General features: G+C 46.9%; 1 long non-coding RNA gene across 1 annotated transcript; it reads left to right on the top strand.

Moving 5' to 3' along the window:
* The first annotated feature begins 26,506 nt into the window (after nucleotides 1-26,506).
* Nucleotides 26,507-117,655, top strand: LOC146809071 (uncharacterized). Its single transcript, XR_014965522.1, has 4 exons — nucleotides 26,507-26,710; nucleotides 31,721-31,791; nucleotides 116,552-116,621; nucleotides 117,094-117,655. It is a non-coding gene; the product is annotated as an uncharacterized LOC146809071 (long non-coding RNA).
* The last annotated feature ends 26,524 nt before the right edge of the window (nucleotides 117,656-144,179 follow it).

Below are 144,179 nucleotides of genomic sequence, written 5' to 3'. Positions count from 1 at the left end.
TCGAGTTACCTCACCCAGGGAAGCCGGGTGCATAGGTGTCTTTTGGTGTCGGGTCGCGTCGTCGATTGCAATGGAAGCCTGCAAAGAACTGCTGCTGCCATGAAGAGGAGAAGTGTCCTAAGAGATCCAAGACTGGATCTAGGATGGAAGGAACCTGAAAGGAGAGGGGACAGAGTCTGGGTCACTAGCCAGTGACCGAGGGCAGGATGGACCAATGCCCACAGATGTCGGGTGCTTCAGGTGAGTTGATGGGTGTCTTGACTCTTCAGCCACGAGGTCCAGGAGGCGTCGACGAAGTCCATGAGCTGGATTCCAGCTGTCCCACAGAGTCTGTCTTGTGCTGCATTGTCGGCGACCAGAATGGACCCAACAAGCCTTGACAACGGCAAGTCACTGGAATTCAGAGAAAGGACTGCGGTTCAGACCAGCAAGGTCTGAACGACTCACCCAGTGAGGGTAAGTCAGGGCACGTCTGGGGCAACCAGGAAAGCCCAAGCAGAAGAGGAGTTGCCTTCATGGGGACCTGCTAGCCAACAGGCTAGTGATCGCAAAGGAGCCCCAAGCTGTCGCACTTGAAACTGGCCCACGGGTTACTCGTGGTGTGGAGGCCAGCAATCTTTGGTGAAGGAGGTGCTTAAGGCTGGGGCTACTCTAAGCCCAAAGCACAATTTCGAGGAAGACCCAGAAGATAGTGTTGCTGCAAAACTTCACGGTGTCCAGGGGTCACAGTTCCACATCAAACACGATAGCCATGGGCCTCAGCTTTGCTGTGGGCTCAGGGTAGCCTCGGGGAAGTCTGGAAATCCACCTCTGGTGATGCAAAGACTTTGGCGTCCGGCGGGAGCTTCAGCGATGCTGTAACGCCCTGAACGTCTCAGGATCGTTTAACAGACACGACAATGAGGACGCAACCACTTGTGAAGGGTTAGTTCTTTTAATGAAGGCAAATAAAATACAAAGAACAAACAAAAGTTATAGTCACTGGAATCCTCCAGGCTAAGTACGTTACCAGCCCACAGCACGGATGGTCCTAACCGTCCTCTGCATATACGCCGATCCCGGCGTATGCCAACAGAGGGCAGAAATGAAATGGCCGACAATGCCAATCGGTAGGCTGTGAGGGGCACGAAGAGTGTTGGGGAGAATCGAGGAGTCAGGGAAACACCCAGCCGGGGTCTCTACCTGAAGGGAGCAGCCGCTCAACCTCTTCCTCAGACTGCACCGGGACGCGGAGTCACCTTCTGGTGAAGCGTCACCCATACCCCAATCACAAGCAAGAAGACTGAACCGAGAGCAGCCGCTCGATCGATCCTGTGGACTTCCGAGTCTGTAACGCGGCAAACACCTCCTGGTGTGCGTTACAGCTGGCAGTCCCTGTGTCTCTGGTCGGGCTGGGAGTTACGACTCCAACCAGCAAAAGCGCCACTGCGCTTGGACTCAGCCGAGTCAAAAAGCGAAGCTCAATGGTTGACCGGTAGAGCTTCCGGGTCCTTCACAGGTGACGATGGGGCAAGACACGGCCCAGGGAGTAACGACTCGACCTACCTCCGTTCTTGCCTTACTGGAGCACCACTCCGGAACACTGCTCTTCACGAAGCAGGTACGTCGGTGTAAACACAATATCCGACAGCCTTGTACCTCCCGGTTCCTCCCTTTATAGGGCGTGTTTTCCTTGAGTTATGTAACAGCTCTCCTGTTTACATAAGGGCGTGTTTCCCTTGAGTTATGTAACAGCTCTCCTGTTTACATAAGGGCGTGTTTCCCTTGAGTTATGTAACAGCTCTCCTGTTTACATAAGGGCGTGTTTCCCTTGAGTTATGTAACAGCTCTCCTGTTTACATAAGGGCGTGTTTCCCTTGAGTTATGTAACAGCTCTCCTGTTTACATAACCTCTCAACCGCTAAGCATCCTGGGAGATGTAGTCCGTTTTCGCTGGTTACCGTTTTCCTCCCCTCGTATGACAGGAATTCTTGACAGATGCAGACCGGTCAGTTGCTTCTTTGGTGCCTGCCAAGCAGGGGAGTCACTCCTTGACCCCAAGGGAGATTTATTCAGTCTTCTAGTCAGGATACAACGTTGAAGGTCCAGGATATATGTTGCAGAGTTTCGTCCAGGGTAGTCTAAAGTCTCAAGGACTGGGTTCCCATACATATACTAAGTTTGAGGGTTGGGCATACTCTAGTGTCCCACCTATGGGAGGGTTTGGAAAGAAGGGTGGTTACACCCCTTTCCTTTGTCCAGTTTCATGCCAGAGCAGGAGCAGGTAGCCCTGCAACCGGTTTGAACTGGACTATGCACAGGGACACCAAGTGTGCCCCCAGTGCAGGACTTCAAAGCACCAGAGAGTGCTTACGCCCAGCCCCAATACACATCTGCCTGTCTGGGGAGGTGGTTACACCTCCCTGGGACAGGAAACCTATTGTCCAGGCCTCCCCTTCCGAAGTATCAGTCAGCAGCAGGAGGCCAGACCCGTGTCTGTGGCAGAGGCATCCATTTTGTGATGCCAGGGCTCAGGAAAGTCCTACCGGGTTAGACCAGTGTGAACATGTCTCTCCCACTTGAAGGGTGGAATGCTACCCCCGCCACCAGAACGGGTGGGGGGGGTAGTATTCCAAAGCGTTTGACACCAAATACCACTCGTTTTGATGCAGCCATTCCAAAGTTAGCATTTACCGCGAGGTTCTAATGCACTTAAGAGTATATGGTATGGCTGTATCACAGAACGCTATAAGGAAGGATTTCCGAAAGCTGCAGAGGGGGCTCAGCTCATGCATGGGCACCCTGTCACATATAAGCAAGCACCCTGCCTACATGATTGATAAGGCCTGCCATAGGGGTGACTGATAGGTTTCTATGTGCAGTATATGGTGAGATATAGGTAGCCTATATCACGATAAGGGGTGCAAGCACACCCTTACCCAGGCTGCAGTAGCAGACCTGTGGTGCCATTTTGGAGTGCGTCCCAGGGGTGGCATAATACATGCTTCAGCCCCTGATAGGTACCTATGCCCTAGGTACATAGTATACCATATACTATGGGCTTATAAGGCACTCCAGAATCCAATTAGATATGTACCTATAGTACATGCAAACCATTTAAGAGAGGAAGCAGCTAGGCTGTGGTCCTGATTAGCAGGGCCACAGCCAGACTAAGGTAAAAAAACAGTGAAACACCAGCAAAACGTGGGGGTACCCATGTGAAGCAGATCCTACTCTCCTACACCCTGCCTTTAGGATTGATAAGGCCTGCCATAGGGGTGACTGATAGGTTTCTATGTGCAGTATATGGTGAGATATAGTAAACCTATATCTCAGTAAGGGGTGCATGCACCAGCTTACCCAGGCTGCAGTGGCAGACCTGTGGTGTCATTTTGGAGGGCTTTCCAGGGATGGCATAATACATGCTTCAGTCCCTGGTAGGCCTCTGGGGTACCTATGCACTGGGTGCATAGTATACCATATACTAGGGACTTATAAGGGCACTCCAGATCCAATCTGTAATGTACCTAAAGTACATGCAATCAATTTAGAAAGGAAGCAGGTAGGCTGGGGCCCTGAATAGCAGGGTCCCAGCCAGACTAAAGTCGAAAAACAGTGAAACACCAGCAAAAAGAGGGGGTAAACATGTGAAGCAGATCCTACTCTCCTACACCACTTTCCAAAGGTTGGTGACTCAAGTTCTTACAGGCCTGGAAGACTATGGTGCAGCATATCTAGATGATATACCTGTATTTAGCTCCACCTAGGAGGATCACTTGGTCCACCTGAGTAATGTTTTGGAGGCCCTGCAGAAAGCAGGCCTAACTATCAAGGCTACTAAGTGCCAGATAGGGCAGAGTCAGGTTGTGTACCTGGGCCACCTTGTAGGTGGAGGACAGATTCAACCATTACAGAGCAAAATCCAAACCATAATGGACTGGGTTGCTCGCACTACCCAGACTCAGGTGGGAGCCTTCTTAGGCCTGACTGGGTACTATAGAAGATTTGTCAAGGGGTATGGATCAATAGTGACACCCCTGAATGACTTAACCTCTAAGAAAATGCCCAAAAAGGTTCAGTGGACAGTTAGCTGTCAAAAGGCATTTGATGACATGAAGCAGGCCATGTGCACTGCTCCCATTCTGCAAACTCCTGACTACTCCAAAAAGTTCATTGTACAAACAGATGCATCTGAGTTGGCAGGAGGGGCTGTACTGTCACAGTTGAATGATGAAGGTCAGGATCAACCAGTAGCTTTCATAAGCAGGAGGTTGACCCCCAGAGAGAAACGTTGATCAGTCATTTAGAGGGAGGCCTTTGCTGTGGTTTGGGCTCCAAAGAAGTTGAGGCCATACTTGTTTGGTACTCACTTCCTTGTTCAGACAGACCATAAGCCCCTCTTATGGCTAAAACAGATGAAGGGTGAAAACCCCAAACATCCCAGGTGGTCCATTTCCCTACAGGGGATGGACTATACAGTGGAACATAGACCTGGGAGTAACCATGCCAATGCAGATGGACTCTCCAGATATTTCGATTTAGAACATGAAGACTCATCTGGTCAAGGTTAGTTTAATGTCCCTGTGGTTGGGGGGGGGGGTTGTGTAGGAGAGTAGGATCTGCTTCACATGTTTATCCCCACCTTTTGCTGGTGTTTCACTGTTTTTAGACTTTAGTCTGGCTGGGACCCTGCTATTCAGGGCCCCAGCCTAGCTGCTTCCTCTCTAAATTAATTCCATGTCCTTTAGGCACATTACAGATTGGATGTGGAGTGCCCTTATAAGTCCCTAGTATATGGTATACTATGTACCCAGGGCATAGGTACCCCAGAGGCCTACCAGGGGCTGAAGCCTGTATTATGCCACCCATGGGAAGCCCTCCAAAATGACACCACAGGTCTGCTACTGTAGCCTGGGTAAGGTGGCGCATGCACCCCTTACTGAGATATAGGTTCACTATATCTCACCATATACTGCACATAGAAACCTATCAGTCACCCCTATGGCAGGCCTTATCAATCCTGAAGACAGGGTGCTTGGTTATATGTGAGAGGGTGCCCAGACATGAGCTGAGCCCCTCTGCGGGCTTCAGAATCAATCCACCGGGGTTGTCATTAGTGCAGCCTGACCATATACTCTTAAGTGCATCATAACCAAATGGTAAATGTTAACTTTGGACTGGCTGCACGGAAATATGTCGTGTTTGGTGTCAAACACCTTGAAATCATGCCCCCACACCAGTAACTGGTGTGGGAGTATGATCCCACCCTTCTAGAGGGAGAGACATGACAGCACTGGTCTACCCGGTAGAAATCTAATAGAGCCCTGGCATCACAAAATGGATACTGCAGCCACAGACACGGGTCTGGCCTCCTGCTGCTGACCGAAACGCTGGCAGGGGAGACATGGACAATAGGTTTCCTGTCACAGGGATGTGTAACCACCTCCCAGACAGGCTTATGTGTATTGGGGCTGGGTGGGAGCACTCTCAGAGTGCTTTGAAGTCCTGCACTGGGGGCACATTTGCTGTCCCTGTGCATAGTCCAGCTCAAACCGGTTCAGGGGCTTCCAGCCACTGCTCTGGCGTTAAGCTGGACAAAGGGAATGGGTGTAGCCACCCCTCTTTCCAAACCCTCCCCTAGGGGGGTCCCCAGAGCTATTCCAACCCCTTCCTTAGGTATAAGTAAGGAACCTCTGTAACCAGAACTTTAAATTACCCTGGACGAAACTCTGAAGCTGAATCCTGGAACTTTGACGCTCTACTAAAGACCAGAGGAAGGAAGAAATCTCCATTGGGGTCAAGGAGTGACTCCTCTGCTTGGCAGGCACCAAAGAAGCAATTTGCCAGTCTGCATTTCCGAAGCTCCCACCGGACGCTGAAGTATTTGCATCCCAGGAAGAGGATTTCCAGACATCTCAGAGGCTGACCCGAGTCCCCAGCAAAGCTGAGACCCGCAGCCCTTGTGAGTAGCATGGAACCGGAGCCCCTGGTCACTGTACATTTCTGCAAGTGCATTGACTTCTCGACGTCTCTTGAAGTCGTGCTTGGGCTTACTTGTAGCCCCCACCTCACGCACTGAATCCACCGAAGATTGACGGCCTAGTCACCCGAGTGACCCGTGGGCCGACATTTTGTGTTTTGTCTCGAGGTCTCTTCGCGATCCCTGGTCTGATAACTGGTGGGTCCCTGAGGGGGTAACTTTGATTTTCCTTGGACTTCCCTGGTTGCTCCAGATGTGCCCTGACTCCCAACCAAGTGGTGAGTCTCTCAGACCTTGCTGGTCTGCACCGAAGCATTTGTTCACTTTCTGTGTGGGTTGCTGTTGCCAAGGCTTGTGGTGTCCAATCTGGGCACCGACACTGCAGCACTCGACATCCTTCGTGGGGCAGCTCGAATGCAGCTCCTGGTTGTCCTCGAGGCCTCCTGATCTTCGTGGCTGAAGAGTCAAGCTTTACCTCCTTCACCTGAAATCACCCGACATCGATGAGCATCTGCCTATCGCCTTCCTGGTCACTGGCTAGTGAGCCAGACTCTGTCCTCTCTGCTTTCAGGTTCTTCTCATCTTCGATCCAGCCTTGAATCTCTTCAGACACTTCGCATCTTCCTGGCAGCAGCACTTCTTCCCCAGCTTCCAATGAAATCGACGACGCGACCCAACGCCATTTGACACCTATGTACCTGGCTTCCCTGGGTGAGGTAACATGAGTACTCCAGTGCTCCCATGGGTGTTGGCCCTAGAACTTCCTAAGTCCCAAAGGGTTTGGTCCTGACTCAATTCTAAGTGTCCCTAATCTTTAAAAACCTAACTGCGACTTTCCCCATAGAAGCTAACGGGAGCTCGCAGCTGTGTTCTCACACTGCACACGGCCCCCGTGGGTCCCCTGTGTCACTACCTTGGGTAGTTTCTTGGGGTCTCAGCGATTCTACAGGCTCTAGGCATTGTGTCTAGTCAAGTCGTGGTTCTTATACCACTATTTTAGTATATGGTTTGGCTAGCCCATAGGGCCTGACGTGTATTTGTGCAATTTTACTGTGATATTTGAAGTGCAACTTATGTGTTTTGACCTCTAGTCTCATAAAGAGACTAGGAGGGTGTGGTGTGTTTAGTAATAAATACATATATTTTATATATATACCTGGTGTGGATGTCTTTCATTTAGGCACTCAAGAGATTATAGACTGGTAAAACAAGCTGCTTTACATTCCTTCAAGACTTAGCCTGAAGGCTGCTCTCCATAGCTACCACTAGGATAGCTTTCAAGAAAGGTTGTCTTTAACCTATAACCAATAAGGGGTTGTTTGGACTGGTACAGGGTGCCCACTATAATTAGTGGACAGTATATACCAGGCCAACTTCTCACATTTAGTCTGGCTGGGACCCTGCTATTCAGTGTCCCAGCCTCGCTGCTTCCTCTCTAAATTGATTGCATGTACTTTAGGTACACCACAGATTGGATCCTGAGGTACACTTGTGAGTCCCTAGTATATGGTAAATTATGTACCCAGGGCATAGGTACCCCAGAGGCCAACCAGGGGCTGAAGCATGTATTATGCCACCCCTGGAAAGCCCTCCAAAATGAAACCACAGGTCTGCTACTGATGCAGCGTGGAATACAAAATCCCTCACTTCGTCACAGACCAAAGATTTCACAAACACACTCACTCAATACATTCGCTGGTGGGGCCCATAACACCAACATTCATTCTTCATCGGTCTGTTATCTAGGGAGATGATTGTTCCATACGCTGATGTGAAAGGAAATTCATCTTGACCCCAATGAGCAATAAATCTACATAACCCTCTACTACTCGTTAGGCACTAAATTCTACCTTTGGTATCCCTCTCATTGGTTGGCGATGAATCTGTTAGTTGCTGGTTTAGATTATTTTCTAATTCTCTATTCACTTTGCATTAATACGCTTTCCATAAATAAACAACCCAACTCATCTTGTAATAATTCAATTCAATCTTTATCTAATTAATGCAAGTTAAATCATTGGTTATTCAAGCCGCCAATCATCATATTTACCTATTCTGGCTAATTGTAGTCTTCTAAGTCAAATTCAGTCGTTCTGCCCTTCTATGCCCATTTAATTCAAAGGTTCAGTTCATCAGGAAATTGGGCATCAGATCAGACCATCAAAGATTCAGGGAAACAGCTGTCCTGCACCGTCACTGTCCTCACCGTCAGCATAACGTCAGGAAACAAAGAACGAGCTAGCAGTCTCACTATTCTACCATAATTTATAGTAAAATCACTGTCAGAAAGTAACAAATATTGGTTTTCGACCATCCTGTTCGGACAATCAGAGATCATCCTACAGAGTTCTCATGAAGAATTGTCCATGGTGACATCACACTTGTTGGTTCCGGTTTTAAAGACACTCTATTGTTCCCATGAAACTGGCTGGCTTCCCAGGATGTCCTTGATGGGTACAGTCTAGCTAGGGTCAAGACGAGGCCACTGTTGCTGGCGTTAGCGCAGGCGCATTTCACCCAAAGCTTCGTGGAGCGTTGGCAGTCACGTTAGGTACAGGAGACAGCCATCTTGTGGCAGGCCCAAATGGTCAACTTAAGCAAAAGAAACACAAAACGTAATTAATACATAGAAATGGCTAATAAAATGTTATTCCCTCGCTAATACCCATATGTGTGTGTATTTATCTAGCTGAAAGCAACACTCAAAGTGGTTTATACTCACTTAATAAAGCACAAATCACAAATGCATCACAAAAGCAACATATATCATGCAATATTCTAATTGTCTATAATTAGTATGCGTACATAATTTAGTTTACGTATTAATTATGCCATGCAAATGCAAATCCCACGTGTAATTCATATATTAGTAAGATTGGTAAGTATCCACTGCAAATCAATCAGTAAGATTAATATTAGTTAATTAATCAAATTAATATAAACAAGCAAAATGGAGAGGGTATACAATTGTTTTTTATATTACCCGCTCCAGCACTACCGCAACCTGGGTAAGGTGTTGCATGCATCCCTTACTGAGGTATAGGTTCACTGTACCTCACCTATCACTGCACATAGTAAATTATCAGTCACCCCTAGGGCAGGCCTTATCAATCCTGAAGGCAGGGTACTTGGTTATATGTGAGAGGGTGCCCAGGCATGATCTGAACCCCTCTGCAGCCTTCGGAATCTCTTCTCCGGTGTTGTCAGTGGTGCAGACTGACCATATATTTTTAAGTGCATTATATCTTAAACGGTTAATGCTAACTTTGGACTGGCTGCACGGAAACATGTCGTGTTTGGTGTCAAACACCTTGGAATCATACCCCCACATCAGTTCTTGATGTGAGGATATGATCCCACCCTTCTAGAGGGCGAGCCATGGCAGTACTGGTATACCCGGTAGAAACTTAACAGAGCCCTGGCATCACAAAATGGATGCTGCAGCCACTGACAGCAGTCTGGCCTCCTGCTGCTGACTGAAACTCTGGCAGGGGAGGCCTGGACAATAGGTTTCCTGTCACAGGGAGGTGTAACCACCTCCCAGAAGGTCTTATGTGTATTGGGGCTGGGTGGGAGCACTCTCAGAGTGCTTTGAAGTCCTGCACTGGAGGCACATTTGGTGTCCCTGTGCATAGTCCATCTCAAACTGGTTAAGGGGCTTCCTGCCCCTGCTCTGGTGCAAAACTGGACAAAGGAAATGGGTGTAGCCACCCCTCTTTCCAAACCCTCCCATAGGTGGGTTCCCAGAGCTAGTCCAACCCCTTCCTTAGGTATAATTAAGGAACCTCTGTAACCAGAACTTTAGATATCCCTGGACGAAACTCTGAAGCAGAATACTGGAACTTTGAAGTCGAAAAACAGTGAAACATCAGCAAAAAGTGGAGGTAACCATGTGAAGCAGATCCTACTGTCCTACAGCATGCTTGATATTTTAGGCCCGCTGACTAGAATAATTGATATAGCGGAAGACAGCCACATTAACGGTACCCCGTTTAGACTTAGATCTACTGAGCTAAGAATTTGGAGTCAGAAAACTTGGATCCTATTAGGGAACGCGAAAGCAGGGATAAATGCATGCGAAGAAGAGTAGTCCTTACCAAGATCAACCCTAAGCTGAGCGACATGGCTGACAAAGAACCCTCAGCAAACCCAAAAGGACTCTTATTTGGAGAGGACTTGATCAAGATCTTAGGCAAATAAGTCGCAACCTTCACAGCCCTAGACAAAGCTCAGAACAGCATGCGTCAAGTCTTCAACCCTAGTGTTTCTTGCCAGGGCCAGCAGAAGGGGCAACTCTACTGGCCGTGTCTACCAAACGCCCTACCACAGACAATGACGATTAGGTCGACTCCAATTTGTTTTTTACAGACTTGGAAAACAATTACACAAAACCCCTGGATTTTAGAAACCATTCAAGGCTTCAAAATAGATTTTTTTCGAAAACACATACACAATCCTCACCCCCAAGAAACCTGGTACTGATCACAGAACAACAGAAAATAGTAGAGGAAGAGGTAATGTCCATGATAGAGTATGGAGCAATTATATAAGTACCATGGGATCGTATGAAATTTGTAAGCACCCTCTTTCGGGTAGGGAAAAAAGACAAGGGTTGAAGACCAGCCATAAACCTAAGAGAACTGAACAAATCTCTCATTTACAGACACTTCAAAATGGAGGGTATCTACCTCCTGAGAGACATGCTTCTGGAAAAGGACTGGTTAGTGAAGTTGGACTTGAAAGGTGCCTACTTCACAATCACCATGGCCTCAGAGTTCCAACCATACCTTCAATTCACATGGAACTGTTGTCTATTCCAATTCTCCCCTTTGGGCTATATCCTGCTCCCTGGTGTTTCACCAAGGTAATGAGAACTATAGCATCCTTCTTGTGAGAAAGAGGGATACGACTGATAGTCTATCTCAACGACATTCTCAACGACATTCTCATTATGTCCCAGCACCACTCTCAGATTCTTCAAGACCTGAATACAGCAGTAAATCTCTTAGAGAGCTTTGGCTTTATAATAAACAAAGAAAAATCTATCATGACCCGCTCAAAATCTCTGGAATTATTGGGAATCACTGTAGACACTTTTGCTACTACCCAGGAAGAAAATCATGAAAACACGCAAAGAAATACGACTTGTATTAAAACGAGACCTTTTGTCCCTGAGAGAACTAGCTAGACTCCTGGACCTCCTATCTTCCTCCATCCAAGCTATCTTTCCAGGACCTTTACATTATCTGGCCTTTCATAGAGTGAAGGCAATAGCCCTCCGTGTTGAACTATGGTACAGAGACAAAGTAACCCTAGAACACGAAACCAAATCAGAACTGAACTTGTGGTTAAAGAATCTAGATGCCTGGAACGTCAAAGACGTTTTCGGAAACTCCTCAGAATTCATTCTAGAGTCGATGTGAGACTTCATGGCTGGGGAGCATGCTTACTGAACTAGAACACGGAAGGTCTATGGTCCTATACAGAGAGCTCACACCACATAAACTACCCAGAGTTATATACTGGCCTTTACGCTCTGATGAGCTTCAAACAATCCCTATAAGACGGATTGGTTATTCTAAAAATGGACAACACATCAGCTGTGGCATACATAAATTGCTTATGGACTATACAAAATCCTCAGACCTATCAAATCTAGCCAAAAAACTCTGGATGTTCTGTCTAGGACACAAGATAGCCCTAAAAGCAGCACACTTTCCAGGAAAAAGCAACATCACTGCTGACTGGAATTCAAGATTCCTCTTAGACCACAGCAACTGGAAACTCAACGTGAAAGCCTTCAGAACTTTAAATCAGTTCTGGAGCCTTCTGAAAGTAGATCTTTTCACAAGCAGATTGACATTCCAACTGCACAAATATTTCAGCTGGACGCCAGACCCAGGTGCTCAAGCAGTCAATGCCCTTCTCCAGCCATGGAAAAGAATTTGAGCATATGAATTTCCCCCATTTGCAATGACCCAGGGAGTCTTCTGGAACGTAAGACAAGACCAATGCTCCTTATTACTGATAACCCCTTTCTGGCCCTCCCAGGTGTGCTTTCCGATGAGCTTGGAAGTAGCCTGTGAAATACCCTTTCCACTTCCACTCGCAGAGTGCCTTTTAAGAGACGTAGATGGAAGGGAACATCCCCTAGTCCAGACAGGGACTTTGAAACTTCTTGCCTGGAAAGTGTCAGGAAATCTAATGAATTCACAGATCTTTTGAGACAAGCTGCTAACACTCCTCCAAGAGTCATGGGCTACTGGAACCCACTAGATGCAATAGCATCTGGAGAATTTGGGTACGCTGGTGCCTGGAAAGGAACCTGGATTCTGTGGAGGCTCCTATTGTACACGTAGCAAACCTTTTAGTTTAACAATATGAGAGAGGGCTTACTTACAGATCAATTAATTGCGACAGATCAGCTATTTCAGCAGGCCACGCTCTAATAAATGGCAAGACCATACGGAAAAGTGCCACAATATACAGAATTATCAAAAGTATCAAACTAAGGAGACCACCTAAACCTAAATATGAAACCCAATGGGATGTTCAGTTACTACTATACCCTTTCACTACCTGGCCTGAGAACAGATACCTAGATAAGAAGAGACTTTCCATAAAATTAGCAATTCTTGTCTGCCTAATCTCCTGCCGTAGAGTATCAGACGTTAAAGCACTAGAAGTAACTCAGTCTATGATGCATTTGGTGTCAATTTTGAGATTATTTAGAGAACTAAGACTATGTCAGATACAATTTTCAACACAAAGTTTAACACATGTAAAAAACGTGTGGTAGATTGTATGAAAGTATAGGATGCAAGAATGAGCGAACATCATGCGAATGGTGTAAACCAATTACTTATCTCTTTTGTGAAACCCTTCAAACCCATTACATCAGCTTCTATAGCAAGATGGGTTAAATATGCAATGAAATCAGCTGATATTGACCTAAAAAGGTTCTAGGCACACTCATAAGGGGCGCTATGGCTAGCAAATCACTTTGGAAAGGGGATAAACTAGATGACATTCCTAGAGCGGCTGTTTGGTCAAATTCTAACACTTTTGCTAAACACTATTGTAAACCTATTAAACATATGTCAGCTGTAAACTACCAACATGCATAATGGTAGTCTCCGATCTTGTAATGAAATTGTGATTCTCCTATTAACACGACAAGAGACTCTGGATTTCATTAAAGACACTGAGGCTAACATTATCCCACCCTTCCCCTATATGAATTACTGAACAATAGATGCATAATTTATGATGCAACCTTTATTCAATGTATTGTTGAAAGTTTCATACAACCTTTTTTCAATGGATTGTTAAAAATTTCATATAACTTGCCGGTTTTGATATTACATCTTTCTCAGTTACATGACAACAGAGCACTTATACTCTGTCTTATTTCAGATAACTCGACATACCTGATTCATCTATACTGCTGTTTCTGCAAGGAAGATGTTCAGAAAGAATTCACTCTGTGTCCCCTTCATTCAATCTTCATTATTTCTATCCATTTGGAATGCACACAAAAAATGAAACAAAATTCTACACAGAAGAAGACATGCCTTATTACCTCACATTTAAAAGAGGCAGACTATCCTATGTACATAGCTATTGTACATCTGGAAGATTCTATTCTACATCTGTTTCACTTTATGATTTATTGCTTCTAAGTAGCTGCTTGGAGTTAGCATTAAATGAAATATGCATAATGTTAGCCTCTGTGTCTTTAATGAAATCCAGATTCTCTTGTCATGTTATTAGGAGAATCGCAATTTAGAAATTAACATTTAAAACCCTTTGAAATTCACTGAAAAAAACAGAGGTTTTAGGTACATTATAGGTAGGAATTAGCATTTAAAAAACTTTAGAAATTCACTGAAAAAAACACAGGGTTCAGGAACGTTATAGTTAGGCAGACATTTCACTCAAACAAAACCAGAGAAATTTAGCCGTTATAATTAGCTGAGCTAACTATAACTTGTGCCCCAGCAATGCACTGCTGATGACGTCACATATTACATCACATAGTTCGCGACTTTGAAGTTGAAGGACAAGTGAAAAACAAAATAGAAAGATGTTGAACTGCAATTCAGAATTTACTGTTTAGAATGTTCATGTGTGAAGCGCTATATAGGGAGCACCATCAATCCCGCCAAATAGAAGGCGCTCCAACATATCTGAGCGATTGCAAACAAGAATCAAAGTTCTGCTGTAGTTAGTCATTTTGAATCTGAGCATAACAGCAATCAATACTGTTGAAGTCCAAGAAGAATGGGCAGACTCCAAGGCAGTTAAGAACAAGAACCTTTATTCTGATCATCCACTCTCCTCATAAGTTGCAGACACTGTCATCAACATTCTATCTTGAACTCCCAGGGAAGATTCTAAGGAACAGGGCAGAGGAGTGGGGAACGGAATGTACCACCAGGGAAAAACAATTATATTGAGATTGCAACACATCTCCTTATATACATTAAGTGAGGCAGAGCTATTTCTATGAGATGTCCACGAGTCTATCATTACTCCACGTCTGTCCATTCTCCAGGCAAACTACATTCTTGCCTGCCTTGTCCACTCGTAGTGGGGCATAGTACTTGCTCGACCCGGGTTGCACATTGGTGGGTTTCTTGACTACCACTGGAGTATCTGCTTTGAATTCAAGGTCTTTGACCGCATGTTTTTTGTCATACCAAATCTTGTATTTTTGTTGATGTAGATATACTTTCTCCTTGCTCTGGTCTAGATCAGGCAAAACACTTTTCCCACCCTCCAACCACCTGGGGTTAATTTTGGTGCTAGGTTACCTCCCTCTCAGGAACACAAAGGGAGACACTCCAGTGACGCAGTTGGGTGTGGTGTGGTATGCCCAGATACACTCTCTAAGGGAATCTTCGAAATTGAATCCATTGGTGATGGCCTGTTGAATGTGTTCTTTCACCATGCGATTCACCCTCTCTACCAGACCGTTGGCTTTCAGACAATAGAGTGCAGTCTTCTCGTGTCTTATGTTTAGTTCTTCCAAGAATTCTCTCATTGTCTCAGAAACGAATTGCACTCACTCCATTGTCTGTTACGAGGGTTGCCGGAATACCTTCGTAGACAAAAATGTTCTTTAAGAAAGAGATGAGATTGTTCATCGTGGTGGATGACGTAAACTTGAAATTGACCCAATGAGAGGAGTAATTGACGAGAACAAACATGAATTTTTTCTGGGGGCCCAGGGCCTCCATTGGAACAATTATGTGTATGGCCAGTTTGGTCCATGGCACCATCGGAACATGGACAGGAGATAGATGAACTTTGTGAAGGACTTTGCTTTTGTCGCTTTTAGCACAGCTGGTGCATTCTTTGACCTTGAGTTCAATCATCAAATCCATTTTAGTAAACCAAAAGCAACTTCTAACCTTGTTTTTTGTGAGGCTCCTGCCTAAATGTCCTTCATGGGCCAGATCGATTATTTTGTTCCTCAAATCCATGGGTGGAATGACTTTATAACCCCGATGTATCCGACCAGACATGAGGATCAGTTCAAGTCTCACCTCCCAATAATCTTTGACAATATCAGGAACTTCAGAAAGGTTTTTAGGCCATCCATTGATGATGAAGTTTTTGAGTACCTCTATGACTTCATCTTTCTTCATATTCTCGTCCCATTCATCTTCTGTTAGTGAGGGAAGATGCATCGAAAAAATGGGGACATCTAATGGTTCCTCGCTGTGGTTGCACGTGAGGGGTGACCTAGATAAATAGTCTGCGATCATATTCTCAGGGCCTGGTAGGTATTCTACTTTAAAGCAGAAGTTCTCAAGGCCCAGGACCCATTTGTTTATCCGTGGAGACACATTTTGGTATGTTTGGATGAAAACATGTAAGTTAACGGCTTGTGGTCAGTGCGTATAACAAATGTTATGCCCCACAAGAAACATTTAAAATTGTGCACTGCCCAAAAGCATGCCAAAGCCTCCCTCTCAATGACTGAGTAGTTCCGTTCTGAGGAGCTGAGGGACTGGGATGCAAATGCTTTGACTGTTTCTTCACCCTCTCCTTTTTGAGAGAGCATAGCTCCTAACCCTTTACCAGATGCATCAGTAGTTAGTACGGTTTTTCTTCTAGGGTCAAACGTACCTATAGCAGGAGAATCCAGAATACATTGTTTTATCGTTTCAATCATTTAATTGTGTTTCTCTTCCCATTCAAACACAGTGTTTTTCTTGAGGAGATCACGTAAGCCATCACATAGATCAGCGAAATTCCTTACAAACTTGGACATATATTCCACTAGTCCAAGAAAAGATTTGAGTTCATCTTTGTTCGATGGATACAGAGCATCCTTGACATCTTGGATTAAGCTGTACTTGGACCTAAAACCATCCTTGAAAATGGTATGTCCCAAATTGTCAACTGAGGTGACTTTGATCTTACATTTGTCAAGTTTCACCGTTAACCCTGCATCAGAGAGTTTATGGCACACTGTGTTGAGGGTGACATCATGCTCTTCCTCCGTCGACCCGTACATCAGTATATCATCTTGGAAACAGAGGGTATTATTGACGCCCTTAAGAATATGTTGCATTACTTTTTGAAAAATGGAGGCCGCTGAGGCAAGGCCGAATGGCATTCTTACAAACATATAGGCCCCAAAAGGTGAGGTAAATGCTGTCAGCGGTCTTGACTCAGGGTGAAGTTCTACCTGATGATAGGCCATCGATAGATCGATGACTGAAAAAAAACATGCCTTCCCCATTGTACTTAACATCTCGTTTATGTTGGGGAGAGGAAATCTCTCTACCCAGATGTTTTCGTTGAGACAGCGGAGGTCCACACAAAGGCGAATACCTTGTCCATTGGCCTTAGATGCAAGAACCAATGGCGCTAGCCATTCTGAAGCTTCTATGGGTTGGATGACACCCATTACACATAATCTATCCAATTCCATTTTGAGAGTTTCCCTAAGGCGTAGGGGTACTGGTCGTGTCTTGTGCACCACGGACTTGGCACCTTGTCTAACTTTGATTTTGTGTTGAAAGTCTCGTAATTTACCTAGCTTATCCGTGAAAAGATTAGGAAATGGTTCCTGCAGGGGCTTGTTGTTTTTGGTAATGTAAACTAAGATGACTTGGTTTTTGTCATTGGGGTACAAAATGATACCTAACTCTTTCTGAAGTTGCCATCCCAGAAGATTCGCTCCACTCTCAACTATATATACTTTGCATACCGTGGATCTACCTTTAAAGTCTATGTGGCTGTTTACCATGCCCACGAGAGGAATAGGGTCCCAGGTATAACCTTCTGGTGAAATATCTGGAGGATTTAACGTAGCTTTGTTATGGCCCAGAGAATTCTCTAAGTCCTTATGATTTACCAACGTGAACGGGGAACAAGAATTAGCATATACCTCTAATGGTTTGTTGTCAAAGAGTACTATACACTTCGGGTAATTAGGTTTGGAGTCTGCATCACTGTCTTTTAATTGAAACACAAATTTAGCCTGTGGTTCTTCATTAGCATTGACCATATTGATAGTATTACTCACACCATTCTCTACACACTCTAGCTAGGTGCCCTCTCCTATTACATTGTTTACATAAAACACCTTGCGCAGTACAAAAGGGGCTGTTGGCAAGATGGTTGCTGCTGCCACATCTAAAACATTTTAACCCATGGCCCTCTTGGGTAGATTTAGTGGACTGTACTTCTTTAGTGCCCACTTTGTTAGATACTTTAAGTACTTTGTTGTTAGTGGCCTCTACTTGTACAGAAGCCACTATTTCTTCTTTAACTTTCATTTCTTTTACACACTTCGCTGTATGTTCAATCGACTGTGCTATAGAAATGGCATCTCTAGGTGTGGGGTTTTTAGCACATAGTTTTTCTTGAACCCTGCTGTTGTTCGTGCATCTGACGAGTTGGTCTCTTATGAGAGAGTCATTGAGATCACCGAACTCACATAACTGTTGACCTTGACCCCAAAGTGTGTCTCTAGCTTCATGAGTGTGATATCATACACATCAAAATCGTCATCATCATCCACTTCAGGTAGAGTTTCATACACCTTACGCCCACGAACACCCAAGTTATGCAGCAGTATATGTTGATTTCGCAATGCTGAGAATTTCTCCCCTCCCATTGCGATCAGGTACGGTTCAAAAAATTTAGTCCAATCCTTCCAGTGGATCTCGGGGTCACCACATTCATTCAAGAAGGACGGTGGTTGACAGATACCTGGAGTGCCCATGATGGGAAGAGTTGAAAAGTATGGCACGTGGGAGAAACTGTGAGAAAAGGATCTCAGAAACAATTAAAAGTTATATTGAAGACAGGATTAAAGGAAACTAACAGTAGATAAATGAGCTAGGCGATGTCCTGAACTGACGCAGGGGAAACTTGAAGAGAAAGTGTGTGTGTCACCGAGAGTAACGCACAATGTGGATGCTCCAGGGAGGACCTCTAAACAGCGCAAACTGAATAGTCTGATAGAGAAATGAAAAGAATGGCACGCAGGGTGTGAGCGTGTCACAGCGTAAGAGCAATAAGGAATGCACAAGCATGCAGTTATCTTGGCCCCAGAAAGTACTTTACTATAAACCTTACTTGACAGCAGGATACAACCAAACATCCGACCCCTGTGACACTGGAGTGCTGAGTGCCGGTGAAGCGCCGCCGTGGCGATCAGTGCACACAGGAGGAAATCAACATCAAGCCAGGAACTGGCTTACTTGAGGCTGGGGTGTCGAGGGGAAACACCAGAGGAAGGACGGTCCTCTGTCTGCTGATGTGCCGGAGCCTCCGGGGAAAGGACAGCCCCTTGCTTGATGGTGTGCAGGAGTTGCCAGGGGAAGGCCGGCCCCCTGCCTGCTGATGCGCCATAGCCTACGAGGACAGGAAGGAAGATAACTGAAGCAGTACACCCCGCTGGCTGGGGAACACCAGAGCAGCACGATGAAGAAAAGCTCCCCGGGAGCAGCGTTTCTGACTAGGCTGAGGAAAGGTGCTGCTCTAGGTCGTGCGAGTCCAAAGAAAATGTCGCCGCCTGAGGCAGTTACGAGGCAGACGACATCGGCGCAGCCACGCAGACCCCACCAGGAAGAGGGAGTCCAAACAGCTGAAGACCAGCGGCCGAGCCCCGAAGGGATGAGGAGAAAGTCCCACGGCACGAGGAGACGAGGAAGCAGAAGTAGCAGGAGACACCTCCAGAGCTAGAGCCCCAAGACAGGGAATTCACGGCAGCTGTTGGGAGTTCGGGACCGCAAAATGTCACTGCCTGAGGCAAATTCAAAGAAGACAACAAGGAGGCACCGCCATTCAGATCCAGCAGCAAAAAGGGACGTGAGGCAGCAGATACACAAGACGGCCACAGAAGCCCAGAATGGAAGTCTTTCCAATGCCTCTAATGTCTCTTTCACTACAGCCTGAGAAAAGATCGCTACAATAAGCTCCAGCAGTGTCCCGCGACACCAGGGGACAAGGCAAGTCTTCAAAAGCTCCAGAGGACACCACCTCAAAAGTCCTGCAGACGCTGAGGGCAGATGTTCAAAGCGAGTCCTGGGAAACAACCCTCTGGTTTGTCGGAAACATCACAGGGACGCCAGAAAGAGAACACCGCAGGGGGCACTCCCACAGCCTTGAACGGTCACAGGATCCTGCAGGCACTCAAGATGGTCAGAGAAGAAGCATGGTCTCTGCAAAAAGACAAGCACCAGGAGAGAATACACAAAGGGGAGATGACCAGCTGCCCCCCTCGCAGTTCGTCGCCAGTGTTGAAGTCCAAGAAGAATGGGCAGACTCCAAGGCAGGTAAGAACAAGAACCTTTATTCTGATCATCCACTCTCCTCATAAGTTGGAGACACTGTCATCGACATTCTATCTTGAACTCCCAGGGAAGATTCTAAGGAACAGGGCAGAGGAGGGGGGAACGGAATGTACCCCCAGGGGAAAACAATTACATTGAGATTACAACAAATACTTTCTTAGGTTCTACTGCATAGATAAAATGCAGAAAAACTGAAAGAGGAGGGGGCAGGGTGAAAAAGCTGTGCATTTTTTAGCCAAAATGCATACTAGAGCTACAAAACAAAGCCCCCAATGTGTTAAACAATGAAGAAGAATTATGGGAGCATGTATGCTGAATTGATCTATGGACATTCTATAACAGAGACTATAGACTCCTCTATGCAGGAATAGTTATTAATTTTTAACTTTAATTTTGGTGCATTGGTATTGGATTCCACTAAGAAATATTATATTTCTGAAGTTGAATTTTCTCCTTAGGTAATTTATGTGGCACTAATAATAGAGGGCGATGAAGGAGAAGCCCCTTAAAGTATAGGAAATTAATTGTGAGATAAATAGCCTACTCAGGACTTTTGCAATAGGGGAATAAAAGAGTATATAAAAGAAAGAAAGAGAGAGAAATACTGGATGGGGAGCCAATATGTATGAGAGATATGCTCATCGGAATAGGTTAAATCTGACAAAAATGATGGAAATCTTATGTGGGGATGACAAAAATATATTTTTTTTCTGAGCAACAAGGTATATGTAATAACAGTTTTTGACTGTTTTTTGGTGAATTCTAAAAACATATATAATTTCTCCCCCTTTTGACTTCCCTCCTGTCCATTGATTATGTATTGTCTTGATGCTGAACTAATATGAAATTTGTGACATTAAGTGAGATCTCAAGAATGAGCTCGAGGTTTAAAACATCGCATCAAGAGGGCGGCTAAATTTGTATTGCCTGCTTAAGGTCTGAAGTGCTGTTGTCTATTTTAATGTGAACCCCCGTGAGTCAGAATGCATTCGTTTATGATTTAAATGGAAGATGGTGTCTGAGCGCGCTGCCATTGAAAAAGGCGTTGTGCCGAAATGCTTTTGTCAGTGCTGTGATATGGAAATTGAATTCTGCCTGTGAGTGCACTCGTTGTTAGGCAACCTTACAGTGGTTGCCAGTGAAATCATCTATATGTAGATGGCCTAACCTGGCCAACCAAAATTTGTATTGTTTTAAAACACACCAATTTAGTACCATCCAATATCTGATTGTGTTAGATATGCTAAGACCCAAATCTTTTATATAGGGGTTAGCTTAGTTAATGATTTAGCTTTGAGATGAGAGGGTCTTTAACTGCACTACTCATTCTAGGGGGAGGTTGCCATTAAGAATCTCTCATTTGTCTTTATTATCAAGTTTACCCATTAAGGTAGGTACACTAGTGTCTGGTTCGGTAATTGTGAGGATGTCATATGCAAAGAGACTTATTTTATGCTTGGTGTCTCGAAAAGGTATTCCCTTAATCATTGGTATCTTCCTAATAAAAGAAGCTACAGTCTCAATTACAAGAATGAACATAATAGAGGATACATGGCAACTTTGCCTCGTGCCCCTTTGATGATAAGGTTTCTGAGAGTCAATGTCATATGATCTTTCTCTAGCTGTCGGGAGTGATACTTTGGCAGTATCCATCTTTCATTACATGCCCCATCTCTATTTTGGTCAAAACCTCCTTTTGGAATTCCTAGCTCATTACTTCATAAGTTTTCTCAGTATCCATTGTAATCAGGGCAGCTGGGATTCCTTTGAGACACCCTTTTAAGGTCTTGACTCTAGACGGCACGCATGCGCTGTCTCGAAAAGAGACCTGATGTATGTACATTGGGTCACTCAGTGGGTGTATGGGCTCATGGGTCTGCTAAACATACGCATGGGCCATGTTAAGACATTGTTTCAGGACTGCTGTTTTTATTTATTTAAGAGTACTTTTCATGAGGCTCCTGTTTTTACTAGCACTGTTCTTTTTAGGTCTCGCCTGGCGAAAGCAGCGCATGCGCTGCCCTCGTCAGAGAGAACTTTTGGAATCAATTCTCTGCAACGCTTGCATGCACGCGCCTGCATGGACAAAGATGACGCTCTCGCCATCTGTCCAATGCAGACAGCATGAGCATGTCCCTATGGACTGTGGACTGTCTGACGCCATCTTGTCAAAATAGCACGTTCACCACGCTGCCGTGCTCACTCCCCCCGCCCACCCGAGCTCTGCTGCCTCCCGGGCTCTGTAGACTGCTTGCTCCGCGACACGTACAGGATGTACCTTCAGGCCCGTTTCTCGCGAGATCCCGCGTGCTTAAACCCAGTATTTCACCAACAGAGTTTCCTTTTGCCCGCTATCGAGCAGCCAGGTGAGGCGGCCGGTGCCTCCGGGCTCTTTAGATTGCTTTTCTGCCGGCTATATCCTAGGCGCATGATAAGCATGCATAGCGGCCTGGCCTCACAGCCTGGGGCCGTCCAGGAGAACCGACGCCTTTGAGAAAGGGAAGCTGCGCTCGGGGCGCAGAGCGGGCAGCAGTGGCCAGACGGCGGCCCGCTGCAGCACTATCACCAGTGAGAGCACGTGCGTGGGAATGCATACGAAGAGTGTGTTGTCTGAGGAATAAATGTGACCACAGCGGTGTGTATCTGGGTGTGTGGAGGTATAATGTTACTTATTGTATAAAATATCTGGCTGCAGTGACAAAAACAGCAAAATACAAGGCGGGTGACACACTATGCTAAGCAGATTTTTGCTTACAGTTTTAAGGCATGCCCCTAATTAGATTGGCCACGCCCCTTTGAGAGACCCTCAAGTTTTTTCATCCCACTTAAAGACCTGAAGACAGCGCAATGCACTATCTATGCTGAAAAAATTGCACCTTTCCAGCGCAAAATCCGCTGGAAAAAATTACCCTTTCAAGGGTTTGCACCGATTTGCCTCACTTTGCATGACCCTTTGCAAATCTGGCACTTATATGCTGCACCTTTTGAACCTGCGACAAAGAGGGCTCGCAGACTCGGTGAACTGTACTCGAGGGGTTGTAAGGGGCACTGAAAGTTCAATATAAATATACATAACATGACAACGGTATTCGGGCGCTTGATTTCGAGATAGGAATGCATGCATAACTGGAATTTTCAGATCCCAGGCCTCCCTTGGCGTGGCGGCGGGGCCTGTCGGAGGAGGGGCATGCGTTGTATTTTGCCTGTACACTGTGAGAGGGGGGCGGGGCACGAATGATTGAAATTGGGGTCTCTGGTACTAACTGAAGTTGTTCATTTCTTAAGCAGTGTTTCTAGTAAAAATGGTTAATCCTACTTGGTCACAGTATGTAATGTGAAGTCACGTTAAGCTATTGTGGTTATGTGTTGTTACATTATATTATGTTTTTTTACTGCATTGCTATGTGTCCCCCTTGTGAGGCTTATCTGAACTGGGCACAAGCGTATGGCCATTAAATTGAACGTAATCCCTTGTCTCACTCAGCAGTATGTTAGCATTTCTTTCCCTGCGCAAGCAGAGTAAAGTTCACTGTATCCCATGCATCTCGCAGGTAAACGGAAATAAAACTAGCACGCGACCAGAAGTTTTAAAGAGCACTGTGAAGTAGCAAGCATGTAATGGGCCCATGCGCATGCAAGGCCAATGCCATCCTTGCTGGTGGACGGTTAGGAGAATACAACAATAAACCAGGGGCAGTAGGCCCCCAGTGCCACTGCAACAGCTGCCTCATTGGTAGCCACGCTCCGCAAAATGCATGCACACAACTTGGTGTATGCAGTGTTCTTCACGCTAAATGCAAAACTATTTCATTCGCTGCTATATTTCATTTTAGTTATGTGTATCTGCAGACTAATGCTTTGTGTTCAGGAAATGATTTGTACTTAATGTGTCTGCGCCTTAGACCTTTAGCATACATATTCGGAGATCGCACGTTTCTGTTCCGTTCATGAGTTGCTCACCCGCTTCAGTCAGTGTTTTTTAAATTTGTTTTCTGGGGTTTGTGATCCACTGGTACCCTTTTTCAAAATAGAAATACATGTCCCAGAATGCACATAGAAACCCTGAACTGGATGTGCCACTCACACATGGCATGAAACTTGAGATCGCTGCATTTGTGTGTTTTTTTTTTTTTACATTTATTTTTTAGGCTTTATATATTATTCACATGCATAGCCCACACTACAGAAAATGTATCTATGCCCAAGTAGAAGACTCCTGTGTATGTTCATATTCTAAAGCATCACAACGAGCAACAAAACACAACTCAAGGCCAGTTCGTACATGTACAGTACCAGTGCTTAATTTGTATTTATTTTGAAAGGGGGTACCCATACCAACTTAAACAAGCATTTACAATGCAATAGGTCTCACATATACACAAGTTTGAGCTATTGACATTGCAAATGACAATGCCTTTTATTTTTGTTTTTGTTTTTTAAACATAAATAAAAGCCATTGCCATTTACAATGCCAATAGCTTAAACTTGCGTAAAAGTGAGACCTATTGCATTGCAAATGCTTGTTATTTACAGCTCCCAGCTGCTGGATAGCCGAGTGGGCTGTGCTGCAAATGAACTTCTGCTGTGGTACTCACTGCACTGCAGCGTGGTCGCTCAGACTGAATCTGGTGAGATCAGGAACAAACAACGAGCTAAGGCTACGCAAAGTTTTATTAGAATCGTTATCAAGTTAGGAGTGATACCTCACTCCAGGCTTGGCACTTAATTCTTATCTTTGCAGCCAGAGAGGGGAGCAAGAGGGGCGGTACGGTACATGCATGCCTGCCAGCAGCTTTTCTTTCTGCATGCATTAATTCACTTTTTAACATAATCTTTTGTGTTGCACTTTCTTCCTGCTTTTGCCTAATTATTTACTGCTTTCTTCCATTTTACTGAGTGCTTTTCATGCTTTCACCCAAGTTTTTTAACTGCTGTCTCCTTCCTTTCCCCTTTCCTATTCCTGCTTTTTCATCAATTTGTACTGCTTTCTCCTTCCTTTCCCTCCTCTTTTCTGAGTGCGTTTCCTGCCTTTGTATAATTTTTACTGCTTTCTCAGTCCTTCCCCCAAGTGTTTCTTATTGCTTTCTCCTGCATTTCCCTCTTTTTTCACTGTTTCTACTTGAGTTTTTCTTTCATGCGGCTCTTGCCTGCCACATGTTTTCCTGCCTCCTGCCTAGCCCCGCTCACTGCCTCCTAGCACCCCTTTCCTCCCAGTACCTTCTTAATGGAGGCCGCTGCATGATCCCATTGAGCAAGCCCCAGGCGTAGCTATCCCATGTTGCTGAATCAAGCTGCTTCCTCCCTGCTTTCTGAGTGCTTTCGCCTTGTTTTTAGGTTTTCCCTGCACAGCACTTTTTTTTTAGAGAGTTTTATATAGCGAAGTTGACCTGAATCGGGTATCTGAGTGCTTTCCCATAGCATCAGTTGCATTACATGAAGACATATTCCTTTTTTTTTGGTTAGGCATGGGGAAATTAAGTGATTTGCCCAGAATCACAGGATGTTCAGCGTCGTTGCCGAGACTTGAACCCAGTTCCCCAGATTCGAGGTCGACCGCCCTAGCCGTTAGGCCAACTCCTCTCCACTTGCACTGTGCTTGTGAAATCTATAGTAATAAATTAATCTTTGAAGGGACTTACATTCCACCTTCATTTCTTATTGGTCCTTGTGGATGTCACTTTACTTTTCCTCGTTTCTTTTGGTTGTAGGAGTTCTATTTCCTGTTTTTTCGTGTATGTTTCTCTTTTCAGTTTACCATCAGCAAAGTACAGTGTTCATCCAATTTGGTGGAACTTCTTTTAAGAGTCTCAAGCATTGATTGGGAAAACAAAAGCATGCACCCACTCTAGTTATTTTTCTTTTCTTGCTCGCAGTCTATAATTGTGCCTGTGTTTTCAGAATGTCTCTCGTCCTTCTTTGCATTCCTCCTGCATAGTTGCTTGTTTAGGAGTAGCACTTCGAGCACAGCTATAACATCCTGACCCGCCCACTCCTGCTTCGTCGCTGTTTCTTTAATAATGTCGCTGTGTTTAGTTACATTCTTAATGTATTTTACACTTGGCGTTTGTGTGCATCTGTTGAAATTCTGCTGGCCAATGCTGTCTTTTTAACAAAACAATGTTACGTGTGTTTGAATGTAGAATTTTTTTCTTTATGCAGACATTTTTAATTTGAGAAAACATTAAGAAACAATTTAAAAAATCTTATGTAATTTTATGTGCGGTACTTGTGCTTTGGATATTTGAATTCTCAGTGTCACCTAATTGAGAATTACTTCACATCTTAATATTGTATAAAGCAAGGTGAACATGGCCTTGAAATCACTTGTACTGTTATTGTTTATCACGCATAAAAAATCTGCCTTTAAAAAAAAAAAGTATCACTTGCTAGAAATAAATGTTAATCATACTTAGAAAGTTGTATGTTAGGTTCCTTGCGGGTCAGCTCATCATCTTTTCTAGGTTAGTAACGTGTACCATATAGTTGGGTGTTGAAAAGGGGGAAAACGTTCTTTACAAATGGACATTATATATGCCAGTTTCACCATATTTTGATTGCATATCAGTGTGCTTTCAGAGTAGCAGATATTTCAGAGAATGCACATACAACAGGCTGCTGTGGCTTGTAAAAAAGTCTTAAGTATCACACAGTTAGTAACATTACTTTTGGAGAAGACCTTAAAGATTTGGGTTGTGGTTCTTTTGAACAGGTATATGGGGCAGCAGATGTGATTTTCGAGGGTGGAGGCTCTTTAACAGTAGCTGAAGCTGGTTGACAGACATCACACTTGACAGAGTAGCAATCATTTCACTGCTTCTCAACTTCAAGCAGCCTATGGAACTGTCAGAGGCCTAGACTGGCCACACAGACAACATCCCATCCTTTCAAGGCTACGACTGAACAAGCTTTCTACTCGAGGTGGCCGAAGGTAATCAGTGTTCATTTTACATGTGTTTTGAAGAAAGTTACCTAGGAGCTGCTGAGGGCAAGCATTGGCAAACTCAATAGGTTTCACCAATGCAAAATCTATTAACCTTGTCAAAGGTTTTTTTCATGTTGCACAGCAGTTGATCTGCTGTTGAACATGGCTTAAAGTAAATACAAAATGCTATAACGTGGTCAGAGCTGTTTACATCATATTGCGTTTAAAAAATGTACTATAAGCCATATTTCACAGCAAGTAAACTGCTGTCCACCACGTTAAAAATATTGTCAAAGAGAAGACATTTTGAATAGGAGAAACTTATTGGCTTTGCCAAGGCTTTTTTTTTTTACCTATTTCTCCTTCCTTTCCTCCTGGTTTTCCTCCTTTTGACTTGTTTTTCTCTGTTTTCTCCGTTCTTTCCCCATTTTTCTGGGTGCATTTCCTGCTTTTGCCTAATTTTTTACTGCTTTCTCCTTCCTTTCCCCCGACTTTCTGAGTGTTTTTCCTGTTTTTGCCACATATCTTACTGCTTTCCCCATCCTTCCTCCATTTTTCTGAGTGCTTTTCCTGCTTTTGACTCGTTTTTTCCTGCTTTCTCCTTCCTTTACTCCTAGTTTTTACGGAGTGCTTTTCTGGCTTTTGCCTAGTTTTTTACTGCTTTCGCCTGAATTTATCACTTGCTATTGGGCTTTGCGTGCTGTCTTTCCGAGAAAGACAGCACGCAATTGGCCCAAGGGGGGTGCATGTCCCGCTTTTTCTGTTCTGTGGCCTAGGGTCCGCAGGAGCGAGCATTAGCACAATATGTTTCCAATTATCGCGCCGCGTCTCGCGGTCGCGTTAATTGGAAACAGATGGGCAAACGCGGCGCTTTCACTTTCGCCGCCACCTGGCACACACGGCCACGCTTGATTTTTAGGTCTCACTGAGCACCAGCGCTTGCGCTGGCTCGGAGAGAAATTTTGTATTTGGGATTTTTAAAGTGCTGCCTGTGGCCTAAAACTTGCGTGCACGCAAGCGTGCACGCGCATAGCCGCCAATCACTGCTGCGCGCGCACCACTCGCGTGCTTGCCACACAGCGCGTCCTGTCCTAGCGATCGCGATCACTTTCGCTTTGATCGCGATCGCAATTACTTTCGCTTTCACGGCCGCGCGGCCAATGCTTGTTTTATTCTATTATATGCTGTTGTATGCTTTTATTGTTTAAATGCGTGAAACCGAATCAAGATTACTATGATTTGACTTGAAATGAAGCCAACCTGGCTAGTTTCATAGTTGTATAGATTCTTATGAAGCCTCGGTTTTACTGACTGGTTAAGTCACTTGCAACCTCTCCTTTCCTCCCGTCCCCGTGGAATGCATGATTTTAACATCCCCGAGTCACTTAACCCCTGACCAATCAGCAACGCCGTTGTATGTTATTCTGCTGCTCCACCTCCTTTTCATTTCCCTCTTTTCATAGTGGACTTTTGACCCATCTAACCAATATTTGCTGCTTGTTATTGTTTCCTGCCTCGGCATGTGTTCCGATGTACATGTTTTTGCCCTACGCGTTCAACCAATGGTAGTTCGTTTGCAGGCAGTTTCTGACACCAGTGGGTTTCAATTTGTCAATTTGAATGCAATGAAAGTCCGCCTTCACAGCTTGCTATTGGAATGTATGTATGTTTTTTTGCTTTGAAAATGTTTCTTTATTTTTGAAACTGAGCCATGTTGGTTAATTGTTTCCGCATTACTTTTCTGTCTGCTAGATTGTGATAGTTTTCTTTTTATTTTCATTGCGCTTATGCTTTTAAAATATGTATGCTTACTGTTTCTTTATGTTTAAATTGAATGTGCAGTGCAGCGCTGCACACAAGCCCCTCCTTTCGCACACCCACAGCTGCGGACGTCACGACCCCAGCCTGCTCACAGAGTATTGTGTGATAGGCGCAACATTTTTGAAAGATCCATGAGCCTACTAACGCTGCCCCATTTGACGACTTGGATAGTCGATCCCTGGACGCCATGATCGGTTCCTAATTGATAAATGCTGCTTCTGCGCACACTCGTGCTCATCCCCTGCACTTGGTAAACAGATCACCCGAATGAACACCAGCCATTGTCTGTGTTAAATACCCTCCGTACGGCCTCTCACCCCGCACAATTAACTAAGGGGTCTGGCATGCCCAGCTCAACTGCTTGTTATCAGTTCACAACGCTGTTATGCATGTTGCCCTATCATGAGCACTCTGTTTCCTCCCACCGTCCCTCCAATCACCAGTCATACCGAAAACACAACAGATCACCCAAATGGCCACCCGCCATTGTCCGTGTTGAATATCCTCTGTGCTGCCTCAAACATTTTAAGTGGTCTGGCATACCTAGCGCGGGCTGCTTTAATCAGCCGACGCCACTGTTGTCCCTGTTTCCTCAGCACAAGCCCTCTGTGTTTCCTCCCGGCATCTCTCCAATCACCAGTCACACCGAAAATATGTTATGTTGGGCCCTAGGCCCTCATGCTCGGCGTGAATAATGGAGACAGACACGTTGTTGGGTAGTGGGTTAACTGGCCTCGAGCACGTGCGCTCGGCCCTTTTATTATCCTAGTCACCTGACCCAGTGACGTAGGTGGTGGGTGGGTGTAAAGTGTATGACTTACACATGTGAACACTAGAACGTGTCCATGCTAGGACACTACATTCCTCCCAATTTTTAATAACAAAAACCCAGAGTCAATGTTCAACCTAGGGGAGAATGAAATATATATACAGATGTAATACAGTGACCAAACTTCTGCAGAGTCGCTCACGCTTCAGCAGCCTGGAGTCACAGACGATGTTCTTCCTGTCGCGGACGATCACCAGTTCACTGTGGCACCAGCCTGGGTGCTCAATGGATCCAGTCTGTTTGACGGCTCTGCCTGGAATTTGTTCTCACAGTCTTTTCTTCGCTTTACTTTCTTGGCGACAAACGCAGTTGAGTTCTTGTGGTTCACCGCTAGATGTTGCTGTTCATCTTTTAGTCCAGTCCTTTTCTTTATCTGTGGCGTGTGTTCTGTTTTGCAAAAAGACGGGTCATTCGCAAGACACCCCTCTCACCAGGGTGCCCCTCTCACAGGTGTTCCCCTGCCACGGGATATCCTTGAGGCCCTCTTCATCAGATCTGGCCTGGGTTAAGTGTCCTGTATCGTGTTACTCCCATGCCGATAAGTGCGGGTGCGGAGGAGACGACAGGTCTCACCTCAGATTCCGCAGTCAGACCTGGAGGGTAGCTGTTGGCTCCTGGCTTTAGCGCGCGATGTCTTCATCCTCCTGGGACCTTTGCTGAAGGGCGGCTGATGACCATCTCTCGTCGCGGGGACACTCTCTCTCACTGGCATCCCTGAGGCCTTTGCCCCTGAGTCACCACGGCTGGCATTGACCAGTGTCCGTGTAACCCCAAAGGTGGGTGTTCCGAATGGTCCGGCCTGCTCACCTCTGCAGATCCCAGGTGTGCTGAAAGCATCGTCAAACAGATGGTCTTCTCTCCGTGCCACGGGTGTTCTTCAGGACTTGCACTCCGTGTTCTGACGCTTGTCACCTTCCTTGCCTCTGAGGTGTGAGTAGTCTTGCCACACTCTTCTCTCCTTCCTCTATATCTTTCTCCGTGAGGTTGTCATGTCACTCTGACTTCTCCTTTTGTTGCAGTGGCAACCGTGCCACTCAGATCTCTTTCTTTCCCCTTTTCTTTTAGTGGCAGACGTGCCACTCCAATGTCATCTTCCTTCTCTTCTTGTAGTGGCAAGCGTGCCACTCAGATATCTTCTTCCCTTCGCTTCACGACCTACTCTGGACCATTTCTGTTCTCCTCTTGGTCTGGCCAGGCTTCTCCATGCAGCGCGCGCACTCTGCACGTGTTCCCCCTGGTCTTGTCCTTGTCCGAGAACACTCTCTTCATCTTCCTCAGCATTCCGAGTTAGGGTCGTGACCTTCTCTTCATCTTCTCCTTTTCACCAGTTACTTTGGTTGAAGTTCGTGGGGCCATACTCTCGGTCCGCTTCGTTCTTCTCCTTTTCACCAGTTACTTTGGTTCTTCTTGAGCTTCTTGGACCACTTGACGGCCGCGCTGCCGATCACTGGCAGGATATCTTCGGTCTTGTCGTCAGACCTCTTGCTTTGTAGCTTCACTGACCCGTGCGTCGGTCACCTCCTTGTGCAACCCCTGGCGGGTTGGCTTTTGTGGTGCGACCATTTGGCAGGTCGGCTTGGCCTTTTTGGTGCGACCATTTGGCTGGTCGGCTTGGCCTTTGTGGTGCGACCATTTGGCTGGTCGGCTTCACGAGGTGTGTCACGTCGTGTGACTACCTGTGTCCGCTGCCTTATCAGGCGCTGGTGCGGGCTACTCTTCGTACCGTCGTGGTACATCTTCAGTGTAGCGTTGCTCCTTGTACCCTGATCTCTCGATGTGGTGGCTCCTTGGCGCCACTGGGTGTTGCTCGACATCCTTGCCCGCCAGTGTTGGATACTTGCTGCGCCCATCCTCTTCAGTGGGTTCCTCCCCTGTAGGCGCTGCAGTGTACCTTCCGCGTCCGGGGTACATCTGCGCTGAGTCCTTTAGTTCGCTCGAGGGTTCGCTCCACTTGATGCGGCGACAGCGCAGTCCTTGCTGGGGTGGATGTGGCTTGACACCGTTCTTCTTTCTTCCTCCTTGTCGCTGTGGGATGGCGCTGCATCCCTGTGGCACACTGTCTCTTCTCCCTTGCGCTTCTGTCGCGTTCCTGTGCATTCCTGTGCGCCTCCGTCGCGTTCCCGCGCGCTCACCATTGCGCATCACTCAGACCTTGCGGTACGTGCCTTGCTGCCTCTTCTTTGCGCTGCGATCCGTCGGTCTCCTGTGGCTGGATTCCCTTGGCTTGCTGCATGCTTGTTTGTTTCTTTGTTGCTGCAGTACCACCAGTGGCCACTAGATGGCAGTGCAGGGTATGCTCTTCACTTCCTTCAGCAGCAACCTTCTCTGCTGTAAACTTGTTCTTCCTTGTTCCTCCATTTTCCTAGGCTCCGGTAGAGTGCAGAGGGCTGGAGCCAACAGCAGAGCAGTGGAGTGCAGGACACGGGCTGGCCAGCAGGTAAGTCTCTTTTTTTTCATTTACTTTAGAGGCAGGGGGCACCGGCACTGACATTGCTAACCAGAGGACGATGAGGCATCACTGGCAGGCTGGATGAAAAGTGCTCTGTCCTCACTGCGGGTAGGCTCCGCTTCATTTCTGCAGCTGCATGGAGGGCACAGGCATGTGGGCTGCGCAGAGGGCGAGGCAACACTCCTTGGGGCATGGTGCCATCGCGCACACGGTATAAGTTAATTTTCGGCGGCGCTGGCCGCTTGCTTGCAGTTCCTTCGTGTCAAGGGCATACTCCTCCGGCCGGCGGCGGCCATTCTTCGCATTTGCGATCGCCCTCCCTGCTGCAGCTCCATGCAGTCTTCGCGCGGCAGGGAAGGGGTGGGGGTGCGCTCACTGAGCTCCTCACCGCTGCGGCATTTATTTATTTATCGCGAGCGGCGCTGGCCGCATACAGTTCTGGGCCTATCTCCCTCCCTCCCGCGGCAGCCTCGCACACTCCTCCTGCTGCGCGGGCAGGGGGGTTAGGTGCTGATTACCGGCACTGGCCGGCGGGCACCGCTCGCCGTGCAGGCTTCACTGGTCCAACTTCTCAAACGGCGTCGGCCGCACGCTGATTTCCCCCTTTCTCTCCGGTGCTGCCGCTATGCTGGGCGGTGTATTCATTCAGGGGAGACGAGGTCCCTGCTTAGTGCTGCGGGTGGGCTCCGCTTTAACTGCACATTAAGTCCGCCCCCTTCCCACAGCCGGTCTCCTCACCCCACGGGCCGCGCGGGAAGGGGTGCTGATCCCTCGCTCCTCTCGCCACGGACCGGGAGCTTCCTTCGTGCCGGAGGGCACACCAGGTTCCTCTACGGGGGGTGGGCACCCGCTGCGACCTTCCTTTATTTCTCGGGCTCACCTTCTGCCCGGCTGGGCTTCCTTGTAACGCGGGTTGGCACCGCGTGGGCCACACCTCTTGCGGGGGTCGCCGCCGATGCGGGTGGGCTCCGCTCGGCGTGTGTCTCCTCCTTCACCGGGCAGGTCGCGGCCGATGCGGGTGGGCTCCGCACGGCTCGCACTTCACCACGGGGCTCAACGACTGCCCGCAGGTCTTCGCGGCGGTGCGGGGTGGGCTCCCGGTCACCGCTCGCGTCCAGGGCTCTCTGCTCGCCCAGCGGGCGATTAAGCGCTGACCTCCCCTCCAGGGGGTTACACGCGGCGCTTCTCCCCCTTGGCACGCTGGGCTCAGACTCTCGTCGCCAGTGTTATGTTGGGCCCTAGGCCCTCATGCTCGGCGTGAATAATGGAGACAGACACGTTGTTGGGTAGTGGGTTAACTGGCCTCGAGCACGTGCGCTCGGCCCTTTTATTATCCTAGTCACCTGACCCAGTGACGTAGGTGGTGGGTGGGTGTAAAGTGTATGACTTACACATGTGAACACTAGAACGTGTCCATGCTAGGACACTACATTAATACAACTTTTCAAACCAAAGGCATCCTACCTACCCATAAATGTTTTTGAAAAAGCACGATAAGAGGCTTCTTACAAGTAGCGCTGTCCTCACGTGCAGAGCCCTAAGTATCAGTAAATGTCAAAGCTTGCCCGTCCTTGTTGAAGAAATTAGGGCGCTTGCATGGAAATAATTATTTAAATATAGTACATTGTATGAAAGAATTTTTCAAAATCATTGGGATATTTAGAATCAAACCAAAATACTGACACACACCTCTGCTGTGCAAGCAGACTGGCATTCATTTCCGGTATCTATTGTTTTTTTTAATAACGTTCTTAATGTGCTTGCTCCCTTGTTTAAATTACATACATTATGTACAAAAATGCCTTGCCAAACGTGGTCATGTGCCAACATTTGCAGGTGTAAAACATCCACTAGGGCAGGCACGCAATGTAACAGCAAACAACGCGCATGAATCCATTACTAATTATGAGCTAAACGTGTAGAGGTGAAAGCAGCCAGCACCGCCATGAAGCCAACAGCACGAAAAGCACTACATTATTTGGAAACCTTATTAGCTCCTGGGATGTTTTGCTTTGCAGACTCAGTTAGTGCTCCGCAGGTATATAGTTGCAGCACTTCAAGCCACTATATGCAGCTGCTCACCAACAGACCCTGCGCACGCGCACCAGTACCAGGACATTCCTACAAATGAACGGCTCGTGAATCGCCCTCCGGGCACTTACTGCGCCTGCGCTCCACTCCATTCCTCAAGGTCAATAACTGAAAGTTTTAATAAAAACTAGTGGCGCTGAATAACATCCAGGGATATTTTTGCTGTATGTGGAAATGGTGTTTTCATGGACCCAATGTCCATTTTAACAAAGTTGCTTGAACATACACAGTCAATTCAAGCTTTTCCTTCTGCAAAGCCTCCCTCAGTCTGAAGCTGGATGGGCGATAACTTTTTAAAGTTTGCACTCAGTGCATTACATTAGTGCAGAGAAATTCTGGGCAGGGATCTGATTTTATGTATGACCCCCCTACACCCCTCCCCCCCAAACATTACAAAAATAACGAGCTGTCGTAGAAATTCATGTTCATTTAGAGTTTATACCACCTTCAAATGTTATTCTATGTTTGTGTATTGTTCTGCTAGTAATGCACAGACAAACGTAAGTTGTAATTGTATTTCTTCCAGACCAATGACAGATCACATTGCCTCTAACTCACCCAATATTGTCGAGTTTTAACGAAGGACATTTGTTGTTTAAATGACTGAGAGCAGAAAGAGCAAGCCAGTCAGCCCTGTCAGTTGTAAGTGCTATATAAATAAATTTACAGTTGACGCTGATTGACATGACTTTTCAAAGGAGACTCGAAAAATTCCCAAAACATTCAATTGAGATCAGAAAGCTATAAAAGGAGATACAATGTCTATAGTTCATGCAGTCACGCGTTTCCAACCTATGGCAATTCAAAGCAAAGACCTGATTTCATTGAAGTACTTGAATTGATCAGAGACTCTGAAGACTGCTATTTGATCTTGCATACACTTAAGTCAAGGTGAGCCGGTGTTCTTCAGATCAAGGAGTAGCCAGAAAATTAAAATACCCCCCACTTTCAACCAAAGGTCTTATGGCACCAAGCAGGCAAAGCAAGTCATCGTAACCCTCCGCAGAAGAGCTTGCTTGTCTATTCCCCCCAAACATCTACCCATTCATCTTTTCATCATTCATACACCTGCTGATATACACCATTTCATCCTTACATTCTGTTATCCATTCAGTCTTTCATCCAACATTCAGTCTGTCACCATCTGCTCATCCATATCCAAACCTCTTCATTTATCTTTAAACCTATCCATAACACAAGCCCTCTGTGATGATGTGTTATGTGTTATGATGTCACTTCTGGAATTCTCGTGGTGGCCCACTGTGGGAATTCCATGAAGTGACAGTTACTCTCAAGTCGTCGTTGGATGGGGTGTGTTATTAAACTCGGCTAAATTCTTACCTTCTTTGGTGTGTCATCATTTCCACGGGACATCACATTTGACAGACGAGGATAGGATCGGCTGTTCTGGATTTCCACACCCCAACAAGACATCGTGCTGAAGGTGTCAAGTTGTTTTGAAGTAGAGTTCGTCGTGTTAGAAGAGCTGCTTGTGGATGTCATCAAGTTTTTTTTTCAAAGCGGAGGTCGTCGCGTTAGATGAGCTGCTTGTGGAGCCGGAGTTACTTCAAGGAAAGCGCATTGCGAGCCTCACTGTTTAGCTTTGAGGCTTCAACGACTGGGTTGTGCTCCGTGGAAAGTCAGCTAACGGAAACGACAATTGCTTTCTAAACGCACAGACGAGTAGTGAGTACGTTGGAGTTGCGGGTGGATTTTGTTATTATCCTGCTTTCAAGTACGTTGTGCTCTGATTCATAGGCTCGGAGGAACGTCTGTTCGCCCTCTAGCCTGTTTGCTTTTCAATGTCGGGAGGAACGACTCTTCCCCCTCCGGCGTGTGTTTCTATGCGTCTGTGCTGCGTGCATGCTTGGTAGTGGCTGGAGCACGTCTCATGATTTCTCAGACAACAACTAGAACGTCAAGGGAAATAAGCTACGTTTGTTTTACTTGTTTCTGGCTCGTTTGTAATAGGATAAAATGACATTTAAAGGTTTCATGATTTAGTTTTTTTTTCAAAAAAAAAAAGGAGAACTCGATATCTACTTATGTCATTGGAACTTTCAAAAGATAACAACTCCTGGACATTTTACTTGATGTTTTATCACTAAGTTTAGTATTTGCTTATTATTGACAATTTATCAGTTACACTACATTGAGCGTTTAAGAAATTATGTGGATGCTGGATGGAATTTATAGTATGGATTTAAATATGTAATTGCTATATTGAAATTTATTTATTTACTTATTTATTTATTTTACAAAATGCAGATTGTTACTTCTGTTCCATTCTTTCTTTCTTCACCTGGTGATCCCTCCATAGAGTGGTCCAAATGGAAAAAGGTTTTTTCAAACTATGCACGTGTTTGTGGCACTAATCTTAGTGCAGAGAGGAGACATGCACTATTGTTGCACTGTCTAGGGGCAGAGGGACAGGATGTATTGGAGAATTTACCTGATCTTCCCAATATTTTGGCAAGGGATTTAAATGAATATGAAATTGCTATCACAAAATTGGATCAACACTATTTACCACGCGTTAGCACAATTTTAGAAAGATATCATTTTGGATTGAGATGTCAAGGGAAGGATGAGTCAGTTGAGGATTACATAACTTCTTTGAGGAAGTTAGCCTCCAAGTGTAAATTTGGTGGTATATTAGACGAGAGGATTAGGGATCAGTTTCTTCTTTGCTGTAATAGTAATAAAATTAGGGAGGAACTTTGGATGAAAGATGACCCCCCACTGGAAGAAGTAATTATTGTAGCAAAACAGGTTGAACACATGTTGAAATGTGTAAGTGAACTTTAAGTAGAAAAAGAAGTTGATAATTCTAATTCTACAATGAAAGAAAATTCTCCGGAAGTTCAGGTAGTAAAATCTAGTGGAGTCAAAACCCAAAACGAATCTAACATTAAACAAACGGTTGAGGTAAAAGGAGCCAGAAGTAAAGATTATAGTCTTAATGTCACTTGTTTCAGATGTGGTTATGCTGGACATCGAGCTAATGATAAATCTTGTCCAGCTTTGTTGCAATCCTGCAACTTTTGTGGGTTGAGAGGACATTTTAGTAAATGTTGCAGGAATCGTAGTAAGAAGAATTATAAGACCCGAGAAAAAGAGTCCTGTCAAGAGATATTGTTACAGATTAATCAGGATTGTAAAGTTTTCCCATCTGAGATGGTTAGTATTGATGGGAGGATGATCAGGATGAAGTTTGACTCGTGTTCTCGTATTACTGTTATCTCGAAACAGTCTCTGGCGAGTTTGTTTCCTGGTAATAAGTCTCTCCTTGAAATGGATTTTCAACCTGGGGGGTATGGAGGATGCAAGATTGACATGATGGGTTATTTCACTGCCAGGATAGGTGTATGTGGAAAGGTGACATCTGGCAAAGTCTATGTTTCCTGTAAGGGTGATGATCTGTTGGGTTTGGGCTCACCAAAAGGAGTTGGGTGTTAGCTTGCATACAAATAAAATTCCACAGGTACAAGTTGATCATGTTGAACAAGGTAACAACAAGTTTGTAAATTAATTTAGTGATTTGTTTCAGAATAAACTTGGGAAACTCCTGGGTTATAAACACAAAATCAGACTCAGAGACAATGCTGTTCCTGTAGTAGCCAAGGTGAGAAGGATTCCTATTCATCTTCAAACTCCAGTTGAGGATGAACTTAAGAAATTAGTAGATTGTGGAGTTATTGAAGAGGTTGAAGCTACAAGTTGGTTGGCTCCCATTGTCGTTGCACGCAAAGGGAATGGCGACATTCGTCTTTGTGTGGACTTGAGGGCGCTAAACAAGGAGGTTGTGGTTGATAAATTTCCGCTTCCCAATATTGAAGAGATGATCACTACGTTTGCGGATGCCAAAATCTTCACTACATTAGATCTGATGTTAGCGTATCATCAAGTTGAGCTACATGAGAGTTCTCAAGACTTGATGGCCTTTATGACTCCTTTTGGTATTTTTCGTTTCAAAAGAACGCCTTTTGGATTAATTTCTGCGGCTGCAGTTTTTCAGAGAGCGATGAGCATGATACTTAAAGGTCAACCTGGTGTGAAATGTTATCAGGATGATATCATCGTTTTTGCACAAAATGACATTGAACATGTCTTACGTGTTCGTCAAGTTTTGCAAAGACTTCAAGACTCTGGTCTTACACTTAAAGCTGAAAAGTGCAAGTTTGGAGTTAAAGAGGTAGGCTATCTAGGTTACAAAATTACCGCTTCAGGAATTCAGCCTAAAGAGGAATTGGTTAACACCATCAAATCTTTGAAAGATCCTACAACGAAAGAGGAACTCTCATCCTTTTTGGGGATGGTAGAATATTACAGTCGTTTTATAAAGGATTTTGCAAGCAAAACATTTCATATGAGGAAATTGTTAAAGGAGGACACAGAGTTTAATTGGAGCAACGAATGTAGTCAAGAGTTTTGGAATGTGAAACTAGATCTAAACAATGCTCCTTCATTGCAATCTTTTCAAGCGTCTTATGATACGAAAGTTGTGTGTGATGAGAGTGGAAAAGGATTGGGTGCGTTACTAATTCAGACTAAAAATGGTAAAGAAAATTTGATTGCGTGCATCTCAAGGACTCTTAGAGACTCTGAACGGAATTATTCTGTAATTGAACGTGAGTCATTAGCTGTTTTTTGGTCTATCATGAGATTCAAACAATTTCTTTGGGGCATCAAATTTTCTGTTGAGTCAGATCATAAACCTTTGGTAGAGGTTTTTGCAAAGAAAGGTCTTGATTCTATTTCTTCACGCATAAGAAGATGGGTTGTAGGGTTACAAAACTTTTCCTTCAATGTTCAATATGTTCCTGGGGCTAGAAATTTTTCAGCGGATTGTTTATCCAGACTTGTGGATTTAGATTGTATTCATTCTGATTGTTGTGAAGATCTCAATATGGAAGAGAGTGTCAGTGTGTGTGAAGTTACTGAAGGATCAATAAGTGAGGCGGAGTGGTTGGAAGAAATGTTTAAGGACACTACTTTGGTCAAGATTAGGGATATTGTTGCCTCTGGAACAATAGGTAATTCTCAATTTAAAGAATTTTCTGGTTGTTGGGAGAAGATTTGGAACAAACTGGCTGTTGATAGAGGGTTTTTATTGAGAGGCACTAGATTAATCCCACCTGAAGGTTTAAGGGGAAAAATGTTGAGATTAGCTCACGAAGGACACATGGGCATTGTTAAAACGAAAGGAAGGCTTCATAGAGATCTTTGGTGGCCTACACTTGATCATGATGTAGAGTGTTTGATTAGGGGTTGTATTGAATGTTCGGTCTCTGATAAAGGTCTCAGGACCAGTCAACCTCCCATGGTTTGTAGGTCTTTACCAAAATATCCTTGGGAAGAAGTTGCAATGGATATACTTGGACCCATTAGGGGTGAACATTCCACACCTTATGTTATTGTTCTCTTGGATTTGTATTCTAGATGGGTTGAGGTTTCATGTGTACAGGATATTTCTTCTTCAACAATTATTACATTTCTTGAGAACATATTTTTGAGAGAAAGTTTTCCTAGATATCTTTCTCACAGATAATGGTGTACAGTTTTGCTCTCATGAGACAGAGTTGTTCTTGGAAAGGTGTGGTATTATTCATAAAAAATCAGCTTTATATCATCCTCAGACTAATGGCGCAGTTGAAAGGTTTGTTAAAACTCTGAAGGAAGTAATTCAGTTGGCCAGAGTAAACAATTTAGACTGGAGAAAAGAATTATCTAGAAGACTTCAGGGATATAGATTCTCTCCCCATAGCTCTACTGGGAAACTGCCTTTTGAATTATTCAAAGGTAGAGCACCTTCCACCTTGGTGTGCCCTGGGTGGATGAATTGGAGTAAAGGTTGTGTGGATAATTCCCCTGGTCAATGGAGAGAGAAAGAGTTAACTTCTCAATGTAAAAGAAAGGATGATTTTGATCTTCGCAAGCATGTGAGAGAGGTGGTGGTTGATGTTGGTGATTTTGTGAAGATCAGAGCTCCCAAGGGATGTGCAGATTGGTCTAAGTTCACCAGAGAATTACAAGTTATCAAATGCTTTAACAATGCTGTTAAGACTCATGATGGCCGTATTTGGAACAAAAATAGAGTATCAGTTACACGCAAGGTATCTAATCCTGTTGTTCCTTCAAAATCAAGATCTTTTCCAGTTACTAGCGGTTCTCCAGCTGCTAGTGGTTCTTCTAGTTCTTGTTTGTATAATCCCAGTGGAAGAACATCATCTGTGTTTAGACACAGTGTCAGAGTGACCAAGAGACCTGTTTATCTTAAAGATTTTGTAGTTTGAGCTGTTCTGTTATGTTCTAATGTTTCCATTTACTTCTTTTGTTGTTATTCAAATTCCATTTGTATTTTCTTTTTTTTTGTATATTAAGGGAGAAGTGTGATGATGTGTTCTGTGTTATGATGTAACTTCTGGAATTCTCGTGGTGGCCCACTGTGGGAATTCCATGAAGTGACAGTTACTCTCAAGTCGTCGTTGGATGGGGTGTGTTATTAAACTCGGCTAAATTCTTACCTTCTTTGGTGTGTCATCATTTCCACGGGACATCACACCCTCCCTTTCACTCATCCATCCACCCTTTCATACATTCATCAATCCATTCGTCCTTTCAGTGATCCATCCATCTTTCACTCATCCATCCACCCTTTCACTTATCCAACCATCCACTTCATACATCCGTTTATCCTCCCTTTCACTCATCCATTTGTTTACTCAGCCATCCATCCTTTCACTCAGCCATCATCCTTAGACCCATCCATCCACCCATTTACCTTTTTGCTCATACATCTTTTCACTAACTCATCCATCAACCCATTCACTTATGTGTCCATACATTCACCCTTCCACTCATCCGTCCACGCTTTTACTCAGCCATCCATCTACTCTCCCTTTCACTCATCCATCCATTCCTTCACTCATCCATCCTTATAGCCATTCCTTACTCATCCATTCACCAGTCCACTCAGTCACCCATTCATTCGCTCATTGATCCATCCATTTACCCTTTCACTCTCTCATCCATCCTTTCTCTCATTCATCCATTCATCCACCCATTTAGCCATGCATTCTTTCACTCATCCACCCATCCTTCCTCTTTCATTCATACAACCTTGCATCAATCATTTTGCTCATTCATCTATGCATGTATCCATCCATCTTTTCACTCACCCGCAATCCACCTTTTCATTCACACATCTATCCATCCATTTTTCTTTTCACTCATCCATCCACCCTTTCACTCACTCATCCTTCCATTCAGTCACACTTTCACTCATCCATCCATCCTCCCTTTCATCCAGCCATCCATCTGTCCTCCCTTTCACTGATTCATTTATTCTTTCACTCATACGCCCTTACATCAACCTTTCACTCACCCATTCAATCATCATCCATTCATCCACTCATTCAACCCGTCCATCACTCCAGCCTTTCACCCCTCCTTCTAGTTACTCTTTCACTCATCAGCCATCATTTCACTCAATCAATTTTTCCCTCATCAGTCATCCACCCTTTCACACATCCATTCAGCCATCCATTCATTCATCATATCACTCATCCATTCATGTATTGATCCATCTCTTCACTCACCCACCCATCCACCATTCCACTCATCCATCCAGCCATCCTTTCACTCACTTACCTTCCCACCCTTTCACGCAGCTATGCAGAAATACAAATAACACAATTTGTATTAAAAGCAACTTTACTATTTTCATTAGGGGACATAGGAAACGTGAAAAATACAGTAGTTGTCTAGAGCGAGAAGTACGAAAATAAATACTATACAGAGGCAACACTATTATGTCATTGGTGAGGAAAGAGTTAAATGTTTGCTGCAGCCACACAGTTCCACGCCACACAATTCAACAGCACACCACATACTTAAACTCCACAACACAAACAACATTCCACAGTATTACACCCCATAGCACACAATCCAACTCCACATAATTCCAGCACTCAATAACACATAATTACTATACACTATTTCCACAGCACACCATGCCACATAATTCCACTACAAAAATCCACCCAACACAGTTCCACGACTAACACTTCCAATCCAACCCACACAATTCCACTACACACCACATACATACACCCCATAACACATAGGTAAAAGACATCATCATTTGCAACGCCAAGAGCTCTAAGTCAGCCAAATGCGAGAACTATTGCATTTTCAATGCTTGTTTTGTTGTTGTCTTCTTTCCCCTAATTAATCCTGCATTATTCCGAGTGTAAATGCCCATCGTGAAAGTAAATATTTAAAACGCAGACTGTAAAGAGGCGCTTTAAACTTGATGTACTCAGAACAAACAGCAGTAGGGTGCATGGATACAAAGTGTCAAAATGCTGTTAGCCCTCCTGTTACATCTGTTTGCATACAATGTTGTCTCAAAATGTAACGTACGCTGAAGTCGTCATAGGTTGGTTCACATTAAACTGGGATTTCTACATCCACACTTATAAATGGGAAAGCTAAACTGAAAATACTATCATTTGGTGTGCATTTGTCTAAAAAGACAGAAATGCTTGAAATCGTGACAAAAGCCGTGGGGCCACCTACAAACTATCCCCTCCTTCGCCTCACCCACAACCTTGCCCAAGGACCTGAAATCATCTCCACGACCCTGCCCAGTTTAAAACACTTTAATCTGCGAGCTTGCACAACCCTTCCTCCCCCTACGTCAGGATATTTTTTTTAAGAACGGGCAGCCCGCTCACTTCCCTTCCAGCCCAGAGGCCAAGGTGAGTCAGGGGGGACCCGGAGAGCAAGTCAGACCACGCACAGCAGAGGAGAGGGGCGCACAAATGGGTGCAGCTCAATGGCGGCTAGCGAGTTTAGCTGTGCCTCCTCCACACCATTACTCAATCTCGCTGACCCCACCATCTGTATATAGCATACATGTCAATAGACCCGATTCAGGCGGAAGAATACTGATTTTTCAAGCAAAAATTGACTTTATTTTAGCTGTCTCCCGCCTGAAATTGCGTTTTTGGCAATATAAGTCAATGGGGAAATTACATTCTCCCGCTTTCTATTTTAAAATCTCCCACTTCCCTGCCCCAAAATGTTGGTATGTCTGATATAGTATTGTAATATATATAACCTTCCCTCTGCGCACTGCTAGTAGTTATACGTATTGTCACCTCCACCATATTACCTGTAATGTCTGATCTAGTGTACATCGCTGTATTCTAAAGCACTCTGACACCTCTGGGTAAAGTATGCGCTATATAAAATCACATAATTAAATACTGTGCGAACTTAGCTGGAAGTCAGCAGAGGCAGCGCTGTACAGGGTCAAAGACAAACATAAAGTGAACGAGTGATAGGACACAAAGCTGGGTTGTGGAAAGTTAATGCATTGTGAAGCAGTGTCCTTTAAGAGGTGGGTCCTCCACTGTTATCTACATTGAAAAACAAGCATTGAAAATGCAATAGGTCTTGCCTTTGAGTAAGTTAAAGCTATTTGCTTTGCTAATGGTATTGTATAGCAAAGCAAATGGCTTTAACTTAATAAAAGGCGAGACCTATTGCATTTTTAATGCTTGGTGTTTATACACCCAGTTCCTACACACCATACGCACTACTCCTGGAATTATTTTTTCTCAGTTTGCCAGGGGTCTTAATTTAACACGGGATCTGCCTCAATTCCATGCCATAAAACTCCCTTTGTTCCTCTTTCCTCTCAGCCAGGCCCTTTCTCGTCCTCGGGCGCTACCACGCACTCATATTAAAATGTTGTTGAGACTGCTGTACAGGAAACTTTATTTCCCATCATATTGTACTCAACCACTTCTTTTCACCCTCAAAACCAGGCAGAGTAATATAGGCCCATGCAGGAGGTTAATTTAAACAGCTGTCTTTCAGTACGCACATGGGCGTGTTACCAGAAAACAGACCAGCGTCACCCCTGTAGGGGCCTTAATTTGAGCCGGTGTTTGCAGTAATGCACATTACTACATTCCCAAAAAAATGTAACGCACAATATATAAACATGTATTCCTAAAACAACACTGAGCATCCTAGCTTGTCATTCCAGCCAAGTCACAACTTTAACAAGCATTGGCATAGCCAATAGGTCTCGCTTTTGGGACCTTATAAGTATTTAGTTATGCAGTACAATATCCTTGGTGCAAAAACATCAACCGTTGCATGGCTAAACACTTATAAGGTCCCAAAGGCGAGACCTATTGGCTTTGTCAATGCACTTGCACTTCCTCTGACGGTAAACATGGGAATGCATCATTGATTATAGACAACGCAGAGGATCACATGCAGTACTAGAGAGGCCGAGCAAGCTGGGATTGTGTCGCTCCACAATCTGCCTCAGGCCACTCTTTCGCGTCATCAGAGAACCAGCGTCGGTCAGAATACAGGGCCTGCGAAGGACTGAAGGGACTGAGACATTACAGACTCTGTCAGGGGATATGTAGGCTGACATACATTTTACGAAACCCAGAATTTAAATGAAAGAGCTCCCTTCTTCTTTGGCCAGGCACTCCACTCCTTTATTTAAACAAGCCTGAAGTTATGTGTAGAATTCGATATGTATAGCCAATGCGTAAAATAATGTCTATTACCTCTGCAATATCTGTCTCGCCCTCATCCCTCATGTGGATTTTGTTACCTATACTTAAAAAATGCAAATACAGATATTTAAAAAATAAAATAAGAGGGTGCCACCGACTCACCTGGAGGGTGGTTTGCCAGGACAGAGAAATAGATGGGCCAGGTTGGAGGAAGCCAATTCTCCTCTGTGCTGGGACAATGGAAAGATGCGTTACACAATGTAATACACCGTGTTTAAGTACCATTATTGAGACCCATAAGGGTTCAAAGATCCTCTTACAAGAGACGTAAATGGTCTACCCAAGACATTTTTTTAAATGCTGCAGGAAATTGAGTTTTTAAATACGGTGAGGCATTAGTATTTGCCATGAATTAATCACTATTGGAAGGTGTCTTGTTTCAGACATGTGGCAGACTCGCTCAGAAGACCAGCGGTTGAATGTGCGGTTTTGATCGTCACTTTGTCTCAGAAGTGACAAGGATCGAGTTTGAGTGAAGGCAAGCACATCAAATATTTGGAATGTATAACAGGGCTCCATGCTGGCAGACAGGATTCAAATCCAAGACCAGTTTGTGTGTCAATAAACAAGCAATCCTTACCTTTTACGGGTTTCTTGGAGGTATATCCACTATAAGAATCGGTATTTTAATACAGGGTCAAATTATGAATTTTAAGACCCTTTTGCAGAGTATATTTGCTAACAAAAAAAATAGTTATATCAATATTTGCACTCACCAGCAAAAGTGTTCAAGTGCTGATGTTGGTAATTTAAGCGTGAGGTGTCTGAGCCAGCTATAGCTGGCTGCTAACGCACTGTATGGACAATCAGTCAAAAGCAGGGGACAGGTGCATGCCAGGGGGGCTAGTGGTTACCAGTCTCAGTGCTCTGCACATGATAGGACTTCTCTGGGGACTGCTTGTGTTTTCTATGCTACAGCGCTTCGGTACGAGTCTCCGTGCGTGCATAGTGACTGGCACTGAAATCGCACGGTAACTATTCCAGAGAGATGATTAATCTTCTCCCCCCACCGATCAGAATAGACTAGTCTTGTCAATATCACAATGTCGGTCGGGCCCCTTGGTGTTGAAGCGAGCGAGAGTCAAATTTTGCATGTGCACTTAAGTTTAAACTGAGATCCGAGTCACCCGGTGACATAACGAGTCTGCCTGAAAAGGAGGGCTGGGGGTTAGGAACCCCTGTACCTTTTTAAGCCGCACCTGAACTCTGGCATCCCCTGCTTCGCTCACTGACATCATCTCCGATTAGGCTGTACATCGGTAAATGTAGTTCAAACATTAACATTCATGCTGGTCACATGACATACGTCGTCTCCATGGGATATTCAAACACTAGACCGCATGTGCACATTTGGTAGATCTCTTAGCGGCCATGCTGTGCGGTGGTAAACCCGCAACTAATATATATATATTTTGTTACCGGCAATTGATAAACTTATATGCCACTGTGAGTGTCTTGTATTGTATTGTATGTTCGTAAAGGGAGACGCGGGCGTGTCATATCAGGCTCGAGTCAGCTCGTGCATGGGTGGACTCATCATTTGCATCGAGCAAGGGACACCCATAGACATAGAAGTAGGACTAGAAGAATGTGATCGCACTAGACATCAACAACAACAGTTAAGGTGCAGGATGCGGTTATAGCGCGAATGGTATTTGCGCAGGTGAAGATCTTTGGTGCAAACTCAAAACAAACCACTCGAGCGGATGGACCTTTAGTCCCGAACGATCATGGTCAAAGGTCACACATGCCTCACTCATACATGCCCACATTTTAGGAAAGGAAAGTGGGAGATTTAAACAAGAAGGGCTGGGCGAGAAGGGAGGGGGGAATGCCAGCAACAGAGGAGCCCGCGAAAGTGAAAGTGATCGTGATTACGATCGCTACGGAGGAAAGACACATGGCGCTGCGCGCGTGCACGTTCACGTGCACTGTAGCTTTAGGCCACGGCAGCACTTTGAAAAGCCCAGATATAAAATGTCTCTTCGAGCCTTTGGCTCGCGAGACCTAAAAAGGATGTATGCACATCATCTGGAGACTCACTCAGTACCACATATTTCCACACCATATAATTACACTATACTCAATGCAACATAAATACACTACACATAATGCCACTCACTACCACATAATTACACATCACATAATTACACTATATTAAAGGCAACATAAAAACACTCCACAAAACACTATGCCACATAAATAAACTGTACATAATTACACTGTACTCAATTCAACATAAATGCACTCCACAAAATACCACTCAGTGTGACATAGTTACACGCCACATAATTACACTCAACTCAATACAACATAAATACATGCCACATACCACTAAATACCACATAATTACAAGCCACATAATTACACTCTACTCAATGCAATTCAAATACACTCCACATATTGCCACTCAGTGCCACATAATTAATTACACACCGCATAATTACACTCTACTCAATGCAACATGAATACACTCCATATAATAGCACTCAGTGCCACATAATTACACAACAGACTGATGCAACATACATGATACAAAATTGTTCTGAAAAAATAATTAGTGTATAGGTAGGACCTAAACTATTAGTGGCAAAGTTGCCTTCAGGAAAAGAACAACAATTTGAGATAGAGCAGAAGTTAGTGTGCTGTTGGGTGCAGGAATAAAGTGGCTCCCTTTGATTGAACACCAATGTACAGAGGGAGATCAAGGTTTTACTTTAGTGAGATGCACCGATGAAATATATAAAAAAAAGCCACTTAGAATGCAGGTCTAATAAAACGCATTGTGTTTTTTCTGAAATGACTTTGATATAACTTTGAAATATGAGAGGCTTGTCTGGAATATTTTAAGTAGTTTAATAGGAAATAAATATCAGAGGGATTAAGCAATGGATTACACAACATTTCAAAATGAACTTTTTGTCAAAGTAATGTTGTAAAAAAACAAGGATGTGGGCCACTTTTTAAAGGCTAGAAGAATAGCATCCCGAGGATGTAACATGGTTGACTTTTTTGGTTCAGCGCAGAGAAGGATGTCTGTTTTTATGGACCTGCTGTCTGTGAAGTGAATTTATTTAACATGTATTTCTCTGAGAATTTTACTTTTAGAGAGTACAGCTGTAAACAGTGAGCAAGATTCGCCTCTTTCTGTTTTGGAGCTGTGATGCCTGAAGATAAAGCTCTAACTCTGAGAAATATCAGGGGAAAAGAATTTAGGTTAAATGAATTTAGTTCACATGTTGCAAGCACAAACAAACAGGCGCCTGGGTCTGTACTGAGCGAGGAAACCCCTCATGCCAGGGCACCACGTTCAATTTAGAATGGCGCACTGTACAAGGACTGTCGGATATGCTCACACAGTGCAACAACAGTTCACATCAATAAGAAATGTGCAATGTAATGGAGCAACGAGATGAGACAAAACAACAACGTTCAACTAAAAGACGTTTCTCAACTCTGATCGTAATAGATGGGGCATGATTTGTACTAAACGTCATTAAAGGCAGATGTAAAATAGCTGTTTGAACAGTTATAAACTCTGTTACAGTGCCAGGAACTTTATTCATATGCTTTGGTGTGCCCACCAGGATAAGGTATTTCAGGCAAGAATGCACAGCATCGAAATGTGTGTTCCAATGAAACAAGAGATAAGACTTCCCTGCTTGTTTCTCTGGGATTGCTCTGGTCGCAAACGCCTCTGTATCCGAACTTGTAATGAGACTGAAGACCAAGGAAATGCCTCTCATTAGGGCTTCGTTGCCCAGGACTTGCGTGGGTACAGGCGGGGGGCACTTGGGTGGGCATAGGGATTGTAATTAGGACTTGAGGGGCGAGAGCATGGCAAATGCAATTGCAACGTTTGGTAACCTTTCAATGAGGGACATGATCGATTTAAGGGACACTCGTGTTGCCCTGGGGTTTATGAAGAATCAATCAGGAGAAAGTATAAAGTAACACATCTCAGAATCACTCAAGTGAGATCAGAACACAGATTTCAGTCAAGTCAGCACTTCCGGGGGGCTTGGCTTGCGCGCCGCATTGTGATGGCGGACTGCGCTTGAGCTCTAGACCGAGCGAGGGCCGACGGAGGTTTTGCTGCCGCTTTGGACTGCCCCGTACAGTTCGGATGTGGGTCTCCTGGTTATGACGCTGCCGTGTGTGCTACGAGGGAGTTTTCCTAAGCTTTGAAGCTGCCGGCGACCACATTTCGCATATTACGGTGGCGCTCGACGTTTTCACGAGCGGACGCTATTTTGTCTCTTCACTGAGGGAGATGTGCTTTTTCCTCAACACGGTGACGCTACTGCTACAAAATTGCCAGGAATGAGGACATACATGAGCTGGTGACGTTTTTTTTCACACCTTATAAGTTTATATTGATTTTTTCTTTCCCCCTGTGGTAGCGCTGCCTATTGTGAGAACTTTTTTTTTTGGTTTGCTTTTAATTATACCTCTCGTCAGAGCACCGCTGATTTCTTTATATAGGGCGTCTTTGCTCTATGTTTCCCTGCTCTTGGTTGTTTCTGGGGTCGAAGGGCGTCCTGTTGCTACCTGAAGGACATGATATTTTTGTGAGGAGGTTCTTTTCCCTGACCTTATACGCCCGCCATTAATATTGTCCTGTTCTTTTTTGCTGATAGTGCACTCTCCATTTTTACTCGTCTCCTTATTGCACATTAAGTATTTCTACTTCCACCGGCATTTCCCCCCCTTACTCTATCTGAAGGGGTATATTTTGCTCCTGCTGAAGTGGTGCGCTCTATGGCTGCGAATATGGGCCCGTCATCAAATGCTAAAGACGCAAAGGACTCTAAAGCATCTCTTAAGAGGTCCAAACAGTTATCCCCTACACCTGAGTCTGCTCAAAAGGACACCAACTCCACTCTTGAGTCTATCCTGATGCGCCTTAATGAGGTTTATGAAATTGCGCAGTCTCCCAAGACTAATACAGATTTACTGCAGGTGGAGGTGTTAGCCATCAGGAATGACTTCAAGGCCCTTTCCCTTCGTGTTTCAGATACAGAAGCACGTATTAGTGGCGCAGAGGATAACTTGCAAAAGCAATCTAGATCTTTCGGCCAGTTAGAGCGCTCCATGGCGGCATTGCGGAAAGACCTCACTGAACAAGAAGATCGTAATCGCAGATCTAATCTGCGCATTTTTGGTCTTCCGGAGGATGTTGAGAAAGATGCATCTTCTATGATTGATTTCCTTTATCAATGGATTCCTTCTACGTTGCAAATTTCTTTCCAAAGAGATTTTGAACTGGAGCGTGCACATCGTGTTCCCACCTTTCGCCCTAAGTCTGCTACGCAACCAAGAGCGATAATTTTTAAGCCACTGCGACATCAGCATACAGAGCAAATTCTGGCTCATATGCGGAAGGTTAGAGTTGTCTCTTGGAATGGCCACCGCATATCAATTTCTCAAGACTTTGCCAGAGACACGGTGATAAGGAGGAAGGGCTTTCTTAATCTCCGGAAGCGTCTATCTGAGATGAATATCCCCTTCTCTTTTGCTGGCCCTTCAAAATTCCGCATTACTTTCAAAGGTCGTTCCAGAGTCTTTGATGAACCTGCGGATTTGGCTTCGTTTTTGGATAATCAGATGGAGCTACAGATGGAACTTCAAATGGAGGCCCCGCTTGATCCTGCTTCCTCTGGCACCTGACGTGGTTATCTATAACTGACAGGAGTTCTCTTCTTTTCCAGTTCTATTAAGTTTCGTCTTTTTGTTAGATCTGCGTGGTTGTCCTACTGTCCATTGTTCTTGGTTTGCTTTTGTCGTGTTTTTGGTGCTCACTTCCTACCGTTAAGGTGTAGTGATCTATTATTGTCGTTAGTCCTAATGTATGTATCTTTCAATATTTCGTGGTAGTGTTTATGGATAGTGTTACTTCATTCCTGTTCGCTGGTCATCCTTATTATTCTTTTCCTTTCTAAATTTGTCTTTCTACATATTAGGTCCTGGTCCGTTTCGTATTCCACTGTATGACTTCTTTTATTCTCTTCGAACTTTTGTGTGAGACTTGGTCTTTTCTCTCTTTGCTGTTGGTCTTTCTGACTGATGGTCGTCTCTTGTTGTCTTGTTTCTATGGGGTACGTCATTGTTTATTAAATGTATTGATGTATAGTTTGGTTACATAATTGTTTTATAGATGCTTGTTAAATACTTCTTAATTGCTATAATTAGAGTCAATCTTTTTTTTTCTGTATAGTAAGTGTCTCTACCTATTTCATTGCTATATCATTGATTGGTTTGTCTTTTTGTTATTCTTAATTGTTTTTTTCGACTAGGTCGGAAGTCTATAGCTGTATTGTAATTGATAGGCTTATGTTTCTTTACTTCCTTGTTCATATGCTTAAGATATTCTCGCCTCTTTTAGCTAAATTGTGCTTAGCGGGTTCTTTATATTTGTGGTCAGTTATCTATAGATTTTACATATCTATATATAGTCTCTTTTCTTTTATCTATTTGCCATAGGGCTTCATTGAGTGTTATATTGATTTGTTATTATATGCCGTTCTCTATTATGTTTCATTTATTTTCTTCATAAATGTATCATATAGTCTGCTTTGAAATGTATTTTTTACTCTTTATTCTGTTCTACTTTTCATGGTGTTTGCTTTGGCTCTGCTCTACCTATTAATGATGATAGCTTTTAGTTCTTTTTTCGTCAGCTCTTATTGATTGCATTAGTTATTTCTCTCTTCTCTGCTCTTTCCACTTTTTTATGTTATATTATATGTGTTACCTATTTATCAACTTGGTTAAAACATGTCGCCTTTATAGACTTATAGGTTGTACGGTTTCTAGAATACTATAATTACTTCTAGTTCATATCTTTCGGATAGTTCTTCTTTTTAAATGCGCATAATCAGATGTGTACTGTTTTGGGGATATTTATGCTGATGTTTTTATTCCTCATGTTGGTCCCCTTGCTCATCTTTCCATGTCCCCCCTTGTATGAATTTGGTCTTTTTCAGACCTTCCTTGTGGACCCTTCTCTCTCTTTTTCTGTTTATCTTCTTACTTTCTTTTTCCTTTTCTTTCTCCTTCTCTCTTCGGGTTTCCTCCTTGGATTCTCCCTGTTTCATGTTGGTGTCTAGTGTCTGGAGGAGAGTTTTCTTGGTTGATGTAGTTCATATATCATATATGAAATATCTTTTTCTCCTGTTAATGGTTTTATGTCTGGATTGAATATACTTTCCCTTAATGTTAAATGGTTAAATCGCCCAGTTAAAAGGTCAAAGATTTTAGATTACTGCAAGTCGCTTTCTTCGGATCTGGTCCTTTTTCAAGAAACAAAGGTCTCTGCCATGGAGGCGTTGTTTCTGAAGAAAGAATGGGTCTCTGATGTTGCTTGTTCAGATGCTTGTGGTAAAAGAAATGGGGTAATTACTTTAGTTTCTAAACACTCTGGTTTGTCTATCGTTTCCTCTGAACATGATACAGAGGGACGTTGGCTATTATCTAAGGTGTCTGATGGTAATGCTGATCTCTTTGTCATGAATATATATGCCCCTAACAAGGATGATCCGTCTTTTTGGAAAGCAATTACCAAAAAGCTAAATGACACACCTCATTCTGGCAATCTTATTGTAGGTGGAGACTTTAATTTACCAATGGACCCTATCTTAGATAGGAATTCTGCCTTTAACTTTCGTCCCCCTCAAGCACATAAACAACTGATTAATATGTGTTCTCTGATCCAGCTTCAGGATGTTTGGCGTCTACATAACCCCACTGGCAGTGACTTCTCCTTTTTTTCTTCCCCTTATTCGTCCTTTTCACGCATTGATTATCTTTTGGTTCATTCCTCTCTGGTTCAATCTTCCTCATCTCCGATTATTCATCCTATTTTAATTTCGGACCATGCCGCGGTGACTCTCACACTTCTGGCTTTTGCTCATAGGGCGAGGTCTCGATCTTGGAGACTAAACACAGAAATTTTATATGATGAGTCCCAGGTTTGAGAGTTTTCCAATGATATTGAGACGTTTTTTCTTGAGAATGTTGGCTCAGTCAGCTCCCCTGTTGTTCTCTGGGATTCTTTTAAATGCACTTTCCGTGGTCAGGTCATTAAATGTATGTCAAGGAGGAATGCTGCCATTAAAAGGGAGCTCACGGACTTAGCAGATGAGATTAAATGTCAGGAATCTCTTTTTCAACGTTCTAAAGATAAGTCATGCCTACAATCTATTAAGAATTTAAAATATACGTATAATACTATAGTCACTAAGAGAGCTCATATTGGTCTTCAGGCTCAGAAATCTAAGAAGTTGCTGTTAAAAAATCGTGCGGGCAAGATTCTTGCAGCTACATTAAAGTTTCAGGAATCTTCTTATAAATCTTCCCAAGTCTCTTCTATTACTGACCATCTTGGTAAGAAAAAATTTCAGACTGAAGAAATTCTTGAGGTCTTTCGCGATTTCTATAATAATTTATATACTCCCTCTACTCAAGCTTCTTTTGAACAATGCCAGGAGTTCTTAAAGTCAGTTCCTTTGAAAGTTGTATCGGAGGAAGATACTAATTCATTGAATGGCCCGATTACCTCTGATGAAATCATTTCGGCGATTAAAGCTACTCGCTCCGGTAAAGCTCCAGGTCCTGATGGTTATCCTATTTTGTTTTATAAAACCTTTATTTCTGTGATTGTTCCGAAACTTCAATCTGTCTTTGATGCTTTTATTAAAGATGGTTCTGTGTCTGGCTCTGCGGCTGATGCTACTATTGTAGTAATCCCTAAGGAAGGGAAAGATCATTCAGACCCCAAAAAGTTTCGTCCTATTTCCCTTCTTAACATGGAAGCTAAGATTTTTGCTAAAATCTTAGCTAAACGCTTAGAATCCTTTATTCCTCAATTGGTTCATCCTTCCCAAACAGGTTTTGTAAAGGGGCGTCTTGCTCGTGACAATATCCGTACTTTTTGTCACATTCTCGGTTCCGCCAAACGATCCAATCTTCCGGCGGCGGCCTTGGCCCTTGATGCTGAAAAGGCCTTTGATAAGGTCTCTTGGCCTTTTCTACGAGCTGTTTTATGTGCACATAATATTGGTGATTCCTTTATCCGTATGGTTATGTCTCTTTACTCCCGACCTAGAGCTAACATAAGGGTAAATGGAGCTGCGTCGTCCTTTTTTAACCTTCGCCAGGGTACTAGGCAAGGATGTCCCTTGTCTCCTCTTTTATTTTTGTTGTCCATTGATCCTCTTCTCAGAATGATTGACGCTCATCCAGACATTAAGGGGTTCTCTTTTGGATCTCATCAGTTTAAAACAGCTGCTTATGCTGATGATGTTCTCATTTTCTCGGATGATATTGCACTGGCCATCCCTGCTATTTCTGATACGATTTCCATTTTCTCAAAGGTTTCAGGATACACCCTGAACAAAGATAAGACAGAGATGTTCCCCCTAAATGCTTACTGTTTCTCATCTCATATGGGTTCGGCGGGCTTTAAGTGGCAATCTAAGCAACTAAAATACCTGGGTATTTATTTTTGTTCCACCCTTTATGCTACGGTTACTTATAATGAATCTCAAACTATTCTTAAGGTGCGAAGTCTTTTAGAAAATTGGTCGCCGAAGCATATTTCTTGGTGGGGCCGACTCCAAACTCTTAAAATGATGATAACACCTATTATTAATTTTGTTTCTTCTATGCTCCCGGTAAAGCTCTCTGATTCCTTTTTCCACGAACTTGATTTACTTACTTCCAAATTTTTATGGAATGACAAAAGGGCTAGAATTGCTTATAATTTTTTGCAGAAATCCTATGATATGGGGGATGTAATCTTCCTGACTGGGGGAAATATCAATCTGCTTTTCTGGCTTCTCAGGGGGCGCTCTGGTTTTCCTCTCCCTCTATTCATGTTCCTGCTTGGTTGCTAATAGAACAGGAATTGGCCTCCCCTCTTCCGACTGCCTCCTTTTTAACCACGAATACCCTTTCTATTCCATTCTCTCGATCTATTATTCTAGACACTATTGCTGCGGTTCGCAAGGTTGATAGGGGAGTGGCGATTCCACTGCATAAAACTAGATGGTCATCTATTTGGCGGAATTCCAAAATCAAAATTAATATTGATCCAGAGTTGATGTCTTATTGGTCTGGGAAAGGTATCTCACTTGTTAAACATCTTTATGATTCCAACAATGATCCTCTCCCCTTCTCTTCCCTGGCCCAACAATTTTCTTTATCTAATTTAGATTTTTATACCTTTCTTAAGATAAAGATAGCACTTGCTAAAGTACGCCTTCATCCTTCTTCCCCTACGATTACGCTTTTTCAATTTTGGATTAGGTCTGGTCATGTTGCATCTAGGATTTATAAATTGTTGTCGTCTTCTTCACTTCCTTCTCAAACTGTCGCACAGCAAAAATGGCTACATCATTTCGATCATAATGTTATCGATCATATTTCTTCAGACACTTGGCAAGATATTGGTAAGCTCTCTCTTCGTAACAAAATCACCCCCTCATTAATGCAATCTAAGTTTTTCTCTATTAATCTTCTTCACTGGACTCCCACTCGTTTATATGCGTTAAATCTCAAGGAAGACAATCGTTGTTGGAGTTGTGGTCTTGCACCAGGCGATTTTCAGCATATGTTTGCTCTCTGCTCCAACCCTTTTGGGGTTTCATTCACAAACACCTCATGATTATCTTTAATATCAAGTTTCAACTCTCTTTTCCATTAATTCTTCTAGGCCCGTTGGCGGCCTCGGTCCCTTTGCCTTTAGATTCCATGGAATTACAACTGTTGGATCTTTTACTAACTATTGCGGTCAAAGTAATTCTCATGGAGTGGAAATCTTTTTCTTCAGTTTCTTACCATACTTGGTGGGCATGAGTTTCCTTTTTACGAAGTGCTCATACGTCAGTTGATCACGCTCATCTCTCTCCTTCTATATCTAATGGTGTGTGGAAGGCCCTAGATACATATATGGAAATGGCCTCAGAGGGGTTGGTGGAACAATATCCTTTTGTTTTGTCTGATTAATGTTGTATTGGGTACTGGGTGAATCCTTGGGAAATCCTCTTCTCTTCTTTCACTTCGTCTTGTGTCTCTTCTTCTTTATCCTGCTTTTTCCTTCTTTGCTTTCTTCCTTCCTTTCCTTTCATCCCTAATTAATATCTGATGGTGATACTTTTGATAATCACTTCTCCTGGTTATTAATTGCCTCTTCTCTAATTAACTTATTTTTCTGATATTTACAGATTAATGAATGTTAAAATGATGTTTTTTATTGTTTAATCTCAATCCACCTTACTGTATTTTTTAGCTGATATCAATTGTATCACTCTTGCTTGTATCCTACGTTTTTCATTTGTTTTTTAAAATAATAAATTATTTTGAAAACAAAAAAAAAAAGTCAGCACTTCCAAAAACATCCACTGAGCCAACAGTGACAGTCAGTCATCTGCGCATGTTTCTTCACGTCTGTCACTCCTTCGAATGTCTTCATATTCGGACGCAGTCTGGGTAGTGTCAAGGGCCGCATAGACATTGTCCACATTTTCATAGAGAGTCTGTCCCTGCAAAACAAAGCATGTCTTAAGCACTTTGACTTTTATTGACAAACCCCAGGCTTAACTCAGGCTATTGTGTGCACCTAAACACAAAGGGGCAGATTTACAAGCCCCTTGCGTCACTTTGGCGTCACTTTTCCCATGTTCTAAATGTGACGCAAAAGTGGCGCAAGGGGCTTGTAAATCTGCCCCAAAATGATTAGAAGAATTATTTTTAATTTACCCTGTCAGCTAATTAACCAACTATCCAGATTCACCATATAAATGCAAACATTGACAAAACCAATCGGTTTGGATTTTAAAGAGTAGTTGTTGTTTATTGTACAGATTGTTGCCCTCGTATTCACGAGAACCGGCGGACTGAAAACAATTACCATAGTTGCAGCAGGCCCAGCACTGAATAAACCCGTTACTGTAATGCAAAACACAGCTATGAATGACATGCTGGCAGAATTGGATCGATCCAGAGAAAGATTGTTGAGAGACCTAGGGACGGAAACACGATTGAACTTTTGTTGTAGTCAGATGAAAGAATTATCAACAAATGATGCAATGAAGATTGATGAACTATAAACACCTGCATTGATTCTATTTCACCCCAGTCACTACGTTCAAATGTGGATGGTGGGAATGCACGAATGGTGCCATATGCCCATCCCCTGATGCAGATTTCAACCAGTGAGGTGTGGCGACGCGGCCAGGGCGACTGACGCCGGAATCTGGGGACCACGGTTCGATCCCTGGTGACGGCGGCAGATTAGCCCAGCACCATGTGACTCTGGACAATAACTTGCTTAATCTTTCCGACGGCCCCCAGCGCCTAGAGACCCTTACGGGTGGTTGTTCGTGCTTTACAAATGTGGATTATTATTTGGCATAGACATATCCGAAAATAGAAAAGCATTGATAACGGACATTTCAGGATGTAAAGGAGATAGCTAACTTTTCCTTACTGGTAAATCCACTACTGGCATTGCAGGTATATGTAAAAAATATTCCACAAAGTCCAGTACATTTGTGGGCTTTACAATTCTATTTGGCAAACACAGCTTAGCCATGATGTGGGAAGGGGAGCAGCCCCCACACCTGATGCAAGACTCAACAACCCAGTTACCTGTAAAACAAACTCTGAGAATTAAAGCATGAGAACATACCCAGCCAACAAAATGGATGACAAATGCCTTAGGGGCATATTATCAACGGCCAGCGATAATTATCGCTGGCCGGGCTTAGCGATAGATTTTTTATCACAGGCTATCGCAGGAACTTATCGCCATGCTAGCTCTGTATCAACAACGCATAGCGCAATGGCGATAACTATTCCTGCGATAGCGGTGTTTTCCAGCGATGTTCCATGGAAAACGGCGATAACCTTGCTGATACGACCCTGAGGTCATGTCAGCATAATCCACCCCCTATGTTGTGAATAGGTAAGTCAGGCTTTTAGCAGATGTTGGTTTTTGGCGAAAACCGCCGTTTTCGCCAAAACCTAACGTGTGCTAAAATCCTGTGGGCTGTCTTGTAAATATCGCAATGTGAACATCAGCGATATTTTACAAGGTAGTCCATCCGGGGTACGCCCAGTGACGCCCACTTTGCATCTCATTAGAGATGCAAAGGGAGGCGTCGGGAAAAAGGGTGCTAACATGCGATTATGCATGTTAGCACCCTCTTGTAAATAGGGCGATAGTTTTATCTCTGCTTTTTTGGCTTTTTAAGCCAAAAAAGCGGAGATAATGTCCTTGTTAATATGTCCCCACGTGAGGAAAACAGAGGTGGTTGAACTTAACCTAAATGTTCACTAATTTAACACAAGCAGCATTGGAATGACTGTGCAACATATTAGACTATACCCTACGTATATAAAGAATATTCATCTACTGGGTTTAAAGAAAAAAACCTAAATAAACATTAAAAAAATCTTCAGTAGGTAGAACTTTCCTCTTAGGAGCCGATTACAATCTCATCCGGAAAGCATTCCATCCGAATCGGTTCCGGAATGCTTCCCGGACAACTCGGATTGGGGGAGTCCGACCAAGCGATTTGGATGCATCTGGATGCTTCCGGATACGATTCGGTCAGACTCCCATTGACTTCACGAGGAGTCTTTGGGGCAGATGTACAAACCCCTTGCGACACTTTTATGCTGCTGTTACGTCACTTTTGTTACGCAGTGGCGGCGTAAACCATGTGCCATGTTGCGACTCATTTACAACGTGATGCATGTAGGCAGATGCGTCATGTCGTTAAGCACTGCACCACATGAAACCTCTATCATTTTTCATGTGGGCGTTCCGTCATAGTGTGGGCGTTCCGTCAGAGGAAAGCCTCGGAAAAGTGACGCAGTGAAATCTACAAGATTTCACTCAGTCCTACTTTGCGCCTGCTTGAAGCAGGCGTAAGGCGTGATGCAGCATGTTGGAGATAGACCGAGTTGGTACAGTGCTGGAGTTGCATCGCACCCGCAACACGACTCTCACACTGCGCCAACCTTACACCAATAGATACGTCACGCATCTGCCTATCTGTGCACCAGGGCGCACCGCATTGTAAATGCGGCGCATCCATGGTGGCGCACGGGTAGTTGTGCGTGACGCATCTTTCTTGGCATATCCAAGCTGATTTGCAGGGATGCGCCAGAAGTTGTAAATCTGCCCCTTTTTTCTGAACGAGAACACAGGCTCCCATTGAAGAAGGGGTTGTCTGGGAAAATCGTGCACTGCTCAGTGCATGCCACATAGTGCATGGTTGGAAAGGGGGGTCCCTTGGATACCCCTACGGGTCCGATTCTAAAGGCCCCTGGTGAAGGGGGCCCTGCTAAGGTCCCCAAAGACAGATTCCGGCAGCCGATTCGTTCCAAAGAAACTGATTCAGAACAGCTGTCCGAATCGGTTATCGTAATCACACGCTTGAAAACCGCATTCATAGAGCTGTACGATTAAGATCCAAAAGACGCGACCTGTCTGAATGCCAACCAGAACCGATTCAGACAGCGCTGACAGTTTCCGGGCATCATAATCGGTCGTTCGGAACTGGGTACGATTCGGTCGTAAACAAGGGCTCTGTGTCGCATTCAGCAAAACCGAATTCGATTCGGAGCCCTTCTGAACGGAATCTTAATCGACCCCTTAGTGTAGATGTCAGTGTCTTCTCCTGTAGTTAATTGTATACTTATTTTGAGCCCACTTTAATGGTGCTCTTTGGTTTCTGTTAGAATCCGGGTTCTCTGGTTGGCACAGGTAGGTACTTGTGACAAGCAGGGAACCTTTCCTCTAGTCAGGGAAAGGGGGTACACTCCTAAAATAACCCCTGCTCACCCTCTAGGTAGCTTGGTGCGAGCAGACAAGGCTTATCTAAGTGCGTTATAGGTTAAGCATTTGTGAACACATACAGTAACCAAGTGACAACACTCCAAATGGACACCACACAGGTTTTATATTAAAAATAAGGCTTCTTTATATAGAGTTACCACAAGACCATTAAACGACAAAAATACAAAATACGGTTACTTTAGTTGGTAGAAGGTTGCTTAGTTCTCTTAAGTTCTTAAATGCGACACTTTAAGTCAATGTACCTTTTAGATGCGAAATGCAGGGCAACGAAAGTGTTGCAACGATGTGGATGCGTTGAAGTTCTTGGTGCAAAGAAATAAAGAAGTGAAGATCTTCCAGATGCGTTACACTTCTCCGATGTTGCGAGAAGACTCGACTCGATGCGCCAACTACAGCGGCGTCACCTTTTACGAGATGCGACGACAGCGTCCTTGGCAGCGGCACTCTTCCCCGACGTTTGCAAGACGCTTCCGCTCAATGCGATGCTGCAGCGGCGACGCCCCTTTACGCGATGCGACGACAGTGGCTCCGACGGCGGCACGCTTCTCCGTGGATGCGAGGTGCTTTTCTTGATGCGGTGCAATGCGACAGCTACGATGGCTGCGATGGCGACACGCTTCTTCCTCGATGCGCGACTCTTCTCTTGATGCGGTGCAATGCATCAGCTACGATGGTTGCGATGGCGACACGCTTCTTCGGCGTTGCAAGACACTTCTGGAATGATGCGAGACGCTTCCGCTGGATGCGATGCTGCAGCGGTGACACACACTGCGAGATGCGACGACAGCAGCTCCGACGGCGGCACGCTTCTCCTCCTTGAGTCGCGCTCCCAGCTCCTTGCAACACGCAGTCCCGCAGAAGGCCCAAAAACAGCAGCAGGCACTTAAAAAGAACTCTGGGGAGCTGGGGGGTGAAGTCCACTGGTCCTGGGACTTCGTTCAGGGGGCAAGCTCAGCACAAGCCCTTGGAGATCTTTTTAGCATAAGTTGAAATAAAGTCTTTTGTAGTCTTTCTCCTCTCCTTCAGCAGCAAGGCAACCACTACAGGCCAATCCCCCAGGTCAGGGACAGTACTCCTCCTTACAGCTTTTCCAGTTCCTTCTCCTCCGGCAGAGGTTCTTCTTGTCAAGCAGGATCTAATTTCTTGGGAGCAGGGTCCTAATACTTATACCCCTAATTCCTTTGTTCCTCTGGGGTAGAGGGGCCTTTGCCCAGTCCAAACCAGTTCTTGAGCACTCTGTTGACATGACTCTGACTTTCTATTCGGGGTGCAGGGCAGAGACATCAGCCGCTCCGCAGGAGGTGGAGCCAGCATTGTGGTGGCAGAGCACAACCCTATTCAGAGCCCAGGTGTACTCCTCCCACCCATCTGGATGTCAATCTCTCTATTCACCACCAGGCTACCTAGCCCTGCCCCTCTGGGTTTCCCCAGCCCTGTCACTCACACAACCAGACAGGCAGATACACATCATAGCAGAGGCGGGCTGAAATGGTCAGGCAAGCAAATACCAACTTTCAAAAAGTGGTATTTGCAAACACAGAATATTAAAATAAACTTTACTAAAAGATGTATTTTATTATTCTGAGTTCAGGCATACTAAACTCGAATTTCTACCATGTTCCCTGGGTCGGTTAGGATCATAGAATGTAACAATTCTAACAGCCCATTCTGGCCTATGGAGAACAGGTAGCCTTACGTGAAAAACGAAAATGGCTGTAATTCACTATTAGGACATGCCACACACATCAGGGCTTGTCCTACCTAATGCTTACAATGCACCCTGCCCTTGGGCCTACCATAGGGGTGACTAACATGAAGTTAAAGGAAGGTTTAGGGACTGGCAAGTGGGTGCACTTGCCAGTCAGCATGACAGTACCAGACTGCACGCAGGTTCTGCAATGGCAGACCTTAGGTACATTTTACCGGGCCGCTTCTCTGGGTGGCACAACCAGTGCTGCAAGCCCACCAGCAGCATTTGAATTTACAAGCCCTGGGCACTCCTGGTGCACTTTACTGGGGTCTGACAGTAAACCAAATAAGCCAATCATGGAATCCAACCAACATATACATTTACAATGGGGAGAGCATATGCACTTTAGCACTGATCAGCAGTGGTAAAGTGCCCAGAGTCATAAAACAGCCAACAACAGGTCAGAAAAAATGCAGGAGGAAGGCAACAAGTTTAGGGATGGCCCGGCAAAAAGGGCCAAGTCCAACACTGCCCCCTACCAGCCAAAACGCAGGGCAGACCAATCACCACCGTGATGGTCTTCCCTGCTTGGGGCGATAGAACAAGGACCTGGCCCGCAACTGCAGGGGCAGACTCCAGTTCTACGCCAATCTGAACCTATTGGAATCCCTCTGTCCATACTCTCAGGGCCCACCAAGCCAATCCCTGGGGAACCCTTCTCCTCACCTGTGGACACCACCTGTGCAGCACCTAACCGTAACTGTTTCACAGGTGTGTCCCAACAGACAGACAGCAAAATGCCACAGTGGCTACTGACAGTAGTCAGGGATGAGACGCAGGCCTTATGCCTCTCAGGGTTCTCAAACCTCTGTGATGCCAGGGAGCGGGGGGCAGTAGCCCCAGTTGCTTGGCAACCTTTGTCCATTCTCCCTCCTGTCAGGTCAGGTATGACCTCCTGGTGCTGACCCAGCAGCCACCGGCCTGTACCCGGTGGCTGGACCAAAGACTGGGGTGGCCTCTCCCACACCCGGTCCTCCTCCTTGGGGCTCTGTATCCTACCACCTGGAGTGGTACCCCCTTCCAGAATTGCCAGGGCCCCTGTGGCAGGTGTCCTGCGCAAATGGCCCACCAGTTCAGGGGTTCTATCCTGCAACTGGGCGTCCAGGTCAGGGGGGACACCCTGAACCTGGCCCTCCAACCTAGGGTCTAAACCCTTCAGTTGAGCTGGGGTCAGAGGCGAGGGCTCCCTCCCTCTGCACCCCCTTCCAGAGTACTGCACATTCCCAACTGGAGTGGTACCCCTAGAAGCAACTTGGGTCAGGACACTGATTACAGGTGTCCCACCCTCCAGGTCAGACAACACCTGAACCTAGCTTCCCAACCCTGGGACCAACCCATGCAGTTGAATGCTCGCCTGGCGCACCAGGACTTCCCGGGGAGCACGCCGGCCCCCCCTGAGGGTGACAAATAACTCATGAGTCATGTGACAGTCTGCCTGGCGCAGATCTCCCGACCCCTGTCCATCTGACAGTGCGCGAAGATCCCCCAGGACAGAAGTGGTGTCACCATGGTCATTCACTGGTGACGCAGCCCTTCTGGCTGGCCCCTGACCCACTGGTTCTTCCACTGGGGACTCTTTCCCCCTCTCACCCCTCAATCGGGACTTCTGCACCCTCCCAACTGAAGCAGTAATGCCAGACACCAGAACTGAGGGAGGCCTGCTTACAGACACTCCCCGTTCACCAGACACTAGGGGATCCTGCACAACGGGAAGCTCCTCAGGACAGACTAGGCTCCCCACCTGGTGTTCCCTTAAAGAACCATCCAAGCTCTGAGACTGAGTTTGGGCACTACCGGGACATAACCCCTTCTCACTCCTTCCCCTTAAGGACAGGACGTAAGGCCCTACACCCCTCTCAATATCACAGGACCTAGTTGGGCTACTCTGAGCCAATTCCACCACACTGGGTGTGAAGATACCTGAACCACTCCTCTTGGGATCACTCCCCAATGCCTTTCCAGACCCTCTGGACTCCACCAAAAGGTCTGCCTCCAATGTGAGCTCCCTGCGGTCAGAGAACTCACTCTCCTACAGGTGTTGGCATAGCTCTGGAAAACAGGGACTTACAATATGCTCTCCCACAATTGGATCATACAGCCCCCTAGCAGGGTTAACCAAACTATCCTTCACCTCACCATCCAGTGCCTCACACACGTACTCCACACCACTCTCCTGAGACTGGCAAGACAGTAGCTGACTGTCTCTGTCACATAACCCACACTCTTCTGGGCGGTCTTCACAATCACATACCAGGACTTCAATTTTCTGGGAACCCCTCTCCCTGCACCTCTCATCTAGAGTCAGTAGAGTGTCCCTCCCACCACTAGGACCGTGAACCCCTGCGCCAGTTACCCTATTCCCCTCAGGGACACTGACACTGCGCACTACTGGAGCTACCTCATGTGCTTGAACCTCCTGGTGTATGTTAACCCCCTCCTTCAAGTCAGGTGCCACATCTCTGGATGTGTGTACTTCTCTCTCAGCACTAGAAAATTCAATATTGCTGCCACCATCTGAGCTGGATTCCTCCTCCCACTCAGCAAAGCTCAATCTCTGAGCTACACACATTTCTTGCTGCTGGGCTGAGACACTCATGGTCTCAAGCCTCTCGAGTTCTAAGTCAAGCTTCCTCATGATCAACTCATGCTCCATTTCCATTTTTCTTTCTTCTAAAGCCAGCTTTTTGCTTTCTAGCTCCAGTTGCCCATTCAATCTAAGTTTTGCCATTTCCATTTCATGCATCCTACCCTCTCTTCTATCTGCCAACTCCTCTGGAGATTGACTTTTAACAGAAACACTGCTACCGGCAGGGGAAGGGGTTCTCCTTCCTCTTGGACCAACAGGCCCATCCAGCTGCTCCTCTGCATTATCATCATCAGTGGCATTCCTTGCTTCTACCCAGGTCCTCAGCGCCTTGTAGAACTCTGCCTTGTTTTTACATCCAGTAGTAGAAACATTAAATTTCCTGCAGAAGAACTTTAGCTCTGATACTTTGTAGCTTTCCAGTTTCTCTTCTTCCCATTCCCATTCAGTATTAACAGAGACTATGGATGCTGCTTTCTCCACCATGGTTAAGCTTGGCAGTACTCAAAAATAGAAAGTCACAAAAAGAAATCTACCAACAACTATTGGTTGCGTTTAAGGTCTGCACTCACTAAGTAGTGTTCACCAATCACTGTACATGAGTCACAAATGCAAATCCAGAATCCTCACCGCTGACCACCAATGATAGAATCCGGGTTCTCTGGTTGGCACAGGTAGGTACTTGTGACAAGCAGGGAACCTTTCCTCTAGTCAAGGAAAGGGGGTACACTCCTAAAATAACCCCTGCTCACCCTCTAGGTAGCTTGGCGCAAGCAGACAAGGCTTATCTCAGTGCGTTATAGGTTAAGCATTTGTGAACACATACAGTAACCAAGTGACAACACTACAAATGGACACCACACAGGTTTTATATTAAAAATAAGGCTTCTTTATATAGAGTTACCACAAGACCATTAAATGACAAAAATACACAATACGGTTACTTTAGTTAGTAGAAGGTTGCTTAGTTCTCTTAAGTTCTTAAATGCGACACTTTAAGTTAATGTACCTTTTAGATGCGACACGCAGGGCAACGAAAGTGTTGCAACGATGTGGATGCGTTGAAGTCCTTGGTGCAAAGAAATAAAGAAGTGAAGATCTTCCAGATGCGTTACGCTTCTCCAATGTTGCGAGAAGACTCGACTCGATGCGTCAGCTACAGCGGCGTCACCTTTTACGAGATGCGACGACAGCGGCCTTGGCAGCGGCACTCTTCCCCGACGTTTGCGAGACGCTTCCGCTTGATGCAATGCTGCAGCAGCGACCCCCCTTTACACGATGCGATGACAGCCGCTCCGAGGCGCTTTTCTTGATGCGGTGCAATGCGACAGCTACGATAGCTGCGATGGCGACACACTTCTTTCTCGATGCGAGACTCTTCTCTTGATGCGGTGCAATGCGTCAGCTACGATGGCTGCGATGGCGACACGCTTCTTCGGCGTTTCGAGACACTTCCGGAATGATGCGAGACGCTTCCGCTCGATGCGATGCTGCAGCGGCGACACACTCTGCGAGATGCGACGACAGCAGCTCCGACGGTGGCACGCTTCTCCTCCTTGAGTCGCGCTCCCAGCTCCTTGCGACACGCAGTCCCTCAGAAGGCCCAACAACAGCAGCAGGCACTTCCAAAGAACTCTGGGGAGCTGGGGGGTGAAGTCCACTGGTCCTGGGACTTCGTTCAGGGGGCAAGCTCAGCACAAGCCCTTGGAGATCTTTTTAGCACAAGTTGAAATAAAGTCTTTTGTAGTCTTTCTCCTCTCCTTCAGCAGCAAGGCAACCACTGCAGGCCAATCCCCCAGGTCAGGGACAGTACTCCTCCTTACAGCTTTTCCAGTTCCTTCTCCTCCGGCAGAGGTTCTTCTTGTCAAGCAGGATCTAATTTCTTGGGATTAGGGTCCCAATACTTATACCCCTAATTCCTTTGTTCCTCTGGGGTAGAGGGGCCTTTGCCCAGTCCAAACCAGTTCTTGAGCACTCTGTTGACATGACACTGAGCTTCTATTCAGGGTGCAGGGCAATGACATCAGCCGCTCCACAGGAGGTGGAGCCAGCATTGTGGTGGCAGAACACAACCCTATTCAGAGCCCAGGTGTACTCCTCACACCCATCTGGATGTCATTCTCTCTATTCACCACCAGGCTACCTAGCCCTGCCCAGCCCTGTCACTCACACAGCCAGACAGGCAGATACACATCATAGCAGAGGCGGGCTGAAATGGTCAGGCAAGCAAATACCAACTTTCTAAAAGTGGTATTTGCAAACACATAATATTAAAATAAACTTTACTAAAAGATGTGTTTTATTATTCTGAGTTCAGGCATACTAAACTCGAATATCTACCATGTTCACTGGGTCTGTTAGGATCATAGAATGTAACAATTCTAACAGCCCCTTCTGGTCTATGGAGAACAGGTAGCCTTACAATAGTGAAAAACGAAAATGGCTGTAATTCACTATTAGGACATGCCACACACATCAGGGCTTGTCCTACCTTATGCTTACAATGCACCCTGCCCTTAGGCCTACCATAGGGGTGACTAACATGAAGTTAAGGGAAGGTTTAGGGACTGGCAAGTGGGTGCACTTGCCAGTCAGCATGACAGTACCAGACTGCACGCAGTTTCTGCAATGGCAGACCTTAGGTACATTTTACCGGGCCGCTTCTGTGGGTGGCACAACCAGTGCTGCAAGACCACCAGCAGCATTTGTATTTACAAGCCCTGGGCACTCCTGGTGCACTTTACTGGGGACTGACAGTAAACCAAATAAGCCAATCATGGAATCCAACCAACATATACATTTACAATGGGGAGAGCATATGCACTTTAGCACTGATCAGCAGTGGTAAAGTGCCCAGAGTCATAAAACAGCCAACAACAGGTCAGAAAAAATGCAGGAGGAAGGCAACAAGTTTAGGGATGGCCCTGCAAAAAGGGCCAAGTCCAACAGTTTCCTCTTATGATTCCAGTTCCTCTTATGCTCAGCTTTCTTATGTCTTTGATCTGCACCTTCTGATGCCTGTGCGCTGTCTAGTTTGCATTCTCTTGGGTTAGTGACTTCTTGGTTATGCAGTGAAAGTGAATGTTACTAGCATGACAACTGCCCCATACCTTATCTTCTTTTGAAACTTTGCTGAAAGAACACGTGCTGACATTTTGTCAGTCTTAGGGGCATATTTACAAGCCCCTAGTGCAACTTTTTTCATGCTTTGGTGGTGCTCTATGGAAACCCATATTGACAAGGCCGAGCTAAACCACTTTGTGTGTCTTAACACAGCCTTGTAAATATGGCCCTCTGCAATGCAGTTTTCTGAGGTGAAGGGGTGTTAGACCTGTCAGCCCTTTGGGTGGTCCCTCCTCATCATTATTTATTTTGTCCCACTTTTGCCTCAAACCCTGTTATGAATTTTTCCTTTTTGGGAACCACCAGACTTTTTAGTGTTGATGCAGGGTCAGGGAGCCATTTTCCCTACCCCTGGAACTTCTGTCTGTGGGCCTGAGACACAAAATGGAGGCCACCTGTGACATCATCAGAACCCACTGGAGATTTCTAGAACCTTCTGCAACATTCTGGAACCCTGTGAGAGTTGGAGGCGGTTTAGAATGTTGGGAGGCCATCTCAGTGTGGCAGTTGGCAGTTGGCAGTTGGCACCTGACTAGTGAAGAGAGAGGACAGAGAAACAGAAGGAGGAAGGAGTAAGGCAGCAGGGGTGGAAACTTGTGCCTGGAGTGGGGTCCAGAAACCCACCCTTGATGCTAGTCCCTACTGACCAAGCCCAGCCTAGTGCCCTGTGTGGGATAAAGACCAGAAAATCATCTTAAGGACCTGAACAGCCGGAACAGGCCTTAAAGGAGAAGAACAGCAAGTTCCTGACCTGTTTGGTGGAATCCTCCTGGAGACCCGACGTCGAGTAGCCTGGAGACCTGGAGCCCGAGGTGGAGAAGCGGCGCTGACAGAAGGCAGACGTCGTACCCGGAGCCGCTAGAGGTCGAGTGAGGGCGCCGACGGAGGTCGTGGGGAGACACCGGAGGTCAAGTAGAAGTCACCTGAGGTCGAGGTGAGGCGTCGACGGGGGAGTGAAGTCCGCCCTCCGGAGTCGCCGGAAGCTGAAGTGAAGCGCGCAGGAGGTCGGAGTGGAGATCGCACTACGGAGTCGCCTGAAGTCGAGGCGAAGCGCGCAGGAGGTCGGGAGTGGAGATCGCACTCCGGAGTCGCCGGAACCCGAAGTGGAGCCGACGGAGGTCGGGAGTGGAGGTCGCACTCCGGAGTCGCCCGGAAGCGGGGAGACCGTGACCCTGTGACGCCGGAACCCGACATCGAGCCGAGGCTGCCCAGCGGCATCGATCCGGAGCCGCCTCACGGCACCGACCCGGCGTCAGGTAAAGCGGCTCGACCCGACATCGAACCGAGGCCGCCCAGCGACATCGAACCAGAACCGGCCGACGGCATCGACACGGCGTCAAGTGGAACCGATCGACTCGTCATCGAACCGGAGCCGCCCATCGACGTCGACCCGGCGCCGAGTAGAGCCGAACACCGAGAAAAGGGCAGTAAGTGGTAGAAAGGGCATCTGAGGCCCTGTGGAGCCCTAAAAGACCATTGTAGGGGCTAGAGGGGTGTTAGGACCAACCTGAGGGTGCGAGGGGGGGTGAACTGAGACTGGTGCAGGGACCTGTGTGAGGGACTGTGTAGTTGGTGAGCCAGAACCTTAGGGTACCCTCATTTTACCTCAGCTTAGGCCCCAGCCTTGACCACACTAGGTGGGACATCCCCAGGCCTCCCCAGTGACCACAAGCTGTACTTGGGCATGGTAAAATCAATCTACCTCATAAATGTGATCTGATTTGCAATTGTTTGTCTGCTTATATTATTCATTGAAGGAGTGGTATTTATTGTCTGACTGTATTTATTCCTGCCTGGTATTTATTGTCTGACAGTATTTATTTGCCCTATGTATTTATCACACCTCTATTTATTCCTTGTGTATTTATGACCTAGTCCTATTTATTGCACCTGTAGAGTGTTATTATTTAATTGACCTGCTATTTCTGAAGAAAATCCTTTTGTATTGTATTTGTGACATAACCCTGCAACTAAGAGAAAATTAAGATAAACACAAAGAGATTCTTTCATAAATTTTTACGGTGTAGTGTCGTTTTTGGAACGGATGAACGCATGGTTATTGTGAGGGTGTGACGTGCGCTTAACACGGTGCCTGACCCCCGACCGCTCGAGCCAAGCTACCCCTTATGTGTTGGGAAAAAACCGGGTGACAGCTAACCTCGGTTGCCCGGGGTTTTCTAACATAATTGGTGCTCAGCGGTGGGATACAGCTGTGCTTGCGTCCACTCGACAATAACTGTGGGTAGTCCATAGGCCTACACCGGGAGTTTTCTCAAAGCGGACTTCCTAATTCTGAGTTTTGTTTTTTTTCAAATTTACTCTGGTGGTGGGAGGAGGTATTACAAAAGGTACCCCCCTGCATAGCTTCTGTAAACACCTGTCTTCTGATCTGAGTGGGCAAAATGGAGTTTGTGTTGGAAGATGTTGAAACTTATACTGTGGCCCAACTCAGAGAGTTTTGTCAGAGAGAGGGGGTGTTTTGTCCCCAAGGTGCAAAGAAGGGTGAACTCCAGACCAGCTTGAGGGCTTGGGGGGAGGCACGATGAGAAAGTAAGGCTGAGCAGGAGGACAGGGATGGAGAGCCTGATAGCGAGGGGGCTGGGTTGTACCAACCTGAGGTGGGGAACCTAGTAGCGGGGCCCAGAACCATTTCCAGGAAGGGCAGCACTGTCTCTAGCGGTGGCTTATCTGAAGCAGAGTTAACTGACCGGAGGGAGAAAAGACAGCTCACATGGAAGTTAGCGGAGCTGGAGAAAGAAAAGGAGGAACGGAGGATGGCTCACGAGTTGAGGCTCAAGGAGATGGATCTCCAGATCTTACGAGTCGGGGCACAAACTGTTCCTAATGGTGGCAGCAAAGACCGAGAGATCACCAGGGAACCCAAACCCTATCTGCCGAAAGACATAGTAGCTAGCTATAGTACAGGGGATGATATTGCCAAGTGGCTAGCGGCCTATGAGGTCTCTTTAAGGGCCCATGGGGTTCCAGAGAAGTACTGGGGAGGGGGATTGTACAAATACATGCCTCCAGCTGGTAGGGATGCATTATTGGCCCTAGAGCAGGATGAGCAGACCCACTACCCCACCATGAAAGTGGCGCTCGTGAGAAAGTTTGGATCAACACCCGAGAAATACAGACAGAAGTTCCGGGGTAGCCACAAACTGGGCACACAGAATTGGGTAGATTTCCTGGATTATGCGAAGAAGGCATTAGAGGGTTGGATTCAGGGCAGTGAGGTGAGGGACTACGAGGGGTTGTTTGTTTTAATGTTGAAGGAACACCTGCTCGAAAAATGTTTCCCTGAACTGCGTCAACACCTGGTGGATAGCAAGCTGACCAATCCCCGGAAGCTTGCTGAGGAGGCGGACATTTGGGCTACTACCCGGGTGTCCACAAGGGGGATTGGAGGGGATACTCAAAAGGCCGGACAGGGCGCCCCCCAGAAGAAAGAGGGAGGGGAAAAGAAAAAGGAGTTCTCTAAAGGCCCCCAAAATAGTTTCCCAGGGAAGGGAACAGGATTCACCCCTAGGGCTAACCCACCCAGAAACCCTAATCCTGGCCAGTGTCAGCAGCCAAGGGTTGTCCATTGCTTTGAGTGCGGTGGCGTCGGACACTATAAGGGAGATGCGAAGTGCCCGAAAAGACCACCCCCTCCCATCGGAGGAAAAGCCCCCGGAGTAGCTAGTGTAGTGCTCGGGGAGGAGATGCCTTTAGATAAGGGAAGGGAGTGGGCGGGTGTCACTTTAGTGTCCCTGGGAGAACGGGAGATGGTTCCTAAGATCCAGGTGCCCGCAAATACCGTAAAGTATGGGCAGTGGGTCACCATCAACGGCCAAAGAGGGGAGGCTCTGAGAGACACAGGAGCCAGTATGACTATGGTACGTAGCCAACTGGTGTCTCCAGAGCAGGTAATTCCCGATGTACTCCACCCAGCCGCGATGGCTGATGGCAGAACAGGCCACTATCCGGTGGCCGAGGTTCCCTTTGAATGGGAGGGGGTTGCAGGTTCACTTCGAGTTGCCGTAAGCCCTGCCGTGCCAGTTGATTGTCTGCTGGGGAATGACATGGAGCACAATGCTTGGAAGGAGGTGGAATACCGGACTCATGCTGAGATGCTGGGTACACCTGACTGGGCCTGTGTCAGCACAAGGTCCGCGACTACCCGGAGGGGGAGTTCGTTTCGGCTGGAGCCTGGAACAAAGGCCCAGCCAGCTGCCGACCAAGGGAAGAACCGAGGACAGGAGGAGCCTGCCTCGGCATCCGCGCCCCGTGTGACGGATAGGCCACCGGAGGTGGTGGGCCAGGAGTCCGCGATGGGGGATGTTACCAAACTGGAGGACCTACCCATCCCGGCCAAGTGGCACGTGGAGGGAGGGCCGACCAGGGAGGAATTCTGCAAGGGCCAGAGGGAGTGCCCTACCCTTGAGGGACTGAGGCGACAGGCCGAAGCCCAGGCAGCAGGGAACGTTGAGGGGAACTACAACGTTTACTGGGAGGATGGCCTCCTCTACAGTGAACCCAAGGCACCCCTACATGGATCGTCACGAGCCTTAGTAGTCCCTCAACGTTATCAAGCCTTCCTACTGGAGTTGGCTCACGAGATCCCCTTGGCAGGACACCTGGGGCAAGACAAGACCTTCGCCCGTCTTGTCCCACACTTTTATTGGCCTCAAATGAAAGTGTCGTCCGACACCTACTGCCGGACATGTGTGTCTTGCCAAGCCAGTGGGAAAACAGGGGTGAAGCTGAAAGCTCCCCTGGAACCACTTCCTGTCGTTAGCACCCCCTTTGAAAGGGTGGGCATCGACATTGTGGGTCCGTTAGATCCACCTACTACAGCTGGTCACAGGTTTATCCTGGTTCTGGTGGATCATGCCACACGGTACCCAGAGGCCATACCTCTGAGGACCATTACTGCACCTGTTGTGGCTAGGGCCCTGATGGGAATCTTTACCCAAGTGGGTTTTCCCAAGGAAGTTGTGTCCGACAGGGGGACCAACTTCATGTCAGCATACATGCGGGCGATGTGGAAGGAGTGTGGAGTGACCTACCGGTTCACCACTCCTTACCACCCCCAGACCAATGGTCTGGTGGAGAGGTTCAACAAAACCTTGAAAGGCATGATCAGAAGTCTGCCTGAAAGCCTGCGGAGGAAATGGGACGTCCTCCTACCCTGTCTATTGTTTTACTACAGGGAAGTGCCACAGAAGGGAGTGGGCTTCAGCCCCTTCGAGCTTTTGTATGGGCACCCTGTGCGTGGACCTCTCAGCCTGGTGAGAGACGGATGGGAAAGAACTCCCAGAAAGCTTCCCCAGGATGTGGTGAGTTACATGCTGGCCTTCCGGAGCCAAATGGCTAAGTTGTGGAAGCAAGCTTCTGACAACTTGGAAGCCAGCCAAGCAGTAATGAAGGCGTGGTATGACCACAACGCTCACCCAGTGGAATTGGAGCCTGGCCAGAAGGTGTGGGTGATCGAACCAGGAGAGCTTAGCGCCCTCCAGGATCGCTGGTCAGGACCCTTTGAGGTATTGGAGAAGAAGGGTAAGGCTACCTATTTGATGGATCTTAAGACCCCTCGCCAGCCCCTACGGGTGCTGCATGCCAACCGCCTCAAACCCCACCACGAGAGGCCCGAAGTCATATTGATGATGGTGACTGACGGAGCAGAGGACGTGGAAAGCGAGCCTCTCCCCGACTTATTTGCGTCTCAAGAGAAGGATGGGTCGGTGGAGGGAGTGATTCTCTCCCCATCTCTAACTCCTGAACAGCAGGAGGACTGCCGCCAGGTCCTAGGACAGTACTCTTCGTTGTTCTCCCTTGTTCCGGGTAGGACTCACCTGTGCGTCCATGATGTGGACACAGGAGACAGCCCACCTGTGAAGTCCAAGATCTACCGGATGTCGGACAAGGTGAAGGCCACCATTCACAGTGAAGTCACTAAGATGCTGGAGCTAGGAGTGATCGAACCTTCCAGCAGCCCCTGGTCCAGTCCGGTGGTGTTAGTACCAAAAGCTGCGCCACCGGGTGCCCAACCGGAACTGAGGTTCTGTGTGGACTACCGGGGACTGAACTCAGTAACCAAGACTGATGCTCATCCGATCCCGAGGGCGGATGAATTGATTGACCGGCTGGGAGCTGCCCAATATCTAAGTACCTTTGACCTTACTTCGGGGTACTGGCAGATCTCTCTGACTGATGGAGCAAGGGAAAGGTCAGCCTTCTCCATGCCCAATGGCCACTACCAGTTCTGTGTGATGCCCTTTGGGCTCAAGAACGCACCTGCCACGTTTCAGCGTCTGGTGAACCAGATCCTCACTGGAATGGAGAGTTTCTCTGCTGCTTATCTGGATGACATAGCCGTCTTCAGTAACAGCTGGGAGGACCACTTGTGTCACCTGCAAGCTGTTCTCCAGGCCCTGAGACAAGCTGGATTGACGATCAAGGCCAGCAAATGCCAGATCGGGCAGGGGTCGGTAGTGTACCTTGGACACTTGGTGGGTAGGGGAGCGGTGCAACCCCTCCAGGCAAAAATCGAGGCTATTATGGCCTGGGAACCCCCCAAGACTCAGACTGAGGTCCGAGCTTTTCTGGGCCTCACGGGATATTACCGCCGCTTCGTGAAGGGGTACGGTACCATTGTAGCCCCCCTCACGGAGCTCACGTCCAAGAAACAACCTCGACGGGTAGTCTGGACGGAGGCTTTTCAGCAGGCCTTTGTGAGACTGAAGCAAGCCATGTGCGAGGCCCCGGTCTTAAGGGCCCCAGATTTTTCCAAGAAGTTCATTGTCCAGACGGATGCATCGGAACATGGCATTGGGGCAGTGTTATCGCAACTCAATGAAGAGGGTCTGGATCAACCTGTGGTCTTCCTATCCCGGAGACTACTTCCCAGGGAACAGAAGTGGAGTGCAATAGAGCGTGAAGCCTTTGCAGTGGTATGGGCTCTGAAGAAGTTGCGGCCATACCTGTTTGGCTCGCACTTCCTAGTTCAGACCGACCACAGACCCCTTCGTTGGCTGATGCAGATGAAGGGGGAGAATCCCAAGTTGCTAAGGTGGTCTATCTCCCTACAGGGAATGAACTTTCAGGTGGAACATCGGCCTGGAGTGGACCACGCCAATGCAGACAGTCTCTCAAGGTATTTCCGCCTTAGTGATGAGAACTCCCAAGGGGTTGGGTAGCTCTCCCCACTTTCAGCTGGGGGGGACGCGTGTTAGACCTGTCAGCCCTTTGGGTGGTCCCTCCTCATCATTATTTATTTTGTCCCACTTTTGCCTCAAACCCTGTTATGAATTTTTCCTTTTTGGGAACCACCAGACTTTTTAGTGTTGATGCAGGGTCAGGGAGCCATTTTCCCTACCCCTGGAACTTCTGTCTGTGGGCCTGAGACACAAAATGGAGGCCACCTGTGACATCATCAGAACCCACTGGAGATTTCTAGAACCTTCTGCAACATTCTGGAACCCTGTGACAGTTGGAGGCGGTTTAGAATGTTGGGAGGCCATCTCAGTGTGGCAGTTGGCAGTTGGCACTTGACTAGTAAAGAGAGAGGACAGAGAAACAGAAGGAGGAAGGAGTAAGGCAGCAGGGGTGGAAACTTGTGCCTGGAGTGGGGTCCAGAAACCCACCCTTGATGCTAGTCCCTACTGACCAAGCCCAGCCTAGTGCCCTGTGTGGGATAAAGACCAGAAAATCATCTTCAGGACCTGAACAGCCGGAACAGGCCTTAAAGGAGAAGAACAGCAAGTTCCTGACCTGTTTGGTGGAATCCTCCTGGAGACCCGACGTCGAGTAGCCTGGAGACCTGGAGCCCGAGGTGGAGAAGCGGCGCTGACAGAAGGCAGACGTCGTACCCGGAGCCGCTAGAGGTCGAGTGAGGGCGCCGACGGAGGTCGTGGGGAGACACCAGAGGTCAAGTAGAAGTCACCTGAGGTCGAGGTGAGGCGTCGACGGGGGAGTGAAGTCCGCCCTCAGGAGTCGCCGGAAGCTGAAGTGAAGTGCGCAGGAGGTCGGGAGTGGAGATCGCACTCCGGAGTCGCCTGAAGTCGAGGCGAAGCGCGCAGGAGGTCGGGAGTGGAGATCGCACTCCGGAGTCGCCGGAACCCGAAGTGGAGCCGACGGAGGTCGGGAGTGGAGGTCGCACTCCGGAGTCGCCCGGAAGTGGGGAGACCGTGACCCTGTGACGCCGGAACCCGACATCGACCCGGCGTCAGGTAAAGTGGCTCGACCCGACATCGAACCGAGGCCGCCCAGCGACATCGAACCGGAACCGGCCAACGGCATCGACACGGCGTCAAGTGGAACCGATCGACTCGTCATCGAACCGGAGCCGCCCATCGACGTCGACCCGGCGCCGAGTAGAGCCGAACACCGAGAAAAGGGCAGTAAGTGGTAGAAAGGGCATCTGAGGCCCTGTGGAGCCCTAAAAGACCATTCTAGGGGCTAGAGGGGTGTTAGGACCAACCTGAGGGTGCTAGGGGGGGTGAACTGAGACTGGTGCAGGGACCTGTGTGAGGGACTGTGTAGTTGGTGAGCCAGAACCTTAGGGTACCCTCATTTTACCTCAGCTTAGGCCCCAGCCTTGACCACACTAGGTGGGACATCCCCAGGCCTCCCCAGTGACCACAAGCTGTACTTGGGCATGGTAAAATCAATCTACCTCATAAATGTGATCTGATTTGCAATTGTTTGTCTGCTTATATTATTCATTGAAGGAGTGTTATTTATTGTCTGACTGTATTTATTCCTGCCTGGTATTTATTGTCTGACAGTATTTATTTGCCCTATGTATTTATCACACCTCTATTTATTCCTTGTGTATTTATGACCTAGTCCTATTTATTGCACCTGTAGAGTGTTATTATTTAATTGACCTGCTATTTCTGAAGAAAATCCTTTTGTATTGTATTAGTGACATAACCCTGCAACTAAGAGAAAATTAAGATAAACACAAAGAGATTCTTTCATAAATTTTTACGGTGTAGTGTCGTTTTTGGAACGGATGAACGCATGGTTATTGTGAGGGTGTGACGTACGCTTAACACGGTGCCTGACCCCCGACCGCTCGAGCCAAGCTACCCCTTATGTGTTGGGAAAAACCGGGTGACTACTAACCTCGGTTGCCCGGGGTTTTCTAACAAGGGGTGTGCAATGGGTGTTGCTGTGGGCATTCCTAGCAACACCTATGGCTTTTTAACACTGCTCTGGATTTACAAGGATCTGTAAATCGCTTTTCAAAAGGATCTGTAGAAACACTTTCCAAAAGGAGGTGTTAATGTGGCACAACGAGGAGAAATACTTTTATCACTCATTTCTTGTTCTTTCTATGTGTGCTGCATTCTGCAGCACATAAAGAAGGAGCTCAACACAATTAATGATTAGTTTTGTGCAGGAAGATGTTCCTTTCTGCACAAACATAATCATACCTGCAATGCAGGCACCCATGCACCATGGTGCAGGGTTGCCTGCTTTGACACTATGCAGCTTTTTAGCTCAGGTGCAGGGGTAGGCACAGGGATGTGCTGTATTTTTGTTATTGCAGTGCATCCCTGCGTTTTGAAAATGACACAGCTAAGCGCAGAGAAATTGCTTGTGGTACCAAGCACCATTTTTATGTAAGTATGTCCCATAGTTTTGGCTGAGCTTAAATTGTTCTGTATTCTATTTTCATGATTAAATACGTGTACACAGTTTTGTATAAAAGCTCTACGATCAATCAAATACATAGCTAATTAAATGAATAACATAAACATTCATTTTAGGAAGTTTTGTAGTTGATTTATGTTCTTAGCTCAAAGAGAATTAGGGTTGTCATTATCTTTTAGAAAGAATAAAGACTGGTCGATTCAGCTCTCTGAAGTGCAGTGGGTTTAGCAGCACTCTGATGCATCGGAAGTTGCTCTACCTGTGTACTAAATCAGTCAAATTCATGGCTCTTTAACCATTTAAAAGTCTGGTGGGGGGCGGGGGTGGGATGCCCAAATTCCAATAACATGTCACTGTACTCGGGTTAGGCTGTGACCCATTGCAAACTTTTTTTTCTAACTTCTGCAAGAAAATACAAATGATGTTCAGGAGGTGAGAATTTTAAGAGAGATATTTAAAGACACAGTCTATTAAATGATATATTAAAATACAGGAATTGTTGTTGGAATAGACATAAATATTGTAGGTAATGGACATATAGTTTGGGAGACTGGATAGCATGAAACACAAAATTATGATTCTGTAAATGTCATCCCGAGAAGACTGAACATTAAAACACTGCAGTAAAATAGTTTTGTACGTTAATATGTGTGCTACAGAGGTCTGTGTGTAACCTGCCAGTTACATGTTTAAATTTCGATAGGAGTGAACCAGCCTTCCATATTTATGAAGGCAGTCAGTAAAAAAGCACTGCAATGTACAAGTGAGAATTTATGATAGGTCTACAGAGCTATAACTCTGCAGATCTGGGTCCCACCCATTCATCAGTCATGCCGAGGTCTGCTTTTCATTCCATTGATCTTGCATGAAGTAGTGCTGATATTTTGGTAAACTGGATGATTGGTTGAGATAGGTGAAACCCTGCTCAAACAACAACCACAATTCTTGTCAGAGTGAAACACAAGAAAACCCCAAATTAACCTGTGCTCACCCTCTAGTAGCTTGGCACAAAGCAGTCAGGCTTAACTTAGAGGCAATTTGTAAAGTATTTATGCAGCATGCAAACAGTAATAAAGTGAATCACAAGAAAAAACCCACACCCATTTAGAAACATCGAGTAAAATGTGATGCATTATTTGTCACCAAAACAACAGAAATCCAATTAGTAGAACTGGGTATATGAAGTTTTGTGGATTTTGATAAGTATAGCACTTAAAAACATATCATATCTTAGTTAACTATTCTTGAAACAGTGGGGTTCAACCCCTTTCCTATGGGATGTGATTATCAAACACATTACCTATATAACTATAAACTACCAAGTTCTTGTATCCCTATCACCTATCCCTAAATGTCTTGAGATTCTTGACAGAACTGATTATTCAGTATAAAATTCATACTCATTGAGTTCATAATGAATGATAATATCTTACTCAAGCACTCCTTATTTGTTGGGCAATCCCAAACTATTTGCACCTCAGTCCCTATTCCACTACATCTTGGGCAACTATTACTAATGATTTTAAATTAAATAGTAAATAAATATAATTCCTATTAAAACTTTTTAATCAGAGCTCGGAACGGAGATGGAGCAAGTATTTTGTTGTGGAGCGGAGCAAGTCAAACAAATTTTGCTCCGAATGTCTGCTAATTAGGCTTACACTTTACACTTTACAGACACAGACACAGTCATACATAAGGCGGTGTCATTTTGTTTCTTGCAACCCTCACACTTATTCACAATTATATAGGTAGATTGTTAGGAAATAATATAACATAATATTATTTATCTCTTTTATATGAAACATGAATTGCACTTACCTTTTAGATATGTTGAAAGAGAAGTACAAAACCTAGCTATAGCACAACGACCGTGCATCATGCACGGTTGTTGTGCGGCTCGATCCCGGGACTTCTGGCGCTGTCTCTTGCAGTGGCTCTTGACCCGTCAATGCTTCATCCTAGAGGCTCTTCCAGTGTGATGATTCAGTGGAAAGCGGTGATTCAGCGAGCGTTGTATGATGTCGTCACAGAGGTCTGATTGGGTCGAGAGTGAAATCGTAAGTCGGTATCCAAAGTCGAAGTCCAAAGTCCATTTCAGAAGTTCTATTCGCCCGAAGTCCTCCCCGTCGGCAAGGCTCTCATATTTATAGCGGCGCGCACGCCCCCGCCCGTGGCGCCGAACGTGATGTCGAATAGTAGAAGGCGCTACCCTATGCGCTTTCGAGGTCGAAATTCCCAAACTCATGTTTGTTTACGTTTCGTACTCAGTAGCGGCTCTTTACTTTCTTACTTTTGAGGTAGGTGGAGGCAATGTTTACATTAGTCAAAGTAAACACTTATCAAGTAATTGTTCTCTATGCTTCTGAAAACAATTTTTCCTCTACTTCATTTTTTTCTCCTAATTTGCTCAATTATTTCGCTGTTTGATTTCAGATTAAAACATTTTGCCGCCCTACCCTTTTGCCGTCCTGCCCTTTTCCACCCTAGCCGGCTACCTAGTCTTGCCTAATGTTAGAAATGGCCCTGCTTTTGAGACCAACGGTAACTATAGATTTGGGGTGAGCATGACATGCTGACATCAAACATATCTCCCAGATTTTTTACCATCATGGAAGTAGAATTTCTAAGTTCTGTGGGCATTCAAAGGGACCGGATGTCTGATCTCTTCCTCTGAATATACAGATCTTATTTCTTTGTTACATTTAGAACAAGGACATTTTCTTACATCCAGTGACATCATTGAATTACACAATCTGCTATTTTATTCTGGTATACCTAGGATGTTGAAGATAAAATGTAAATTTGGGTGTCATCAGGGCACATTTAATATCGTGCCCCACATTGACGTAGGATGTGTGCCAAGGAGCGCATGTATATACTAAACAGTAGTGCTAGCTTTGTTTAATGGCGACTGTCTGTGCTCTTTTCATAATTTATTTGTTTACAATACATGTAAAAACACACAAAACTAATTTGGGATGTTAACTCATTGTTACAGATATTGTAAATTAATGTCAAGTAATAACATCAGGTAGTTGTGGAAGTTGTGGTGGTGGTTCCTTTGGAAAGAACCTCAGGCAAGATGGCAGTCGTCTGAGACCGTAGGTGCACACAGAGCGCAGTGAGCCCGAAAGAAACGATGCTGCTCTCAATACTCTCAGAATGACTCTGGAAATTAATAAAACAGACTTACCTGGCTCCCCTAAGTCCGGCGTGAGCTATCTCCACATGCTGGGAACCGCGATAGGACTTGTTGTGCTGCGGCATCTTGGACGTGTGCTTGCTGGCACCGGTCCTATCCACTGCGGAGGAGAGTGCTGGATATCGAGGCTTGGGGACCCGGCGGTCAAGCCTCCAAGATCTACTGCGATGGGTCCTATGGCGGCGTCGATGTCCGCAAAGATGCCAACAGCTAGGCAGGCACTGCAGGAGGGGTCGGAGGTGTTGGAGCCAGGCGAGGCGGCCTTGGATGCAGCGGCGCTGCAGGTGTCGGCCGGGACACCCGCACAGACACCAAAACGCGCTCGATGTGGAGCTGGAGCCGATCCTGAGCTGGAAAAGAGAGGAAGAGGCGGGGCAACTCAGAAGGGACGACCGGCTGGCCCCACTGTGGTTGAGCTGCTGAGAGGGCCGGCCGGGAGAACAGCTCCGGGTCACGAGGGGCGGATTCAGAACAAGCTCTGCCCTGAGACGATCGTGAGTGCTGCACGCGTTGCTGTGGGGCAGGATCTGTTACCAGAACAGATGGAGGCAGAGGCAGAGAAACTTAATGTGGAGACTGGGGGCCTGAATGAAGGTCTTACAAATATCCCCCATACCGCCACCATAGAAGGTATGTTAGGGGGGGCCCCTCCTTACATCGGGCTATGACTGTTGCTGGGGGGTTGGAGGGCTCTTCGTCTGCTGCTGCTCAGTTTGACAAGTCAGCTTTATTAAAAGCCGACAGACCTATACCCAGGTTGATTCTGTGGATGTGGTGGGGGAGGGGGCACTACTGCAATCACAATTGCTCTAGGGCTCAGTATAAATCCAGTCGTGAACCCCACCATTGCAACCCCAAGCCATCCGCAATTGACCCCTAATATAAACAATATTAGTAGGGGGCAAGTCGATTACTATGCAAACCAGCAGCAGCAGCAGCAGCAAACCATCTCTAACCCCTGTAATATCCGGCAAAATGATCTGGAGAAGGAACAAGAACCTTGTGACTTTTTCTTTTTACTATCCGATCGTGGTGAGTGGTCAGAGGAGTCATCATATACCACAGACATTAGCGATAGTGACCAGGAGCCACCAGAGGAGGCCAAATCAAAAACTATTATGAGGAAAAAGAAAAAGAAACAGGGGGGGAAGGATTTAGCCTGGGATTATACTCCCACAAATCTACTTACAAACCCTATGCCTGTGCCTCTGCCTGAGTCTAATGATCAAGCCTACCCTGACTCGCCTGGGCCGACCCCTCCAACCCCTTCAACTCCTCCAACATTAGCAGCTATCTTTCAAGCTATCTCACTACATCGGGAGGAGACACGCCCAGACGAGCGCAAGGCTCAGGTCGCCATGCGTAAGATGCAGGGGGTTGTACGAAAACTAACCAAGACATGCAGTGCCTTTGGGGAGCGGTTGACTGACCTTGAGTCAAGGGTCGTTTCCACTGAAGCTGACCTGGTTTCAAATCAAAACTTAGTTGACTCACACGAGGCACAGCTGATGGACGTCAAGTGGAAGCTGGAGAAGTTTGAGAACCGCCAGCGGAGGAATAATCTTCGGGTCCTGGGGGTTCCGGAAGGGGCAGAGGGGACGGACACTCAATCATATATGGTAGACTTACTGCGAGACTCCTTGCCAGAACTTAGAGACTGGAACTGGGCATTAGAGGCGCAACGTGCCCATCGTGTTCCTTTTGTTCAGAAGCAACCAGCAAGAGCAGTCGCTTTCCCTCGTGCCATCCTGAAGTATTTTGGCAATTTTTTGCTGCGCCAAGCTGTTTACGAGAAAGCACGGCCTGAAGCTAAAAGATCTAGGAATGAGATCTCTTACTTTGTCTGCCCAGACTTCTGCCACTCCACTGTCGGAAGACGGTGGAGGCTGCGTCAGCTTATCAAACCTTTCCAAGACAAAAAAGCACAAGCCTTCTTAAACAATCCAGCTCGGCTCAAAGTGATCTGGGGGGGGGCAAACAAAATTCTTTTTATCGGAAATAAAGGCTAAGGAGTATTTGGATGGGCTTTCTGGCTAGGCTCAGACTATCATGTTTAAGGCAGAAACACTCACTAGGATGACTTAATCCTTAGGGGTTGAGGGAGTAAAATAAACTATGCTTAAATAGTGATGATATTGTGATTGTATTATGATTTTTGTGGGGGTTTTTGTTTTTTTAGGGCACGTATGGATTAGAATGATAACTCAAATCACAAAATATGGGTATGAAATAATGCCTATGGAGAGCGGGGCTTTAGGAGCAGCATGTATTAAAAAAGTTAGAGTATCTGTGAAAGGTTTAAGTATCAGGGCTCGCGCTCTGTGTAGCACACTCATCACGAACAGACTCAGGATTGAGTCTGAATGCCTTGAGTGGGGAGGTGGGGATGATGGGTGGGTGGGGGGGCACAGAAGGGAGGGGGAGGGTTGGGTGGTGGGTAAAAGGCAAGATAATAAAACATTTCCAGAAATAAAATCGAAACTAAGAAGCAGTTAAAAAAAAAAAGATTAATGAAAGGCAGAATGGGAGGTGCAAATTGTATTAAACTGAACTCAAGATGGGGAAGATAACCATATGCTCGTGGAACGTAGCTGGTTTAAATGACAGGACAAAGAGGCTTAGATATGCAGAACTCATGCGGCTAAACTCCCCGGATGTAGTTTGTCTACAGGAGACACATATTCCTTGGGGGAAAAAGAGAACTACTGAGGGTTGCAGGGTACAATATTTTGACTTGCACAACACATACTTCTAATATCCGTGGGGTGGCCATTTTGGCCAAAGCTTCTTTAGGTTTAGCTAAGCGAAAGGCAGTGGATGCCCTGGGAAGGTGGGTCATAGTCGAGCTTGCAATAGGAGTCACAATATGTTCAGTCTACGGATCAAATCAGGATGACCCTCAGATATTCGAAGTCTTAGAAACCGAACTGGCTATGTGGCCAAACCCCTTAATGTTTTGTGGTGATCTAAATATCTCGCTAGATGTAGGAAATGAGAATCAGAGACAAAGGGGCTACTCTGGGCGTAAACCTAAAGTACATAGGGCTCTAATTTCCCTCAAGAGTAGTCACGGTCTGGTTGATATTTGGAACCTTAAAAACTCGACTAACCCAGGTTACACATATTTCTCCTGTCCTCATCAAAAGTTTGTTAGGATTGACTACTTCTACGGCACAAGGGATCTATTAGAATGAGCTGGAATTAGGAAACTACCCAAAATAATCTTAGATCATAACCCTTTGAACCTAGAAATAGATATACCCAGCTTTAGGGGACTACGAAGTAAGTGGACGTTCAACAGGAAATTACTAGTTAACAATGAATATATCGAATTTATCAAGGACTGGGCACAGGAATATTTTGATATTAACCATTACAGGGCCAGCAGGGGGGTGGTCTGGGATTCTTTTAAGGCTAGTCTCAGAGGGGAAACTATAAGCTTTGTTGCCAGGACTAAGAAGCAGCGGGAGACCAGGAATCAACAACTATCACAGGAGTTAGCTTTGGCTGAAGAGGAGTATGTCACAACTATAACACAGGGACAGGTGGGAAGCCAAATTCAACAACGGATAATTGCCCTAAAAACAGAATTAAACAGTTGGCTGACGCAGAGATCAGCAGAGGCATATCAATCCCATAGGAACAGTATCTATGAAAATGGGGAGCAAGTAGGCAAGAGGCTGGCTCTTTATGCTAGGCAAAAGATATCCCTTAACGTAATATCTTCTCTACAAATAGATGGGCAAGCGCATACTGATCCTGAAGAGATAGTCAAAGGGTTTCAACATTATTATCAAAACTTATATCAGGATGACATTAATAAAGATCGATTAGAAGTTGCCCAGGGCCTAGTGGGTTTATTCGATGATATTGAATTTAAAGGGGGCCTGGATAGGGCATCAAGCGACAAGTTAGAAGAAGAAATTACTCTAGAGGAAGTTCATTTAGCACTGTCAGAAATGGCACCTGGGAAGGCCGCAGACCCTGATAAAATACCGTTTGAAGTTTACAAGATTTTAGGCTTTGTTATAACACCCTTTCTTCTGGACCTATTTAAGGGAGTGCAGTATAATGGAACCCCCCCTGAGTCCTAGAAGGAGACAGATATTGTAATATTCCCCAAAAAAGGTAAGCCGGTAGAGAATCCATCTTCATACCGGCCGATCTCACTGATCAACTCAGATCGTAAACTATATTCTAAAATACTAGCTACTTGGCTGGGAAGGGTCATAGAACGTCTGGTCAGCCCTTGGCAGCATGGTTTCATTCCGGCCAAAGGAACAACTAATCATACCTGTAGGGTCATCTCTCTATTTGACTCTATCAATGAGACAGACAGCCGGATGTCTATGATCCTTCTTAATGCCGAAAAGGCTTTTGATAGAGTGTCTTGGGAATTTTTATGGGGTATTTTAGAGCTTAATGGCTTTGGGCCGCAATTCATTAAAGCTATTAAGGCAATGTATTCTCAACCAAGGGCAAGATTGCAACTCATGGGGAAGGAATCCAACAATATTAATATATCAAGAGGGACCAGGCAAGGATGCCCCTGCTCCCCGATTTTATTCGCTCTCTATATTAATCCGTTAGTGGTCAAACTGCTCTTGAATCAGAATATTAAGCCAATTAGCACGGGCGACTATGAGACTAAAGTCCTGGCTTATGCCAATGATGTTGCAGTTTTAACTCCGAACCCAGCTGAGGCAACTATTGAAATAAATAAAATTGCTGAGAGCTATGGGCTTCTTTCTGGATATGTGCTGAATAATGGGAAAACTATTATATTGTGCACGGATAATAGAGAATTTACCGATCCAAGGAAAGCAGATACAGCGGTTTATCTTGGAATTCGTATAAGGGCTAAGGTTGATGAAATTGTTAAATGTAACTTTGAGCCTATGATTAAAACTATAGGGAACGATCTAAGAAGGGTTAACGGGCTGCATCTATCTATCATAGGGAGGGGAATTTTTTTTTAAATGACCATGCTACCAAAAATTCTTTACTTGTTTCGTACAATACCGCTGGCCATAGAAGATAAGACACTGATGGCGTTGGAGTCAATTTTTTCCAGCTTTATGTGGCAATATGGGAAGGTAAGAAGAGCTATTAATTTTCTTGCTTTACCACAAGATAGGGGTGGCCTTGCAATCCCTAATATCACCCTCTATTACTGGGCGGCCCTTCTCCAACAAATGGCCTCCCTGTTTGTCTTGGATAATGATATGGGCATAGACCAAGGCCAAAGAATACCCACTATTTATGAACTGTCCTTAGGGAAGGAAGCTCCTGGGTTGCTACTTAGACAGCTAGAACCGAGCCATTATAAAAAGGTACGGTTCAAAGTGATTTATAGCGCATGGAAGGTCTGGAATCAGGTCTCCAAATTTATGGCTGTCCCAAAAGTGACTAGATATACTCCCCTTTGTCGCTCATCGCTGTTTCCACCCCAGATCAATGATGTCATAGGGAAGAAATGGGAAAGGTACGGGGTGGGAACAATAGCGGATTTCTGTGGGGGGGGGAGCAAGATTTTCAATTTTCCAGGCTGCAGCGGGTTTTTAGTATACCGGATAATCAATATTTTAAATTTGTACAGATTAGGAGCATCCTCTCCATTTTTAACCCTTAGATTAAACTTGATAAAATACCTATTGTGGATACTATATCCTCTAGGTCTAGCAGAATCAGGAATATTGATACCCTACTTCTTGATAGGATCCCAGACGACCTGGAAAAAACTGAGACATACTGGGCAAGAAACCTGGGGAATGCCAATGTGGATATCTATATGAGCCTTCCTCTAACGGCCAAAATACTTCTGTCTTTGAATCTTAAAGCCCAATTTTATAAAACTATTTTTAATCTTTATTTTACACCAGCAAAATTACATCTATGGGGTAAGAGAATAAATGATAAGTGTCCCAGATGTGAGCTCGGCCCTGCCACTCTGATCCATATGTTGTATGATTGTGATAAACTAGATCTGTTAAAAACAGGGTTGCAAAGGTACTGGGAGGAAGCATTTGGCCGAAGATTAGAACTGTCCCCAACCCTGCTGATCCTTGGATACGATAGCACCTTAGGTCTCAGTACTGAACAGGAATATAGTCTGTTCCTGGGGTCAGCAGTATACAGGATCTTACTGGCAGCAAGATGGAAAGATACTGAACCCCCAACGTTTCATATGTGGTTAGCCAGGCTCCTGGGAATCTACAATCAAGAGAGGGCTATCTACGCCTGTAGGGGTAGACAGGCTAGAATCCGGGGGAGGAAAGTCTGGGCATATGTGGCCGACTGGAGTAGACATGCAAGGATGGTCTAGAATCAAGTTGATCATGACGGTATATAGTGATAACAAGGGTAGGATGTAATGAATAGTTTGACTTTTTTATAAATTGTCTAATGAAGTGCATTGGTCTTTTTCGCTCTTTTTAGTATGTATTAACTGCTTTTACCTTTTTTATAATCACACTACCGTACTGTACTGACTAATAGATATTTAAATGATAATAACTGAAGTTTAATATATTTGTATTATCTGGAAATGTAAATAATAAAAATATTTTTTTTTAAAATGGAAAGAACCTCCATTGGTTAGAAATAATTTTCCTCTACCCACTCTTTTTGCCTATAATTTCTCTTTTTCATATCTTAGTTAACTATTCTTGAAACATTGGGGTTCAACCACTTTCCTATGGGATGTAATTATCAAACACATTACCGATATAACTATAAACTACCAAGTTCTGTATCCCTATCACCTATCCCTAAATGTCTTGAGATTCTTGACAGAACTGATTGTTCAGTATAAAATTCGTACTCATCTATATCTTGGGCAACTATTACTAATATTAACATTCAGTTTGCGCATTTGATGGGGAGTATAATATAACAACCATTTGCATATATCAGCATGTTTTAAAATGTGGTCCTCTCAATGCAGCATTGTTAAATGAGGAAATGTCAGTATAAGTTAATACCTGCTTCTTTCTTCCATTTATTAGCATTTTCCTAAAATATAATTCACAATATTTTGATGTTTTTGCAACCATCTTAAGCACTCAGTTTTTCTACGGTGAGTGTTAGGTGGGATCTCCTACTATACCCCTTGCTGTTTCGATTAGTGAAGAGAGGTATTGCTTCAGAATACTTTGTATTCTAAGATGGGGCAATATGTACTCTCTCCTTAGGGAGCGTAGCTGTGGCCACTTCCCAAGATGATTTGGCTTTTGAGGAACCAGTCACTGATTTTTCCAAGATCAGCGTTTAACCATTACTGTATTTTCTGAGATTTATGTGGAGTAGCTGTGTTGGTAGACAAGAATTTTCAAATATCTCTGGAATTGCTGTTGTTTTTGTGAAATGTCATAAATGATTATATATCTAACAAATTTAGGATTAGAAGTGTTGAGAATCAGAAGATCTGGGTTGAGGATCTGATTTCCCTTTATTTTTTTTCAATTAAGAAATTAACAAAAAACTTTCCTGCACTAATGATGTAAATTCTATCAGTGGTTAGGAAGGTTGCATAAGAATACCTTTTCCAGCTTTGAAGGGCCATCCCTCCTCCTGCGCATGAAAGGTTTAACATACAAGGACTAGCCATAGTTACTTTTTTTTCAAATTAAACTACGGATTTTAGAAACTATTTTGTGAAGAATTGATAAGTAAAGGAGCCAGGAAGAGAAGAAAATTAAACAAGGGCAATGCGTGCATTTTCATAATTGCAGCTCTTCCTATATTGGATATGCGCAGCTTCTCCGATCTATTTTGCATGGATTTGATCATGTGTGTCAGAGGGAAGCAGTTTAATCAATGCAGCTCTTCATATTTCTCAGTGATTTTGATCCCAAGGCACTGTATTGGCTCTTTGTTATAGTTTGGCTGAAGAGATTGAGGACTCATTTATTGGTGGTCAGTTTTATTAGTGTTGACCTTGTAAACAGATGAGGCTGTGAATGACTAAGGATGATGGATTTTAGTTATAATTCCAAATCATGGCATGGAGTTTCAGCCTGGGGGTCTCTAGAATTGCCACTTTTATTGCCTTGCGCTCTCATAACGCACACACAAAGAGTTAGATAAATACTGCGAATAAGGTTGGTGAGAGATATCACCCACGCCAAGTACCTCTGTATTATGCTATAGTGTCTCTTACCTTATCGTTCAGGACAAGGGTTGCTGTTGATCCCGCATTAATTACGGATATTGACCAGAGGAGATTGTCAGGAAAACCAATGCTTCCAATAACTTTGAAAATATATTTTCAACCCACCAGGTTAAAGGGCTGCTCCAGCTGATTCAGGTTTGCTAATTGTAAAATAGTCCATCACTTCAGTCTGTTAATAAGTGTTAGGGTCTGATTGAGATCTAGGTGGACAGATTACTCCCGTCATAACGGTGACAGAGATCTTGTCCACCCAAATATAAATCCCGTAGCATATAATGGGAATTATATTTTGGCGGACTGGATGTCCGACACTGTTGGGACAGAGTAACTCATCCACCAAGATCTAAATCAGACCCTTAGTGTCTACATGGTGAGTTGAGATGATCCCATTTTCATCTTTGTTAATTTATTTCAGGATAACCAGCCCCATTCTTACTGAAATAACTTTTGTGAAGATTTTATAATCAGTGTTGAGTAGCGTAATTGGTCTATGGGAGTTTACATCTGCAGAGTCTTTGTCTTTCTTGGGGAAACAATTTAGAATTACTCTTTCAAAAGATGGCAGAGAGCGCCACCTTTGGTATCCCATTAAACAATGTTGTGAGTGGTGCTTTTAATTGCTTAATTAAGTAATAATACCATTCATTTGGGAATGCATCTTCACCCGCTGCTTTGCATCTGGGAAGATTTGCAGTACAGTGACTAAAAAATGTAGCATCTTTGATGTGGGTTCTCGACTTAAGAGGAATTAACTAAACCTGGCTCTTTTTTGAGCTGAAGTATGGCTCTGCCAATCATATTTTTCTATCCATGTTTCTGTCTATTTAGGCCTATGTTATTATTAGAAATTGGATTATTAGTTGGGGTGGATGGTTGTCCACCACATGAAATAATGCCACTACTCGTGTGAGGTCCATTAAAAGTTTCCATAAACATTAGCTCAACCTCTACAAGCCATGACAGAGAGCATAGAGGCTTAACATAAGAAAATGTGTAGAGCAGATAAACGTAATAAAACAGCTAAAAAGTTGAAAGCATAACACAATAATAATCCCATTCCACTTTATAAACAGATAAAGTAATTTACTGAACAATTTGCCACAAAAATGACAAAATCGACTGGAGATATGAATTTTTAAAGATGTAAATGAAAACTGCACCAAATTGCGTTAAGAAGCAACCTCGGGCATCTGGTTGCACTTTGTTCGACCCAGTGGAAAAATGACAAACCGAAGTCAACAGCTTTCAGTGAGCTGGTGTTGAGAGAAGGGGATTGAAAGCAAGGAGATTCCGAAGTTACGGTTTAATTACAGTAAAACGTTGGTTTTAAGTGGAAAAAGTTCTCAAGTTAGAATTAAGTTTTCGTAAACCAGAGGTCTTTGGCATAAATCAGTTCTCCTTAGGTGATAGCGCCAATGAAGCTGCGATTTGGAGTCAGAGAGGGCCTGGTATTGATCGACTTCACTGCTTAGAAGAGAACATAACAGGAGCAACAGCGAAGCCAGGCCAAGCAGCAGTGAGGCACCCTCCTCAGATCGGCAGAGTAGGTTGGTTCTCCTGATGATATTCCAGGTAAAAGGTTTGTAGAAAGTTTCTAAATGCTAGGTTTTCCCAGGATGTTAGGAGTAGTACACTGTGACACAGATAATTGTCCAAGAGAGGTGGGCTTTACGTACTTTTCAACAGTGCATTGGTCATTTTCAAGACTTGATTACATTTCTATCACCAGGGAGACCACGCATCCCTGATCAAGGCAGATATTTTACCCAGAGGCCTATCAGACCACTCCCCCATCCAACTGCAATAAGAGCTACATCCTATATGGACACCATTTCATTGGCAGATGTTGCCATGACATCTGCACAACCCAAGCTATCAAACCCACTTACATAGAGCCCTCAAAGAATACTTCTCGATAAACGAGGGAACGGTGGACTCCACCATCATATTGTGGGAAAACATAAAACCCACTATTCGTGGCTTAGTCACTGTACGGCTGCCAAGCGTCAGAAAAGGCAGGGTTTGACACAGCTAGAAGCACAGAAGAGATATCAAAGCATCCAGATAGATGAGGCCATGCACATCTGGCGGGCCACACAAAGCAGGATCTATTAATGGGGAGACCAATCAGGGAACCTCTTACACAGGCTATGCCAATACTCCTTTAAACCTGTACAACACCCTATCATTAAGTCAGACACATGTTCATCCTACTGCGACACTTGAATAGGCGTCCCTGATATATTGCACTGGTTACACTATCATACACTGCCCTAGCAGCCTCAATCTAGGTAGCAGGGGCCACATCAGCTCATTTTCCGACACAGCGGGGAACCCAACAGGGATGTCCCCTCTGCTTTTTGCCCTTGCCATAGAGCCTCTCACGGCTTGGGTGCGCATGGACACACTACATTGTGGTTTTGAGTGGACCCCGGGAATCTCCGATGGTATCGCGCTCTATGCAGATGACGTATTATTCCTCCTAACTGATCCTCACCAATCAGGACCAAGAATATTGTAGATCATGCGCATATTTGGCGAGACCTCGGGTCTCTACATGAATGCCTCTAAATCGCTGATCTGGCCGATTCGAGGGCCATTTGGGAATAGACGATGGGCGGAGGGACTTACAACAGTGTAACATGGGCTCACATATTTGGGAGTCTACATATCGATACTCAAAGCATTTCGTGGAAACATAACTTAGAAGAAATAACAGAAAGGGTCAAGGCACAGGTTAAACATTTGTGTGCACTTCCCTTTTCCTTATATGTAAGTTCTGCCATTTTCAAGATGGTTTCCCTTCCCAAACAATTATATCAATTACAATCCCACCCATATCTTATCGGCTCGTCATGGTTATGCCAAATTAATGCTGACAGGGACACTTCCTGTGGGGGGGGGGTGGCACCGCCAGGGTGGCCCTACGCACATGTATACAATCCACCTACTGCGTAGGCATTTCGACCGCAGACATACAATCATACCATGCTACTGTACAACTGCAAGTACTGAATGAATGGAGGTATGGGCCATTTGATGACCCCGTCTATCAACTTGAGCAGTGGATAATAGGGAGCCCACCATTCACTTGTTTTTATATAGCAGTGCTGAACCCAAGGATCTTCCCACTACAGCACGGGTGGTGATCCTGGCTTGGCTACAAACCCTTTGTAGAATCGGCTAGTGGGGACGCCTAACGCAGGCAACCCCTTTGTGGCCAAACCCTTTGCTCCAGAATCTAGCTGACCTGCAGGGTTTCGGTAACAGGGACCACATAGGAATCTCAACACTGGGGGATCTCATGAAAGGAACAGTCCTCAAATCCTTCAGACACCTCCAAAAAGACTTCCTCATGCCTCTTACTCAATTCTATCAATTCCTGCAACTGCAACATGCTCTTCTCCCATACATTAAAAATCTGACAAATCTCCCAGAATTCAGCCCCTTGGAGGGCAAGCTACTAATGGGGGACTTTGAGGAGCACAAGATATCCAAGATCTGGCAAACCCCAGTTACTAATAGCCCAACAACCTTGGATAAACTAAGAGTCGCATGGGATGCACATGTAGGACCAAGAGACGGGGACAATTGGGCTGAAGCTTTGCAATCACAATGTGAGGCTGCAATTTCCTCTTGACTTCATCTTATACAATTTAAATATTTACAGAGTGTATTACACCCAACAGAGATTATGGACAGCAGGATTGGATGCATCCCCACTCTGCCTCCGGTGCCAATCAGAAGAGGGCACAGTCATACACACAACCTGGTCCTGCCCGACCCTAGATTGGTTCAGGGGGAGTTACTCACCTGTCTGACAGAAGTATTGGCATGGGACATACTGAGGTCTCTGAAATTAACACTACTACATAGTATAGAGGGAATAGAGGGCAACCGATATAAAAGACATCTGTTATTCCTAGGACTCACAATAGTAAAGCAGGAAATAGCCAGGCAATGAAAGGCAGAGGCCCCACCCTGGGTTTCGCAATGAAAGATAGGCTTAGACTTCATTGTGGAGATGGAGCTCCTAGTCTTTATTGCCAAGGATCCCCACAGAAACACACTAAAATTTGGGCAAGGTGGACCACCTATAGAAACATCCCCCTGAAAGCATATGATGTTGCAGAGAGCCAATTAGATAAAGAGATTAAAACAGTTGTGTAGAAACAATGAATATGCAACTCCACCAATAGATGTGCTTGGGGATGTGTGTGACTCATTCTTTATAATCAAAAATAAACAATTTATGGACGGAATGCTGGACAATGCAAAAATTCCCCCCAGTCACAAGGATCTGGGTTTAATCCATCATTCTTTTGCTCACCTGACCACCCCAGTTTGGACCCAGCCATATACAAATCAGTCTTGACCCTGTTCCTTATGGGAACAGTCCAGCCTGAACTAACTGCCAAGCCAGGTCCTCCCTGGACCAGAAACAAGCATCCTGGGACCAGTTTCAGGACATCACCCTTCTTCAGCCAGGCTAGCTTGAATCAAGTGGTGTAGTGGGCACGGGACCCAAGTCTGGGCATACCCTTCCTACTTAGGGCGACATAGGCAAAAGAAACAATTGAAGGACGGAATGCTGGACAATACAAACATTCACCCCCAGTCACAAGGATCTGGGTTTAATCCATCATTATTTTTCTCACCACATCACTCCAGTTTGGACCCAGCCATATGCAAATCAATCTTGACCCTGTTCCTTATGGGAAGAGTCCAGCCCGAACTGCTAAGCCAGGTCCTCCCTGGACCGGAAACAAGCCTCCTGGGACCGGTTTCAGGGTATCACCCTTCATTATCAGGCTAGCTTGAATCCAGTGATGTAGTGAGCACGGGACCCATGTCTGGGCAAACCCTTTCCACTTAGGGCGACATTTGCAAAAAAAAACAATTGATGGATGGAATGCTGGACAATGCAAACATTGGTCACCCAGAGTGATACTGGTATGCCTAAACGTGGGTCCTGTGGTCTGCATGCCACTGGAGTCAAGCTACTCTGGCTGATGAGGGGTGAATCCCCGAAACCGGTCCTAGGATGCTTGTTTCCAGTCCAGGGAGGACCTGGCCTGGAAGTTCGGGCTCGACTGTTCCCATTGGGCGCAGGGTAAAGCATGATTTGCATGTGGCTAGGTTCAAACTGAAATGGCATGGAGAGCAAAAAATGATGGATTTAGGCCAATATCTCTGTACTGGGGCTATTGTGTGACATTGTTCTGCATTTTGTCTATAAATTGTTGTTTTTACATTTTTCACCTCGAGTGGGACTGGTGTGCTCAAACGTGGGTCCCGTGCTCTCCATGCCACTAGAGTCAAGCTATCCTGGCTGATGAGGGGTAAAACCCAGAAACTGGTCCTAGGATGCTTGTTTCCAGTCCAGGGAGGCCCTGGCCTGGCAGTTCGGGCTGGACTGTTCCCATTGGGAGCAGGGTCAAAACTGATTTGCATATGGCTGGGTTCAAACTGGAATGGCATGACGAGCAAAAAAACTATGAGTTTAGGCCCAGATGTCTGTACTGGGGTGAATTTATGACATTGTTCTGCATTCTGTCTATCAATTGTTCTTTTTACATTTGTCACCCCGTGCATCCCGTGCTCTTCATGCCACTGGATTCAAGCTATCTGCCTATGTTGTATTGTCTCATGCCATTCGGGCCTATTGTGACTTTAAAAATCAATACAATTTGTTATTAAAAAAAAAAAAGGATTCGTGCCAAGCCTAATCACCTTAATGTCAAACATTGCTCTTTCTCTTTCCCTCTACCCTCCAATACCAAACTATCTCGTCCTACTTGAGACTCATCCTGGCAGCTTCCCAGTTCCCTAAGCTGTACACACTGGAACACCAGGCAGATTCGGGATAAATGGGATCTACAGGCTAATGATGGTGGCATGCATGTGCATCTTGCTTCTTATTATTACTGCTCTTTGCTTCTTTCCATAGCAGAGGGGCTGCTCACTTAGTGCAGTCAGCAGAGGATGCTACTCTTCTTTTTAGCTGCACTCACGAGATGAAAACTCCAAGAGGCAGTGAACTTCCCATTGAAGAAGCCTCACAAACGCGGAGCTCTCTGTTATGCTGCTCCAGTGAAATCTGTGCTTGCAAGGGGGAGAGTGTGTGGTCCCATCTAAAGGAGCGCATTGGCTGCTACAATCCCAATCAACACCTCCGGTAGAATGCACCCAGTAGTGGTAACTGTTGAGGTCCTTCATAGGGATTTCTGAGCATATGTTCCTATGTCCTTATGCTTATCTTGTGATTCCTGGCAATTTTGCAATATACTCAGCAAGTTCAATTATGTCATAGGTTGCAGATAGGATAGGATAGGATAATCATTTATATAGCGCAACGAATGCCGAAGCGTCTTGGCGCTGGTAGGCAGAGAAGGAAAGGCACCATCTTCAGCAATGAGTCTCATCAAATAGCCATGTTTTTAACCGTTTTCTGAATGCTTGATGGTTGTCTGTTGATTTCATAGAACAAGGAAGCTTGTTCCAGAGACCAGCAGCATGGAACGAAAACGCTCTACCGCCCCATCTGGCTTTCCTTATCCGGTTTATCTTCATGAGGCTTTGGGTAGTGGACCTTAGTACCCGACCCGGAGAGTAAGGAATAAAAAGCTTCTGAACATCCTTGGCTCCCCCTCCAAATACAGCTTTATGTACTAAGCATATAGCCTTAAAGTCTATACGATGCTGAATCGGGAGCCAATGTAGTGTTTTGATTCCGGCAGAGATAGATTGATCTCTGGGGACATCTAGCAGAAGTCTTGCAGCAGCATTCTGCAGAGTCTGCAGCCGCTTCATCAGAGTCTTATTTATCCCTAACAGCAGGGCGTTGCAGTAGACCAATCTGGACAACACAAGAGCCACTACTACCGTCTTGCGAAGGTCAGGTTCAATAAAAGGAAGAATCTTCCGCAGGGTCCTACTTAAAAAGGAACAGGATGACGCAAGGTTACTAACGTGCACTGAGAAATTGAGCTGGTTGTCAAACAGCACGCCCAGATTTCTAACTTTAGGCACGGGACAGGGGCACTCCCCCGCCTCCACTGGCCACCAAGATCCATTCCACATGGGGCTGCCCTGGCCAAACTCTATAATCTCCGTCGGTGTTAATTTTCAGGAAGCTATCCCGCATCCAGCCCATAATTTCAGACAGGCAGCTATGAAATTTGGAAGCCATGTCATTCGCTTGTTCCGCAGCCGAAACTATGAGCTGGGAGTCATCAGCATCGGAGATTATGGTGAAACCATGTTTCCTAATGAGCTTGGCCAAGGGGGCTACATAGATATTGAATAGCGTTGGTGATAAGGCTGAACCCTGCGGTACACCACAAGGCAGATGGAAAGTGTTTGACTGCAAGCCGTCCCATAGTAGACTCTGCTCCCTACCTTCCAAAAAAGAGGAGAGGAGGGACAGTGCGGCTCCCTGAACATCAATCTCCTGAAGCCTCCGTATGAGAACCGCGTGGTTTACGGTGTCGAAGGCAGCCGACAGATCTAACATCACCAGGACTGCCCGGCCTCCCCCGTCCACTATGCTACGAATTTTCTCTGCTGCCACCAGAAGTGCTGACTCCGTAGAGTGTTGAGCGCTGAAACCGTGCTGAGAGGAGTCAAGCAGATCATGGGAATCAAGATATTCCGTTAAAGAAAGGTTTAACTCCCTCTCCATAATCTTGGCCGCCATAGGGAGTGCAGCAATTGGACGGTAGTTCTTTAAAATATGATGATCCAGAGTAGGTTTTTTTAACAGTGGTCTAATTATTGCCCTCTTCCAACTTGAAGGATAGCTGCCAGATTCAATTACTTGATTGATTAACGGGGACAGCTCCTCTGCAATCAGCTCTGCCGCAAGATGAAAAACTGATGGGGGGCAGGGATCCAGGGGTGATCCTGATTTTGTTAAGGTGATCAGCCTACACGTTTCCTCCACTGTAATGGGGGGAAAGTTACTAAGGCCCATATTGTCCTTAGGGCTAGTTTCCTGCCTCTGTCCGCGACACTCCGAGCTGGAGAACGAGCTCATGAAGTCGTTGTGAATTGCCTTTACCTTGTCCTGGAAATACACAGCCAATGTTTGGCATGTTTCTAGGTCAGGCCGATATGTGCTATCCTGAGGGGGCTTGGAGAGAGCAGATATAGTCTTAAAGAGCTCCTTGGCCGAGTTACCGGCATCCCTAATCTTAGTCGCAAAAAAGGCGCTTTTGGCTGCAATTATTGCTTGCCTGTAGGCTGTAGGAGCGCAGTTGTAATGTTCTTTACCCTCAGCACTGTAGTCCCTTCTCCACAGACGCTCTGCCCTCCTACAAGTGCCCTTCTGGGCCTTAAGTTCTTTATTGTACCAGGGCGCGGATGGTTTGGTTCTCCTGGAGCCAAGCAGCTTCTCAGGTGCTACCTTATCAACCGCAGCCACGAGCCATCCCTTGAAGAGCAAAGCAGCCTTGGAAGCGTCTTTGCTATAGGTGGGACGTAAAACTCCCAGTGCAGGGAGGAGATTGTCCACGGTCACCTGAGACCATGGTCTAATCTTTTGCTTCTCTAATCTAGGACCAAGGGGGAAAGCTGGTACTCCAGTCATGATATTAAAGTAAACAGCCCTATGATCCAACCAAGGAAGAGTCATAATGTTGGCAATCTCCAGGTCCATGTTATTAATGAAGATACCATCTAAAGTGTGGCCCAAGCTATGAGTCGGGCCCTTGACTACTTGATTAAAATCTAATGCTGCTAAATTTTCAGTCAACACAGCCACTTCCGACTGATCCGTGAGTTCAAGATGGTAATTAAAATCACCAAGAATCATAAAAGGATGGTGATCCATCCGGGATTCTAAAAAACTGCATAAGCCTTACAGGAAATGTGGACTTGGGCCAAGGTGGACGATAAACTAGTACCCCTTGGAGTTTGTAGGAATTGCCTACATAGATGGTGAACGAAAGTGCTTGCGCAGGAAGATCTAGGTATGTTTCCGCACAAATTTTTAAGTGTGTTGAATGCACAATTGCTATTCCCCCCTCTTACCTATTCTATCCTGGGAGGTAACCACATACCCACTAGGTAAGGCAACATTCCAGTCTGGATCAGATGTGTTGTCCGTCCAGGTTTCAGTTAAAATTATATCAGGCGCGCCTCTCTCAATCAGATCATAAATTTGTTAACTGTGTTTGTGTATGGAACATACATTTACCAGAATACAGCTTAGCGTTTGGGGTTGTTTAGCTTTTGTCACGATGTGCGCATTAGGTAGGCCCTTGTTCGCTACATCTCCTGTATGCTGGCTGTCCGCCAGATTATTCAGGCCAGCCCCCTCGCAATGCCCCTTATACAGAAAATCACAACCAATGCAGGACTCGAGCTCTGAGACCTCCCAAAATGGGTCCCAGTCCTGGGGCCTGCATATAGTGCTGTCCAGAGCCAAAAACTCACCTCTGCTGTAATGGTAGGTGTATGGAGGAGCAGGGGTCCTGGCGCTGGGCATGATCCGGGCGCGGACGGGCACAGACGGGCTTGCCTTTGGTGCGCCTTTCGCGCGCCTCCGCCGCGCCCGCTGCGCGCGCCCACTGCGCAGTCATCCCAGCGCCACTTTTGAATGCATTAGCCACGCCCCCCCACTGATGCGTCAAGCCCAAGTGCAATGCAGACCCGTCTCCAACCGGGTCCGCTTGGGTCGAGCGTCTGAAATGCCAGCAGAAAAACACACCGCGAAATACTCCCCCAATCTGGTAATTAAATCATTGAATACACAATGTGCAAATTATGCAATGTACAAGACACTTTAAGCAGCAGATTTAAGCAAAAGGTGCCGGTTTCAAAGCAGCACGATTAATGATGGTTAAAAAAATTAAAGGTGCAGTCTACATTTAAAATGTCACAGATACAAAGCCACACATTCAGATGATGCTAAAAAGAGGCTGAGGGAACACTGAGAAGATGCAGCGAAACCCTCTCTACTAACCGCAGCGCGGTCGTCCCAGCACCACTTTTGAATGCATTAGCCACGACCCCCCACTGACGCGTCAAGCCCAAGTTCAATGCGGACCCGCCTCCAACCGGGTCCGCTTGGGTCGAGCGTCTGAAAAGCCAGCCGAAAAACTCACCGCGAAATACTCCCCCAATCTGGTAATTAAATCATTAAATACACAATATGCAAATTATGCAATGTGCAAGACGCTTTAAGCAGCAGATTTAAAAAAAAGGTGCCTGTTTCGAAGCAGCACGATTAATGATGGTTACAAAAATTAAAGGTGCAGTCTACATTTAAAATGCAAATACAACAATTGATGGACAGAATGCAGAACAATGTCATACATTCACCCCAGTACAGAGATCTGGGCCTAAATTCATCGTTTTTTTGCTCACCATGCCATTCCAGTTTGAACCCAGCCATATGCAAATCAGTCTTGACCCTGTGCCCCATGGGAACAGTCCAGCCCGAACTGCCAAGCCAGGTCCTCCCTGGACTGGAAACAAGCATCCTAGGACCGGTTTCGGGCTTTCAGCCCTCATCAGCCAGGATAGCTTGATTCCAGTGGCATGGAGAGCAAGGGACACAGATACAAAGCCACACATTCAAATGATGCTAAAAAGAGGCCGAGGGAACACTGAGAAGACGCAGCGAAACCCTCTCTACTAACAGAGGTGAAACAGTACCAAAACAGACTGGGAATCTTCATCCAGTAAGGGTCTGAGTCCTGACTGATGGTGGGAATTTAATGGGTAATTTTATCCTACAAAATTTTGAGTTGTGTTGTTACTTTAACATTGGCCAGAATCTTTAGGGCTCCTGCAGTTGTTTTTAGCAGAGGTATAATGAAAGCCTGTTTGAGTGGCTGGGGTAAAAAAAAAAGAGAGCTAGGTTACTACATATGTGAGGCCCAACATGAAAGTTGTCATTGATTGTTTTATTAAGATATGCACACATCTGTGCACGATCCACTCTCCGGTTTTGGAGCTTTTGTCAGGAAGGTAATTCACAACATTCCTCCTCTTTAGAGGTCTGAAAGCTAAATATGATAGTTTTAGTTTAGGTGGACCAGTAGAAAGAAAAGGATTTTGGACAATGTCACCCTAGATTACCTCTCGGATTTTACAAATTTGTTCTCTTGAAGGATTTTATAAGCTCAATGCACTTTTGTGAGGGGCACAGAGAACCTTCTTTGGGGCTTCTGGATTCATCAGTATCATTATCACTCATAGTAACAACTACAATCATATTAACAATAGCACCCCGAACAAAATATTATTATGATTACTATTGCTATTATTTTTGCTATTATTATTACTAAATATTTAATTATAATAATAATTATTATTGTTAAGGCGAAGAAGGAGGAGGAGAAGAAGAGGAAGGAGAAGAACAATGCTTCTAAGCAATAAGCAAGCCTCAAATGATAACCAACGTTCCGGGTCTTCATCTCATTACTAGATATTAAATCGCTCACCCCATCATGATGTGGCAACTGGTTCAATTGAGAAGAAACGTTGACGACTTTCTTCTTCTTGCTCCTGAAAGTGAAAATCATTGACATGAACGCTATATCCACAATAAGATTTACATCAACCACAGATATTGCAAGGCTGCATTTTTTCTGACAGCTTGAGATCTGTTGTTGAGCTTCTAGATTTTTCTAGGTTTGAGAAGGAATTATAAAACGATGTTGAATGATGGATCTAAGACATCACGTAGAAGACACAGAGGACTAGAGTTAAACACCCGCTGGAACAATTAACAAGTATTTATAGCTGATGATTTACAATGAGCATCATTATTACATGAGTGAACTATTTACGCAACCACAGGGGATGGTATTGTTACATCATCATAAACCACATCTGGGTCAAAATCCAACTCAACAACATCAGAACCGGACTGGGAGAAGAGTTTATATAGTGCTTTATTGTTCCTGTGTATCTCCTGGGAGCTCCTCGGGGTGAAAACGTTTTCTACAGTCTTCCTAGGTGTGAATTTAGGTGACTCCATCCTCACGCCTAACATTCCACCAACCGACCAGACACCTTTGATCTGCCTCCCTTCTCGCTCGCTGACCCCTCTCGGATCCATTGATCCAATAGCGGAGGATTTTCCTTCTTGCACATGGCAGTCAATGCATGAACAACCTTCCGCTGCACCTCAGGACCGCACCACTACTCCAGCAGCTCAGGGGGGGGGACTCAAGAGCAGGAGGTTTGAATGAGCAACCGCTTACCCAGTGCCTCGCGACCCTCACGGGTGATTTGCTGCGCTTTATAAGTGTCTGAATAATCAACTTCCTCCATAGGGTAATAAATCATAAGCCTTTCCGGGACAGTTAAACAGACCCATTGTTGGTAAGGGGCTTGTCGGGATGCATTAAGCCTACTAGATAACGTGCAATAATCAAAGTTTCCCAAAATATATGATATATTTTGTTTAGTAAGTAATATCTGTGCTTAGCTGGTGGTTGCAGCTGGTAAAAACAAGAATGCGGGCCTTACTTGTACAAATTGGTTGTTTCCTGCCAGCAGAATGATAAATGTATTCCTCAGAGCGGAATAAAAATCACAGAAGAATATAAAATCCAAAATGCCCTTATCTAAAAAATGATCACAAGTGCAAGGTTTCAGGGCTCCTGGCTTTGAAAATCTCTTTGGGACAATTTAAGAACCAGTGTATGGAATTAAATCTGGTCAATATAAAACGATGGTGAATTATTGACAAATCAAGTCAAGTCAGAGATATTTATATCGCGCACATATCACTCAGAGAGTCTCATGGCGCTTGCAGAAACTCCGAAAAAAAAAAGAGAGGACCACAGATTAATTACCGAAAAGCCAGGTCTTTAGCTTTTTACGGAAGGAACCGTGATCAGGCAAGTTGCGGAGATGATAGGGCATTTTGTTCCATGAGAAAGGGGCCAGATAGGAAAAGGCACGGCCTCCCTGCCTAGCAGTGTGAATCCTGCGAGGGGTGAGCAGGGCGGCATCACTGGAACGCAGGGCTCTATAGGGATGGTACCAACGGAGCTTTGGCAGCCAGTACTTGGGGCCGTTACCATACATTTGCTTATGAGTCAAACATAGTATATTGAACAAGGTTCGTTTCCTTATTGGGAGCCAATGAAGGGAGTTTAAGCAGAGGCGGGCCGAGGTCCTATATGGGCAATCCAAGACAAGCCTGGCGGCCGTGTTTTGAAGGACTTGGAGTTTAGCTAAAAGATCTGAATTAATGGCATGTAAAAGCGAATTGCCATAATCTACTCTGTTCATGATAAGGCCTTGTATCAGGGGTCTACGGGCCTCTAATGGGAGCCACTTAAACACTTTACGCAGGCTCCGCATGTCACCATAGCAAGTGCTGATCACATGCTTTACGTGGCCACTCATGGACAAATTATTGTCAATGTAAAAGCCCAAGTTTCGGACCATATTCTTATATGCGGGGCAGGGCCCGAGCTTGGACGGCCACCAGTCATGCGTCCAATGGTCAGCAGCTTTTCCGAACAGCATAATCTCAGTTTTGGTTCCATTTAATTGAAGATGATTTGATGACATCCATTCATCCACTTGGATCAGACAATTTTTAAAACGCTGTCTAGTTTCTTCTGGGTCAGGGCCCAAGGTGATTAAAATCTGAGTATCATCTGCGTAAGGTATGACATCAAAGCCATATTGTCTGATCACAGCGGCCAATGGAGTCATATAGAGATTAAAAAGGGTGGGGCTCAATATAGAGCCCTGTGGGACACCCATCTTTAGTGTTCGTTCACTAGACGTAGTGTTGCCCATCTGGACCACGGTTTTGCGATCTCTCAGATAGCAGCTGAACCAGTTTAGGGCTGACCCCCTGACCCCCATCTCCCAAAGTCGACTTTCAAGTATGTGATGGGAGATGGTGTCGAAGGCCGCCGACAAATCAAGCAGAACAAGCATGGCTGACTGCTGCTTATCCAGGGCTAATCTAATATTGTCCGTGATCTCAATCAGTGCTGTCTCTGTACTGTGAGCCGCACGGAACCCGGATTGAGAGAGATCTAAAAGCTCATGGCTCTCGAGATGACTTACAAGCTGCCTGTTTACTAGAGACTCCAATATTTTTCCAAAGTATGGTAGCAAGGAAATTGGCCGATAATTCGATACTATATCTGGATCTGCTGAAGTTTTTTTAAAAATAGGCCTGATTCTGGCTTTTTTCCAACACATTGGAAAGTCGGCATTTGCTAAAGATTTATTGAAGATTTCAACTAGTCTGGTTAGGACTGTGGGGGCCAGCGAAGGGAACAGACTTAAGGTCACATTCCTTAAAAATTCGTAGATGATCGTCAGAGGTCAGAGGAGACTGTGAGAATGCTACCAGGTCTGTCTCAATATGAGCATGGACCGGCGGAAAGGTACTATGAATTTTCATGATTTTGTCCTTGAAAAAGTCAGAGAGGGAGTCCGTCCATATTTGGGAGACGGGAGGTGCAGATGCATTAGTAGTAGTTGTAAGTTCTTTAAGGATATGGTGTAGCTCCTTAGAGGAATTCTCTGCCCTATTTATTCTATCAACCAGATATGATTTCTTTGCTAGTTTGATATCGAGCATATAACCATTATGCATCTTTTTATAGTTGTCGCGATTAACAAGATTTCTGGTTTTCCTGCACAATTTCTCTGCAATACGGCACAGACGTTTAGTGGCCTTAAGTGAATCAGTAAACCAAGGGGAGTTTCTACTCTTGGGCCTAATGTTCTGAAGCGGGGCAATTAAGTCTATAGTGGTTCCAATAGCATTGTTTAATTGCAATACATCATAGTCCACACTCGATTCGTAATTTAGGGGATAAAAACTAAAGTTCTCTTTGAATGATGGAGTAGTGACTTTATGCCAAGGTCTACGAAGAATAGACTCATTACCCTGATGGAATTTCTTTTCTGGTGCGGAAGGAATGGCAAACTTTAAAAGATAATAATCCGTCCATATTAGTGGTACTGGAATTTCCACCGTCAGGTCCAATACATTAGTGAACAAAAGATCCAACGTATGACCCGCACAGTGAGTAGGCTCATTTACCCGCTGGCCTGGTCCAAGAGTACACAGGTCTGAGAGTAGTTTATCTGTGTCTGGGTTGTCCGATAGCTCCGCGTGATAGTTAAAATCCCCGATAAGCAGGAATTTATCAGAGGCCGGAACATGAGGGGCAATGAGTTCTACTAGCTGGTCAGAAAAATTGCCCTTTAAGCCAGGGGGGCGGTAGACCAAATCACCTCTCCAGGAGCCATTTGAAAGACCAACAATTTTAAAGGCGCTGATTTCTATAGTGCTACAGGATACAGAATCCAGGATGCTTATAATAAACGCTCCTTTGTATATAATAAGTAGGCCACCCCATCTTTTCTCCTTTCTATCAACTCGAAGAATTTTATAATCAGGGGGAAGGGCCACATGTAAATCAGGACCTGAATGCTCGTGTAGCCAGGTTTCAGTGATAAAACAGATGTCTGGGTCAGTGAGAGTCAAAAGATCCCATACATCCAGAGCATGTTTAGAAATGGAGCGGGCGTTAATATAAATGGCGGACAATGAAATAGAAGGAGCATTATTTTGATTGTGCATTTTAGGTCTAATAGATGGGGTAGGATTGCTCTGATCATGAGAACGCCTAATCTCAGGATGCTGAGACATGGCGGTTGCATGAGGGCCCAGATATATAATAGGTGGGATGTTAAGGCTTTTTAACTGGGAACTAGAATATTGGATTAAAGCCATTTTAAGAATGGGGTCAAATAGTAGCAGGAGGGGAAAACTGAGGACCAAATAGCACAAAATCCCAGAACAAACCTGTGTAGAACAAGGGGTAGGGCCGCTGGACGCGACCGGTCGCGGACGGGCGCAGACGGGCTTGCCTTTGGCGCGCCTTCGGCGCGCCGGCGGCGCGCCGCTGCGCGCGTCCGCGCCCTCGTCCAGATTAAGTAAGCAATGGGCCAGAGATAACTAGAGCGCGTCCCTAGACTTCCGCCAGAAGAAGGAAGTGTGGTCGAGCCCCTCCTGACCCTCCGTACGCCGTGACGGAACGGGGTCGGGCTCGCAATCACAAGAGGCAGGAAATTGGAGCAGGTAGGCAAGAACAATTTTAAACAGCAATTGTGATTTTTGCTAATAAGTTAAATTCCCTACGACTGACATTGACGCTATCTAAACATGCCAAGTGCAAAATGCAAAGTGCAAAATATAGCGCGGAGTAGTGCAAACAATCAGGGCAGTGAACATATAGTTAAAAACAACATTTAGGTTTTAAAATAAAACGATTTCACCGGCAATGTTTAAGGCTAAAAGCAACAGCCAGTCTCTATCTGACCGGAGTAGTGCTGCGCGCGTCCGCGCCCTCGTCCAGATTAAGTAAGCAATGGGCCAGAGACAACTAGAGCGCGTCCCTAGACTTCCGCCGGAAGCAGGAAGTGTGGTCGAGCCCCTCCTGACCCTCCGTACAATCGGCACACGCCGTGACGGAACGGGGTCGGGCTCGCAATCACAAGAGGCAGGAAATTGGAGCAGGTAGGCAAGAACAATTTTAAACAGCAATTGTGATATTTGCTAATAAGTTAAATTCCCTACGACTGACATCGACGCTATCTAAACATGCCAAGTGCAAAATGCAAAGTGCAAAATATAGCGCGGAGTAGTGCAAACAATCAGGGCAGTGAACATATAGTTAAAAACAACATTTAGGTTTTAAAATAAAAACGATTTCACCAGCAATGATTAAGGAGTGTGTAAAGAGGAGCTGGTTAATCGCACTGCTCATTTGCAGTCATTCCAAGAGCATCAAGTTCCCACTGGAGTCGGTGTCGTCTGAACATGAAGATTTGCAATTTTAATAATAAACATCAGCGAAATCTGAACCTTTTGTAGAAGCCAAAAGGCGTGTGATGGTTGTGGCTGTTCCACTCCAAGGCTGACCTGTATGTTTCGCGTGCAATCTGATGCCATTTGTTGTCTGGAGGTGCATGTTGCTGCATCTCAGTGATTGTCACCATATTTGTGCCTGTGATCTTTATATAACAAATAGGGTTCCCCCCTCAAGCTTGTTGTCAACAGAACATGTTGACGCACTGTGGGTTTCATAAGTTCCCTATCTTTCCTTTCCCCAAGCCGCCTGACCAAAAACATGTCTTTAATGGCCTGCACATCACTTGGGCATAAAGATTTGGGATTGGTAAACAAATACAAGCAGCCTAGCCTCATCAGCTGCTCCTGAACACATCCTAACCATGTAAATGTGTATGTACTTGTATAGCGCCACTGCCACCCCCAACGGGGGTATCCTGGTGCTTTTACTCATACCGCTGTGGAACCCTTCCTGGCCTTTCCCTGTGAAATGTCCACTCCTGGGCACCCCCATGGTGAAGCCAGGCATCCCAGCACTGCTGGGGCCGTGTGGAGATTAAGCAAGCTATTGCCCAGAGTTGCAGCGTGGGACCCATGATTAGAATAGACACCGAGGCGAGAATTATCAGGCCCGACGAAATTGAATCCAAGACCCACCAAGGCGGGGGATAGAACTCTGGTCCCAGACCAGAACTCTGCATCAGGGTCTGCCGCTCTAACCATTGAGCCACACTTCTCCACTATGGAATATGCAGGGCTCCTTCCAGGGCACTACAGTCCTTAGTGCATATGGATTCAGGGTGGAAGTAGAAACCACAGAGCACTTTACTAGGGATTTACGTGTACATCAGGTATGCCAATCATGGATAACCAATCAGTATTACAACTTTTCCAGAGAGTGCCTACTCTTTAGCACAGATCAGCAGTGATAAAGTGCCCAGAGTACCGAAACCAGCAAAAACGAAGTGAAGTCCAGCATACAGGCAAAAAAGTGCAGGAGGTAGAGGCAAAAAGACATGCGAAACCAGGCCAAGGATGCCAGGTCTAACACAGAGGAAGAAAGAAACAATGACAAAGGGGGGGGCGCTAGGTGGCGCACAGCGGAATGGCTGCCTTCGGGTGAAGCTCCCGCAGCCCAGCGAAGAAATCCTTAATAATCCTTCCTGAAAGTCGCATTTGATAGCCCACGCGGGCCTGTGTGGGTGGACCAACATCCCCACCGCAGTTGGAGCGCTGTCTCATCCCTGGCGACCCGGAGATATCGGACTGAAAAGCCGCTACAAGTTGTGCCGGCTGTGGAGGACGTCTCGCTGGAGCTGTGTCCGGGAGGCTGCTGCGACGCGAGTCCGGTGCGTCCCACGTGGGTGACAGGCCTCACCTCCGGATCCACGGCTGCGGACGGCGGCCCAGCGACGTGTCAACGGGGGCTCGCTGGGGCCCGCGTTGGATCCCCCCGGCCGGGGGCAGGAGGACGGACTGGACTACGGCGTGATGCACAACGGGCGCGGGCGTTGGTGAGTGGCGCGTCCGGCTGAATCCCCGGCTGGGGTCGCCGTCTTCCCTGCCCGCGCCGGATCCTTACTGCGGTGCGGTGCCGACCCGCTTCTACCGGCCTGCGCGGACCCCCCCCCAGGCTGCTACCCTACTGCTGGCCCACTGGGGGCGATCACACGTCCGCCGGAGGGACAGATCGGGGGAGGTGCGAGGCCCGGAGAGACTGTTACCTGCTGCGCTGACCGCTGCCCTCCTGTGCTGGGGCCTTCGAGGTGGTGCCTACGCTGGGGGGAGATGATACAGAGGAGGTAGCCACCGAGCAGGGGGGCTAGACGGCGGAGTGTGCCTGGTGCGCTCACGCTCGCGAGGCCGGCGTGCGGGGCCCCGACTTGGATCCTTTGCCCCCATCTACCGGACTCTTCTGCTGGCGCTCCGCGCGGAACTCATCCCGTTCACTCGCGGAGAGTCGCTACTGGACGTGGATGTGAGCGGTGTGCTTGTGGAGTCGCGATTGGCCCCAGCGAGATCCTGCGTGGCAGGTGGAGGGGGTTCCACGAGGTGCTGGTGGTTGAGCCAGTGACCTGCTGCACGATCTGGCCGGCCTCCCTCTTCCCTAGGCTGCCGCTCCCCCCCTCCTTGGCCGCTTGCCCCCGGGGCCCACCCGGGCGTCCCCCCCTGATCCCGCCGTGGGCGGCCTGGTGGCGCCGCCATGGGGAAGCCGGACAGCCGACAGCCTCGCCTTACTTTTGAGTCCAAAAAGCAGACCAGGCCGCAGCCGGAGGCTACTGCGGCGGGGTCGGAGCCGGTGGAGGCCCCGCCGGGGGATGATGTCAAGTCCATCTTGCTGGACATGCGACAAAGTCTTGCGACCATAGTCGACAAAATGGATTCCATGCAATCCCGCATGGACTCGATCGTACATAAGGTTGACAGCCATGGCGAACGCATCTCGGAAACGGAGAGACGCATCTCAGACACCGAAGATCGCACAACGGAACTGTCCGCCGCTATGGCGCGCATGGACAAAGTCCTCCATGTAATAGCAGCCAAAAACGAAGACTTGGAAGCGCGCAGTCGGAGGAACAATATCCATATAATTGGCATACCAGAATCGACCCACACGGGCAAGATGGAGGACTATGTGGAGGGTCTCCTGCGCGAGGTGGTGGGCACGGACTCCCTATCCCCCCAGTTCATAGTGGAGAGGGCGCACAGATCTCTGGCCCTGAGGCCACCGCCGGGGGCTCCCCCTCGCCCTATTATAGCACGCCTGTTGAACTTCCGTGACCGAGATGTCGCGCTTCGTACGGCGAGGGAGAAGAAGAGCCTATCCTATTGCGGCAACGCCTTCACCATTTTTCCGGACTTCACCCCGGTGGTTCAGGAGGAGCGAAAGAAATTTGTCCAGGTCAAGCATAAACTACGCGCGGCACAAGTTGACTATGCGCTTCTTTACCCTGCCCGCCTGCGCATCACGCATCAAGGGAAACAAATCTTTTGCACTAAACCCCAACAGGCGGAGGAGTTTTTGAAACGACTCAAGAAACGTGATCAAGTCTGCCCCTCACCACTGGCATCAGACTGATGGGTCTGGAGTGTTGACCTGTCGACTTTGAGACTGAGGCCTGTCGGCTGGTAAGGTGGTGCGAGTATCTGCTATTATGGGACTTGATATAGTGACCCATGGGCCCGGCTTTATTCACTCTGAGGGGCTGATAGCGGGGTATAGACACTCTTTTTCTTGCACTAGACTCTCAGGAAATCATCGCATCGCTGGGCACCCTCTTTGATCATGGGGTGAGCCCGGCCCAAGGGCGGGTATCTCTCGCCTGGATCGAGGGGTTTATTGTGTATTCACCTAGACTGTCCTCCCAAGGGTATTACCCAATTGACTTTAAGTTTTCATGTTGCTCCACTGTGGCCTTTGCTATGGACGGAGTTCGTTAGGGGGGGGGAGGGAGGGGGGCCGTCCAGATAGCATGTTTGGGATGCTGCTGTGGGAGGGGGGAGGGGGGGGGCGTTGGGGATTTGTAATGTTTGCTAAGTTTGTATGGGAGGTGGCGCTGTTGGCATGGTCTTCTACATACGGGTCGGGGGGTGGCGTTTGCACTATATTGTTGGGTGTGAGTCTTCTGGTCTTCCATGAGTGATCCGCAAACACATAGGGACTCTACTGGGCAGCTTAACTTCCTATCCTGGAATGTGAGGGGCTTGGGGGACCACAGGAAACGCAGGCATGTCCTAGCATACCTGGACAGGCATCACGTGGGAGTGGCCTTTCTTCAGGAGACGCACTTAGATCCCTCCAGGCCGGTGCTATTTGCCTCGCGCTGGGCGGTACACCGTACCTTCTCCTCCTACTCCACCTACTCACGTGGGGTGGCCATCCTCATTAGGAAACACACCCCGTTTGTGCACATGGGTGAGCGTATAGACCGGGAGGGCAGGTATTGTATTGTCTGGGGGCGCATGGGCACGGATACGCTCACTTTAGCGTGCTATTATGGTCCTAACACTGATGATCCGTCTTGTCTTCAAGCGCTGTGGGGAGAGATTCTGCGTATCGGTTCCACCCACCTAGTGGGGGGGGGTGATTTTAACATAGCTGTTGACCCCGGGAGTGATAGGTCGAAGCCGAGCTCACACCACTACTCCCGCTCGCAGGCATATGTGCATGACCTTCTTACTGAGCGTCATTTACTAGACACGTGGCGTTCTAGGCACCCGGTGACAAGGGAGGGCACGCACTGGACTGCCGCGCACTCCACATGGGCGAGACTGGACTATATCCTGGTTTCACCGGGGCTTGCCCCCGCGATAGGCTGGGTAAAACACCTCGCTCGCACGTACTCCGATCACGCTCCGGTCCTGCTGAACTTTGTCATGACTGACCTCGCCGGGTCTCCAATGGCGTGGAGATTGCAGCCCACTGCCCTGCTGGATGACGTCTTCAGATCAGAAATAGCGCAGGAAATTGAGAGCTTCTTCCAGCGCAACGGTGGCACGGTGGATAGTGTTGCCGTGGTGTGGGAGGCCTTTAAAGTCACGATTAGAGGACTCTGCATCTCGAAGGGGGTGGGGGTCCTCAAGGTTTTACGTAGCACCCTCTGTAAACTCGAAACTGACTTGAAAGACTTGGAGAGTGCCCCCACGTTTCATACTGATGCTGGGGCTCAAGCCCGCTTTCGGGAACTGCTGACAGAATATAAGGACACAGCGGACAGAGAGGTCCGATTCAGGGGCAAACACTTTCAAGCTCGTAGATACGGGGAGGGGGAGCGCCCGGGTAAATACCTCGCTTGGGCAATCCGACCGCCCCGCTTTCACAACCAAATCCTCGAGATTCAGGATGGGTCAGGGGAGCTCCACAGAGACACCCGGTCTATTATGCAAACATTCGTTACTCATTATACTGACCTGTACTCCTCCGCTCACACGGCACCGCCGGAGCTGGCTCCCTATCTGGGGGAGACCACATTGGGATGGCTATCTGATAAGCAGAGGAAGTTCCTCATGGCACCGCTCGGGATTGACGAAATTCGTGAGGCCATCATGCAAATGGCCTCGGGGAAAGCCCCGGGCCTCGACGGGCTCCCGATCGAGTTTTATAAGTCATACATAGATATCCTTGCCCCGATCCTGAAAGAGGTGTTTGAGGAGGCCCACACGCTGGGAAAGCTCCCCCCTACCATGAGAGAGGCACTGATTACTTCCCTTTTGAAGCCGGGTAAACCAGCGGCCTCCCCTGACTCCTACCGGCCTCTGTCCCTCCTTAACTGTGACGTAAAGATCCTCTCTAAAACCCTGGCTAACCGGCTGTCGCTCCTTATGCAGGGGCTAGTACTCCCGGATCAGTCAGGTTTCATACCGGGCAGGGCGACTTCGCACAACCTGCGCACGCTATTCGCCACTCTGCAGAACGTTGACCCCAGCCTCCAGATGGTGGCCGTCTTTTTGGACGCGACGAAAGCGTTCGACTCCCTGGAGTGGGATTACCTTGTGGCGGTGCTGACTGGTATGGGTTTCCCCCTAGTTTTCTTGGGCTGGATAGCTATCCTTTACGATGGCCCCCGTGCCAGGGTATTGATCAACGGTAGGACGTCGGAGCCCTTTGGAATCGCCCGGGGGACCAGGCAGGGGTGCCCCTTATCCCCTCTCTTGTTCGCACTGGCGGTAGAGCCCCTTGCTTCGCGGTTGCGACAGCGTCATCAACATAGGGCGCTTATCTGCGAGCAGAGGCAGCTTCTGCTGTCGCTCTATGCAGATGACATAACTTTGTATGTGCGAGACCCCCAGAACAACCTGAACCCGCTACTCAGGGAATTCATCACGTACGGGGAAATGTCAGGCGTGCGAATCAATTGGGCCAAGTCTCAGATCCTCCATTTGACGGATGGATGTCGGAGGTTCTCACTTGACTATCCCATAGAATGGTGTGAGTCTGACGTAAAATATCCAGGCGTCAGGATATCTCGCGACAGGGACGAACTGATGCGCTCTAACTATGGTACGGCACTGACACAGGTCTCCTCCTGCGTAGACCGCTGGATAGCGCTCCCCCTCTCGATGGCAGGACGTGCTGCCTTGATTAAGATGGTGGTGCTCCCCCGACTTTTGTATCTGTTCATGAACATTCCCTTCCCACCGGGTCGGCACTTTTTCAATCGACTGCGCTCGGAACTGATTCGGCTAGTTTGGGGCGGGAAGAGACCTCGGCTGAAGTGGGAGGTGATGACCTCCCCCTACTCCCGGGGGGGGCTGGACATACCGGACCTGGAGTTGTACTACTATTGCGCTCAAGCACACTATGCATATTACTGGTTCCACCCCATTGCATTTATGCCCCAACTCGCTGCGGAGGACTGGCTGGTGGCTCCTCTGCCTCTGCACGGTCTGCTGCATAGTACTCTCCCTTACAATACCTCGGACTATAATGCATTGCAGGGAACGGTGCGGGCATGGCTGGAGATATCTAAGCGAGTTGCGAGCTCGTTCTTGTACTCGCCCCTTCTCCCCATTGCCTACCACCCACAGCTGCCTCTTCTACAGGAAAAACTGTTTCAAGACTTGATCCACAAACTGGGGATTCAAAGGTGGGGTGATCTATTCTCGGCTGGGCGCTTTCGAGATCGGGAACACTTCTTTGATGGGCATGCGCCTACCCCCTTGGAGCTATTCACCTACATGAGACTGAGGCACGGCATGCGGTCCATATTACAGACATTCCCGGAGGAACCCGAAATCACTGACCCATTGCACAGAGTCTTACAGGCGTCCTCGCCCTCTCATCTGGTCTCCATACTATACCACACAATTCGATCTGACACTGCACTTGACGCCTCGCGAGCTCGTGGGGAGTGGGAGCGGGAGTTGGGGCTAGAGCTGGGTGATGACAGGTGGTCATACTGTTGCATACAGACAGAGCAAATTTCTGCAAGCAGCAGACATCGTATCATACACTTTAAGTTCCTACATCGTCTGTACTGCACACCGGTCACCAAACACAAATTCAAACTGCAAAACTCGGATAATTGCGAGAGATGTCATGCCCCACATGCGGACTTCCTGCATTTGTCCTGGGATTGCCCCGCAATTCGGACCTACTGGACCCAAGTGTTCTCCACTGTCTCACAGATGGTGGACCTACGCCTTGAGCCCGATCCGGTGCAGGCCCTATTGGGGTATACCAGACACATTCCGCGGGCAAGCCGCAGGTTTGTCACGGCGGCGCTGCTGTTGGCGAAGCGGAGGATAGCGTGCCGTTGGGGGCGGGGGAGGGCTCCGAAATTTAAGGAATGGCTTAAAGACCTTGTCTACTGCCAAGAACAGATCCTGGCATACTCCGACCTGCTCCCGGCTCGATCCCGCCCTGCCGATATCTGGGGCCCACTACAATGTTATCTACTGCAATACCCGGAGGCCCTGACTGGGGATGCCCCTCCCCCGGCCCTTGATGGCGTTCCTTCTGCTGCTCATGATTCCCAAATTACGCAAGGGGTTGGTTGAGCTGTTGCGGTGCTGGGGGGGGCGGGGGTTCTGTTCATGTGTCCCCGGGTTTTTCCCTCTCCCTGGGGGGCCCCTCTGCCCTTTCTTCCACGATTGCCAGGTCGGGATGATCGGGTCGCATGCCTGTTACACGTGTCTTAAGGATTACGGTCATGCCCTGGGTGAGGTATACTGCATGGGGAGGGTCCGCTGAAGAACCCCACAGGACTACACTGTTCGCTTTCCTTGTGTGTGGCTCTGTTGCCGGCTGCTCCTGCCCAGGGTCCCTGTGCTACGACTCATGATAATGTCTATTTTGCTGTTCCCGCCCCCCCCGGACATGCCTTGGATATACTGATGTAATGATTCAGACCTTGAAATGCCACTGAAGTTTGATTATGATAACTGTATGATTGTATTGTTTTGATGCAAAATCCAATAAATAAAGTTAAAAAAAAAAAAAAAAAAAAAAAAAGAAACAATGACAAAGGACCTGAATGGGTATTAAAAGGCACAGAGAGTGTCTGGTGGGTATTGAAAGAGGCATAAGGTGGAATCAAGATTACATGGCTTTGGTATTCAGCACCCCAAGCATTCGATAGCGCCGGTCAAGAGCTTCTGAGCAAAACTTTGGACCCCGGCCCATGTTGTTCTCCAAATTAAAGATCTTAGCACAATGCATCAAAAAATTAGCAGTGCATTACCAGTTTTCATACTTACTTTAGATATCTCCTAGTCAACAGAATTGCCCCAATTGCTGCAGCTGCCAACACTGCAACCAAAACTCCGGTGACGAGAGCAACAGTTGAAGAGCCGCTCACTGAACAGAAAACGACAATATAATAGTTAAAGCGGCCAGAAAATGCAAACACAAAAAGTTTTAGTGGAATTCAGCATCACAAATGGGATATAACACACTGTCATCACAGCTATTTTAGAACACAGGCAGCTTCAGAGCAGACACAAGATGCTTCTTGTAGGAGTTGGGATTAGGAACATACAGTGGGTAAGACGTTCTCGTTGAATAGAAATCTCTAGAGTGTGCCAGCATCTTTAGGAGTTATGGTGAAGAAGGCTCTGGTGGTTCAAACAAGGAAGGCAAATGTGGCATCTACATGAGGGATGGATGTTCAGGAGAGGATTCAAGCTCCTCAAAGCTATCCTGTCACTGCATCTGTGCTATGATGAACACTGACGAAGGGACATATGTATGAAAATGCCCATTTGCGATTCTCAAATAGCAATTTGTTTGCGAATCGCTCTTTGAGAATCACAAAACCCTCTGTATGTGGGATTTGCAATTAATTTTGCGAATCCTACATATTCCTTAATTGCGAATCGCAAATTGCGATTTGCAATTAAGGAATACCTCCCCATTCATTCCTATGGGCCTAGAGGCCCATAGGGATGAATGGGAAGACATTCTCAATTTGCGATTCCCAATTAGAGAATCGCAAATTGGGAATGCAATTTCAAGGGTGCCAGGGTGTCAAAAGGACACCATGTTGCACGCCTGAAATGAGCATGGGTGCAGATGTGGCGCACATACATGCCCTAAGGGCATGTATGTGAGCCACATGGCACTTTACCACCAAATTGAAGTTGGTGGTAAATTGCGATTCCTTAAGTCCAAATTGCAATTTTTCTGTGCTTTTTACATTGCATTTAAGGAATCGCAATTTGCGATTCCTTAAATGCAATTGCACAAAATAGGGAATTGCAAAATGCAAATGCGAATTTCGGCATTTGCGATCGCAAAATTGCTTTCATACATATGGCCCAAAATGTCTTATTTATGAGTCATTTCACCAATCATTTTTACATGAGCTTTTTCTTGAACAATTTGTGTGTGCGAAAAATGCATTGCTTTTGGAAAAATGTCATATGCTTTCTTTTTTGCAGTGTTTTATATAGCGCGAACTTGGCCCCAATCGGGTATCAGAGCGCTTTACGTAGTACCAGTTACGTTAGCGCTTTATGTAGCACCAGTTACGTTACATGAGAACACACATTCAGTTTTGTTAGGCACGGGGAGATTAAGTGATATGCCCAGAATCTAGGGATGTTCAGCGTCATTGCCGAGACTCGAACCCTGTTCCCCCAGATTAGAGGTCGACCGCCCTAGCCGTTAGGCCAACTCCTCTCCAATATGCATACCCTTCTACCAAGATTCAAACTTTTCTCTCCGGGGCCTGGCGGGGGCGCTGTAGACTCAGAGTTTTAATTTACACTATTGCTTATTGAGAGAGGGAAGCACTGAAAACTGTGTCTGACCCCTCTTGTGGCAGCATGAACTGGTTAGTGGCTGCCTCAAAGAAGCCAGATATGGGATTGAAATGCCACTGCACCTTAATTTTGCTTTTTTACTGCATCGCTATGCACTTCACAGCAAAATCCTCCTGTCAGGCGTAAACCTGTCATTCAAATGATTTCGTTCGTGCAGTTAGAAAGTTATCACTGACTGTCAGATTCTCAGTACGAAAATATTTGTTTGTTTTACATTGTTTTGTTTCATCCACTGTGTGAGCTATCAGAATGTTTCTTCCAATTGTAGGACTGTCATCTTACCTGTTTTTGGCCATAAGTATTTCCTAACTCTCTATTAAGGGGCCAATTTCGATGCGGTCAGAAATGGCTCCAAACGTCAGTCAGAGCCATTCCAACTGCATCAAAATGCTCAGTTCGGATTCCTTTCCGACCGACCAATTTTGCGGGGTCGGTCGGAAAGGAAACCGAACTGGATTACCGAATGGCCTCCGACGGGTTCGGCTGCCATTCGGAAATCCTCCATCAATCCCTCGGGGGATCTTCCTGGCCAAGGGATTACAATGGAAGATTCCCACAGCCTTTCTGTGCCGGCCCTTCCAACACAGAAAGGCTGTAGGATTCCCACCTTGGGGGCCCTGCTGGGCCCCCATGGATGCAAGGCCACCGGATGGCGGCCTATGGGGCACCTATGGTGCCTCCCTGTTGATCCCTGCACCCGGTGGCAGGCACCTTGAGGTGCCTGCCACCAGGTGCAAGGATAAACTGTACCTCTGCTCTTAACAATGAGACCATGCATTCTGTTGGGAATGTATTCTTCCATTGTAAAGAATAGGATTGCGACCGAACTCCTACTTGGTGAGCTGGAACTGACGACAGGAGGTCGTTCGGTTCCAATTCCCAAATGATGTCGGACGGACTCCAGCCCCTCCGACATCGTAAGCGGGCCCTTCATGTGATTCTGATTTAGAAAGGCAAAGTTTTCAATGTGCCGTGCACCAGTGCATGAGGTGCTACTTTTATGCCACCTATTTCAAGGCAGCTGCATGCAGCAGGCATGCCGGAGGAATGCCAATGGAATGCCAAATGTAAGCCTGTCTGTGCTTTTCCACACCCAAATGCCACCAATCGCCATCCACACTGCCTCTGACATCCCTGATAATCCTATTGCCTCTCAAGCTAGTTGAGGTAACGAGTCATCTCCCTCTCTCTGTCATAGCCCTGCTGAATTGCTTGCATTTTTTTGCCTACTTATAAGCTATCAGTTGTGCAATGTGCATTAGGAAAGTATGAACTATTTTTCGATCCATACATTTGTTTTCATATACTTCTTATTACAGATATGCCCCTGACGAAGGGACGAGGGTCCCGAAATGCATTGGGCCTATGCTGATTACACTGTAGGGCACGGATTATTTAAGTGTCTTTCATAATTTTGTTATTGTTATTTGTATATTGTTTCAAGAATATAACTTTGGCAACTACCAGGGGAAGCTGTGTCATTCATTTTGATGTGAAATTGTATTAAATTCTAGAGAATGAACACGGATCATTGTATCATATATGTGAAAACATATGTATAACATATTGTTGGTGTGCACACCTCTGTCCTAGAAGCCAGTCGGCTACTGGCCCCATTTACAGGTTATTTTGTGTAAGGTAGACGCATGTGAAGGTGTAGCACACAGATCGCTCAAGTCAATTTACGTTACAGCTAACTGTGGGGAAGATTTACAAGCTCCTTGCGCCACTTTTGCGTCACTTTTAACATGAGAAAAGTGAAAAAGTGACGCAAAAGTGGCGCAAGTGGCTTGTAAATCTGCCCATGTATCTCTAAAAAAAGGGAGTGCGCGATCTACCTGCGCATTATCAGAGGGGCGCTGCCATGTCAGCTCTACTGAAGGCATTGTGTGTTTGTTGAGTGTCAGCCATGTTTCATGCGTCTATGCAGTAAACTTTTTTTTTTTGTAAAAAAAAAATACTACCAAATTGGCAGTTGGTTTTTGAAAAAATAAATAAATAATTTCCGTGACACTCTGCAAGATTTCACACAGTGAGTGATGGCCATTTTTCCTTTTCTCTATTTGCTGGAGACCCCACCTCAAGAAAAAAAAGTACATCAGAACATCCGCCCAACTAGGGCCGACAGTCTCCCTAGATAGGGTAGGTGATACCTAAAACAATGGCCCCAAGTCTGTCAGACCATCAGTGTACAGTTTTGATGGTGGTGATGGAGCGGGTAGTACAAAATTTTGTATACCCCCCCATTTTTGCATGTTCATACTAATTAGAATAATCTATTAATTTAAATATTATTAATCTGTTTGAGTGATACCTAATCAACCTTACTAATGTATAAATTACACGTGGGATTTGCATTTTGCATGGCTAAAATCATTTGTAAACTAATATATGTACGCATACTAATACTAGAAAAATAGAATATTGCATGATATATGTTGCTTTTGTGACGTAATTGTAAATTGCACCAGATTACATCATTGGGTGAATATAAACGCTTTAAATGTCGCCATTATGCTAGATAATTACATACATTTAGGGGAATTAGTGAGGATTAAACATTTTATTCGTTATTTCCATGTTTTATTTACTTTTTGTGTTTGTTTTGCTTAAGTTGACCGATTGGGCCTTTCGACAAAATGGCCGACCAACATACACGACGAGACAGCTACCATTCCACGATGTTTCAGACCAAGTGCGCATGTCCCAGGCTCCTGAACAAGTGGCCTCAAGATGACCTACACAGCATGTACCCGAACAAGGTCTCGACTGAACTTTTGCCAAGAGCTTTAACAATGGACAATTTTGACAACCGGATGGATCATGTCTGAAGGCGTGACATCATAGACTTTGGGAAACCGAAACGGATGATCTTAACCAACCAATCAGAAGTGCCTAAAACTGACTTTCGTTACATTTTGTCATTAATTTCATTATAAAAAGATGGTAGAATAGTGAGTTGCGCGGACCTTTTTCTTTTTCCCTGACGTTATGCTGACGGAGAGGACGGTGACACTGCAGGACAGCTGCGTTTCCCTGAATCTTTGACAGACTAAATTGCTGCCCAATTTCCAGATGAACTGAGGACTCTAAAACTGACAGGCATTGATTGATGTGTAAACGCTTATGGTCCAGACCCAATCTTTGGGACTGTAGCGTGCTGTATGACGACTTGATTGACTTAGAGGACGACTGATAACCAGATTAGGTAAATATGGTGTTCTGTGGTTTGATTAACGATTTATTAAAATTTGCAATTAATTAGAAAAACAATATTATTGATTAACAAGCAAATGTGTTGGGTTATTATTGAAAGGGAATAGATTAAAATTAGAATTAAAATTGAAGAGGATTAAAATCACTTTTCCAACTCAACTAATTTGATCTATCGACCAAATGGAAGGAATATCTCGAGGTTCAGGTTTTAAGATGTGCTAGACTAAGGATATTTAGTGTATGGTTATGTAAATAAATTTCCTTTAGGTCATAAGGTATTCCTTTCATGTCAGCGTTTGGAACACTCATCTCTCCCGTAAGAGCAGATCAATGAAGTGTGAGTGTTGGTGTTATGGGCCCCACCAATGAATGTATTGAGTGAATGTGTTAGTATGATATTTGGTCTGTGACGAAGGGACGATTTGAAATTCCACGCTGCAACAGTGGAGCCAATGGGGCACCACTGGCAACAACATAACTTTCCCTTGACTCTAAATTGTGGACAGAACATCAGTTTGGTAGAAAGGGTATTCCACTAAGTTTGTGGCGCAGGTGTCTGTCTGCAAACTCAAAATGAGGCATTATGGGCCTGGTTACGGGTTTGACGATCTCACCATCATACCGCCGCAGTGGTGGTCCTGAGTACAATGCTAGGTTGGCAGTCTCCCACCCACCGTATTACGATGTTGCAGCTGGAGATAGGAGACCGCCGTTTCAGTAGTCTTCTCTGCTGGTTGAAAGCACTCTGCCGCCGTTGGCACTAACCTTAAATGGCTGTAGTGGGAAATGTAAATGATTTCATATGCATTTCAAAGTTACTTAAAGTATTGAAATAATACGCACCATGATTCATCATCCACATCACTTGTCAGAAAAAGAGTGCTCATACAAGCGTTGTGCCTTTCTCCATGAAAGTTCTTTGCGCTTGTCCATGAATCATGTAAGTGATGTGGAAGTGAGACAGCTGTAGATTTTTGCAATATCTCTATTCATTGCTGAATTAGACATATGCTCAGCTATGTGTCTGTCATGTCCCCCAGCTCCAGCCCAAGTGCAAGTTCTGTGCACAAGGCAGATACGCGTGCACTATTTATGTCCTACACACACATTGCAAATTGTGCATAAGACAACTTCCTTTTTATCCAAACTCTTGTTGAATCAAGCCCCTTGACGCAATGGCAAGACCTGAGGGATGCATTATGGTCTATTTCTTATATTTATTAGAATATCAGTCTGAGTATAAAATTAAACTACATTACTCAGAATGTATTGGATAAAGACTACGTGGAACCTGAACTAATCAATTATAGTCACAGAGTATATAAACCATCACTGGCACTTGCAAGTCCTCCTTCTAACTGCTCATTTTGCATTAGGTAAATTTCATTTCAGACCATAGTATTCTGTTGAGTTTGTGTGTGGCTTACATTTTTACAGATTAATATGTTTGTGCCATGTTTGACTTTTCAATGTTGTTGGGTGCTCTCCAACTGCCGGGGCACCATGTGCATTAGAGACTTCTTGTCAGGCACGTGCAAGCATGCTTGCTCTCCCTCCCACGCTCACCGCATGTCAGATGTTCTAGGTGTCTACAGCACCACGCTCCTCCTCTTTGGCCTTCTGTGCTTGGCCGATTGAGACAGCACCCCAACCACCCCAATTCTTCACCTTTTCCCAGCTTTGTTTAGAGTCATGTTGTCACGTCTCCAAAGTGATATTGTTCTCACTAAAAAGTGTTGTGAACAATACTTGGCAGTCTTTTAGGGATATTCTGGTCTTACAGACCATAGCTGCTTGTTTTAGTGATGTTCTCACAACTTCTACATGGGATTCTGGAAATCTCCTTTATGAAACAATATTACAATCAGATGAAACTGCTAAAATCACTTAAAAATAACCATTGGCGAAGTATGTTATAATATATGCTTCAGCTGCCTCCTGAAGCATAAATGCACCTTAAGCATATATTCAGGTGAATATATGCAGAAGCAGCCTGTGCAGGTAAGAATGGTGGAGCAGTGGAGCCCGGTGGGGGGTGATTTCGACTGTTGACGATGAGGGAAAATTAAATATTAATTTAATTTTTCCTCGTGGTCCTCTGTCGAATCCCCCCCCCCAATCGCTCTTACCTGCACGGGCCGCTCTGGCCCTCCTTACAGGTGCCCTTTATCAATATCTCCAGAAGGGATATTTCTCCTTTCAATTTGAACTTTCCCAGTTCCTCCAGGTCTAGAATTAGTGCGTGTGCAAACTTCCAACCCCATAATCTGGAAACAACATACCTTGATGATTGAGTAGAGTGGTAGGGGTTAGACAGAGCTCCTGAGCCAGCCCACTAACTACAGCTTGGACGAGCTGCAAGAGTACTCCCACATCTAATCTGCCCACACCCGCTACCCACAGAAGATATCCAAAGACCCACCACACAGCATAACCATCTGCCCATCCCAGGAGTAAGTGTGTGTTAATATTGGCTAGTTATTTCCCCTGGAGTGAGGTAAGGGTATGGATGTGAATATTGATAAAACCCTCAGAGTATACAAATAAGGCATACAATTCTTATAGTAATTACAGATATAGACTCAAATCCTGACACATTGATGAAAATATCTCACACGATGTGTGAGGACAAAAAAGAGTGATGTTGATGATACAGTGATAAATGGAGAGGATGATACTAATAAAACAGGGGCAGATTATAATAAAATGAAAAACAAGGATGGTAGTTTGGGGAGAAGTAAATTTGTCTTGTCATTACGACTACGTTTAGAAAACAATGGGGTATATTCACAAGAACGTGTGATAACTACCACAAGAGTAGCTTAACACAACTCTCAACATCGCAGCCCATCGTGGGAAAATAACCCTGTGTCAACGTGGAATTCACAACAAGGCAGTACCATGCGATAATGTGCCGAAACCACAGACATTGTCTGCGATACAACCACCTCCATGGAGATAAAAACACAAAAACACAACACAAAAAAACCTGCAATTGGCCAAAGCGCGATGAGGAAATCAGCGATAAGCAGCGTGAGGCCTGCAACACACACCTGGCAGGAGGGAAAAATAACCATATAAGAAGAAAAAAAAACACAAACTGACCAACACCCAAGCACCATGGAGGCAGCCGGAGCAGGCGCTGAGGACGAGCGCAGTTCTACAAGCTCCCCGGATGACCAGCCGGGACCTCGGGGACAGGGAAGGGCAAGGACAAGAAGAAGAGGAAGATGAAGTTCAGTCTCCAGGCGAACAGAATCATAGTCACGGAGGTGATGGAACACCATCAACAACTGTTCGTCACCTTCAACGTGTCATTGGGCACCAAAACTGGAATATGGCGGGACATCGTGGACAAGGTGAATGCTGTCGGAGAGCACAAGAGGACAATTTATGAAGTCAGGAGGCGATGGAATGACATCAAGAGGAAGACCAAGGAGAAACTCGCAGCCAACCAGAAGGCAGCAATGCAGACTGGAGGTGGGGCCCAGCGCCACAGCTCGCGCTGGATGACATGGAGGAGCTGGTGTCGACAGTCATCAGTGTGGATACCGTGGCCGGAGTTGGGGGACCGGACACTGCTCGACAGGACACACCACAACCGCAACAGGGTGAGTGACAAACGGGTACTGGGGGGACGGTTGGAGATGGCCACAATGGCACACATGCACAATCAAGCAGAGCACAGTGCACACCCTCAATGACTCTGGGTCATCGCCCAGATCCACAGAATGACAAAATGTACAATGCCATGCTGTCTGAATGTCAACATGTACCATGCGGCTACATACATATGGACATATTGCAATACACCATCTCCCCTTCACATTGCAGGGCCACTGTGAACATCCCCTTCAGAGCAGTCTCAGCCACTCTTCACTGATGACGAGGAGGACAACCCCAGCATCGACACCCAAGCCATCCTAGACATCATTGACATCAGCCGCGACTCACCTCCAGGACCAGGGCTGACCAGCTGCATTGAGGAGACCCCACCCACCACCCAGCAGGAGGCACCCACTGCCCCAGCAGTCTCCCAAGACCCCCTGAAACAACACACGGCCTTCTAACGCTGTGTGCTGGAGGCCCAGAGGGAGACGGTTGAGCGGGTGGGGTTTGACCTCATGGCCACCAAACGGGATGCTATTCATGGCTATCTAGGCCCGCTCCATGACCTCCATTGAGCCCTGACTTACATCGCTTGTGTCCTGACACGGAGAGAAGAACACCTGTCCGCTCAGAGGGGCACCAGCAATAGCAGCCGTGAGCTGGCACACATGCAAAGGCTCATGGAGGACATGGTGCGGATGGAGGCGGAAAGGATGGAAGCCACCGCTGCATATCAGTGAAATATAGCTGGGATCTACCATGCCCTGCAGACCATCATCATGGCATTGCTGCCACAAGGCATGACGTTGATGAATGCTGCTGCCCCCACACCATCCACATCTCCGTCCCCTGGTGTGTCAGTGCCTCACAGTGCGGCAGGCATATCCACTCCAGCACCTGATGTGTCACTGCCACACAGTGCAGCCAACAATCCTCCTCCGGCCCCTGATGTGTCAGTGGCACACAGTGCCGCAGCCGGTACTGCAACTCCCACAGGGGGGGCAGAGCACACATCCGGGGACAAGGACGGGTTTGTGATCAGGAGGCACTAGCATTCATCTCCACCACTTGGCCTGTTTCTGCTTGGTGCCACACATGGGCTCATGACCCTCCACTGACCCCGATACACTCTGATGCACTCACCTTGGACAGCAACATGGACTGCCATATCCTGTCTGATGACCAATGACACGGCGACCAGACTGCGGACTGTACCCTTCCTCTTCCGCAGGACTTGTCATCCCCGGATGGACTCTGGCTGACCCTCCACGGGCCCATATTGTGTAGTGTGCTCGGCATTGCCCAGTACTGCTCCAGCTGAAGAACTGCACTGGATGTGCAATAAACATCCAGTGATGCACTGCTGTGTCATGTCTGTCATCATTCATGTATGAATGTGTGGATGAATGTAGGGACAGTGATTTCCCTTGCTTCAATGATGCTCATCCTGTGGGATGCCTGTCGGAGGGTGCTACATTGCATATTGTGTCCCTTTAACACTACAACAGGACACACGCATCAGTCACTTCCAAGTCTGTACATGGACTGAACCACGCCCAGAACCCATGAGTCATTGTTGCAAGCCCTGCGCTGGTCCGGCATATGGCAGGCCAGACCACTCTGCTAATGCTCCGAGGGGGGGCCTTCATTGCTACCCGTCGCAGGCGTACTCGCTGGTAGTGTGCAGGTCACTGGTCTAGTTGTCAGCATGTCACAGCCGCTCCCTGAGGGCAGGTTGGCATGCACACCACATCCATCTGGCAGAGGTGTCACAGGCCATGTGAGTCTGCCAACATAAGGGGCCGACGACATCACATTCCCCTCTGCCGGTGGTGACGGGATGACGGACGCTCCATGCTTCCCAATCATGATGGGCCCATGAGTTGTTGCCCAAAGGGTTAGTGACACACAAGGCCTTGCGGCCGTCACGGGTCCACCACCACGTGGCACTGACTGGGGTTGCACAGGGTTAGTGGCATCCTGAGCATTGCGGCCGGCACAGGCACCCCGCCACGGGACCTTGACTTTGGGTGCACTGAGTCAGTGGCACCTTAAGCTGCTGAGCGGGTGTGCAGGCTGCGATGATGCCCCGTCCCGGTTGTCCAGACAGCTCAGGTTTTGCGTACCCTGCTGGACCGCAGTGTAGGGCAGAGCCAGAGGGCAGTGCGGGCCTACCGCCACGTGGCACGGCTTCCGGGATCACAGAGTTAGTGACACCCATTGGGCTGAGCGGATGTGCAGCCTGCGATAATGCCGGGTGCACTGGTATGGCCTATGCCATAGAGTAATCAAGACCCAGCACCAAACGTGAGACCTGGTGGCCTGCGGAGCGTGGCTGCATGGTGTGGAGGGTGCAATGTCTGCGGGCCCTGGGCTTGTGGCTTGTAGCGGCACATGGTGGGACCTCCTGTCTACACGCCGGTGGTGGAAGGTGAGCAGTGATGCTTGGGTGTGCATTGGCGGGCATGCTCCAATGGGTGGTGGGAGGGGCTAGGGTACGTCTGCCTTGGTGTGCATGGGCGGGCAGGCAATGTTGTCTTGTGCAAGTGTGTGTACTGTGCCAATCAGGTTTCAGGACTCTGTTTCAGATGACGGTTCTGTCTCAGATGTGTGGCCTGGTGTACTGCAATACGTACCGGCAAGTGGTTGGAGACACACTGGTGGCAGCAGGCGAGCAATGTGGCCTGGGTGAGCAGGGGAAGTGCTCTCTATCTCTCTCTCCCTCTCTCTTCTTCTTCTCTCTCTCTCTCTCCCCCTCTCTTCTTCTCTCTCTCTCTCCCCCTCTGTTCTCTCTCTCTCCCTCTCTCCCCCTCTCTTCTTCTCTCTCTCTCGTCCCCCTCTGTTCTTCTCTCTCTCCCCCTCTCTTCTTTTCTCTCTCTCTCTCTCTCTCTCTCACTCTCTCCCCCCCTCTTCTTATCTCTCTCTCTCCTTCCTCTCTCTCTGTTCTTTGATGTGCACAGGACACACCTTCTCATCCTGATTTTTGTCTTGCAGGCTGTGACCTATGAATTGACCCGAGGGGAGCCGCCATGTGTCTTCATTTCATTTCAGTGTTCGTCTAATAAAGTTTCATTTGTTGCTTCAAAAGTGAAAGTGTGATGCTCATTTCTGTGAAGACACATGCATGTCACCAGTTGTGATTGTGCGACATCAAGCAGATTATTTTGTACATGTTTAGGTGTAGCTGATGTGGCATGTCTTTGCTCGGGGGGCAGGGAAGGGGGATCCTGGGGGTGGTGGCCGAGGGTGTTGTTGCCCTTTCAGCCCTCCAGTCTGCATATTCAGTTGCCCGGGTGCATCTGTTGTTCTTCCGGTGTGGCTGTGGGCTGTGCTCCCTTTTGTGGTGCAGGCTACAGTCCGTCTTTGCACCAGGTCAGAGCAGGTGGTATTTTCCTGCTGCTAACGCACATTATCACCTGTTTTGTGTTCTTATTGCAGTTCTGTCTGGCCGTTGTGAATGTTGTGGAGTGGTGTTGTCGCGTTTTTTGACACGGGAACGCCTACTCTGCATCTCATTAGCAATAGTACAGGGGTCATCTGTGGCGATATTTTTTGCGGCTGCTATCTCAGGGAAACTGGTGTTAGCAACAGCTTGTGAAGAGGGCGATCATTTTATCGCCACTTTGGCTGCGATAAAATGCTGATAACTCGGCGATAAGTCCTTGTGAATATGCCCCTCCGTTTATATTACCATTAGTCTCTTAATCTAAACAATGTCCCAAATGGTACCTCTTACAATTTTCATACCACATCCAGGTGAACCAGAATCTTCCTTGGAGGAGTGGATGGAAGGCTTTAAGGTGTAGCTTTTAATATAACTGATGATAGAACACAAGCCACCCTATTACACTGTTTAGGTGCAGAAGGTTTGACGATTTATCACACCCTTTCACCCCTAACACAGGAAGAAGGGGGAAACTCATTACTTTGTGTAAAGACACTAAAGCCAATAGAGTTGTATTTCACAAGCAGAACCAATATATTAAAGCTTTATAAATTCTTTTCAAAAGTACAAAGACAGGATGTATCAATTGAAAATAATTCTGTTACTGCTCTAAGAACATTATTAGTTAAATGTGCATTCACAGCTGTACAAGATGAGTACATAAGCAATCAATTAATGATGCCCACATCAAAGTAATTCAACAGAGGTTATGAAGTACAAGGAATTTCACCTTAGCTGGAGCCCTATGATAATCCGGGAGGAAACCTGACTAATAAGTATGTTAATATCTTGAGTGAATAATCACAATGGGGAGCAGACCTAATGGGGGAGGAATTGTATCAATTTCAACTGTAAAGTCAAAAGGTACATTTTTAAGAATTAAGTCTGTAGGTGATGAACCTATTGGCCGTAAATCAGTTAAAAAGAATACAATCTAAGAACATGTGTAAAATGTGGCAGCTCCAACGAATGGGCTGATGATTAGGAGAATTCAGCTAAGGAAGTAGCTTGCGTGAAATGTAAAACAATTGTTGCATGTTTATATAAATTTACATGGGTGGGGGCTATCTATTAACAAGAGTGTATATTTTCTTCCGGGTGTTGATCAAGATAATGACAATAGTGAGAACTACATAGTAAGCATTGAGGTAGTAACACAACACAACTGATATACATTAAAGAAGTGAAGGAATAGACCAGGATACCAACAAGAAAAAAAGTGTAAGAGAGCCATAATGCATTGTATGCATAGATGATGTAGAGTTTGATATATTGCTGGATACAGGGGCGCTATATACCATTGTGTCACAAAAGGAATTTAAAGAAATGTTAAATTTGGAACATAAAGTGGTTCATGAAACTAATATAAACATAGGAGGATGTGATGGTGAAAAGATTTAAATGGTTCAGCATTTCTTATTGGATATTGTAATGAAAAATAGAAAGGAAAGTAAGATTCCTCATAGCCAAATGAGGTGCACTCATTTTGGGTTGGATACATCAAGCAGCTCTGGGAATGCAGTTGTAACCAGGAGCAAAATAACAATTTATGCTCATTGAGAGTTGCAAATAATCTGTAAATTGGGTCAAGGGATATCCCAAAGTATTCAGTGAGAAATTGGTGGGTTTTAAGCATTAGAGTGTATTTCAAAGGAATGCACAACCAAAAGTATATAAGTTACAGAAATCTCCCACTAGCTATCAGAAAGCAAGGCAAATGCAAAATTAATCAACTGATTGTGTGGCGTCCATTGCAGTGGCACTTAAACTGAATCTCTCTGTAAGGATGTGTCTTGATATTTTCTATATTAACAATGCCATATGGATCAACAGACAGCCTACTCCAAAAATAAATGAGATGTTGTCCAAAATCAGCTAAGCTAATTGGTTTTCCACTATCGATCTATCCTCAACATACCACCAGATTGAGTAGCACCTTTCATCATGCCACCTAATGTCCTTTGTTACACCATTTAGGGTGTTTCAATTCAAACTTAGGCTGTCAAACAGAGAGCAAAAATGATTTCATAATATATTTGGGGAGTGTTATTTCCAAGGTGATAACTTGGTATTTGCAAAAACTGAGGTGGAACATGTCAAACGACAGGGAAAAGTATTGGATATTCTTCAACAAAATGGGTCGATTGTTAAAGCTGAGAAATGCTAACTAAAGGTAGACAGTGTTATGTACCTAGGACACATCAGTAATGGTGAACAGATTAGTCATAGAGACACGCTGATTGATAGTGTACGGAATGCTACAATACCAGAGTGGAGTGGTTGAACTTTATTCCAAATTTGTAGGGGTGTTTGTTGATAATACTAAACAATGCAGGTGTTATTAAGGAAGAGTAACATGTATATGGTGTCATAAATGTCGTGTGAATTTGAAAACACCTGCATAAAGAGCATTTGGAACAAGTGGTTAGCAAACATAACTAATGTAGATTTTAGTGCTATAACAGGAAATGAACAGAGATGATGAAGTTGAACAGCTTTTCACATTGGAAAATGGGTCTATTAAGGGTGGCCCCGTTCTCACACAGGTTTTGAGGGATATTATTGTGTAAAAGATGAGTTAAGTTAAGATGAATGAATGAATGAAAGAAAATTTATATAGCGCAACTAAGCCCAAAGGCATCAAGATGTGTAGGGCTTCAAAAGAGGCAGTTAATTGACTTCTCCCAAATTATCAAAACTCAGACTAATCGGATTATTCAATTTAGGTCACATGGGACAGAGTAGAATGAAGAGCAGGTTGAGAGAGATATTTTGGTAGCTAGGCATGGATAGAGCGATTGAACATGAGGTCGAAGAGTGTTGCTTATGTGCAAAGGGTAGTAAGATACATAAAACACAAATACAATTATGCAGCCATTGTAATTTCTCAGGAGGCTCTGGGCAAATGTTTCTGGTAATATAATTGGTCCAATTGGAAAGCTGGGAATGCATCATATGCATATCATAGTGATGGTGGATTATTTCCCAAAATCAATTGAGTTTGAATTTGTAGGGGAGGTCACACTCAGGAGAGTGATAACATTCCCAGTAAAAGGTTTCATGAGTGAGAGCTACCTGGAGGAACTGACATCAGACAAGGTGTGTTCTACTTGCGGTTACAAGATCGTACATAATAAAAACTGCTGTTTATAATCCAAAGGAAACTGGTTTAGTAGAAAGGGTGAACTGTGTTATCAAAGTGAGTATCCGGTTGGTGATTGCAAATGGAAGATCAGTGATTAAACATATAAATCAGATGGTGTAGTCATATAAGGCGGACTTTTCATGATACCACGAAACATATTCTATTTGAATTAGCAAGAACCAGCTAAAACAAGACTATTTTGGTGGTTAGCGGTGTGGATTTCAGTAGCATGAAAGAAATTATTGAAACTGAAAGGTAATAAGGTGGAAACAAGGAAAATATTAGTCATGATTTGATATTTGAGAATTCTGTATAACTAACATAAACTCAGAATCAAATACATACACAATGACACAGATGGGGAGGATATGTATGGGTTTAATTTTGTGATGTTGCTTTGTGTAGGTTTGGTCAAATATGAGTCGATAAAATCAAATCTAGATGTTCTTCCAAAGTACGTAAGAAGAACAGTTCTGAGCATAGCCAAATGAAATTGATGATACAGTGGTTCAACTGTTACGCTCTTTGCCAATATACCATTCTCTGTCATGGTTATGATGTGACCCTGCATGAAGAGTGCCCTATAATGTCCTAATCACGTCCCCCAGTAGCCCACCACCCAGCCCTGACTGAGACGAGTATTGCACCATTGATCCTTCTGACCTGGACACAGAGGATTATATATTTTGAAGACTATGCGAGAATCATCAATAGCAGAAGAATATCTTATTTATGGCAAAAAAGTACAGCGGACCCATGGGTTCTTCATTTAGCCCAAAACGCTTATATAAAGCTTTTCTCCCTTCTATTAAAGTTTAGTTGGCCTCACCCACTACAACATATATTAGGGACTTATAACTAACTTAAATGTGTCAATGAGGCGGATGATAATTTTACATTGTTTAAAGGAAAGAGCGCACTCTGTTTACCCTGGTTGTCAGATGTAAAGTCCTAAAGGCATACAAAAACAGTGTCAGCAAGAAAAGTAAGAAATATGGGAGAATACCATGCAAAAGATGGTAATTTCTAACAGTGGTTGACTCCGGAAGCTCATTAACTTTTCCTTTAATTACCAGACAATCAAAAAGATGAAATGAGGAGCAGGATGGCACATGGCAATTGAGCCATGGATCTTTATTATTGTAGCCATAAAACACTACTTCACATATGAACCTTTTGATGATTTGTGAGAAATTTGAGGTATATTATTTTCTTGTCACTCAATGTTCAATCTCATAATGTGTTGGAAAAGTTAATAGCTTATTATTCACTGATCTGTTAATATAATGCAAAATGTGGAACATTCTTTAAATTGAGATCAACTATGGGTAATGGATTGGAATGACGGTTGATGTTGAAAAAAGGCACACTATTTTAAAATGGATGTATGACGATACAACGCATGCTATTACAACGCATGCTTTTACAACGCATAGTCTGTTTCAACGAATGTTTTTACAACGATAACCTTTACAACGCAAAATATATTAAATACATTAAAAGAGCCATAACTTAGCAAGACAATACAACGCATACCATTAAAACGCATAAATATATTTTTTAAAGATGTGTAAAATACGTCCTGGCACGGGATGCAGGGAAAATAGGGGTTTTGGGTGGGTAAGTGTATTAAAATGTGGGCCGAAACTGTACACAGATTTTGTTTTAAATACTCTATCACAAAATTAATACTCAGGTATTAATTTTAATACTCGAGTATTTCTCGAGTATTAAAATTACGCAACAAAGTAATACAAATTTTATAAAATACGGATCAATTGAGAAATAACATGATATAATTAAAAAATTAAAATAACGTAAAATAACAGAGTTTAAAATGAAGACGAGCGAAAAGAAAACAAGCGGACCACCATTTTATGACCTTATCTCGAACACAAGTCCTACAAAAGTTTCAATGACATAAACTACAGCGTCAAGCACACAAAATGGAGTTTAAAACAGACACAATCCAAATAAACGGGCATAAATGAAAATGAAAGTTAAAATATGTGTGTTCACATGAACAAAATGCATATTTTTACGAAAATAATGGTTGTACATCAAAAAAAGTATAAAAAGAAGACGTCCACCATTTTGCAAACAGTGGTCGACTGACTACCAGCGAGAGCACACGCTTTTTTGGCTGCCTCACTCTGTCGCAAAGCCAATTTCACTGTGACATCACATAACAGCCTCTCCAATCAAGCAAGTAAGTAACTTAAAATACAAAAAATGAATAACTTACTCACATTTTTAAATCCCACAGAACATGAATTTTATAAATGTTCATTAATTTACAGTTTATCGAATACCTTTCAAGAGAATTTGTTGAACCGAGAACAATATTGGTTTTCGCATAGTAAACTCGAAAGTAAGTCAATTAATAAAATACATTATTAAAATTAATTCCAAACCATTGAACGATGTGTTTGAGAAAATATCTAAATAAAAAATGTGAAATGTTTTAATGAGCCATCCTCAGATGATAAGACATATAGGTGCCGATCACAATCCGGTAAAAACCGGGTACGAACCGTCGGACGGAGCATATTCTCCGTCCGACGCGTACCCGGTCGTCAAAATATACAAACATGGAATTACGATTCGCACGGGTACACCATAACCGTACGAATCGTAAAAAAGACCGACCGAACAAAAAACACCTACCAATGCGATCCGGGAAAGCGCCGACCTGACGTCGGGACGCACGCAGCCAGCCATTCACGACCCAGGAATCACGATTCGCACCGACGTCACCCCGCACGGTGAATATTTTGCGGCAGCCAAAAACTGCCGGGAAATCAGGACGACGCGAACAAGGACCACCAGTACGCGACGGACAGACGACGCCGCGAACAAGGAGGACCAGTACGTGACGGACAGACATGGACCCGAACCTACGAGTCATCCCTGCCCTCATAGCAGTCCACCTCCTCTACAGGTTACGACGCAGACGCCGCAGAAGGTCAGAATAACTAAGGGAGGGGGGAAAGTGGGGTGGGGTGGGGGTGGCACTACCAGGGCAGGCCACAAAACAACCACATGAGTGACACACTACACATGGCCTGGACATACCTGACTCCCATGCCCTGGTCACCACGAGGGGGTGGGGGCGTGTCCTGATAATCCAGCGACCGCCACAACGGAAGTCCGTCACCACGCGAACCGGCAACACAACCAGACAGGTACGTCCCGTACCCACGCCTGAAGAGCGTGGGTACGAGCCGGACCACGCCCACACACGTCACCCCAACAATGGCGGGACGGATCGCACCCACGTGGCAAAGGCCTGGGTACGGGCCGCACAAACATCACATAGCGTGGGGACGGATATGTACGGACCCTACCCCCACCCCGTATGCAAGGAGCGTACCCCCCACCCCAACAGTGAAAGTACGACCCGTACCCCCACCCGCGTATGCAAGGAGCGTACCCCCCTGCCCAACAGTGTAAGTACGACCCGTACCCCCACCCACGAATGCATGGAGCGTACCCCCCATGCCAACAGTGTAAGTACGACTCGAACCCCCACCCGCGTATGCAAGGAGTGTACCCCCCTGCCCAACAGTGTAAGTACGACCCGTACCCCCACCCACGAATGCATGGAGCGTACCCCCCATGCCAACAGTGTAAGTACGACTCGAACCCCCACCCACGAATGCAAGGAGCGTACCCCCCAGCCCAACAGTGTAAGTACGACCCGTACCCCCACCCACGAATGCAAGGAGCGTACCCCCCTGCCCAACAGTGTAAGTACGACCCGTACCCCCACCCACGAATGCAAGGAGCGTACCCCCCAGCCCAACAGTGTAAGTACGACCCGTACCCACACCCACGAATGCAAGGAGCGTACCCCCCACCCCAACAGTGTAAGTACGACCCGTACCCCCACCCGCGAATGCAAGGAGCGTACCCCCCTGCCCAACAGTGTAAGTACGACCCGTACCCACACCCGCGGACGTACGGAGCGTACCCCCAGCCCAACAGTGTAAGTACGACCCGTACCCACACCCGCGGACGTACGGAGCGTACCCCCAGCCCAACAGTGTAAGTACGACCCGTACCCCCACCCGCGGACGTACGGAGCGTACCCCCAGCCCAACAGTGTAAGTACGACCCGTACCCCCACCCGCGGACGTACGGAGCGTACCCCCAGCCCAACAGTGTAAGTACGACCCGTACCCCCACCCGCGAATGCAAGGAGCGTACCCCCCTGCCCAACAGTGTAAGTACGACCCGTACCCCCACCCGCGAATGCAAGGAGCGTACCCCCTGCCCAACAGTGTAAGTGCGACCCATACCCCCACCCGCGAATGCAAGGAGCGTACCCCCCTGCCCAACAGTGTAAGTACGACCCGTACCCCCACCCGCGTATGCATGGAGCGTACCCCCCATGCCAACAGTGTAAGTACGACTCGAACCCCCACCCACGAATGCAAGGAGCGTACCCCCCTGCCCAACAGTGTAAGTACGACCCGTACCCACACCCGCGGACGTACGGAGCGTACCCCCACCACACCAGTGTCAGTAGACTCGTACCCTCACCTCTAATGCAGTGTGCGTAACCCCACCGTGTATGTGCCAAGCGCACATATCCAGAAATCGGAGGTGTGTGTGCAGAGTCCACCCAGCAGTGCCCTGAGACAGGAGTAGTGGGTGTGGAGTCCTCCCAGCAGTGCCCTGAGACAGGAGGGGTGGGTGCCCATCACTCCCAGCAGTGCCCTGACACAGGAGGGGTGGGTGCAGAGTCCTCCCAGCAGTGCCCAGACACAGGAGGGGTGGGTGTGGAGTCCTCCCAGCAGTGCCCTGAGACAGGAGGGGTGGGTGCAGAGTCCTCCCAGCAGTGCCCTGAGACAGGAGGGGTGTGTGCAGAGTCCTCCCAGCAGTGCCCTGACACAGGAGGGGTGGGTGCAGAGTCCTCCCAGCAGTGCCCTGACACAGGAGGGGTGTGTGCAGAGTCCTCCCAGCAGTGCCCTGACACAGGAGGGGTGGGTGTGGAGTCCTCCCAGCAGTGCCCTGAGACAGGAGGGGTGGGTGTGGAGTCCTCCCAGCAGTGCCCAGACACAGGAGGGGTGGGTGTGGAGTCCTCCCAGCAGTGCCCTGAGACAGGAGGGGTGTGTGCAGAGTCCTCCCAGCAGTGCCCTGACACAGGAGGGGTGGGTGTGGAGTCCTCCCAGCAGTGCCCTGAGACAGGAGGGGTGGGTGTGGAGTCCTCCCAGCAGTGCCCTGAGACAGGAGGGGTGGGTGTGGAGTCCTCCCAGCAGTGCCCTGACACAGGAGGGGTGTGTGCAGAGTCCTCCCAGCAGTGCCCTGACACAGGAGGGGTGGGTGTGGAGTCCTCCCAGCAGTGCCCTGAGACAGGAGGGGTCGGTGTGGAGTCCTCCCAGCAGTGCCCAGACACAGGAGGGGTGGGTGTGGAGTCCTCCCAGCAGTGCCCTGAGACAGGAGGGGTGGGTGCAGAGTCCTCCCAGCAGTGCCCTGAGACTGGAGGGGTGTAACACATGTGTGTGAGGCCAGAATTATCCACATGCATACTGGCTACAAGGGAACATGTCCCCATGAACTCATGTCAACAGACTCCACACACAAGTACAGTGATCACCAAGGATGCCACGATTGTCGCAGGTGGAGACATGGCCCTGCATGCATGGCCAAAGTAGAAGGGCTCCGTCACACACACAGCTCATGTAGACACAGCTCTGCGCTAAACATTGGGAACACCCTGCAGGGAAGAAAGCTGGGTACACAGAGGAAGGAATACACCCTTGGACAAGTGCACCATGCAGTAACTGCCTACATGAACAAAGAAAGTTAGCCAACACCTTGTGATGGCACACAGATCACAGGGTCCCACCAATGAGCAGTACACTACTACATATCCCACACACCCAAACCCTTACACACCACCCAAAACCATGTTGCAGCCCCACCAACACCAATACCAGCATAGCAGTAGTGTGATAATGAAAACAAAATTAAGCTTTATTCTGCAGGAGCACAATGTCCGTGGATCGCAGGCAGTTCAATCTTCACAAAGCCCATAGGGCAGTCAATGATTCTCAGCTGGATGGGGGACACAGTGGGATGCGTGTCCCCTACCTTGCCTGCACAGTCAAATGGCATCGTCTTCCACACTGGTGAGGGCATCAGGGGGGGGGGAGCAACAGGCACCGCAGGGACATCAGGGCAAAGGGGCGGCGTTGTGGGTGCAGGGATGGAGGACTCCACCACAGGGGGTGGGTCAGTGCCGAAGGCGGAGGCCAGGATGGCACTACACACCTTTGCAAGGTCATCCAGGGAGTCCCCTGCACCCGAAGGGACCTCAGGCCCCAAGGAGGGGGGGGGGTCAGAGGGATGGGTCGCAGCGCCACCGGGGGAGGGTGGAGACAGGGGGGGAGACTCAACCACCCTGACCGGGGACCTCCGTGACCGCTTGCGTGGTGGTGTAACTGTGGGGCTCAGGGACAGAGCGGCCATGAAGGAGTCCTTGGGGGAGATGTGGCCAGGAGAGCTGAGGGGAGGGGATTTGGAGGGAGTGGACTGGGTGGAATGCGGACTCCCACTATGGCTGCGTGTCACACGTTTGCCCCCCGACCCAGTGGGTGTGCCTACCTCACCCTGTGTGTGCGTGTCAGGAGGAGTGCGGTGGACCTTCCCTGCTGGTGTGGTGCCCGTGTCCGTTGATGTGGGTGCATGCCGACGTCTGGGTGTACGTGTGACAGGCATGGGAGTGGGAAGTGTGGATGGGGCAGGGGTAGGTGGGGGAGGTCGCGCTGCAGGAGACCCACTGCTGCAGTCAGTGTGGAGTCGATGGACCTCAGCAAGTTGCGTTGGTCAGCCTGCGATGAATGAATGCCCTCCAAGAAAGCCTCGATGTTGGTGAGGGTTTTGCCGTGGGCATGGAGGACATTAAGGATCGCAGCCTGACCAACCTGCAGTTGCCGCTGGATGTCCACAGACTCTGCATTGGCGGCAGCAGTGGAGACAGGGGCAGGGGGCGCGGTGCCTGGCAGGAAGGAGACATGCTGTGACCGGGCACGCTGGGAAGGGACACGAGCAAGTGGGAGGCGGCTGGTGGAAACTGAGGGGGCGGTGCGAGGTGTTGTTCCGCTGTCAGCTGCTGGTGCAGCCTCCGCCCACTCGGAGACATCGTCCCCGGACCTGTCAGCTTCGTAGTCTGATGTGCCAGTCGACAGGTCCTCGGCCACACTCTTCTCCGCCTCTGTCCCACTCGATGTGCCAGCCCCGATGTCACGGCTGGCACTGGTGCTCGGTCCCTCCGCCTGGTCTGTGTCCATGTCTCCCTCTGTGTCCCCCGACGATGCTGTGGGCAGGGTGGAGAGACAGAAATTATTCAGACACCTGTACACATCTGTCACATGAGTCCAATCTACATAGGTAACATTGCATGGCCTGAAAAGGAAGATCCCTAACATCTACTGAACAGGGTACCGATGTAGGGCATGCAACACACAGTTGGTTGAGCCACCATGCCACTGAAATACCATGGAGAGCATGAGACAATAGCTAAACACAGGAAAAGGAGTCTGACATAGCACCCAGGTCCTGGGGACAATCCAGCACTGCATCTGCACCACACAGCGTTTGCGAAAATACCGATGACCAGGGACCATATCCATGAACTTGAGACACATGCTGCATAGGTAATGCTGAATACATGCACAACATGACTCGGTCACTGCACATTGCGTGTGTGTCCAGGCACATCACACACTGCCCAGACCCAGCAAGTGGTAATCAGGATTTAACACATAGGCATTGCCCGCCCCAACAAGACCCTACACGAGGCAAATTGTGGAGACACAGGTGGCACCAACATCTCATGGTCTGGGTGATACACACAGGGGCAGGCAAAAAGCAAGATTGGACGCCAAACAGCCAAGGTGCGCCTGTACAAATAATGAGGTACCAGTGCCCATCCTCAGATGAGTATAACAAGACACACAGGCACTGGCAACTGTGAGTATGAAGAAGGACAATCAGGTCAGGCTGCACAGTGGACACCTGTACAAATTAGCACGTCTATATACATGGTGACAGGGGACAATGGCACAGAGCACAACTTACGCTGTAGACACTGACAGTGGCCACGTTCATGATGACACATACACCACTGAGGAAAAGGTGCCCCAGGGGACAGTAGTGGGCACGCAACTACATGCTACTGAATGGTAATGACAGCAACACACGTCACCATCCCTGCACTATGTGTATCGCACAGTCATGCACATCATGTCACAGGCCACTACATAGGACATGCGCGCTGTAAGGCATGACACATGAGAGACCAACTCCCATGTCTGGAGTCAGCATCAGTGCCAACTGACATGGAACCCACATGCAGTGAACTTGACAGTGCACAGGCAAGGTCCCACAACCTGTTACACACCACCCCCACACATGATGCTACAGACATTGTTCCCGTGGACAAAGCGCCAGCCTACATTACCCTGGGAAGGAGTGACTACACACAGACCAGGGAACACATTGCAAGGAGGGGAAGGGTGGCAGGGGCACAGCGCTATACTGGGCCAAACAGGATCTGCACAGCACCTTTAAACCCTGCCAGTGGATTCATGCTACTGTGCCCTTACAAATGCCGGTGACACACAACAAACACACATGTACCTACCCCCTTCCGGCTGCTGCATCGCCTGTAAGCGCCTCTCCAGGTCTGGAAAGACCACCGGCAGCACACGCCTGTGGAGGTGGCTCAGACGGCGGCGGCCGCGGTTCTTGTGGCTCTCAGGTGAGTCCCCCAGCAGGAGCCGTGCAATCCTCCGCGTCCAGCACCGGATATCCTGCCAGCGTTTCCTCACCTGGGCCAGGCGCCGCCTCCGACCATCCACACCCCTCACGGCACTGACGGCGGTCAGCCAGATCTGCTCCTTGGCAGTGGCGCCTACCTGTGAGGAGGAACAAGTGACACCACATCAATACACCAGCCACATGTCACAGAGAGACATATGGGTACAAATTAGCTGGTAACAACAAGGCATGTCATGCAGCCAACGCATTGCACCTTTGTCATAGGGTCATCATCCCCTGGTGAGGGAAAAAGCAGTACGTGCCACAGTGGGTACACAGGTGGAATGATGGCAATGTCACAATCAATGATCTAGGCTCACACTGTGCATCACACCCACCCCTCCTGTCTCAGGGCACTGCTGTGAGGACTCTGCACACACCCCTCCTGTCTCAGGGCACTGCTGTGAGTGATAGGCCCCCACCCCTCCTGTCTCAGGGCACTGCTGTGAGTGATAGGCCCCCACCCCTCCTGTCTCAGGGCACTGCTGTGAGGACTCCACACCCACCCCTCCTGTCTCAGGGCACTGCTGTGAGGACTCTGCACACACCCCTCCTGTCTCAGGGCACTGCTGTGAGTGATAGGCCCCCACCCCTCCTGTCTCAGGGCACTGCTGGGAGACATCAGGCACCCCCCCCCCGGGACCCCCCCGACAGTACATGGCATGTGTGTTACACCTGGACGCAATGGCAGAAGTCACAGCCACCACATAGGGACAGTCTGTGGCAGTGGCCTATGCACTCACCTGATAACCTGGTCGCCCATACAGCATGGAGTACTGTGGGAGGATCACATCCAGCAGAGCCATGTTCTCCTCCAGGGTGAATGGCTGTGTCCTCTCCACAGCCCTTGACATGGTTCCAGGGAATCAGTAGCAGCAGCTGGGTCGACGAATGCAAAGATGTGCAGGCAAGTGCTCCCTCATGGGACCTGGCTGCCTTATATGTGCCCTTCTGCCCAGTCTCATGCACAGGAGTACAGAGAGATTGGTCACTCACATTTGCATCCTATGTTTCCACCAATCCCTTCAAACCTAGCAGTCTGTGGGTTCTCTATCGGTTTCATTCTCCTGCATGATGTCAGCCCCACAAACACATTGCAACAAAGTAGACAAATCCCAACTGACTTCTGCTGTGCACCTTCCAGAACAATTTCCAATTTTGAACTTGGTCTCCATGACAACCAGCATGCATGTAGGCCTTAATACTTGTCCCCCATGTAATTTGGAGCATCACACACAGGTACGGTGCGTGTGGGGGCCCTAGGGCACCCCAAATGCATGGCAACGGCCCGTACATGCATGCCTACGCTCTCCATCACTTTTGGTCTGCACGCGTATGCGTACTCGTAGTGGTACGGACCGAACACTCGCATCTACGCTCACTATCACTATGGGTCTGCACGCGTATGCGTACCCGTAGTGGTACGGACCGTACACTCGCATCTACGCTCACTATCACCATGGGTCTGCACGCGTATGCGTACCCGTAGTGGTACGGACCGTACACTCGCATCTACGCTCGCCATCACGATGGGTACACATACGGCAGCACTCCCACAGTGATTTGGGAACATGCACAGGCCCTCTCAGCAGCAGTACGGCGGATTTTACACATCACTGTGGTGATAGGCGACACACATGTCGGAATAGGGCGGACATACTTGTCCATGGATGGACATACTTGTCCAGGAATGGACACCAAGGCATCGTCTGTGCATTACCACATGTGTTGGGCACAGGTGTCACAGGCTGTGATGTGGAACATGCCTCCTGAGTGGATAAGGCACCAGATGTATGATGAGATGTGTACATGTGTACTGTGTGAGGGTGCAATGTGTGCCAGGCATGCCCTTGACTCCTTTGACATGTGTGCATGTGGGACTGCGCACTTGGGGTGAGCGTCACTGGCATGGCACGGACACCAACACACGGAAGTGTCCCATGATGCCCGGTACAGGGGTCATGACACATGACTCATCACTACCCACAGTGCACAATGTGACTATGCCATATATGTGTCCGGGATTTACATCGGGTTGATGTTGTTGCACCCTCAAAAGCTGCAGCCGTTGCAGCAACCAACATGTGGCTGTGTGTAGATTGTCATTGCACACTGTTCCCAACACCATGCCACATGTGTTACCGGATGTGAGGTGCACATGTATGCAAGGGACACGGAGTAGCGTGACAAGGCCATGTCAGCAAACTCACAAGGAATGTGTGGGGAGTCATGACATGTGCACCTTCATGGCAAGGTGTGTGGGCTGGACTAGTGTAATGTCATGTGACCTGTGGCTCAAGTGTTCCGCTGCCAGTCTCTGCAATCAGCATCACACTTCTGCTGATGTGTGGGTGTATGTCACTCCTGTCTTGCGTCGGGCAGTGCACTTGCACTGGGACACAGCTATTCCCATGGCGTGGCATGGGGAGGTTCTCAATCACCGTGTGTAGCTGGGTCTTGGAAGGAGTGTCACCTTGCATCCATACGTGTCCTGGGCATGTAGCACATGCCTGACTCCCTATGTGGCATGTGTGTATTGGCAGATTTACATGTGCTCAGTAGACATGAGTTGTTCTCGTAGTGCACTCACTCTTCCTTGTCACTTCCAAATTACTGCAGAGCGCCTCCTGTTGCCCGAAGAATTCCAGACTTGGCCACCATGCAGGAGAATGACAGGATCCGGCTCTACCGCTTCACCCAACCATTGATTCTGGAGCTGACGGCGAGACTGGCACCACACCTGCAACCGCAGCACAGGTATCCTACGGCACTGACACCCCAGCTGAAGGTAATGGCTGCCCTACATTTCCTTGCCACGGGTACCTTCCAATATACCATAGCTCATGTTGGTGGCATGTCCCAGAGCATGTTCAGCGGTGTGCTGCATGATTTCTTGGAGGCCATGTTGATTCACCTGGATGACTTCATCAAGTTCCCAACCCCTGAACAGATGACTGAGGTCAAGCGTGGTTTCTATGCCCTGGGAGGGATGCCCCATGTCATTGGGTCCATAGATGGGACACATGTAGGTTTGGTACCACCACACGCACGGGAGGTGGCGTACCGCAATCGGAAGCACTACCACTCCATCAATGCCCTTGTGGTGTGTCTGTCCAACATGGTGATTTCACATGTCTGTGCTCGTTTTCCAGGATCAGCACACGATGCCTACATCATGAGGCGTAGCGGGATGCCTGATATGATGATGCAGCTGCGCAACGAACGGGCATGTGTTGTTGGTGGGTACAGTCTGTCTGTCCTGTATTCTGTTTGGCCGAGCAGCACTACCGCTTCGCCAGTTCTAACGATATCCATGTGCTTTCCATTTAGGGGACGCTGGCTATCCCAACATGCCTTGGCTGCTGACACCTCTCCGCAACCCCATCACGCCGGCCCAGCTCCGCTACAACACCGCCCATGGCCGGACAAGGCGAGTGATAGAGAGGACGTTTGGCATGCTGAAGAGCCGATTCCGGTGCCTCCACAAGACCGGCGGCGCACTCCCATATGCCCCGGCGAAGGTCTGCAAGATCTTCATGGTCTGCTGCATGCTGCACAACATGGCAGTTGAAAGAGCTGTGCCCCTCATCCTGGATCAAGATGACGAGGACCATCAACCCGTGGAGGACGAAGGCCTTGGCAATGGGGCTAGTGATGTGGAGGATGTGGAGCCGCAAGAGGACATCCGGACTCGGCTCATACGCGACTTCTTTGCTTAGTGGTGAGTACCAGGGTCTGAGTGTGCACGCATTGGTCCCCGTGTGGCATGCGTTGTGATGTGTGTCTCCACCTGCATGTATGGCACGTGGGTCAGCGGTGTGTGTGGGTGTGTCACTGGAGTGATGGTGGCAGTGATGGTAGTATTTCCCCAGGCATAATTGTGACCTAGCATGTTGTCATACATACATGTGTCGAGTAAATGCACATGCAAGTGGCTGTGCTTCTTGTGGCTGACTTCTTGTGTGTCTCTCTTCCCCAGGTACCTGCGCATGCCGTTTGCTGGTTGCATTGTTGTGGCACTGCTATTCCTCATGGACATGGCATCGTGGGCTGACTCAGCGTTACAGGCACGGACACGTTTGGAAGTCTCCATGGGGTAAGGGATGCATCTGGGGTGTATTGGGTGTGGCAGTTGCTCACGATGTGTGCACACTGCCCCGGTCGGGGTTTGGGTCCTCTGCAGACATGTGGCATCCCCATGGGACACGACATGCAGCTGGGTACACCTGAATAGATGGGCTGCCTGGTTGTCAGTCATCAGTGATGGGATGGTGGATTGTGATGAAGGCATCAATGTGTGTGACACTGCCCTCGGACACATACGGTTAACATTGTCTTGACATGGCGTGGGACTTCCACATCAGCGGATGTATGGTGTATGGCAGGCTCTCCGTGAGCAGCTGTGGGTATTTAGCTATTATCCGACACTTGTGTGCCAGTTCCATGGCTATCACGCATTTGTGCTGCAGAAGGGGGGTGCCAGTGTTGGAGCCACATGTTACTCCACATGATGTGTTCATGTGTACTTCAAGTTGCCTCTGCAATCCCAAACACATGACTATTAAAGGTGTCCCTATGCCTCCAAGGTGCCTCTTCTCAGTCAATGCTGGTGTGTTGGCACGGTGCATCCTGCATGTCTGGCATGGTATTCCCTGATTGTGGCTATGTGTCAATGTGTCGAGTGGCAAGATGCAAGCTGTGTGTGTGTGCTGAGACTGTGTAATGGGCATGATGTCCATGACTGTGTGGGTATTGTGACATGTGCCATCCCCATGCATCCAACGTTGTCCATGACCCCATTCTCTGCATCCACCGGACTCAAGCTTGCAGGACATGGTTCTGCCACCTGTCTACACGTACCTGGGTGCCCCTCAGGACACGGGCCAGGATCCCTGACCTCTGCGCATGACTGTTGCTGTACTCAATGTGTCTGTCAGCACGGTTGTTCGGCCACCCCCTCAGCTGGTTCTGACCATCACGGGTGTGTATGGTGCTCCATGTCTGTCTTGCCTAGAAAACTGTGACCCATGTGTCCTGTGCCAGACTCAGGCCCCAGGGTGTGGATGGTTGAAGTGAACAGATGACTCAGGCATGTTTAGACTGTACAAGACACATGTTAGGTAATAATGCTACCAGCAGGCATCTACTCTTAATAGTGTGATTTATTATTGGGGGGGGGGGGCAAGTGAGGGCCTTTCCGGGATTAGGGAATCCAAAGTTCAGTAGGGGAGTTGGTGTCCTTGCCATTGGAAATCCTCAGAGTCCATGCCACAGTCTTTGTCAACATTGGTCAGCCAGTGACCAGCAGGGCCATGTGGCAGAGAATGTCTCTTGATGCTGTGATGCTGTTGCTCCAGTGGGCCAGGTGCCAGGCCAGGTGTCCTGGGAGATGGTGATGTAGCAGCCACCCTCACGGTCCTTTCCGTGGACGACCCGGCTTCCTGCGGGGAACCTCAGCAGCAGGCCGTGACGACGTCTGGGATGCTCCGTCGGATGTTTCCTCCTCCTCCTCATGATCCCTCCCTGTGGGTGGTGATGTTCTCCGCCTTCTGGCACAGGGAGGGTCGGCCATGGTGTCGGCCATCCGACGGAGTTCAGCGTGAATCCCCTGGGACGCCGTCACTTGCTGAGCCTGTCTGTCCTCCATCCTCCGTTGGTGTAGCTGTAGACAGGCTATTAGCTCCGCATGTTGCTGGGCCTGCTGGACCTTGATCCCCTCGAGGACAGACACAACCTGGGCCATGCCCGTGGTGTCCTGCCGGTATGAGTCCAGGATGTTACGGACATGGGAAAATACCGGATCCCCAGCCAACTGGTCAGGCTCGCGCCTCCGCCGCTCTCCACTCCCACCACCCCTGCCCACTTGCGTCTGGCCTGCACTTGTGGGCACATGGGGTCTCCGGGACCCCTGAGGGGTGGCATTGGCGTTGTCGCCTGCCTCCTCCTGGGTGCCCGGGACACCGTGTCCCTCCTGGCGAGCCTGGCTGCATTGTGGTGTTGGGGCAGGGATCCTGGGTGTCTCCTGGGATGTGGCAGGAGTGGGGGTGGTGGTTGGCACGGTTGTACCTGACGCAGGTGCTGCAGGTGGTTGGACACCAGAGGGGCCAGGTCGGTCGGGGTCGTCCGCAGAGTGGTGAGAGTGGTCGCTGCCGGTGGGATCGGTCTCCTGCAGATCCGGGTCCTGTGAGTGTTCCCCCCCAGTGTTGGGGGGTGCAGCACGACGTTGACCTGTGTGTGAGAGAGACAATGTTAATTTTGATCCATGCAACATCCATGTTTCATCCGTTACAAAGTTGGCACATTTCCTCTTGGAATTAGGATCTGTCTTGCATTCCACTCACAGTGCACTTGTGCATGTGTGTGTCCCTTGGGCACCAATTTGGCCCCTTTAACTATGTGTGGCACAGTCTTACTTGCTGCGTCAAGTGTGACTGCAGTCAGCAGTGGAGTGTGCATGTGTGCCGAGCTATGCGTTTGCGCCTTCCTTGTAGCACTGTACATGTGCACATGGAGTGGATCCACACACTCATATGATGCAGGTGGCTGTCCTTGTGCTCGTGTACAGGTTGTAACATGGCCCTGCGTTTTGCCATGATGAAGAGGGGGGGTTCTGGCACTGGGCACCCTTGTCTACATGCACGCAGTCCACCTGCTGACGAGCAGACATTCCCACACACCAAAGGACTGATTTGCTCTCCCTGTGTCTCCCTCCTTCTCTGTCCCCCTCTCCCTCCCTCTCTGTCCCCCTCTCCCTCCCTCCGTGTGTCAGCCTCCTCCCTCTGTCCGTCTCCCTCCCTCTCTGTCCCCCTCTCCCTCCCTCTCTGTCCCCCTCTCCCTCCCTCTCTGTCCCCCTCTCCCTCCCTCTCTGTCCCCCTCTCCCTCCCTCTGTGTCCCCCTCTCCCTCCCTCCGCGTGTCAGCCTCCTCCCTCTGTCCGTCTCCCTCCCTCTCAGTCCCCCTCTCCCTCCCTCTCTGTCCCCCTCTCCCTCCCTCTGTGTCCTCCTCTCCCTCCCTCCGTGTGTCAGCCTCCTCCCTCTGTCCCCCTCTCCCTCCCTCTCAGTCCCCCTCTCCCTCCCTCTCTGTCCCCCTCTCCCTCCCTCCGTGTGTCAGCCTCCTCCCTCTGTCCCCCTCTCCCTCCCTCTCAGTCCCCCTCTCCCTCCCTCTCTGTCCCCCTCTCCCACCCTCTGTGTCCCCCTCTCCCTCCCTCCGTGTGTCAGCCTCCTCCCTCTGTCCGTCTCCCTCCCTCTCAGTCCCCCTCTCCCTCCCTCTCTGTCCCCCTCTCCCTCCCTCTCTGTCCCCCTCTCCCTCCCTCCGTGTGTCAGCCTCCTCCCTCTGTCCCCCTCTCCCTCCCTCTCAGTCCCCCTCTCCCTCCCTCTCTGTCCCCCTCTCCCACCCTCTGTGTCCCCCTCTCCCTCCCTCCGTGTGTCAGCCTCCTCCCTCTGTCCGTCTCCCTCCCTC

The sequence above is a fragment of the Triturus cristatus genome, chromosome 7, assembly GCF_964204655.1.
Source record: "Triturus cristatus chromosome 7, aTriCri1.1, whole genome shotgun sequence".
Lineage (NCBI taxonomy): Eukaryota > Metazoa > Chordata > Amphibia > Caudata > Salamandridae > Triturus > Triturus cristatus.
Note: the sequence above shows the minus strand (reverse complement) of the source record. Positions and strands in the feature narration are given on the sequence as shown.